The 144,179-nt window shown below is 32.4% G+C and overlaps 1 protein-coding gene across 1 annotated transcript; it reads left to right on the plus strand.

Moving 5' to 3' along the window:
- Positions 1 to 23,688: 23,688 nt before the first annotated feature.
- LOC134727837 (probable serine/threonine-protein kinase roco6) lies at positions 23,689 to 97,478 on the plus strand. The gene is made up of 7 exons (XM_063592229.1): positions 23,689 to 23,770; positions 60,331 to 60,567; positions 63,369 to 64,058; positions 78,515 to 78,627; positions 79,188 to 80,378; positions 88,153 to 88,225; positions 97,375 to 97,478. Exons 1-7 carry the CDS (start codon positions 23,689 to 23,691, stop codon positions 97,476 to 97,478), a joined length of 2,490 nt encoding a protein of 829 aa, XP_063448299.1.
- Positions 97,479 to 144,179: the final 46,701 nt, after the last annotated feature.

Genomic DNA, 144,179 nt, shown 5'->3' on the forward strand with positions numbered 1-144,179 from the left:
CTTAACAAGTGTTAACACTCTTTGCTAAGTTGAAATGCCTAGTTTGGTTAGAAAGGCAGGTTGCTTATTTTATAATAATATGACAGCTGCCCATACAGCAACTCGTACCAGGAAGGTCAAAACGGTAGCATTAAGAGGTGACCAACACAGCTCGATTTTCGCCTCCGCAATTCAAAATTTTCTGACACGACGATGCAACGACAAACAAAGAAATCCATTTTGGTTTCCAACTGTCATTGATTTTTCTTTCATAAAACCCCACTGTTCATGACTTGGAACACATACCTGTCAAATACATGAATCAGGATGAGCCCAAACAACTCCTCCTTGATATACTTCTCCTTTGATGTGCTCTGGAAGAGAACCTCTTGTAGGCGGAATTGCATCACAATACTGCTGCTTCTTGGCTAACATTTCACATCGTGCCTCGCTTCATATTTAAGCCATTATTAGCGTTATTTTGCCTTTGTAATGACAATTCGACAAAGTGCCACATCCACTAAATGCATGGACGAAAGAAGGAGCAGCTACACAAGGACCAAACGCATTTGATATGTCACGTGCAGGAAGCCATCAACAGTCGTTATTCCTTCCATAACCTATCCACAATTTGTTCTACCTAATTTTGTGATTGCTGCAATTCTTGATACTATTACAGCAGTGTCAGTACTACCTAATAAAGCCTCGGTCACACCTTACCGGATAGCTCAAACGGACGCCTAACGGATAACTTTTTTTCAATCCGTTGATGTCCGTTAGACGTCCGTTCTTATCCGTTAGGCGTCCGTCCATATCCGTTGCGAGTCCGTTAAGCGTCCGTTTTATCCGTTGACGTCCGTTCTGTCCGTTGGAAATATTGAGCATGTTCAAAACTTTGAACGGACCTCCAACGGATAAAATGTCCGTTTAACGTCCGTTATGCGTCCGTTAGGCGTCTTTTTTGTACGGTACTCGTCCGTTTTGTATCCGTTACGTGTCCGTTATGCATCTGTTGGAGATCCGGTAGACCAATTCAACAACGAACGTCTACCGGACGCCTAACGGACGCCTAACGGACGCCTAACGGATAAAACGGATGTGAAACGGACATTAACGGAAGGATAACGGATAAAACGGATGCCTACTGATAGTTTATTCTCATAAAACCATGTAAGTACAAAGGTTACAGAGAATTTGAAAAATAATATACATAAAAAAAAAAATATGCATTAGAAATGCATAAAATTAAAAAAATACTAGATGTAAAACGGACAAATGCTAATTGAAATTTCGCGTAAAAAATGCCAATATATTGTATGTTAGATTTTCTTGAGTGTCATGACTATTTATTATTCGTGAGTAAGAGCACGTCTTCGCTACCAAGCAGTTCTTATGCAGGCCAGACTCAACTTAAATGTAGCAAATAAAAACCTTATAGCTGTCGAAAGGAGAAGACAAAGGAGATGGTGGACACGACCATGACTTAGTCCTGAAAGACGACGCAGTTTTGGTTCATATGACCAACTCATGACCGAACTTAGGCGGAAGGATCTGCATTCCTTTGTACACTTCCTTCGAATGCCCACAGAGATGTTCGACGAGATATTGCAGCGGGTTGGGCCTCGCAAAGCTAAGCAGAATACCTTTTACAGAAATCCGCTGGAACCAGGACTCAAGTTAGCAATTATACTTAGACACCTTGCTTCTGGAGCAAAATATCGTAGCATGCAGTACGGATGGAGAGTTCCGCATAACACCACATCCGTTTTCATACCAGAGGTACATAATATAAACAAATTCAGAAAATCAACTTAAACTCTATAAGACTGAATTACCACACTGCTTCTACCTTGATTTTTTTTAATCAGAGGAGCTCTTTATTTGCACAAATATCATGCTAAACAAAACGCAATACAAAATAAAATCAACTAAACCAGTTAACTCAAAAAGTGACCCTCGTATGATGAAACGTAAAAAAAACCCGGATAAATTGTTCAATTTGTTTGGTACGTGTGACCTTGATAACTGTCCTACTGACCAGACTTTCCCAGAAGCAAATATTATAACATATATACTAGATACCATGTCAATCTGACGCGCCTTTAATTTTTAGATGGTTTATTGCCTTTAATTTTCAGATTATTTTGTTCATCCGTTTTATCCGTTACGCTTCCGTTAGGTTTCCGTTTTATCCGGTACTCGTCCGTTGGATGTACGTTCGACGTCCGTTCTGTCCGGTATGTATCCGTTTCACGTACGTTCAATGTCCGTTGTGTGTTCGTTAGGCATTCGTTACATGTCCGTTAGTACACCAACGGACTCCTAACGGATAAAAATTTTGTCAACGGATAACTTTTTTTTTATCCGTTAGGCGTCCGTTCGAGCTATCCGGTAAGGTGTGACCGAGGCTTAAAATTACATTTTACAACACTTTCCATAATCATGCCGAACATGGACAAATATTCGTGTATCTGCGTCTTCATGATTACGAGTGGATAGATAGGAAGTATCTTTATGGCAATTGCGAAGAATATTTTCACCATGAGTAACACACATATTTGTATTAGTCTCTTACGAAGCAATTATGTCAGCAAGAAACTTAAACCATTTAGTTTTGTTGTCATCTTCACAGAGAAAACTACTCCATACCCTTGTTGTTCTACCAGAACCAATTTGGATCAGCAAATCGCAGACTGTTTCAAATAAAGCCATTTGCAGAAATTTAATACCACTATTTTAAGTGACATCCTGAGATAAAGACGGAGGAGCAGTTTGGTTTCTATGGATAAAGAAATATTCCAAGTACAACTGTCTACTGTGACAAGAAATGAAAAGTCTAGAAAAGATATAGCAATCACTTTTAAGGTTCTCTAGCGTTGTTTTTGACAAAGACGTTTCTAGTTTCTTTTTGCGGCAAAAATAGGAAGTCTTTCTTATTATATTGTCATAAAAAGCAGGTTTTCTCCTCCGTTTTGCATTTGCTTCAACAGATCTTCGTATTGTTTGGACCAATATCTATCTGACGACTCTTCTTGAAATGAATTCCAAACTCATCACTTTGCAAAGCCTTTAGAGCTGTTTAAATACATCTTTTTGTGTATTCGTAAAGTCTTCATTATGACGTCCATCTGTTTGAAAATGACCCAAACTACTAGATCTTTCAAATCAATCTTCTAGTATACTGACTTCTGGTCCAACTACAATCCATTTGTCTAAAAAGGATCTTCGGTTAATTCAATGGCACCATCGTCGCCCTTTACAATTGCATTATTCTGTTTTTGTGCCTGATCGATTGTGTTACAAGAAAGAAATTTGCTGGTCTTACGTACAGTGAAATTATCATTTTCTAATTCCAATGCCAACTGTGGATGATGTTCGGGAAGGGAAGTCATATCTCAGGAATGAGTCGGTAACCATCGAGCATAATTTAAACGATCAAGACCTAAAACAATACGCTATCATGCTTTATATTTAGTATTTGAAAAGTACGAAATCTCACTCATGAAATGAGCATTATACCAAGATCAGAAGAAATTCTTAATTTATAATTGAACGCCAGGATTTAACTGTTGTCGAGATAACTCTAAATCTTTACACCAGTCTTTTTCTTTTAAATCCTTGAACGTCAGGACATAATTATATATTCTGTGTTTAGCTTTCATAATCTGAAATTAACAATTTATAAGTAAAATACATGCAGTTGTCTGATGCGCCTGTCTAGTCCTAGGTACATTTGAACATACATAAAAAGAATCTGCGTTTTTGGTGTTACAATATTGGCTTCAGTAGGACAATATGTCAATCCCCTATCACGCAATATATATTAATTTATAACAAGTCATTTCAATGTGCAATCCAAAAAACATGAAGATATACTTATATTTTCCTTACAAATAAGGTCATTCCCACTGAACTTGCTTAGTCATTTCCAAAAGTGGCTGATCTGCACTCACAATTGATGTTTCTCCGGGATTGACCACATTTTCGCCTTAACCATCGAACACCTGAGCATTGCCTGGTAGTGCATACAAATTGCTCTTGATGTCCATAAATAGTTTGCACATGCGCAAAAGTGTGAAACACATGTGCATGTTACCTTCCTTTCATAAGATTTCTTAGCCTCACGTTTAGTGTTAGTACAATTATTTCTACTAGATGCATAATTATTATATGAAACTCTTGACCTTGAAAATTAGTATTTTTCCATGCTCTACGTTTATCAATAATAGCTGATTTAGTTCTCCTATCCATCCACATTGGCGGATTCGTAAATTTGTTACAATGCCTTCCTTTTGATATTTATTTTTCTATACACTGACTTAATTTTGACTTGAAAATGTTCCATATTTGCTCAATACTCTTGTCTGCAAATCAGACATCCCAATTTTCTTGATCTAGCTCGTCGCTAATAGCTTGATAGTCACATTTAAAATACTGAAATCTTTCACTTGTATCTTGTTCAAAACGTAAATAATAACTATAGTAAAAATGAATTACGGCATGGTACTTTTACCAATTGGTGAATCATTTACTAAAGAGTAACAATCGATCATATTATCTTCGTTTGTAAAAATTAAATCCAGAAAGCTTAGGTTCTGACCCTCTCTAAATCAAGTCGGGGACTTCACATGTTAAAAAGGAAATTTTCTTGAATGCAATTAAAAATTTTTGCAGCCGAATGCTCCTCGCCTACAGTTGACTCACAGCTAATCCAGTCAATCTCTTTATACTTAAGGTCCCCAAAAAAATAGTAATAGCTATATTTTAGCTCTATAGTTCTATAGCTCTGTTTATTGCTACTATTAAATTGTCATTGTTTATTGGAGTAAAATTTGGGCTTCTGTAAAGTAACCCCACTAATAATTTGTCTGTACCTTTTAACACTATTTCACTTTTTCTGCTTATCGTACGTCTGTATTCAAACTCTCCGCGTTGCTTTCTGAACTCACATCAGAATTGTCACAAAAAAATAACGAACTTTAACTCGCACTTCGAACATTTGAAAACGAACTATTTGAACTTGAACTAGAAACGTTTAACGCAGCACTATTTACATCATTCAAACTGTCATCAACATTATTACTCTCCCTTCTCACCTCCTGAATCCCCGGGAGGAATCCCTGTATGGCCTTTTAATTCTATTAAATTTTCTCGTCTTATTACCAATTTCTTATTTGGACAGTCCTCTTTTTTCCTCATTAATTCTTGTCGTAAAATCTTAGTATTCTCCCTTTGACTCTGTGTAAGGTCTTGATTGATTCCTACTTTCCTGTGGGACATTTTGTAGCATTTTTCAATTTATATGCAGTTTAAAAATGTCATCTTACCGCTTGGTTTTTAATGCTTATCTTTAATAATCTATGCCTACTATTAAATTTATCCCCTTACCTCTGCATATTATCAATAGTAACACATGTCTCCCCAATCCCCAAGGACTATGTTAATAACTCTTTAATAAACATGATAAAAAAAATCATCCTCCTCTGCACAGACTTCTGGGATGTTAAAGAATATTAGGTTATCCTCCCTCTCTTCCTCTTCGACTTTATCCTCTTACATACTGACAATTCTTTTAGTAATAAGAGAGGGTAAATCATTCGTTAACTCATTTACCACCTTTTTTCGCCCTTTAATGTTCTCAGCTTGACCATCAAGTTTGACATTAAATTTACTAATGATAGTACTTAACCCTACAATTTATTATCAATTTCATCCTGCCTTTTATGCATTACGGATATCATCTTGTACATTTTCTGTAATGCACCCTTGCATGATTTGCAGTACCATTGAATACTGTCATCTGACGTCTGTTTCACAGTCATTACAAGATTTTTTTTGTTTGGGAGGCATTTTGCGGTTACCACGTGGTTGCACCAGACTCCAATAAAAGTTACTCTATATTAATTACTATAATGGTGACACGAATAGTTTTCAATTCTATGACAAATATGTATTGGACGTATTTTAAGTGTGTGTTGCATGCATTTTCCTGATAAAAACTCTAAAATCTGTATGTTCTTCCCCGAAAAATTTCAGGGCCATCTTCTCCGCGCATGCGCACAGCTCTGTGTTTAGGATCACTAGTACATGTATGCAACAATCTCCTGATGAGGGAAATAAGTTTTCCCAACACCACAAAGTTATATACTATTGTTAAATCGTATCAAAATGATCAATTATGTATAAAAATGTTCATTTTACCATGAAAACATTACAAGCTGATTACAACCTGTATAGGTTTTTAAATTGAAGAGCATCACTCTTGGTATGTCTAACTACCAAAAAGTAGAAAAAACAAACTGCTGTTTCCAGACAGTTTACTGCATTAGAACATTTACATATAAACAGATACCAGAGATGTTATCTTTTCCTGCTGTATGTATAGTCATCTTTTAGAATAAATATCGATGGCTATATTGTAGGCTGCTTTTGTTGAGAAATTAATACTCATATTTCCGTATATAAAGCATTCAAATTGTCTGTAAATTTTTTTTTTAAATTATAACCCAAAATTACCTTTAAAAATGACTTTATAAACTAGATAACAACTTTTTTTAAAATCAATAATACTTCTTTTCTTATCAATAGTTTAAAAAAACCCAGAACATTTGTCTTAAAACAAGGATAATAACAAACAAAGAGTTGTTTGGTTAAATACAAGGAAATTTGTTCCTCAAACATGAATATTGTTAAAAAAAAATAAGCAGTTATGGTAGAAACTATAATAATTACGAAATATCAGTAAATTGGTTTTATCGTATGATTTATCACTCGAAACACCCGATCTACACTAAAAAAAGATGAACAAATTTGCTAAAAAAAACACAATCCTAGCCGAACTCTATACCTGCCGTGAAAGTATTTGCTCATGTAATGCACATTTTAACAACATCTTAAGTTCTTCAAAAAATTCCTCTTACATAGGAATTTCTGAAATGTCTTGACACATGTGTACGGTTCATAAACGATTTGATGTTCTTTTACATCTAAAAGTACATTATTTGAATTATTAGGCGTTGAAATAAAACCTTTCTTTTTATTTCAAAAAGAGTCAGATGACGAAATCGCGTGACTAAAAATAAGTAGAATAGTTTATACAGTAATTTAAACTTGTTTAAATTGTTTTTGGTAGTGGTTACGACATGACAGTACTATTATATTACAAATACTATTCTTATAATAAGAATGATATGTGAAATTTTAAATGTAGTCATAGTTAATGACAAAGAAAAAGGTTAAAATGTCTCATCAGTTTAGGATAACTGAATACGCGAAGATAATCATCTGCTTGACCTCTAATAGTAGAATTTTAAAGTTGCTTGAATTTATGTGAACTAAAAACAAATATGATCTCAATACGAACAACATACATTTTAAAAGTTCTTTTATATACTTATATACCTATATGGAGTTATTTTCTTTCAGAACGTCAGGTTATTCTTTTTCAGAATCAACCCGGAGTCGATACCATGTTTCAATGGTATATGCTCTAAGGCATAAAATAATGACCTGTGTAAGGTCATTATCTTCCTTGATTAAAATGCAATCTATGATTTTACTTCAAAATTTTATTCGTCTAATAGTTTTTTGGTGCCGATTTGGATATTTATTTTCTAAAGTTCAACCGATGATAGATGTAAAAGAAACCGTCATTGTAGACCCGCAATTTAATTTTAGAAACAAATTACGTGAAGTTTTGGTGATTTATCGCTATAATAAAGAAACATTATCATATAGGTCAGATGAATTTTAATGTAGACTTTCATAAAATAAATCCAGATTTAACATATTCGTGTATAAGATTTTGAAAAAAATATTAAGTCAAACTGAATAGGTTGATTGCTTAACGTCCAGTGGTAAATATTTCATGCATGTTCAGAACGATACACACTGAATAGGAAATCATACTGTGACCTACATGTATTTATATTCCTCTTCGTGTTCGTTCGTAACTTTTTAAAATTTATGTATACTCTATCAAATGATCAACTAATAAAATAATCTTATATTCTATTGAATTACGCGAAAGGCTCGGTGCGGCGGGTATATAATTTTATCCTGATTATCTTTTAATAATATGTATTGCTGTTCGAAAGACAATCTTTCTGAATTTTTCATTCGATTCAAGTAAAATAGTTAAAAAATAACAACTTTTCCGCGATAGAAATAACATAACAAAACGGAAAAAAAACCACATACCCCTCCCCCTTTTCCATAAGCTAAGTGATACAATAAATAACTTACAATGTGTCTTGTATTTGTCATACACCGTTATCGGATGGTATCAATACATTTGTGTCTTACTTCATGCAGTTTCAGTAATATTTTTTATTGTGTATGGATAAAAAAATTTAAAAGGTTTATATCTAAATTATTTAGTGAGTTTTATTTCACATTTTAAATGAGCCACAGGGCGTATTAAACCTGAACGCATTAGAAAGGAATATCCCACTTTAGTGTTGTCGGTAAAAAAAGGATACTTAATTTTACAGATCTTTATAAAATTAATATTTTTTGACGGTATATAAGTCAGATAATGCATATTTTAAGGTTTTTCTTGTCGTAGAACACACCTCGGGGTGTCAGGAATTGTTCAAAGAAAGACCTCCCTCCGGTTGGTCTTTCATTTGATCAATCCTGTCACCCCTCGGTGTGTTCTACGACAAGAAAAACCTTAAAATATGCATTATCTATAACATAATTAGCCTTGTCATCATAAAGACTATCATTGCACTGGACACTAGAATATAAAATAGCACCTATAATCAGACAAGGATAAACGTCACATCCTGTATATAGGGTTAACTATCTCTTTAAAATACGTGATTTAATTAATGTTTATCAAGACAAGTCAACAATTTAGCTCAATAGACGAATCATTTTCTCAAAATACAAATATTTAGGTACACTTTTCTACTGACCTTTTTTCAAAAGCAGTTAATACAGCTGTATTTATTGAATTGGGAATTCACACCCTGATTTACATTTTTAAAGTCAAATGAAAATCAGTCTTTATTATACAATGTTTATAAAGTTAACAAGCAGTTACATGGTGGATTTGCTTCAAAAATTAAAATGCTATATCTTAATTGAATTTTACTCATGTTTGGTAAAATTAATGTACCTTTTCTAAAATAAACATTTACGTGTAACTCTCACAAAGAAGCTCAATTAAAATGACATTATATGTTGGAAAAATTGTCTCCTTAATGATAAGAACCTGTGTATGTTTATTATCCGTGTTAGCTGGAAGCAGTAAAAGTGTTGTATACAACTGATAATGCATTACTAACAAATATGTTGTTGTCAAACCATTTAACAAAACTGATCCATTGAGATATTCCAGTGACTTCAAAAGGAATTAAAAAGGGCAGTTCATTAACTGATAAATTAAATGATTTGTATACAAAATAAGTGTGTATTTAATAGTCTTCCAGTACCAAAAAAAAGGACAATTTTAATGTACATGATATTACAAGAAAAAAATATAATGTACAGTTCGAAACAAGGAAAGGACTAGGTCCGGTAAGGGCTGATTTTAGCTTCAAATTTAGGTTCATCTGACGAAAGATTTTGAACTTCAAACGATTAAGTGTCTACTTCAGTTGATTCAATAAATTTATGTGAAAGATTTAAACTTATTTAGTCATTCAACACGCTCCGATTCAAGCTCAAACATCTTGTAATAGTATTAAAACATTTGACTTTTCTACTCTTTACACAAGTATTCCACATTCCAAACTAAAAGACAAATTAAAAGAGTTGTTATTACTTGCTTCATAAAAAAGAATGGCCAACGTAGATACAAGTATCTTGTCTTAGGGAGGGATAAATCCTACTTTTGTAAAGAATCACTCTGATTCAAATAAAAAATTATCTGAAACCAATATTATCAAGATGCTTGATTTCTTGATTGACAACATATTTGTTACGTTCGGAGGACGTGTTTTTCAACACTGTCGGCATCCCAATGGGAACAAACTGTGCCCCTCTACTTGCTGGCTTGTTTCTTTATTAGTATGAGGCTGACTTCATGCAGGAACTTCTTAGGAAGAAAGATAAGAAGTTAGCAATATCCTTTAACTCTACTTTCCGCTATATAGATGACGTTCTTTCACTAAACAATTCAAAATTTGGTGACTATGTGGATCGCATCTATCCCATTGAATTGGAGATAAAGGATACTACAGATACAGTTAAGTCGGCTTCATATCTTGACTTATATCTAGAAATTGACAATGAGGGTCGGTTGAAGACAAAGCTTTACTACAAAAGAGATGATTGTTTTTCTGTTTGTCTTTTTCATTTTTAGCCATGGCGTTGTCAGTTTGTTTTAGATTTACGAGTTTGACTGTCCCTTTGGTATCTTTCGTCCCTCCTTTATATTAATTATGCAAAAGAAATGTCCCTTTTCAGATGTTTTTCGTCGCATCCGTGTTTATCCTCAACCTTTATACTGTATATGTTATGTATGATCATCAAATAGAACTTTCATTTCAATATTAAGGTTGAACACAAATTTGGGCACTTTCATTTAAGACGGAAACCGTCTAAAATTGAACTATATGCTAAAATTATGAAGATTTCAGTTATTAAGGATGACTTAATGATGCTAGTAACCGATATATAGGTATTGCAATGTCAAAAATAGTCCCTATTTATGTAGCAGAAGCATTCTACTTTCCAATGAATAACTAAAAGTTTACATTTTAACAATTTTGTTAAACTGCTAAATTTTGGGGTCAAAAAGGGGTCTTAACGAACCAACTCCTTTGTTATCAAACTCTTGTAGAATATATATAAAAAAGCTATATGTTTAAACAAAAAACTGCGTTTTTGACATTTTTGTTCTATAAACATGTTTAAATAATTATCTAAGTACAACTATGTTTTAATGTTTTTTATTATTTGAATCGTATCAAAGAGTAATTTTCAACAAATTTAGCATTACAGACTTGAAAATATTACAATCTAATGCGGGGTTCACACATTGCCGATTATTGCTCCCGTTTGAGATCAGACAGCGATACGACACGAAAAGTGAAAAAGTCGGATTAGTATCCTCAATTATCTGGAATGTCCTATTATTGTCTGAACGCAGTCGTTTTAGTTCGTAACAGATTCCTACTGGTCGGGAAGGGTCCGAATAGTTCGGCAAAGCACCCCGACAGTTAGGTGCGTCCCGTAACATTCGGGGAAACTCAGCCGATTTTGTCTAGTCGGATTACAATCGTGCCTATGTCGTGACAGATTCTGCTCTATCGGATCGAATTCCTAACAATGTTCTGTGTATTCGGGACGGTGTCCTGTGGAACGGGAATGATCTGGAGAAGTCCCGACAATAACAGAATACAATACGACTGAGACCAGACAAAGCCGTTTGCAATGCGATAGAGCGGACCGTGATAGGATTACGTTCCGACAGTACCTGATCATCCCGATTATGTCGACAGTTTTCGAACGGATAACTTCCGTCAGCGTCGGTTCACTGTCTTGTCACTATCTGATCTCTGTCGGATTACATTCGGTAGAATCGGGACGCAGTCGTGATAGACTCGGTCGAATTTTACCTGGCGAAAATTACAAATCGAATTTCCATCCACGATTCACAGGACCTTGATCAGACTTTTGACAAATTTTAATCGGGAATGGTCCTGTCAAGGACGGCAGTAAAAATCGTGAATGTGTGACCCCAGCTTAAGGTCTAGAATATAGAAATAATGAAAATAGTTACTAAAAATCAATTTTTGTACTGTAGTCTTCCATCTTCAGAAATAAGGGTGCATGTATATCCATCAAATCGGAACTACCCAACTTACTACATATCCGTTAAATATTAATGGTATTGAGCATTAAAAGTTCATATGCAATTTCAAAACATTAAGAAAGTAATGTATTAACACATATGTGAATATATGATTTCGTATATTTTAATGACTTTTAAAAAAAATTCTTATGAAAAATTTACTACTATCGATGAGAGTCATACCTCCTGTGGTGATATGCGATATGTCGATCCTTCTCTTCCAAAGGTTCAATAAAGTCGGTGGCTTTGGTAGTAATTTCTTTTCCAGAATAAATGTATCCATTATTTTCATCGTTACCTTTACCTGTGGGGCTACTTTTTCTAAAATTACAGTGCTAGATATAGGAAATTGGTGTATGAGTGCCAATGAGACTTCTTTTCATCCTAATAGCAATTTATAAAAGTAAACCATTATAGGTCAAATTACGGCCTTCAGCACGGAGCCCTAGCTCACACCGAACAGGAAGCTATAAAGGACCCTTAAATTTAGTAATGTAAAACCATTCAAACGGGGAAAACCAACGGTCTTATTTATATAAAGATACACCACATTAATTTTATTCCCTTTTAATCTAAAATTGTAGATTGACTCTATCCTTGTCACTTGAAAACATATAATTACCACTCGTGTTGGTTAGTATTTTAGTGAAAAAAATTACTTTTCAAATACTTCTTGACTGTTTGATTGTAAGTAGGATTTAGGAAATGTTTTTTTATACTATTTGTTATTTTTCATATTAGATATTTGATTGTTATGGAATTTTACCCTCTAAAACGAATATATGTATTTTAATTTGTTTTGTTATCTTAAACTTCTGCATGTCGAAAATTCAATTATTTTATAAACACGCTTCTAAACCTTTTGAACCTATATTTCCTCATGTTTTTTTTTACTAACAGACACGTGAAACTGATTAAAATTATTTTCCAGAGTAGTACATGTAGTTATTTGTTGTAATTCTGCCTTTCTGTAATGTTTAAATATGCTACAATATTTAGCCTTATTAAGGTTTCTTTTTCCCCGAGAATTTCACGATGAGTATATTGCGACAATATATGCACGCTAATACAAGTACAGATAACATGCATGTTACACCATAGAAGCAGTCATACGTTTCGAATTGAGGTTTTTGTGTTTGTTGACTGCTTTGTTTCCATATAAGTTTTAAGTTTAAAAGTGTGTCACCTATCAAAATTACCCTATTACACGTACTTAACGTAATACACATTTTTGATGATAGTTACAGGATCATTTTTGTCCAAATTGATTGATTTTTTTCATTACATACAGACGTCACAACATTTTCTTGTAGTAAATATAAAATATATTTATCTATTTATTTTTTTAGGAAACAAATATTTCAGAAAGAACTTTAGTTTGAAAAAATCCGATGGCTGTATAGAAATTATGACACTTTTAATATATTTGTACAAAATATCCTTGTAATGGAATGTCATAAAAATAATTCAAATAACCATAAAAAATACTACACATTTTGAAGGTTTACAGTTGAAATTTCATAAAAATTTGTTCGTTGATAAGTTTATGCTGATAATTCAAGGATCTGTTTTAAATGAAATAATAGAATTTGTGACAAGTGAAACACTTTTGACAACTTGATAACTATTGAACTTAGTTATACCTTTTAAATGTCAACAAAATCCAATTTTTGAAGTCGTCAAATACATATTATATTAAATAGACCGGCATGCACTTTTTTATTATCAATTTTATCTTCTTTAAAATTGATGGAATATACCAAGGTCTATAAAATATGTTCTTTATTAACGCTACTGTTCAAATGGACTGACAAACAAATTTACAACCACATTATTTTAAGAGTCTAAATTTATCCCAATTGAGCCCTTCAAATAAAATTCATTCCAATTGAGCCCATTTAAAAACAAAATCATTGTTCGGAAGTATCAGATTTGTTTCAAAAGATTCTTTTACGCTGAACTCATTTTATCCGGGTAGTAAAAACAACTTAAACCGGTAATTTTATTTCTGTAATGTGCAAAAGAGTAAAATAGTCCTTGAGTCTATGAAGTTTACAGACAACAGAAAACGTGATACAGAAATAGTCCTGTTTAAAAAGAGGTCAGTAAATTTTGTTACTTTACAATGTTAATATCACAAATATGTTCATGGTCTATCTAGAGAGTAACTAGATTTAGAACAAAACATTATCAGCAAGATAATTATAGTTACAGTGTGCATTTGTCCTAATACGAGAATTTATCGGGTCAATAAATTGCGTATTAGTACAATTGAACACTGTGTAACGAATTTATCCTGATTTTGTTGTCAAGCCTGCTACTTTTTTGTTGCAGAAAGTTCGACGTAGGAATAATGATCCGGCGGCAGCGGCGGCGGCGGCGGTGGCGGTGTTAGCTTTCTTCTTAAAAGCTTTATATTTTAGAAAGTGGAAGTAAAGTCAACAGTAGTATACCGATGTTCAAAGACATGGATGCTTCATATTTTGTATACAGATGCCTCATGTTACGATGTTTTCGTCAGTCACATGTCCAATGTACTTGACCTCATTTTCGTGGTTCAGTGACCACAGTTTTTTGGTAATTTCGAATTATATCTTACTATTAGTAATAAGATAACAGTAACTATATGTGGTATGTGCGTACCTTGCAAGGTCCTCATGCCCGTCAGACAGTTTTCACTTGACCTCGACCTCATTCCAAGAATCAGTGAGTTGTAAATTTTTGTGTCATTGTGGTCTTTTGTGGATAGTTGTCTCATTGGCAATCATACCACATCTTCTTTTTTATAAGGTCAAGTTTTGACGGTAAAGTCAATATCTCAGATACTATAAGCAATATGTATAGTATAGTTGGTGTATGGAAGGAATGTAAGGTGTACATGTCCAACTGTCATGTGTCATTTGACCTTAACCTCATTTTTATGGTGCAGTGGCTATAGTTAAGTTTTTGGGGTTTTGGTCTGTTTTTCACATACTTTATGCAATAGGTCTACTAAATATGTTGTATAAAATGATTATAAGGTGTACATGTCTAGCGGATAGATGTCATCTGACCTTGACCTCATTTTCATGGTTCAGTAGTCAAAGTTAAGTTTTTGAGTTTTGTCTTTTTATCTAATACTATATGCCATAGGTCAACTGTATTTGGTGTATGGAAAAACTTTATGATCTAAATGTTAGTCGTGCAGGTTTTATTTGACCTTGACCTCCGAAGGTCCAAGTGAGCTTTTCTCATCACTTGGCGTCCGGCATCCGTCGTCGTCCGTCGTCGTCCGTCGTCGTCTGTCGTCGTCCTGCGTTAACTTTGACAAAAATCTTCTTCTCTGAAACTACTGGGCCAAATTTGACCAAACTTGGCCAAAATCTTCATTGGGGTATATTGTATAAAAAATGTGTCCAGTGACCCTGTCAACCAACCAAGATGGCTGCCATGACTAAAAATAGAACATAGGGGTAAAATGCAGTTTTTGGCTTATAACTCAAAAACCAAAGCATTTAGAGCAAATATGGCATGGGTAAAATTGTTCATCAGGTCAATATCTATCTGCCCTGAAATTTTCAGATGAATCAAACAACCTGTTGTTGAGTTGCTGCCCCTTAATTGGTAATTTAAGGAAATTTTACTGTTTTGGTTATTATCTTGAATATTATTATAGATAGAGATAAACTTTAAACAGCAATAATGTTAAACAAAGTAAGATTTACAAATAAGTCAACATGACCGAAATGATCAATTGTCCCCTTTAGGAGTTATTGCCCTTTATTGTCAATTTTTAACCATTTTTCGTAAATCTTATGTCATCTTTTAGAAAAAACTTCTCCTCTGAAACAACTGGGCCAAATTTAACCAAACTTGGCCACAATCATCATTGGGGTATCTTGTTTTAAAAATGTGTCCAGTGACCTGGTCAACCAACCAAGAAAGCCGCCATGGCTAAAAATAGAACATGGGGGTAAAATGCAGTTTTTGGCTTATAACTCAAAAACCAAAGCATTTAGAGCAAATCTGACAAGAGGTAAAATTGTTCATCAGGTCAACATCTATCAGCCCTGAAATTTTTAGATGAATCGGACAACCTGTTGCTGGGTTGCTGCCCCTGAATTGGTAATTTTAAGGAAATTTTACTGTTTTTGGTTATTATCTTGAATATTATTATAGATAGAGATAAACTGTAAACAGCAATAATGTTCAGCAAAGTAAGATTTACAAATAAGTCAACATGACCGAATTGACCCCATTAGAAGTTAATGCCTTTTATATAGTCATTTTTTTTTTAACAATTTTCACAAAATTTGTAAAATTTAACTAACATTTTCCACTGTAACTACTGGGCCAAGTTCATTATATATAGAGATAATTGTAAGCAGCATCAATGTTCAGTAAAGTAAGATCTACAAACACATCACCATCACCAAACCACAAATTTGTCTTGAATCCATCTGTGTCCTTTGTTTAGTATTCACATAGACCAAGGTGAGCGACACATGCTCTTTAGAGCCTCTAGTTTACGGTTCATTGCTCATTGTTAAGTTTTTTGTGTTTGTTTCAATTTTTCTTAAACTATAAGCAATAGGTTAATAATTTTTGTTGTATGGAAGCATTGTTAGCTGTACATGTCTACCTGGCATAGTTCATCTGACTGTGACCTCATTTTCATGGTTCATTGATCAATGTTTAGTTATCTTGGTAAATAAACGTCGTAATTAACCTTCGTATTTAGATGTATCAACATAATATTTAAGAATTGAATGCTTCTTTTTGTAAATTTATTGGGGTGTAAAAGCGTTGACTAAAAATGTACGCACGGTCAACGCTTTTACAACCCTATAAAGTTACAAAAAGAAGCATTCAATACTTATAATTACGTTTTTGTTAGCTAGGATCATGAAAACACGATTTTTATCCAGTTTTATTTAATTCACCTGTGCAATTTATTGTGGGACCTCGTATCATCATGCATAATTAATGTTATTGTCTAATGCAACTGTTTACGGAATAACATGTGATGTGCTGTTAGCCAATCAGAATAACGTATTATAATGAAACATACATCTAATGTAATTATTAATGATTAGTAAAGAAGGCGACACCTTTCAGTGTGTGCAATCTTGTTATATTACATATTAATAAATTCAAATTTTATATGAGGACAATATCAACCAAATATATTTTAGATATTTAATTTAAAAACTGTGAAAAATTCAAATATAACGACTACATGTATAACATGTATTAAGCAACTCAATTGATTTTTTGTTAGGTCAATTGTATAAGGGAGATAATCCAAATTGACGTTATAATTAAGGGAGATAAATTCTATTGACGTAATTAAAAATTGTACTGAAATTTACTAAGACAATATCAGCCAATCAAATTGCGAGAAATTACTCTAAATCAGGATAAGTTCTAAAATCGTCTAATGACCTCTTATTAGAAATATTGCTCTTTAATGACAATTTTACTGATTTATCGAGTTAAATATAAAACTTAGTTTTGATCATGTTTTCCTTAATATTAATAGTTTGTTCAATTACGGGAACATAAAATGTTTGCCTACACCTTGAGCGCTTTGATCTAAAAGACTTGTCGTCTTTGTCCTATAAGAATAGACATATGAGATATCATTTACATGTTTAACCCCACCGATGTTTTGCGCCTGTCCAAAGTCAGGAGCCTCTGTATGATTTTAAGTTTTAGTTTCTTGTGTATATTCGGTGTTTAGTATGACTTCTATTATTACTGTAGTAGTATAAACATCTCTAAGGGGTCAGCTGAAGGACGCCTACGGGATCGGGAGTTTCTTGCTACATTGAAGACCCATTGGTGGCCTTCGGCTGCTGTCTGCTCTATGGTCGGGTTGTTGTCGCTTTGACACATACTCCTTTCTAAATTCTATACATCTTATGGGTTTGAATTTATTTAGATTTTGACACGGGTTGAATATTATATCTTTAAATTTCGCTCGTGGTAAAATATAAGGCAAAAAGAGTAATATAAACTCAAGCCCTAAGAATTATTTCTAAGTTTTCTTTTCATACTTGGAATATTGCTGTTTTTACATAAGATATACGAAAATATGTTTTTGTCACAATCGTAGGGTTAATTTACGAAATATCATTATACTATATTTGAATTGACTGCCTGTAAGATCTTTAAAATTATTTGGTTTAATATCAAAACATTTATAACTGAATCATTTGTTTTTTTAATGATTTTAGAGGAATGAATAGAAGAGTATTGATTTGACACAAGTTTTTTTTATATTTAATTAAATATACCATCATGCAGGTGAAAAATTCAGTACGACATCTTAATTTATTTAAATGTTTTCATAATCACAGGTATTTCTAAATTTTCGTGACACTTTTATATGGTTAATATATGAATTAGTATTACATTACTTCTGAAATATATATTTTTGACATTGTCTAGCGTCAAAGTTTACCCATTTATTTTTTTATGATCAAGATGAGATGACACATTCGCGGAAATCTTCATACACAGAATAATTTAAATATTAATTCTGTATTCCTAAAATAGCGTTTGTTGATATCATATATTATAATTACATACTTGCGACATGACAGGAATATAATGCTACTCATACTATTCATAAGATGGAAAACAATATCTGAAGATAAAAACTTTTACAAAGCTTACCACAAAAAAAAGTGACTGGGAATTAAATGACTGGGGTAAAATGTTTCATCAAATAATAATGTCTTCAGACGAAAACAACACATCTGTTAACTCTGTTTCAGATTAGTGTTTGTGTTGACTGATTATATGTCAGTTCAAACAGTTATAAAATTAATAAACGTACAACAAATATAGATATAATATACTCGTTAAAATAGTAAATTGGTAATTTTTTTTATATACCAGATTCATAAAGACTATCCGTGTATACTTGAAGTCTCATACAATTTTCTTGAATATATATGTGCATAATCAAACTAACTATTGATTTATATTGACGAGTGTACGATTATTTTTTTTTATAATTATCATAAGCTCACCTGGTGTACAAGTTTTTCTCTTCGCTTTGCGTCCGTCTTCATAGTCCGTAGTTGTCATAAATAGTATATGTATGAAAAAAGGTGTATCGCTGACCCCGCCTGACAACCAAAATGACTGACAAGGTTAAATATTTTACATAAGGACAAACGCCATCACGAGTGTGTTGACCGTTATGGAATAACCATTTCACAAATGATATTAGATATGTTCCTAACGTCGTAACTACAATCCCCTTCCCTTTCATGAATCTGACCTACCGAGTTTTTTTTATCACATAATCAACACGACGGGTGCCACATGTGGAGCAGGATCGGATTACCCTTCCGGAGCACCTGAGATCACCCCTAGTTTTCGATGGGGCTCTTGTTGTTTATTTTTTATTTTTCTATGTTGTGTTATGTGTACTATTGTTTGTCTGTTTGTCTTTTTTTAATTTTTAGCCATGGCGTTGTCAGTTTATTTAAATTTATGAGTTTGGCCTTCCCCTTTGGTATCTTTCGTCCCTCTCTGTTGATCTATCATCTTGAAAACTGCTATAAATGGAGAAAATATATCTGGGACAAACTTGTGCATAATGCTGAGATCTACATATCATGTGTTGCATCAAAACTGCTAGACGACTACAATAATATACTTTTATGTGTTATTGCCCTGAAATGACGATTGTGTCTTGTTTACTTCATATTTGAAAAAAACTATAAAAGAAAAAGATGTTAGTTATCCAATACTATCAACAAGCAATATGTTTACAATAGTCCGACGACTCCTTATTGTTGAAGTTATTGACCATAAATGAGAATTTTATAAATTTTTCGCATTTTGCAAAATATCTGAAAAAGCTTTTATAGGAATAATTGATTGATGAATAAGTCAAATAGTCAAAATCATCAGTCAACTCTTTATAGGAGTAGTTGGTCTTTAATTAAGATTTTTAACAGTTAACGTTTTGCATACTATCTTAAAATCTTTGAAAGATTGGTAGACCCTTAAGTACAAAATTGATCAGCAATGACCTACCAAATTGTTAATTGTTAACAATTTTCGCTTAGGACCGTCGTTGACAAGCAGTGTGGTAAGATATTGTGCGCTTCATTTTAGAGGTATTGTGTGACTTCTATTTATTGATTGACTGTTGGTTTACGAAATCACTTTCATAATCTGCTCATTCTTCCGTAGCAACTGTGATCACCATTAGTTTTTGCTGGGGTTCAAGTTGTTTAGGGTTTAGTTTTACTGTTGGCTGTCATGTTTACTGTTATTTGTCTGTGTGCCTATATATTTTTTCGCCTTGGCGTTGTCAGTTGATTTTCGATCTATGATTTTGACTGTCCCTCTGATATCTTTCGCCCATCTTTTTTTTTTATCATGGCAGCCATGCATTCTGATTGCGGGAGTCGAAACGCCTAAAATAAACCATCAACCTTCGTTGAGAAACTGAACTCTCAATTTTGAAAGACTTAACTGCAAGAATTGCATACCCGTTTTTTTATATAGTAAAACAAACGTTTTGCATACGTAATAAATCAAAATTGAAACGCATAGTGTCACTACTTTTGGAATTTTGGTCCTCAATACTCTTCAACTTCGTACTTTATTTGGCCTTTTTTACTTTTTTTGATTCGAGCGTCACTGGCGAGTCTTTTGAAGACGAAACGTGCGTCTGGCGTTACTACAAAATTTTATCCTGGTTTATATGACGAGTTTATTTGGTCCTCAATTCCAGTTTCATGTATCAAATGTTTCTCGGAGTTCGGTACTTTGGTGATTTTACTTTCTTCGTAATTATTAAAATCAAAACATAAATTCAGTTAAAAAATACTGCACAAAGACAATAAAAGTCTAGTCGATGATGTGAATAGGGACAATCAACAATATAAACGAACATTATAAGTTTCTAAATTGCACCTATCTTGACAGTTGTTTCAGCTGGTTATATTCTAAAGAAAAAAATCATTATGTGCTTATGTTTTTTGTAGATTTGTCCATATTCACTTTTTAAATAGTTCGCAATATTCAATTTCAATCCATAATCAAATAAAATGGGTAACAATAATAACATGAAAAATTTGATATGAAATTCACTAAAAGTTAAATACCTAACTCCTGTTTAATAAGTTTTATTTAAAAAAAAGCTATGCCTTTTTGTAAAGTATACATTAGATAACAAACGTGTATAAATAACATACAAATAATTTAAGTACAGTATTTGTATAGTAAAATAATGCTTTTTAATACTAGTAACATACGGTTTATTTACGGTACCCTTCACCCGAATTATTCGGGTAATCTATCTTTAACTCCTATTTGAGGAGGGAGGATGTAACGTATAGACATCGCAGAACAGCATGACTATATAATTAAAGTTATATGAAAATTATGGAATATTGGTGTATAGTGACCCACATGTTATTTATTAAAAACAAACGTGTTACTATGTATGTCTTGGATTTTAGATATTAAAATAATATGCAGAAGTGAAACATAGAATGATGTAAAAAGCTATGAAATATTTTTATAATTAACATTTCTCATGTTTTTCTCACTGTTTACAGACAAATATGAGATTCTGCACGAAAAAATAAATCATATAGCTATATAAGAAAAAAATGACATTTATTTATATCTTTCTATAAAAATAATGATTTACCAGATTTATCTTTAAAAACAATTCTGTGTGTGTCGGATTGTCGTTTCTTTTTGTTGCGACTCGGTGTTTTTAGTTGTTTGATTGTTTTCCTCAAAGATTTGATGTGTTTCCCATTGTTTCAAATTGTTACCCAGATTTGTTTATTTTTCAATCGATTTATGACTTTTAAACAAGAGTATACTGATGTTGCCTTTATATAAAATAATTCAAAATAGCCATGGATTTGATATTATATGAAATCAATATATTGGTTGAACGCTTTTATGTTATCAAACCGAAAAGATATCTTACATTATATTATAATTCAATTTGATTTTTTTAAGACGTGTAGATTATACAAAGGTCTATAAAAGAGATTTATATCTTGATTATTACTTCTGTTCTCAAGGTAGTAAGGAAATAATTTAAATACAACTAATATAGTTTTCCCAATTGAGCCCATCTATATAAAGTTTTCTATTGATCAAAGATATGAGATTGGGAATAATAGGTCCTTTTATGCTGTTTTTATGTCATCCGGGTATGATTAACAACTTCAACCGATGACCGTATTTCTTTTACGTGTTTAAAGTCTAGAAAAGACCTTGAATTGATGTAGTCTACAAAACAACATGAATTTGATACAGAAATATTCCTTTCTAGCTTAAAACAGGTCAGTAGATTTTGTTGTTTTATCCTGTATATATCACGAATAGAATATGTTTTTGCCGTGAAAAAGATAAAATGTATTTAACGAAAATCTTCAGCAAGATAAGTTCTTCAAATTATTCAACATGGTAAAACTCATATGTATTATATTACTCTTATTGTAGTTTTTGCCTTTTGATTACAATTTTACCATTTTTTTTTTTTTGCTTTTTGCCTTATATAAGAAAACCTATTAAAGAAAAATAAACACTGAATGTGCGTATTGTTACGCGTTTACTTTTCTACATTGGTTAGAGGTATAGGGGGAGGGTTGAGATCTCACAAACATGTTTAACCCAGCCGCATTTTTGCGCCTGTCCCAAGTCAGGAGCCTCTGGCCTTTGTTAGTCTTGTATTATTTTAATTTTTAGTTTCATGTGTACAATTTGGAAATTAGTATGGCGTTCATTATCACTGAACTAGTATATATTTGTTAAGGGGCCAGCTGAAGGACGCCTCAGGGTGCAGGAATTTCTCGCTACATTGAAGACCTGTTGGTGACCTCTTGCTGTTGTTTTTTTATTTGGTCGGGTTGTTGTCTCTTTGACATATTCCCCATTTCCATTCTCAATTTTACTTATATAAGCAACAGTGATCAGCAAGACAATATCTACCAATAAGGCTACATGATTTCAAGCCCCATCCCACTAGACCACGATCGCATCATGATCATTGTCATCTTATTTTAATTCAGATTGGGGTGAATTCGCAGTATGAGCGGAATGAAAATGTAAATTTTTGTTCAAATCATGTTGCTTGTTACGTCTTATTACGCTTTTACCACGATCTCGCTACGATTAAACCACGTTTTTAAAACCAGGTTCAACCCACCACTTTTATTCCCCTTTAAAAGTGTCCTGTACCAAGTCAGGAAGATGGTCATTGTTATAATATTGTTCGTTTCTCTTTGTGTTGCATTTTAACGTTGAGTCGTTTGTGTTTTCTCTTATTTTTGAGATATTGAGATAAGACGTGGCACGGTACTTGTCTATCCCAAATTCATGTATTTGGTTTTCATGTTACATTTGTTATTCTCGTGGTGTTTTGTCTGATGATTGGTCTGTTTCTGTGTGTGTTGCGTTTCGGTGTTGTGTCGTTGTTCTCCTCTTATATTTAATGCGTTTCGCTCGGTTTTGGTTTGTTACCCCGATTTTGTTTTTTGTCCATGGATTTATGAGTTTTGAACAGCGGTATACTACTGTTGCCTTTATTTGACCACGAGTATTCTGCGACTTGACTACGATTATCACTATCTTTCTCCGCTTAATACGTTCTCACTACGACCAACCACGATTTATTCGAGTTCAAAACGATATAATCACGCTTCTAGTGCGATTATAGCACGCTCTTACCACGACCATACTACGATCATACCACGTTATACCGCGCTCTTACTACGCTTCCAGCAATAACGTCAAAAGTGTGTTTCTATTTTGCATTGATTTTCTCGGAAACAATGCATTCAAGCAACCAAAATCTACGTAAGGGTAAGGGTAGAGGTAAAGGCAGAGTAGGATCTGATAGTAACGAATCTTGACCATGAAGATATATGTCGGACCGACCAGTCCAACCTGATACACAACCAATTGCTGGTCCATCATGTTCAAATAACGATACGCTAGTGAACGAAAGTAAGTATGAAACAGATGTGTCATCATGATTTAGCCGTTGGATATCAAATAAAGGAGGTCCAAATTACATATAGAAAAACAAAAGCTAGAGAGATTTCATAAAATTTATCTGACAGTGACAATGGGCTTGATAATCGTAGTATTAACGAAGTAAGGTCGTAAGAACAGCGCGATGAGGACGCCATGGGCGTGCTCAAATCGTAATATGGTCTTGAACAGCGTGGCATAAACGTGGTATACACGTGGTATAGTCATAGTTGACGCGTGTTTTGGTCGCGGTAAGAACATGGCGGTCATTGTGAGGTCGTAGTAAAGTCGCTGTCATATTGTAACGCAGTCTATCGATTAGAATCACGCTATTACTACGCAGTCGTTACGATGGAACTGCGAACTTTGCAATCTTACCACGACCTTACTGCGCTCTCACAACGCTTCTACTACGACCTGATTTCGCCACGACCGTACCATGTTTGTTCTGGACATGTTCAAAGTTGTCCACGCTCATCACGATTATGCTGATGTGCACAATCGCACTACGATCTTCAAAATTTACAATTTTTGTCAAAGATCGAAGTGCGATCGTGGCCTAATGGGACTGCCGTATTTCTAATTAGACGGATAGAAACAAAAAATAAGCATGAATGATTAAAAAAGTACCTCAACAAAGAGAAGAGAATTTGTCATGAATTATTTTCTAGTCCACAAAGTTGAATAATATACATTTATTGACAATTAATAAAATGATGTATCAACCCCAGAGATATGAATGAGTTTGAATGTCATATCGCTTGCTTTGATAAATCATTGTATAATATACTTAATGAATCAATGGTATACCTATACCCCATTATAAAACTAAATTGTAAATATATTTATTCACTAAATTTGAAGAATTTTTTTAGCCGTCATGAGATACTATGTATGACTTTTGTTATCAACTGATTCCGGTTTATATCAACTGCTTCCGTACCGCATTTTATATCGACTGCTCCCGGTTATTATCGCCTACTTTTCTCTTTCTTTATCATAACACTCCGCCGTCAATCGGTAATTTCCTTAAAAACACATCAAAGGTTTTTTCAGTGTAAAACATCAAAGTTGGAAAATACATTATTAAAAATGAAAAACATAAATATAACAAGTAATATAATTTTTCATAGTTGAACAATAGATTGTGTGTGTTTGTCTTCTACTGAAGTATACGATACACATTGATTATAACATGGCATTCTCTATATATATATCAGACCCCTTATCAGCCCTAGGTCAGGATATCAGCCCGGGAGTCAACAGGATGTAGTGGTTTACGTTCTAAACCCCAAGTGCAATAATATTGTACTTCGCGTCAACACTTTTTGTTGTCCCGAGTCCGGTCGCGTATTTTTAGGAGTACACCAACAGCTGTGCGTAGTCCCTTGATAGTCCGGATTTAAACGTCACAACTGACGACTGCTTCAAAACCATAGAAAACAATAATATTTTGGTATGAACGTCAACCACTCAAATGTATAAGTGTATGGACAATATCAATGTACATACTAGTTTAATAAACCATCAAAACGTCTAAGGGATTATTTATTATATGGCTTATATTTTGGAACCAGGGAAAATAGGAAAAATACGACGAGAAACGCTGGAGATTAAATAGACGATCTAAACATCACAACTTCACTCCCGTTACTAAATGTAACGGGAATGGAGTTTCCACTGGCTTAGTTTCCCCGTTGTCTACCCAAATTCTGGGAAATTTGACAACTATATACAAACAAGATGTTTATTTCAATTTAAAAAGACATGCATGGTAGAATAAGTCATTATATCAACTGAAGTCAGAACTTTTAACACTGCTGGTGGACGTTTCGTCCCCGAGGGTATCACCAGCCCAGTAGTCAGCACTTCGGTGTTGACATGAATATCAATTATTTGGTCATTTTTATAAATTTCCTGAATATAAAACTTTGAATTTTCGAAAAACTAAGGATTTTCTTATCCCAAGAATAGATTAGATTAGCCGTATTTGGCACAACTTTTTGGAATTTTGGATCCTCAATGCTCTTCAACTTCGTACTTGTTTGGCTTTATAAATATTTTGATATGAGCGTCACTGATGAGTCTTGTGTAGACGAAACGCGCGTCTGGCGTACTAAACTATAATCCTGGTACCTTTGATAACTATATATTAACACATTTTTTTTTATTATATGACTTTTTATCCTACTTCAATTTTCTATTATTTGCTCAAGATACTTTTTAAACTGCTCCTTGTTTTTATATCAAATACCAGCAAAATATACTTTGGTTCATAATTTTTCATGAAGATATATATTTTTTGGTGTAAGGCAACATCAATGTTTTCATAGGTACCAATATTATAATTTAAAACGCCGGACGCGCGTTTCGTCTACATAAGACTTATCAGTGACGCAGATATTAAAAGATTTATAAAGCCAAACGAATACAAAATTGAAAAGCATTTAGAATCCAAAATTCCAAAAAGATGTGTCAAAAACGGCTAAGGTAATCTATTCCTGGGATAAGGAGATAAAGATAAAGATCTTAAATATTTTCAAAGCGAGTCACAGACGAAATGCCACCACTCAACATGACACTCAACAGAATAGGCTTCCAATGAGAAACTATCGGCGTTTGTGATCCAATCATAGGATATGTCATTCTCATACCCTGGATGCATTACACTGATCAAAATAATATGTGTTTAATAATACCTTTCTTGGTGTCATATAGAGGGAAAATTAACTGGGATTTTTTCCAAAAATATTTTGATCTTGCTGACCCTGATTTGGTAAAAAAAAAGATAGAACTTCAAGCAATTATGCTTATCCCATTTTGAAAATAATTGTTGTGTACCTAGAGGTTGTATATTTTGCTGAGCAGACCATTATATTCGCAGACAAAGAAGAAATGATAATAACGGCATGTAAACTTTTGCTACTTTGCTACCAAAAACATATTTCGCAACATGCTCCGCTCCGCAGAACATTTTTTTTGCAAATCCCTAATATAAAATCCTGGACTGCACCTGATTTCTGGTGTTTCTTTTTTTTAGAAACACCCCTATATATGAGTTGGCTAAAATGTCTATGCATCAATATTTGAATGGGGATTAGTCACATTCTAGACGCATTTTGGTATTCATTATTAACCGAAAAATGAAGTAGTCCCCTGCCACCATTTTCATGTTGAATTGATGCTGTTCACACGAAAAATGCTCTTGACGTGTAAAAGTCTGATGTTTAATTGCTAAGAGCTTCCATTAAATGTGTATCACAAACAAGTGAGAGGTTTAGCTAGCTATAAAACCAGGTTCAATCCACCATTTTCTACATTAGAAAATGCCTGTACCAAGTCAGGAATATGACAGTTGTTATCCATTCGTTTGATGTGTTTGGACTTTTGATTTTGCCTTTTGATTTTTGATTTTCCTTTTTGAATTTTCCTCGGAGTTCGGTATTTTTGTGTTTTTACTTTTTGAGTGTAAGGATAATATTGGGGTCAATATCCGTGATGCGCCTCAAAATGAGGAACTAAAAAATTGTGTGAAAACAAAAAATCTCTGTGTGCCTATGATATACAAGTGATTGAGCTTAACCATTTGTGTTGATTTAGAAAGTAGGGAAAACAATAAATGTGTAAAACTATGGAGCTATTAAATGTGTTCAGAGTATTAAATTTTCAAAGAACTTATTCTGATTAAAAAGGGATTTTTAATCACGAGGAACTGCACCAAGGAAGGATTCTCGGGGTTTTGCTAATTTACGGAAAAAGTAGTCACACTTTGAAAATTTAGTTATTTTGTCTCAATAAATGCCGCAATGCTGGTTATTAATTTTAAGAATTTCGTTCCCCAAATAATAAAATGTTAAAAATCCAGTAAACAAACAAATGTAAGAAGGTAAAACATTAGATTCCAACGCAGCAAGATAGATTAAGTGTTTTTGCTATGCACCCACCTTTTGCGATGTAAATCAACCACAGACATAGGTCGCTAGTCAGTTGAAACACACCTATATAGAATTGGTTTACCAACTCATTATGATTCCTGTAGGTCCTGTTTATCATTTTTATTGTTTCAGTTTTTATTTTTTAAAACTGTTTAAGCAGATTTTAAACATCTCTGTTAATAAATTTATATAGTCTAAACATGTACGAGCTAAGCCTTATAATTTAGACAAATTATATAATCAAAGCTCTCTGATGGCGCAGATGGTAATTTTTGCTGAGAACAAAAATTGGATTTCATTTTGATTTTTGTGTTTTATTGCAACTTTGAAGCACAGCTTTTTGGCTATCTCATGGCAGTCATTTTCTAATGGTGGAAATAGCCGGAGTGCCCTGGAATTACCACCGACTTTCGATCGAAAAATAACAATGAGATGTTATGACTCATTAAAATGTGTTTTATTAAGTAACATGATAACACCAAAAAGTAAAATCACAAAAATTCTGAACTCCGAGGAAATTTCAAAACGGAAAGTCCCTCTAATCAAATGGTAAAATCAAATAATAAAAAACACATCCAACGACAATAGATCTGAAATTGAAATAAAGGTTCTTCGGAAAACATGTACCAATTTAAGTTGCTCTTAATTTTTGCCCAAAACGAGCATACCAAAAAAAAGTAAAACAATAGTTGAAGCTCCCCATGATTCTCTTCTTAACAGACATTTACGAATATTTTGTTTTTATGTATCGATATTAAGTATATAAAGTTTAATGTATATTTTAAGATGAAATTCAGAAGTCACTACATGCAGATGGCAAAATCTAAATAATGATGAATTTCTTTATAATTCTGTTTGTTTATCAGGTACGTATAATTTAAACATATTAAATACATATAGTCCTGCTCGTACTGATTGATTTTATAGCGAAATTTTTATTCTTTATTGAAAACTTCCTCAGAGATTTTATATTGCAAAATCAATGTTTCATTCTATGTCTACACTATTTAAGTTTGTTGAAGTTTTTTGATCTTCTGATTAACAAATTGTCAGAAGTAAATATATGATTTGTACATATTTGGGTCCATAGTTTTATACATTTGCAGAAGAATTAGCTGAATAGTTGCCACGAATTGTCACACACAAAAATTCAAACGATTGACTAACAGTCCGGTTCGTATAAGCTTTCAGTATGTCATTTATTGACCCACAATGGGATAAGTGGGTATGCATTTCATAGTACTATGTCATCATTGAAGTACCATAAGTTGGTATTTATCTGACTAAACTGATGACAAGCCAATTATCAACCTATTCTGAAGATAAACTCTCATAAATTGGTGATAAGGGTACGAATCATCATTTTAATATATACCTTTAACAAACCATTGAATCTCACGAATCAATTAAAATCATTCATTACTTTTTGTTATAGAATAATTAATAGTTTTGGATAGTATGCCATTAAAATAGAAATTGATTGCAAGTTTCAATGAAAATACCATAACTTTGTTTTTAAATGCACACATATATAAATTGCAACGCAATCATAGATTGAACGTTGTTTTCAATTTACACATATTTATATGTTTATGTTTTGGCTTGTATTTAAGAGCTTTTGAGTAAATATAATCTGTTTATCCTATTTCGACTCTTCAAAGTTCAAGAGTTTGTTGTGAAGTGACTTAAATTACATGTATATGGCCTTCAAGATAAACATTACTGAAAAGATATTTATTGTCAAAATTCGGATATTGTGTTCACATTGTTGCATCTCATGATAGCGGCATACCATCTTTTCATTCATTATTTTTCGTTCATTATTATTCAACTTTTAATATCAATTGACATATTTTTCACATTCAAGAACATTCCTGAATATTCTATTACTACATATTCATGTGAATTCTTGGATGTTCAGTAGATACATATTTATATTAATTCTTTTGTTGTTTGAAGACAAATATATCCATGTTATACAGTTCTTACACTGTTCATGCTTATTTAAGGTGTTTTTTTTTTTTTTTAACATTTATGAATATTCATGAATTGAAACCTTGATTATTCATGAATATTCTGGACAAATAACTCGAGATCATGAAGGCAAGGTAATCAGTGCATAAATTCGTAATCGGATGTTCCCTATAATTGATTATGTTAACCCTAAATAACAACCACCTGTCAATTTAAAAAAAAGTGCTTTCCGATTCCTTCAAAGCATTCCGACCTAAACCACCCTACAAATAATTACGGAACAGCCCTAGGATAAAGGTGAATTATATGTGCTTAATGGAAATATTGTAAGGTTTATGTATTTGTATAGCAAGTTCTATCTCAATTACTATGCATATGCTAATCGTGTGAATCATAAAGCCATCAAAGTAACAAACTAAGCCAGCCAATAAATTGTGTAATATTCATTAAAATAATATGCCACTCATTGTAGAGTGGAATGTCCCTTAAGATACAAACCCGCCATTAAAGAAGTAGTGATTCATCGATTGAGATATTTTATAGGTGTAGCATGACCTTTTTCCAAATTAAATGGCTATTTTCTAATGCCCACAAACTCATCATTGATATTCCCATTATAATACAGTAATGACCATTGAACATCCAATATAAATAATGGTGGTTTTAATTATGGTGAGATTTAAAGCACATTTAAATTTTGAAAACTTAATTCATGCACATTAACCGTTATTAATTGGAAATTATGGCCATTATATTTAGTTTACATGGTAAAGTTTAATGGCTATAAACTTGTTAATTCATACCCATTAATCATGTTAATATATATATATATATAAAATGACTGAATAAATAGTCAACGATACATCTTACGGGGCGATGGATCATATAAACATGATGCAGTACACTACATACTATAATATATAACAAGTCTAAAAGAATACAACATCACCCTGTGTTTTTGGTGATGTTGTATTCTATATAGGAATATATTAAGAGCTCATATTTAATGGTTATAACTCCAAGTTTCATGGCTTCTTTTTCGGGTTAATGATGATTTTTTTATGGAAAAACGAACAATGTAATGGAAAATAACCGCATTAAATGTAGTTGTCCATAATACATGTAAAAGACCTAGTAATTAAATGGGTATTTCATGAACCATCATGCGAATTCATGCTCAATCAAAACGTCACCGTCGTGAAAAGGATACAGGTCAAGAATTGCAAATGAAATATTAGTTTCTAAAGATTTCTAAAGATTTTTAAAGAACGCGAAAACATGACACTTGTACCGATCAACCACTTTATGGAGGTAACCGTAAAACTCGAATTTAAATTATTTAGATTGTTTTCATATTTAAAGCAGTGTCCTTATGATATGAGGTTGACGTTTAATGTATGAGATAACGTACAAATGGTTTAACGTTTTGTTGTTAGTATAGTTTCCATTTGTCCGAACAGATTTAAAAAGAAAGTCAAATTAAATTAATTAAAATTAATTCTGTGACGCTAGAAACGTATTTTTCATTAAATCTAGCAGATTGCGCTATAGATTATCATTTCTTTGTATCTTTTAGTTGTTTAAAACCATCTAAAGTGTTCTGCAGCAGTGCTGTCGTTCGTTTCTGAATATTATATATGTTTTTGTTTATGTTTTACTGTATACATGTTCATTATGTCTTAAGTATTCTCGTTTGGATTGTTTGACATTTGTCATATCGGGGACTTATATAATAGCTAACTATGCAGTGTTGATTTTGATCATTGTTAAATGCCGTATGATGACCTATATTTGTTTAGTTCAATGTTATTCGTCTCTGATAAAGAATTGTCTTACTGCCAATCATACCCCATTTTCTTATTTAAATATAATTTCAAAATATAAGGTCAAACAGTTTCTAATGATATATAATTGCTGGCGGACATTTGTCCCCGAAGACATCATCAGCCTAGTAGAAAAACTACAATTGCATGAATTTACGAAGATCAAACTGGAAACTGGCTCGGACGTCTCCCAGTATAGAAAGGTCCGAAATATACGTCACCATGGAAACGGTGTCGTCTGATACGGCAGGTGTCCCCTCATCACCAGACATGACAAATATCTCAAACATGACTCATTCAGATCATCGTTCTAGTGACTATAACAATATAACTCATATTCAGCCATGTTCAGTTTTCCTTAAAGACATTTTGATTTTTGCTGACACAGCAAAAAACTGTCGCATTTCGAAATGTGAGACCAAAGGCTGCAAAACTTATGAAATTGTAATTACAGATGCTGAATTTACTAGCAATTTGACCAAGAAGTCATATTTTACCAAAAGTTACGGTGATCTGAATTGTAAATCGATAAATGTCGTCTACGGATTAGAGTGCGACCATTTGCGGATTGGTATACATTGGTGAAACTAAAGGAAGGCTAAATAAACGTATGTGCGGTCATAGATCAGAAATTAACCCCAATGCTAACGACATTCTATAACAGCATTTCAATCAGCCCGATCATTTCATCGTTTCTATGACAGTTCGCATAATCGAAGAAGACATACCATAGCTCTTACATTCCTAATCTTTCAACGACTCTCTGTAGACATAAAGAGTACTACTGTACTATACAGTTGGGAACTCCGACACCTTATGGTTACAATGATAAAATTGATGCTATAGGTATTATATTAAGTCATTTGTGCAACTCGGTGAATGAAATGAATATTTTCAACTCGACTCCTCGACGTAGACGCAGTCATGGTCATCGTCATTATGCATCACCTTCTCTAAATGATGTCTCTTTTAATGACTTGCTGCCATTTATACAATAGCCGCAATGTATTCATCACATTCACACGAAACTTTATTCATTACCCCTTTCAAAACTTCATTCTCTGTTCAATTTATGTTTGGATCCACTGTTACAAACCCTCATTTAAACCAATACAGACTTGAAGCTATAATTTCGGATATTGCTATTCACAGACTTTTCAAGCCAGTTCGCATTGGAAAAGATGAAAAAGAGAAAATATCTTTCCGTAATCTTTCCTTTGCCAAGAAAGGTCTCGATGTCGTGAACTTAGGCAATATCCTTCATCATAAATTAGTTCATATCGAAAGGTCCGAAATATCGTGAGCCTAAATCCGTCAATTGGAAATACAACTTTAAAATTTTGATGGATTCAGTCAAGGATTATGCCAGGCAATGGTCTAATCGCGAGAAGGAAGACGTGGACACTCTTTCCGAATGGAACAAAGGCAGTGAGGTCGTTGATACAAATCAAAATTAAGAAAATGAATGGGTCTATCAATGTCCAAGCTACATCAATCTTTAAGGACCAAGCTGTTGCAAAATAATTATCCTACCTCCATGACAAATATGTTGTGGTGCCCACATACAAAGTCCTAAACAACATTGTTTTTGTGTGTAAAATTCATTACAATAACTGCTTGATAAACGAATTAGGTATTAAAAATTCACTTGGAAACTCACTTATCAAAATGGAAATCCTGGATAATCATAGGTAACTACAATCCCTTCCCCTTTCATGAATTAGACCTACGGAATAAGACCTTTTACCGGATTTGTTATCACATAAGCAACACGACGGGTGCCTCATGTGGAGCAGGATCTGCTTACTCTCCCGGAGCACATGATATCACCCCTTGTTTTTAGTGGGGTTCGTGTTGTTTATTCATAAGTTTTCTATGTTGTGTCATGTTTACTTTTGTTTGTCTGTTTGTCTATTCCTTTTAAGCCATGGCGTTGTCAGTTTATTTTCGATTTATGAGTTTGACTGTCTTTTTAATGAGGATTAAATACTTATCAAAGGTACCAGGATTATAATTTGGTACGCCAGACGCGCGTTTCGTCTACATAAGACTCATCAGTGACGCTCATATCAAAATAGTTATAACCCAAACAAATATAAAGTTGAAGAGCATTGAGGATCCAAAATCTCTTGTGTCCTGCTCAATTTGCATACAAAAAGTGGCGCTTTAGCAATTAAACTTAAATACTCTAGCATTTGAGCATAAGTTTCATTTCAATAACAATCCAATTGAATCTTGTAGGACAGAACAAGGAGCATCTCATATATTCGTATTGCTTATGGGAAGTCAGCTTGAAGAAATATACAAAAAGCGAATTTTGTTTGTGTTCGTTTGTTTATCATCATAAAAACATACTCTTTCAACCAGTTAAATTTAGGTCTGAAGCTGGCATGTCAGTAACTGCTTGTAGTTTGTTGTTATTTATGTATCATTGTCATTATGTTTATTTTCTTTTGTTACCTCTTCTTACATGGGACGAAGACTTCTCTTTAACTGCGTTTTACTGTCAGTATTGTTATGCGTTTACTTTGTAACATAGGCAAGATCTAGGGCTATAGGGGGAGGGGTTAAGATCTCATAAACTTGTTTAATTCCGCCGCGTTTTTTTGCGCCTGTCCTAAGTCTTTGTTAATTTTTTTTTGTATAATATGGAGTTTGATATGACGTCCATTATCATTGAACTAGTATACATTTTTTTAATTCATTGAACCACCAAATAAGACTCATCATTGATCCTGAACATATATGATCAAAACGAATGGTGCCTCATTTTCATCTTCCTACCCATTCAGATACACTTGCGAGGTTTTTTTCTCCAAGTATTTCATTTTTGGGCTTTAGCGCTTTGCTTTTTCGTCGACCTATGAGTTTGAATATCGCTTTTGTATCTTAATAATTCAGAATCATGTATTTTTTATATTACTTACATAAATCTAAATATGCTTTGTTCTTTTCATTTAGATGTTGTCTTCGACTGACAGCTTTGAATTTTCTTGTCCACCTCAGGCACACTGGAGACTTCGAGCTAAATCTTTGTGCATGCTTCAAGAAGTGTACTCTTGCTTATATGATGTGAATCTTCAAGTTAATGTATACAGAGATAAATGCATAAGACCAAGAATTTTGGGACCTGGTATGTCATGTTATTATCCTTCAATATTTGATTCAAAAAAGTAACATGCACTATCAATAAGATTGTATACAATAAACAAATTAAAAGTAATCCAGCATGAGTGTATGCATGTTGTTTATGCATGTAACCTAAGATCACAGTAACTGTATTCTTAATATCTTTTTTTTGGGCAATTTCTTTAAGAACACATTTATCAGTAAGAAAAATGCTTAGATCTTCTTTGTTGTAAAGATGTTTACATTGTTAGATGTCATATTACATTGTATGATAATAAAATGATATTTTGTGTATTCCAAACACGTGTTCTGTATTTCTGATTTCAGGCTATAAATACGTTTTTCAACCAAATCCGAACAGAGATGTTTGTAGTCTTTCACGATATCAGCCTTTTATCTTTAACACAACTGGTTATAGCGACTGTGCTTTTCTGAAATCACTTTGTAATAGCGACGGTCACACTACCTATTCCAATGGAACGACAATATCCGACAGAACATGCACTTGTGATAGAGAAAAGGGATATCACTTTGTCAATGAACCAAAAACTGGATGTTACTGCAATCCCTCAAGTGAAGATTGCTCTTGTTACATTGGATTCAATCAAACCAACACAACAATTGATTTCAAAGGTAATTTAAAAAAACGATTTTCCAAATTCCTTAAAGGTTTATTCTCCATTGACCCTTTGCCAATTTGAAGATATATGAACGTCAAAATTGGAGTCTGACGCTACTGTTGTATCCTTAAGTTTTTAGTTCGATGGGGAAAATATGTTCAACATAGTCAATAAATTCAACATAATTTAGTAAGACGACAGCATCTATATACATGATATAGCGACACGTGATAATAAATTGTCATGTGTCTTGTAAGTCTTCCTATGAAATTCCTGCCTCATATGAAAAAAAAAGAGATTCACATTTACCACCAATAGGAATGCTCAATTTTTGTCGAAAAGTATGTACTCCTAACATGCCTAACGTAACGACAATTCTGTCATAAAAAGATAAGATATACTGATCATGTAAATCTCAGTTGACATATTATGAATAGTTTGTTCTAAACTGCTTCGTTGTTCAAGATGAATTACTATGTGCAAAGCACGGAATTCATTGATGAAGAGTATTTCATTCGTAAAAAAAATCGAAATAAAGTGCTAGTATTAATTGAAATGACTATATATATTGTAGTACAATAAAAAGAAAACGTGATTTTTATTTAAATTAAGAAAAAGATATCTTGATATAAAGTATAGGTTCCGAAATTGTGGTCATAGGCATTTACACTTTTATTTAAATAATAAATCAAATAACAACATTGACATTTTTTCGTTTGACAAACAATAGTCATCTTATACCGCACTGAGTATACTCAAAGGCACTTGGAATAAATATAACATATTTGTAATGACTTGACAACAGTATCGTAATTATATCCCTTCTTAATAAGTCTATTTAAAGGTTTTGTAAGTTTCTGAGGTGAATACTGACCTTTGTGCTTTATAAAGAATATTTCCATAAAAAAATTGAATGTGAAATACCTGAACGTATAAGAAGTCTGCATGTTGAGCTATATTTACGAATGATGTCTTTATATCGATGATAAAATTTAGTAAATGTTTTGACTAGTGTGATATCGAAAACCCTGGTGTAATAATTTTTCAGTAATACATAAATTTCTCTCGTTAAAATCTAAAACATTGTTACATACACGAGCGAATCGTACAAGTTGAGATGCATAAACACCGTAAGATGGTGACAAGGGAACGTCACCATCTAAAAACGGATAATTAACGATAGGAAATGAAAAATCATCCCTTTTATCATAAATTTTAGTATTCAGCTTTCCGTTAGTGATATAGATATCAAAATTGAGAAAAGGGCAGGGGTCATTGTTAGTATTAGCTTTATTTAAAGTAAGTTCAACAGGATACATTTGATTAATATACATACTGACGTCGTCATTATTGAGAGCCAAAATATCATCCAAATATCTAAATGTATTATTAAATGTGTTTATCATATGTTGTTTCGATGGGTCTTTGCTTATTTTTGTCATAAATTGTAACTCATAACAATACAAATACAGGTCCGCAATAAGTGGTGCACAGTTAGTCCCCATTGGAATTCCGATAATCTGACGATATACAGAATCCCCAAAGCGAACAAAAATGTTATCTAGTAAAAATTCAAGGGCATATATAGTATCAAAGCATGTCCAATTAACATAGTTTTTTTGTTTATTGCTACTAACAAATGACCTAAAAGAGTTTGAACATATATATTCACATTCTGATTTTTTGAATGCCCATTTAATTAGGTGTGTGAGTTTTTTAAAACTGACTCTATAACTTCGAAAATTTACAGTACAATATATATAGTTAATCTAAAAATGAGGGTACTTTCTCTAAAAATGAGGGTGCTTTTTATATGGCCTTCCAAATACCGTTTCGATCCCTAACATCACTGAAGAGACATTTATTGTCGAAATCCGGATATGGTGTACTAAAGAAATATTGACACCTAATGTTTGTGGCACAACATCCTGTCCACAAGTTAACAATTTTTTTTTTCTGTGACGTATTAAATTTATAATAAGATCCATTTTGTTACAACCTGTGATCAATTTTATTTGGCAATCGCCAATGGCAGTCAGCAGGGTTAAAGAACATCAGTTGTTCGACCTGTTAGTCAAATGCGTTTTGTTTAAATATACTTTTTCACTCTTTTGGTCTTTTGGAAAATGTTGTTTGTGCTGTTTTTAGACCCTTCTACAACGAAATTTGTTTGACATGCACACGTATAAAAATTGCGGTTTTTATCCTACGCAGTCATAGGTTTGAACGTAGTTTTCAATTTAGACTCGTTTATATTTTTTGTTTGGGCATGTATCATATTTTCCCTCCGGTTTATATGATCCGTTCATCCTATATATTGACTCTTAAAATTCAAGAGTTAATCTAAAAATGAGGGTACTTTCTCTAAAAATGAGGGTGCTTTTTATATGGCCTTCCAAATACCGTTTCGATCCCTAACATCACTGAAGAGACATTTATTGTCGAAATCCGGATATGGTGTACTAAAGAAATATTGACACCGAATGTTTGTGGCACAACATCCTGTCCACAAATTAACAATTTTTTTTTTCTGTGACGTATTAAATTTATAATAAGATCCATTTTGTTACAACCTGTGATCAATTTTATTTGGCAATCGCAAATGGCAGTCAGCAGGGTTAAAGAACATTAGTTGTTCACATGTTAGTCAAATGCGTTTTGTTTAAATATACTTTTTCACTCTTTTGGTCTTTTGGAAAATGTTGTTTGTGCTGTTTTTAGAACCTTCTACAACGAAATTTGTTTGACATGCACACGTATAAAAATTGCGGTTTTTATCCAACGCAGTCATAGGTTTGAACGTAGTTTTCAATTTAGACTCGTTTATATTTTTTGTTTGGGCATGTATCATATTTTCCCTCCGGTTTATATGATCCGTTCATCCTATATATTGACTCTTAAAATTCAAGAGTTAATCTAAAAATGAGGGTACTTTCTCTAAAAATGAGGGTGCTTTTTATATGGCCTTCCAAATACCGTTTCGATCCCTAACATCACTGAAGAGACATTTATTGTCGAAATCCGGATATGGTGTACTAAAGAAATATTGACACCGAATGTTTGTGGCACAACATCCTGTCCACAAGTTAACAATTTTTTTTTTCTGTGACGTATTAAATTTATAATAAGATCCATTTTGTTACAACCTGTGATCAATTTTATTTGGCAATCGCAAATGGCAGTCAGCAGGGTTAAAGAACATTAGTTGTTCACATGTTAGTCAAATGCGTTTTGTTTAAATATACTTTTTCACTCTTTTGGTCTTTTGGAAAATGTTGTTTGTGCTGTTTTTAGAACCTTCTACAACGAAATTTGTTTGACATGCACACGTATAAAAATTGCGGTTTTTATCCAACGCAGTCATAGGTTTGAACGTAGTTTTCAATTTAGACTCGTTTATATTTTTTGTTTGGGCATGTATCATATTTTCCCTCCGGTTTATATGATCCGTTCATCCTATATATTGACTCTTAAAATTCAAGAGTTAATCTAAAAATGAGGGTACTTTCTCTAAAAATGAGGGTGCTTTTTATATGGCCTTCCAAATACCGTTTCGATCCCTAACATCACTGAAGAGACATTTATTGTCGAAATCCGGATATGGTGTACTAAAGAAATATTGACACCGAATGTTTGTGGCACAACATCCTGTCCACAAGTTAACAATTTTTTTTTTCTGTGACGTATTAAATTTATAATAAGATCCATTTTGTTACAACCTGTGATCAATTTTATTTGGCAATCGCCAATGGCAGTCAGCAGGGTTAAAGAACATCAGTTGTTCGACCTGTTAGTCAAATGCGTTTTGTTTAAATATACTTTTTCACTCTTTTGGTCTTTTGGAAAATGTTGTTTGTGTTGTTTTTAGACCCTTCTACAACGAAATTTGTTTGACATGCACACGTATAAAAATTGCGGTTTTTATCCAACGCAGTCATAGGTTTGAACGTAGTTTTCAATTTAGACTCGTATATATATATATATAATGAATGACTGAATAATTGTCCCGCTAGAACACAAGAACACCTGGGCTCTACAATAATAAAGCTTTCGCTGGCCGTGTGTTACTTTTCCACGTCAGTTTTAATATAGCGGCGTACTGCAGTACATGTTATATAAGGCCTGAATATGTTATTGTTATAGATCAGCTAAATTATCTATAGTAATGGATCCTACAAATTAATGTTTTATACAGTCACAGAAAATAATTATACTTATAAATACGTCTGAGTCAGTGACAACTCTACAACAGATGTATCCATCGGATCGCCATCAATGATGGTGATACATAATGTATATACAACTCGTCTAAACATCAATATATGGGTCAAGTGAAATACCTTTCTAATGAATCACGAAACTAGAGAAGATGTGTTCTACTAGCAAATTGTCACTAAAAGTACTTGACGACAGATTTTTTTGGTGGATCTTAAAAATGCTTATCTTCGAAAAAACTTTATTGTGTGTGTGTGCTATCTAGGGTTTATAGTCAACCACTTAAATTTTTTAGTTTTCCCTTCCACTGAATATTGAATAAGATTTTTTTTTCAAATATTTATGAATTTTCGAAAATTCCACCTGACAACCGATCGGTCAATAATGTTAAGCTGACCGAATGCAGACAAATGCATTAACTAGTTCTCATTACCTAGTAGATATTTTTGCCTTATTAAAATTTAACTGGCATATAACATGTATAATGATCGAAATAGGATAAATTTATCGGTTTTCAAGATCTAAATCGGTAGCGCCTGATCCCTACAAAGGCTTCTATATTCACGTTTGTAAAAATGAACTGGCGTAATTGGGAGTTAAGTTTGACGAAGAAAAATCCTGACTGTGATTATATATTTACATTTCAGATTTCAACTGCTTTGGTGAATTTACCAGTAACTTACGAGAAAATGAGTAAGTCTAGTTCTGGTCATTTGTTCACAATTTTTTCTTCTGTTATTCATTACTCACTGTTTTCCATATATGTTATTTTTATTTTAAGCCATTAATGACACTTTGTAACATTTCTTAAAATACAAAAAATATATTGATTTATCCATTTTGGTAATTACATTATGATACCAATTTCCTTGCGCACAAAACGCTTTAGACCAAAAGTTGGAGACACCAGTCTTATCAGCTTAAGTGAAGACATTCTTTTTTTATTAGCATTCTTCACGGCTTTTTCGTATGTATTCAACACGGAAAATTAAATCGTGAAACATATGCACAGAAAGGACAAAATAAAGAGGTTGTTATCAATAATTCTAGTTTATAATGAAGCAAGGTTAAAATGATAAAAAAAATACAAATTCTGAAGATTTCCTGTTATGAAAAAGAATCTCATATACCATGAGAAAATATAATTATGCAGACATTAATCTTTCCCTTTCACACTGCTACAGCTTACTACCGGTGAAGCTATTTTTAAGAACATTTTTCGGGCATTTAGACTTGTTCCATCACCATTTGCTGATTTACAGATGTGGTTAAGGGCTCAAATTAATCCTCAGGTAACCAGCATTGTGATTTTATGTGCACGAAACCTCTATCACTATCAGTTTATAGTGAAGTCGCCTGTAACATTTTCTTCTTCTTCAAAATTTAAAGAATATTTATAAAATAAAGTGAGGGGAATTATGACATTTTTAAATAACTGTGCAGTGAGATTTTGAAGATTAGTATTAATTTAAAATGATAGTTCTAACTTGTACACTAGTAAAGAAATGTAATTTTTAGTGTACCAGCACAATCATAAACTTGAAATCCACTGAAAATCCAAAGTTATATCTTAAAGATGTTATGTTAAAAGAGACAAAAAAACAATAAAATATCCTGAAATGTTTGGCAAAGATGAAATAGATGTAACAAAACATAGTTTTGTAAGTGTTGGAGTAAGATGAAGTTGAAAAAAACATTGTTTAGATAAAGGACCATGTATTTTTCAATGTTAAAATGACATACTAAATAGTGGGTTCCTCCTATATTTTCGTAAAAATCGGGCATTTAGCAACAACTTAATTTCTAAAAGAAAACGAAATGGGCGAGGATATTTATAAATATTGGGTTTTCTTCATTTCTTGAGTAGCAGACTTAAAAGTACTTAACATTTTTTAATTATTTTTGAACGATGCCAATGGCGCAGGGGTATGTTGAACTATCCCAGGGCGGTGATATTCTGTGTTCGAATCTCACTGCCGGAGTTTGAAAAATCATTTTGTATGTTAAAAGAAACTTAACTTAACTTTCAGTTTAAAAAAAAACCTACACAATATCTTAAAAAGAATGTGTGTGCCATAGCCACCCTTTTTACCCCATTTGCTTCATCGGGCTCGGTCCAGGGTGTGCCTGATCAAGCTAGCATTGATAATTTAATGAGTTATTCCTTGATAAAACAAAAAGTAAGTTACTTATTGATTGAAAAAAAATTAGACAAAAAACTAGTGTGCAAGTTTGAAATTGGACGAAAAGAGCGTCTAAAATCAAATATTTTTAATGTTACGGACATCTATATTTCAAGGTCTATAGCACGTTATTTTTCTGTTAATTATAACATTATGACTGGTCTGTCTTAAAGAGACTCGAGGCATAGGGTTTCGATCAACAATATGTCTCTGAACGACTCTTTGCACAAGGATTTCGTATTTTTTCACTTTTTCTTCAACAGTCACGTGAATTTTTATACATATAAATAAACTTGAATTTTGATAGTGTCTTTTCGATAAGTGAAGGTCTAAAATTCCCGATAGGGAAAGTGTTAAGAGTATCTACTAAGGAAACAGCAAGCATATAAAATGTAGATTGTAACTCGACGTTCTTCAACCGCTTTGAATACACACCCGTGGACAAATGTGAATATACTGTTTGGCTAATTCGATCGTATGCTGTTTTGTGAATGAGCTATCTGACGTTATAGAACGTAAGAATATAAGCATTTTACGGGGAAAATATAGTGATTTTATAAAGTTTACTGTTTGCAAAAGTATAAATAATAGGAATGATCTGGTGCCTAACAGAAAATCCTAGCCTTTTTGGCACAACTTTTTTGAACTTTTGGTCTCGATGCTGTTCAACGTTGTACTTGTTTCGGCTTTCAAACTTTTGTATCTGGGCATCAATAGTAAGTCTTATGTGGACAAAATGCACTTCTGGAGTAATAAAATTTTAAACTTGTTGCCTTTTGTTGGCTGTTGTTAGTGTGTTTCTTTGTCGATTGAGTTCTCTTATCTATCTATATTGTAGTCATGTAATGTCATTTAAATGTTATATTTCACATCACCATAACAGAGGGAGGTTTGGCATGCCACAAAACCAGGTTCAACCCACCATATTTTCCTTTAAAAATGTCCTGTACCAAGTCAGGAATATTGCCATTGTTATATTATAGTTCGTTTCTGTGCGTGTCGTTTGCTTTCTCTTATTTTTGAGTGTGAATTCATAGTACTATAGGACGTGTAACGGTACTTGTCTATCCCGAGTTCATGTATTTGGTTTTGATGTTATATTTGTTATTCTCATAGGACTTTGTCTAATGCTTAGTCCGTTTCTGTGTGTGTTACATGTTAATGTTGGGTCGTTGTTCTCCTCTTATATTTAATGCGTTTCCCTCAGTTTTAGTCTGTTGCCCCGATTTTTTTTTGTCCATGTATTTATGAGTTTTAACAGCGGTATACTACTGTTGCCTTAATTTGTGACACCGAAAATCATAACATCAAAGAAACGTAAACAAACGATGCTTAAATGTGTTATATACGCCATTTGTGTATAGATATAAGACTTATAAGTACAAATATTATTTAGATTTATCTAAGCTTATCTAAATATGTTATTGTAAACAGTTTAATCATGTCATTTATTCAGTTTACTCTGTTCTTTAACGTCAATTTAATAGTGCGTTTATTTATGGGAACGGCAAAAATAAAGCCTTCACCGAAAGCGCTTCGATCCAAAACAATTGCCGTATTTGTCCTATTTAGAATTGAAAAATATCCTGGGGGCTTGAATATATCCTGATTTTACCATTGGTTGTCCCTTTATGCCCATATTGTACCCCTCGCTATCGCTTTTGTCATAAAAGACCAACCCGTGGTTAATCACGATAAATGCAAGCCCCAGTAAATAATTTCTTAAATAACGGAAATATCCTTTGCAAGGTTTAACGAGTAAAAAATAAGGATCCTGATATTGTGAAAAATAATTTGATCTCTTTACGCAAATTAAAAGTACAAGTACTTAAAACAAAACTTTACGACCAAGAAAATTATTTCAGCTTTCCAATTGTGAACTTTCCATTTCTAAGTAGCAACATTCCAGTAGCACCTGCCTACGGGGTAAATATCTCCCAATTGATACGATATTCCCGTGCTTACATTTCCATGATTTCCTATCATGATTTTCTTGATAGAGGGTTGCTGCTCACTACACTGTAGGAAGAATTAAACAAAGAGTTCTAAATGTTGAAATAATCCCTTCGTAAATTTTACGGACGCCATCACGAGTTGGGTGAACGTTATGAAATAACCGTTTCACAAATGATATCGGATATGTTCCTTACGTCGTAACTACAATTCCCTTCCCTTTCATGAATGTGACCTACCGAATTGGACTTTTGACCGGACTTGTTATCACATAAGCAACACGACGGGTGCCACATGTGGAGCAGGATCTGCTTACCCTTCCGGAGGACGTGAGATCACCCCTAGTTCGGGTTTGGTTTCGTGTTGTTTATTCTTAAGTTTTCTATGTTGTGTCATGTGTACTATTGTTTGTCTGTTTGTCTTTTTCATTTTTAGCCATGGCGTTGTCAGTTTATTTTAGATTTATTAGTTTTACTGTCCCTTTGGTATCTTTCGTCCCTCTTTTATAATGACGACATATGATTTAAAGACTTAAAAAAAGTGTACAAACAACCATCTATATTTTCACAGGTTTCACAAATCAAAGGCTCACAGGATAAACGACTTTGACAACTACAAGTATAACCTAATTCGTCCTACAAGTAAGTATAAACCTGATTATGGACCATTCAATCTGAAATAATCATGTAAATGTTGAATAATTTCAGCCAGAGATGTTTTATTCAAAGGCCACATTAAATTGAAGCCAACAATTATACATTTTTACACGAAATATAATACAAGTTGTCATGTCAACTGAACTATGTCAATATATGTCTGATGCTGTATCTTTTTATATCCAGAATTGTGAGAGAATATGTCCAATCTGGTATAATGTAGTCAACATAAATAAAAGTGTCAAATAATCCAACCAACTTCAGAGAACGTCTGACAATACAAATCAATAGGAATAAATTTATCTGACCAGTATGAATCTATTTGATAACATATTCAAAAATAAGGTGATGTTTAACTACACAACTTGTTATCAGAGTCTTGATGACGTGGACGTAAGCAACTATAGGTAACCGTACTGCCCTCAATCATAAACAATACCGTACAGTCACGTATAAAGAGGTTCGAAATGACAAAATTGACACATGCTTTCAACTGAAGCCTTTTTTTTTTTACAAAAGGTGGACAGCAATACCCACGGTATATTCCCATGGGATATGATCCCTATAACACAAAAAACAGTATTTAGTACTTTTATTTATAATATTCAAACATTCAAAATCAAATGTCGAAAATATTCTGACAACGCCATAGCCAAAAAAATAAAGAAAATGTCAAAAGACAAACAAAGGTACACAAAATAAAAAAAACTGAAGACCGAACAGTACTCACACCCACCATAAATTCAGCGTGATTTTTACAAAACCAGACATCTGAATGTGAAATTAAAAAAATCTAAATACAATTCCCGTTTTTAATGTATTCTACAAAACTGGTCAAACCACATCTTCGGGTAAATAATGCGCATATAATACGATTCATGACCAATTCAGACGTGTTTGCCGATACTCATGAAAATAAGAATGGGTGAAAAGGGAATGTACATGTAAGTTTTAAAAATGACTGCAGTTTGAAGAGACTGAATTTTAGCATTTATGTTGGGTAAAAAAAGGTTGATAAAAAAGGAATACGTTATAATTTTTTATGTAAATATACTCAACACTTGTATGTATTGTGCTATTTGCAGATGATCATCGTACAGATGCAGTGATGTGTGTTTTAATATTCGGTTTATCATACATGTGTGAGTATATTAAAATGCAGACTTATAACTTTAATATGACTTGTTATTGAATTATTTGAGTAGTAATATAGGAACTGTAACAATTATGCAAATATATTTGAAAGAGTTTTGTTAATATACTGTCCCTATTTATATGAGAACTAGACTTACTTCAGGTAATTTCAAACGACCAAACGACTCTTTAAAGACTAAATTTTACAAAGTTATAATATATTTTAAAATTATAATCCTGGTACTTTTGATAACTATTTACACCACTGGGTCGATGCCACTGCTGGTGGACGTTTCGTCCCCGAGGGTATCACCAGCCCAGTAGTCAGCACTTCGGTGTTGACATGAATATCAATTATATGGTCACATTATAGATTTTCTGTTTATAAAACTTTGAATTTTTCGAAAAACTAAGGATTTTCTTACCCCAGGAGTAGATTACCTTAGCCGTATTTGGCACAACTTTTTGGAATTTTGGTTCATCAATGCTCTTCAACTTTGTATTTGTTTGGCTTTTTAACTATTTTGATCTGAGCGTCACTGATGAGTCTTAAGTAGACGAAACGCGCGTCTGGCGTATAAAATTATAATCCTGGTACTTTTGATAACTATTAACTGGAAAATGATGACGACATTCTGTAATTTATGTTTATGAATAGGTGGAGTACACAAGGTTTCAACCCAAATATCAATGGTTTATCAATAATAGAGATTTTGGTTAATTCTATCATAAAACTTATTATCACACTTCTTCTGTTAAAAATATTCTGACAGTTCTATCTAAAGAACAGTTTATGAGTTATACGGACATTTATCTATTTCTATTATTGGATTTATTCATGTATCTATTGATCTATAGATATTTATTTATTCGTTTATTCATTTTTCTATTTTATTAAATCTTATTATGTTTTATTTTATTTTAAATATTTTTTTTTAATTTAATTCAATTTTTATTCTTATTCTATTCGATTTTTTTTTTTTTTTTTATCTAAGAACTTTTTTTTAAATCTTTAATTTTATTTTATTTAATTTTTTTTATTTAATTTTTTATCTTTTATCTTTTATTTTATTTTATTTCATTTTATTTCATTTTATTTTATTTTATATTATTTTATTTTATCTTTTTTTATTCTATTTCATTTTATTTTATTTTATTTTATTTTATTTTATTTTATTTTGTTTTATTTTATTTTATTTCATTTTATTTTATTTTATTTTATTTTATTTTATTTTATTTTATTTTATTTTATATGATTTGATTTGATTTGATATGATTTTATTTTATTGGCCAATCAAAATGTCTTTAACCTTTCCAATGTCAAAACAGTTCATATCTACAACAACCCGACATAGAGCAGACAACAGCCAAAGGCCACTTATAGGTCTTCAATGCAGCAAAAAAACCCGCAACCGCAGTCGTCCTTCAGCTTGCCCAGTAAATGAAAAACATTGTTTGTTTGACATTGCGATAATTTTAATGAACAAGTTCCCTTAATTTCTAAGCCATATGTTAAATTCGAATTCATTGTGTAGTCAGAAATATGAAAACAACAATCCATTTTCGAAATGTTTTCATCAAAAGTTCTTTTTAACTTGGAAAGCTTTTAACCTCCATTGACACACATTATATCGGGCCAAAAAATAATACCTAGATATTCATAACATTTCTAACTTTTTCTATTGGTTCATCATCGAAATAAAAGTTATTATTAAGTTATTATTATTCATTTTCCACCTTTGTGCAAGTACATTTTTTGTTTTCTGAAAATAAACACTTTAAATATATTCTTCTTATTTAATGAAACTTCTATTCAATCCGTATTGACTAGTAGCAATGAACACAACATCATCGGCATACATCAAACAATTAAGTTGTCTGTAAACTTCGTATTTCATTAGATACACAGTAATAAAAAAAAATGCACGACAAACCATTGAAAAAAAAAGTTAAGAAATAATTCCTTCATGTCATGCTGTATGCTCATTTTAACATAGGTAGGCATTATATTTGTCGATATTTTACACTTAGCGCTAGTGAGGTGTAAAATGTGGTCAAATATAATGCCTACACATGTTAAAATGAACATAGAGCATGACATGAAGGCATTATTTCGATCTTAATAGGACAAATACAGTATCTTTATAGGTTGAAAGAGTACGAAAATACCGTAAAAATCTTTGGCTATTCCCCTTTCTACCTCGAGGAGTCTGTTCATTACATTTCAAATTTGATAAGTTTAAAAACTACGAGCAGGGAAAATATATGTTGTTTTATAAAAATAATAGATGTTTATGTTAGCTGCTTAAGTGTATATATTTTAAAGGATAACGATGAAAATTACGTTAGTATAAACAGTAAGTTCGTGCGCATGTGTCAAACATATTTTGTGCTCATTAGAACACGGCTTTGTTTTCAAAGCGTAATAAGGACGTCGTATTAGAATTTGATTTAGATAATCCCCTAGAATATCTCCAATGTAAGCTTAAAGTTTATCTGTTAATTTTTCATTTAATTGAATAAGGAAAAATATCATAATAAATTTTCTTAACAATATTATTAATAGATGGTCATCTTGGTACAGAAACAACATTGGGCGCTGTATGATATTGAAGACGATATCAGAATTCACGAACATTGTTTTGTTGATCTTGTATTGCTTATCAATAAGTGTGTTCAGTTTCTCTTTTGCTCTAATTTTTGTGCTGTTTTCACATTTCCTGACCGGTGTGAGAAAAATATTTCTCCTCACTAGTGAAAAATCTGTTCTTGGCAAATGATTGGTTGAAATTTAATTGTGACGTTAAATTTTCATGTTTTCTTGTGATGTCATGAAAAAAGGGGGACTTTGTCTGATGACGTCACATCATAAGTACACAACTTTCCTAAAATCTGTGAAAAAGAAATAATCATAAGAAACAGATTCCACCACTGTAACTCGTGTATTACGATATTTCTCGACTCTCAATCGTTAAATTTTAAATATTTGAAAGCTTGACAAGCCTCGCACTTAAAATATCAAAATGTAACTGTCTTGAGTTGAGATATATCGTAAATAATTATCAAAGGTACCAGGATAATAATTTAGTACGCCAGACGCGCGTTTCGTCTACATAAGACTCATCAGTGACGCTGATATCAAAATATTTATAAAGCCAAACAAGTACAAAGTAATACACTTGTTGCAGTTGTGGAATCTCTATATCATCCTGAGTTATTGCTCAAAACAAAAATGATTGTAAAAATATGTAATGGATAATAAAAAGTCTAAAGCAAAACGCAATAAAAAAAAGATGAACATTGTCATTAAAGGAAATCCGATAAGGATATTTAATGTTTAAGCAAGGTAATGAGGGTGTTAAAATGGTGAATGCCTTGTTTAATTTTTTTAAGCTGTGTATTGGTCCCTAATAGTATTTGAAGAATAAAGAAATACCTATTCTAAAACAAATTATAATTACCCGAAATGTTTTTACATTTAGAGTAAGATCCAAATCTTTTTGGGTGGCAATATATGATATTCTTTTATGATGTTCGTCTTTCGCTTTAAAAACAAAGCCATGTTTTTATTTTGATGATATAGGGGCTGCACGTGATTGACGTCACAATTTAAATTACAACGCCCGAGTTTTAAATGACATTTGTGTGTGCCCTGCTTGCAATCATTCTAAAAGTAAGTTAACATGTATCTGTTCATTTTTTTTTATCGTTGACTTTCTTAATCGTTTGGTAGCATCAAAATGGCTGCCTATCGAAAGTGTATCATAGGTCCGCGTCAAAGTATAAAAATTCTTATGTTCCTATGGCAATCGACATTTATACTCTGCCATGCCATACTCTATGCTCATTTTAACATGAGAAGCCATTATATTTGTCAACATTTTTCTCCTCGATAACGATCTGTATTAAGATATTGACAAATATAATGCCTGTCCATGTTAAAATGAGCATAGAGCATGATATGAAGAATAATTTAAAAAGCAATAATGTATATTGTCCTTTGCAACATATATATTCATTTTGAAACAATATTGCGATTCGGTCATAAATTTATACTATTTTTGCTACCCCTTGTAAAAAGAAAAAAAGCGCTTTATTCACGAATCCCATTTTGGAAAAAAATATATTTTCTTAGGCGTATTGATAAATATTTTTTTGTCTTCTGATTGGTTAAAAGTATTACTTTATTTTCAATTTAAAAAATACTTATTGCGTCACGCCCACTCTGATGTTGTGTATTCATACGCCAACATGAGTGTACGTTGTTATTTCAATATAAATTAAATAAAAAGTTCTTGAGCCTTATTTTTGATAGAAATTTATTTATAATGAATTGCAATAATTTATTTTGAATTTATTGAGCCATAAAATTAATGTTTAACTTTTCACATTTAACATAATCCGCTTTGATAAATTCAAAATAAAACACAACAAAACTGAAGTTCTACAGATTTTAAAAAAGTTTTCATTATGCAATTTGTCTTCTGTAAATGTAATTGAGAATGGAAATGGGGAATGTTTCACAGAGACAACAACCCGACCAAAAAAAAAAACAACAGCAGAAGGTCACCAACAGGTCTTCAATGTAGCGAAAAATTGCCGAACCCGGAGACGTCCTTCAGCTGACCCCTTAACAAATATATACTAGTTCAGTGGTAATGAACGCCATACTTATTTCCAAATTGTACACAAGAAACTGAAATCAAAATAATACAAGACTAACAAAGGCCAGAAGCTCCTGACTTGGGACATGCGCAAACATGCGGCGGGGTTAAACATGTTTGTGAGATCTCAACCCCTATACCTCTAACCAATGTAGAAAAGAAAACGCATAACAATACGCACAATAAAATTCAGATCAAGAGAAGTCCGAGTCTGATGTCAGAAGATGTAACCAAAGAAAATAAACAAAATGACAATAATTCATAAATAACAACAGACTACTAGCAGTCAACTGACATGCCAGCTCCAGACTTCAATTAAACTAACTGAAAGATTATGATTTCATCATATGAACATCAGGCACACTCCTTCCCGTTAGGGGTTTAGTATCATATTATCATAACATATATGAGAAGAACATAACCCGTGTCATGCCAACAACTGTTTTTAGAATAAATGTGTTTAGTTCCGATGCAAAGACCTTATCAGTAAAGCTTATTTAAACATGAAAATAAAGATAATAAGTCTAGTTTAAAATTCTATTTTGTTGTAGTTCTGTGATTACTTTTAACCTCCATAAGATTTTTATTTATGAACAAATTATACAGCTTGTAGACCAATATTCTCTTTGCAGCTAGCAAAACGCCGAAAATGGATTGAAACTGAAGTTCTACAGATTTAAAAAAAACCAAAAACTTTTAATTATGCAATTTGTCACCTGTAAAGCTTATTTAAACATGAAAATAAAGATTTCAATCTAGTTTTAAACTTTGGAATTTTACACTTCGACATGACATGATTCTTCAAATCCCTTTTTTGTTGTAGTTCAGTGATTACCATAAGATATTTATTTTTGAACCAATTATAAATCTAGAAGATCAATATTCTCTTTTCAGCTAGCAGAACGCAGAAAATGGATTTAAAAAAAATTCTTGGACCAAATTTTGGGACTTTTGTGACACTTTTACTCCCTTCCTTTTTGCATTATTTTGTATCAAATAAGTGCAGATTGTTACCAGAGTTAAATCAAAAAGAGATGATATTTCTCCATTTCAATTATTGGTAGTTTAAATATATCGAATATGCTGTTTTCATACATATGGCCTCATTTGTAAGAAAGCAAGGAAAAGAGGGTGGTGAAAAATGATGAGGGTTAATTTCCACCTTTGTTTCAACTGTTGCTTCCTAATCAGTGAATGATTTATCAATTAATCAAATTGTGTATTTTGATGAACGGGAGAATATATTCATTTTTATTATTTGTCTAGCAGCGTCCCTTTTATAGTTTTTAACATTGATTACTTTAACTGCGTGTGATGTTATTAAAATAGACTCAAATATTTAAGTTTTAAGTAGGTAAGAGCTTAACAATTTGTACACAAATAACGTTGTCTATGTTTATCTTGAAATGTCTTCTGTTTCTTATAGTTATTGTTGTGATTTTTTCTTGCTGTTTCATTTCCATATACCGAAGTCTTCTGTATTTCATTTGACAGGAAATGAAATATCATGAACATAATGTTTACCTGCCAATGAATTATCGTTGTAGTGGTTGCTGTAGGAATATATATTCTGCAAAGAATTACTTTAAGTCGGATGATCAGAATTGAAAGTAAGTGCATAAGATATCTTGAAGGAAGAGGATGAGCAATCCGCGAAAATAGAATACTTGAAAGCGTAAGGAAATGACAGAAAAGTCTGTAATCCATGAAAGAAGGGAACCTTTACATCCCTTGAATCTGAAATATATTGTAAATGTAGCTCTTGTAGTATTTTTAGCTCACCTGGCCCACAGGGCCAAGTGAGCTTTTTTCATCACTTGGCGATCGTCGTCTGTCGTCCCTCGTCGTCCGTCGTCGTCTGTCGTCGACCGTCGCCGTTAACTTTTACAAAACTCTTCTCTTCTAAAACTACTGGGACAAATTTAACCAAACTTGGCCATAATCATCATTGGGGTATGTAGTTTAAAATTGTGTCCGGTGACACTCGAAACCAACCAAGATGGCCGCCATGGCTAAAAATAGAACATAGGGATAAAATGTATATTTTGGATTATTACTCTGAGACCAAAGCATTTAGAGCAAATCGGAAATTGTTTATTAAGTCAAGACCTATCTGCCATTAAATTTTCAGATGCATTGGACAATGAGTTGTTGTTCTGCTGCCCCTGAACTGGTAATTTTAAGGAAATTTTGTCCGTTTTCGGTTATTATCTTGAAAATTATTTTAGATAGAGATAAACTACAAACAGCAATAATGTTCAGCAAAGTTAGATCTACAAAAAAATCAACATGATCAAAATGGTCAGTTGACCCCTTAAGGAGTTATTACCCTTAATAGTAATTTTTTACCAATTTTTTGTAAATTTTTGTAATCTTTTACAAAAATCTTTTCCATTGAAACTACTGGACCAAACTTACTCAAACTTAGCCACAATCATCATTAGGGTATCTTATTTAAAAAAACCAACCAAGATGGCCACCATGGCTAAAAATAGAACATAGGGGTAAAATGTAGATTTTGGATTAAAGCTCTGAAACCAAAGCATTTAAAGCAAATCTTACAAGGGATTTACTTGTTTGTCTAGTAAATACCTATCTGCCCTGAAATTTTCAGATGAATTGGACAGCTGGTTGTTGGGTTGCTGCCCCCCCTGCAATTGGTAATTTGTACAGAAATTTAGCCGTTTTTGGTTATTATCTTGAATACTATTATAGATAGAGATAAACTGTAAACAGCAATAATGTTCAGCAAATTAAGATCTACAATTTAGTCAAATGACCAAAGTGGTCAGTTGACCTCTTAAGGAGTTACTGCCCTTTATAGTCACTATGTAACAATTTTCATTAATTTGGTAAATTTTGGTAAGTTTTTATGAAAAAATGTCCACTGTAACTAAAGTGCCAAGTTCATTACAGATAGAGCAAATTGTAAGTAGAAAGAATGATCGGTAATGTTATAATGATCTACAAACACATCACCATCACCAAAACTAAATTTTGTCATGAATCTATCTGTGTCCTTTGTTTAATATGCACATAGGCCAAGGTGAGCGACACAGGCTCTTACGAGCCTCTAGTTTATTAATGCTCTACCAATTTGTGACTCATATAGTTCAGGTCTAATGCTTCGAAGGTGTTGCCTATGAAACAGGACGAAGTCTGTTTGCTATTTGTTAAAGTTAAACTGAGAAAATAATTTTAATTTGTATTACTGAAAAAATTCTTATTATGTTTACTTTGTGTAATACAATTCAGATATCATATACTATGACCAGAAATATTCAGTAGAAATACCATATGGCATTGCCTTCATCTTTTAGACCTGAACTAAAAACAAATAACCACGTTTCAAGATTTTTGTAATGCATTCTATTGAAAAATAAGCTGAAATATTGAATTGCCTCCGATGTAAGTCATCTGTTTATGCATATATATATGACGTCATTATTATTGTAAACAAAACAAATAAGTAAGACACCTGGATATAGGATTTTTGGTCAAAATGCGATTCGTTGGTGCTCAGTACTCCTAAGCGCAAAATTTGGCTATTCTACGTAGTCAAATGTCGACTGCAAAATGGTGTGCTTTCGTTAACTTTTTTCTTTCATTTATTATAAAGTACTAACTGTGGATTTGACACTAGCTACGAGATAAACAATTAATCTGAAAATGTCAAATGTTGGGTTAATGAATGAACCGAATTAAGCCCATTTTTAGTGTTTTTTTACGAAATAATGCATGCAATCTAAAATATTTTGAATGTTACTCTATCTGACAGGGAGTCAAAAAGTACAGCCACACACATGTTTTACTTTTTTCATGACTGTGTTTATCCTATTACACTCGATATAATTCATGGAAGCCATATATTTGAGGTAAATTTATACATGGCCTGGTCCGTGATATTGGTTTAATTTATCATTTACTAACACGCAAGATAAAATTCGAATATCACGGTCCAGGCTATGTGTAAATTTTCAACACATGTATGCATGACTTCCATGAATTCTTTCTTGACCAACAGAAAATATTTTTTTAAAACAGTTGTGACCCATTTTAAAGATGGGGTCTAATTTATTCCTGAAAATTTTCTTTGCATGCGCAGTCGTGTTAACAATTGGTAAAAGTTATTGTTTAAAACGTTTGTAATCCATTAAATGTCACGAAAAGGTGAACACTTAGGTTTTTTTAATCACTTGTATCAATAAATTGCTATATACTTGTTTTCGAAATCGAAGAAGTCACTTTTTTTTCTCACATTTCTATTACGTCTATTGGTCTACTATAATTATTTCTGTTTCTAATAAATCTCCGCCTTGAATTAAATTAAACCTTCATATAATCATCTTTGGTACATGATAAATACATACAAATGTTATGCAGTTCTATCAAGTACAAATGAAAAACGGTCATCTTTATTTTGTGTGTCCCAACTACCAGGTCATTGGCATTCTGCAACATTATATCTGAATTAGACGTTAGCTTTCATCCCTCAAAAGCAATCGTCTGCTAAAAATTATAGAAATCCAAAAATAGCAAATATGTATTGTTTTGTCTGTTATTTGTTTGTTTGATAGTCAATAATTTATTTATTTGAGGGAGGAGGATTTTTAACTCAGCAGGCTAATTAAATACTTGCAATTCCCAGTGGGGTTCTTTTACCCTCGTATCATATCATTTAGATTTTGAAATGTATATGTTAAAGTAAATAGGTGAAATTAGGAATTACATGTAATTACTAAAATTTAGGAATTACAGGTAATCCCCGATGCACTTAGTTAATACAAGTAATTCCTGAAACGGCCCAGTTATTACCAGTTATTACTAATTTTAAAATTAATTTTTACACCTATTTATTGACTGCTCAAACAATGTTGTATTATGGTCAGGTGAACAAAAGTTATCATGGTAATACTAGCTAAAAGATCAGCAAGTACAGTACAGTAAAATTTGAATGGTTGATTTCTATAAAAAATATCTTGAATAAATATGGACTTTCAAATATTTGGTAAAATCCGAGTATAACTTTAGTTTTAATCCAAAATGGTTCAAATTGAGCATTATACAGATTATTTTAGACCAATTTCAGCAGACATGGAAATCAGAAATGGAAAATTCTCCTAAAGCATTATATTTTAATTTTTTAAAGAAAACTTTGAATTTTAAGAATATTTAGACTTACTGTTACTACCTTATACAGATAAGGTAACGTTATGTTGGTTAAGAACTGGAATGAACTGTTGTGTGCATTAGCTTCGAGATATAAAAAAAATTAAATATATTTTTTGTTGTTGTTAAACCATTAATAAAAATGATAATGTTTTAAAAACTTTAACTGCATAGTGTATGAAATGTTAACTGGGAAGAAACTCTAGTACATTTATAAGTAATATACGGGAAAAAAGTTCTTTTTAAAAACTTTACTTTTGGATATTAACATATGATCATGAAAATTTTGCTTCTGTCCATGTTTGGTAGAAATCCAGGATATTTGGAGAAAGTTATTTTAAAGTTTTAAACCACAGTGCATGATGGAGATTTTAGTTTAACCAAATTATGAAAATCAATTGGAGATAGATATAATTGTCTTGCATGCATATATTTACAGTGTTTCAAAACCTATAAAACAACCAGTTTCCAATTTGAATTCACAAACACTAAAGAGTATGTACTTTTGATGTGCCTTATATTCCTACATTCTTAAGTAAGCTCCCTTAAAATCCCTATCCCTTTACTTTGTTATTTGGTATCTTGAATTATGTTTTCAATTTTAAAACAAAAACATCAAGTTAGTAAATAGCTGTAAAAATGACAAAAAAAATCAGTGATTACCAGTAATCAATGAAACAACTAGTAAATACATGTAATTACTAAATTGGGTAGTAATTACAGGTATTTACTGAAACGTTTAGTAATTACGTGTAATTCCTAATTTCACCTATTTACTGTAACATATACATAACATACCTTGTCATATTTTACGTATGTGAAAATGTAAGCTTGTAACGTTTTCACATATTTTTGGGTTTCATGTGGTGGGAACAAAAAGTATATTTATTGTGACGTCACTCTACCTGTGACACCATTTTGTAGCGTTGCATTATTCTGTACAATGTAGGTGGCAATGCAAGGTTATTTTGTACTGTTGTATGTTCTGTCGGTTTTTGTTTTACGTGGTTTTTATTACTGTGTTAAGTTACCATTTCGTTGTTGACATTTACTTCAATGTTATGGTCATTTTGATAAATTTACTGGTTGCAAAAGTAAGAATTATTCAAAATACTGAGGATTTCCTTATCCCAGGCATAAATAACCTTCACCGTATTTGGCGCCACTTTTGAGAATTTTGGTTCCATAATGGTCTTCAACTTTGTACTTATTTAGCATTCTTTACTGTTTTGATGATCTGAGGGTCCTAGTGATACTTATGTAGATGAAACGTACGTATGGTGTATTTAATTATAAGCCTGGTACTTTGATAACTATAAGCATGTCGAAATTTCCTATTGTGATGTTCATTTGTGTATTTTTTTGTTCTGAATAATCTTGCGTTTATTTGTACTGTAGTCATATCATGTTATGTTCTCATTTTAATATTAAATTTGGCATTGTCATAAAAGCGCGAGGTTTGTCTAGCCGCAAAACCAAGTGTAACCTACCTTTTTCTTTTCTTAAAATGTCCTTAAAAAAGTCAGGAAAATGGCCATGTTATATTATATTTCGTTACTGTATGTGTTGCATTTTAGTGTTGTGTTTCTGTTGTGTCGTAATTTTCCTTTAACTTGATGTGTTTCTCTCAGTTTTAGTTTGTAACCCGGATTTGTTTTTTTCTTAATCGATTTATGATTTTTGAACAGCGGTACATGTATACTACTGAAAAATATACTACTAAAGTCCCTGGGGGGAAGCTGATGAATGTATTTGATTCACGGTCATCCACAGACGCAAAATGAGTAAGAATATGTGTTGTTTGTTTAAAAAGTTTCTTTAATATATTATTCATAAAGCTTACATTTGTTTGATATAAATTTATAAAAGGTTTACACGGAAATAACACATGACTACCGCGAAATGTCTATGAAACAGAAATTTCGATTTGAGAAATCGCTGAGATACCCATGATTCATCATCAATGATGTGCTGACTATTACGAGAAATGCGAAAGGGTTATCATCGCAACCATTTGAACTCACATTTTGATTTTTTTCAACGTAAATTTTATAGGTATTTTATCATAAAATTGTAGTCGAAAATGACAAAATCGCAACAATAAATTTACACAATAATTTCTTGATTTACAGTAAAGGATATTTGCGTTCAGGGCTAATTATTTCCTTCAAACAAGTTTATAAATCTAGATATTGGTTAAAACAAATATAAATATGAACCAAATCAAGTAAACGGTTTAGAGTGCGCTAGTAACTAATGAAAAAAGTTTTCTTTGAAATTTAAATCTATTAAGCCAAGAGTTCCTAATGGTGAAGTTGAAATCATCACTTCGTACATTTTACGGACGCCATCACGAGTTGGTTGACTGTTATGGAATAACCGTTTCACAAATGATATCGGATATGTTCCTTACGTCGTAATAACAATCCCCTTTCCTTTCATAAAATTGACCTACAGAATCAGACTAATTACCGGATTTGTAATCACATAACCAACACAACGGGTGCCACATGTGGAGCAGTATCTGCGATCCCTTCCGGAGCACCTGATATCACCCCTAGAGTTGGTGGGGTTCGTTTTGTTTATTCTTTTAGTTTTCTATGTTGTGTCATGTGAACTATTTTTTGTCTGTTTGTCTTTTTCATTTTAGCCATGGCGTTGTCAGTTTCTTTTCGATTAATGAAATTGACCGTCCCGCTGGTAACTTTCGTCCCTCTTTTTAAAAGGTTGTTTATGATTTTTGTAAACAATAAACGCTAGAACATCATAAAAAAAATTAGTATTTTATGTTTAAAATTTTATAACAAAAAACTCTATAAATATCTTGGTTTCACTTGCCACAAAATTTCCCTTTTCTATTACATGCATTTATATAATATATAAAGCTTTGCACGAAGAGACCAATTGGTACATGAAAAAAATCACCTAACGCTATCATTCATTACAAAATGTATCTTTGTTGTTTTGATACCATTGCGGTTTGAAAATTTCAAAATTTAAATGGCTAATAAAGGAGTCATAGTTCTTGAAATTTTAATGCAAATTTACAGAGATACGACAAAACAAAATCATCATCCTCATTTGGCATTGACCTCAAATTTGACTACTTGGTCCGGTATTATATATGAAATAATAAAGGACAATATAGAGCAAAATCACATTTCTGACATACTCAATATGGATGACAGTTTGTTTCATCATTCAAAGCATAACGAAGGAAGTATACAAGTGTTAATAATCCTGCCCTCGAGGAGTTGAACGAATGTTGGCTAGATGATTTAATCCAGACTAAACAGAAATGTTGATTGTTTGCATACTATGACGCACCATATCTAAAATTCTTATTAAAAGATTAAGAAATACCTGTCAGAAAATGCCACAAACACTTCGGGAAAACATTTTATGCTGAAGACACCCTGATTATTAGTGTTACGAAACATTTAATTCCATTGAAAACATCAAGTATTAAATTTGAAGGAAAATTTTGAAGAAACGATATTAGTATTCATAAGACCAATATTTGAATAATTATGCAACTAATGTTTTGGATAACTGAGGATTAGGATATGATAACAAACTTAAAAGTTAGCAGCTTGTTGCTACTAAAACTGTTACTGGTTTGCCATTAAAGTGCGAGGTTTGTCATGCCATACAACCAGGTTCAACCCACCATTTTTATCTATAAAAATGTTCTGTACCAAGTCAGAAAAATGGCCATTGTTATATTATAGTTCGTTTCTGTGTGTGTAACATTTTAACGTTGTGCTTTCGTTGTGTCGTTTGTTTTCTTTTATATTTGAGTGTGAATTCACATTACTATAAGACGTGTCACGGTACTTTTCTATCCCAAATTCATGTATTTGGTTTTGATGTTATTTTTGTTATTCTCCTCGGATTTTGTCTAATGCTTAGTCCGTTTCTTTGTATGTAACATTTTAATGTTGTGTCGTTGTTCTCCTCTTATATTTAATGCGTTTCCCTAAGTTTTAGTTTGTTACCCCAATTTTGTTTTCTGTCTATAGATTTACGAGTTTTGAACATCGGTATACTACTGTTGCCTTTGTTTGCCGATGATTAAAAGAACGTCTGTATGAAGAAGCTCGGTGGAATATTAGTTTAGAGGAGGAAAAGACGTTTTTGTTTATAATATTCAGTATATACAAGCTCCGAATAATCTGTGTAAACTTGTTGTATCAATTATAAAGATCTGAACTGTATATCCCTTTAAATATGTCAATGTATATTAATCCTTACTAAAGAATCCTTCATACTTTCAACTAATATACTATGGAATGATATCGAGTTCTATTGTCGACATAAATAATCTATCTTAAAATTTTTAAATGAAATTAAAAAGACTAAATCATATGAACAAAGATCAACCTAAGCACTGTTTATATGGACCGAGGAAACGAAACATAGTTCTAACTAAACTAAGAGGCTACTCATGTTTTTTTTTAATTATGACTTCGTCATAGTCAATATAATTGCTGACCCATCCTATGTTTGTGGGTGCAGTATTTAGACTCTAAACCATTTCCTCTTCGACTGATCTTTATTCACAGACCAAAGACAAATTATGACGAACAATCTTGAATTGCTCCGTGCAGGTGACATATATCGAATTTTAAGTTTCTAAAACTTGTTAATCTGAACCTCTCGTATGAACAAAACATATATTTAAATACGTATTCAAATTTATCAAAAGGTCTAGTAATATTATACTGAATAGTGGTGTTGAGGTACAATCACATAGTCATCATCAATACCAATTGTCGAAACATTTTAAACTAGAAATCAAATGGCCTGTTTTATGTAGAAAGTAATGAACGGAAATCAAATATGATATTCAGTTACAAACAACAACCACTGAATTATAGCTTCCCGACTTGGGACAGACACATAGAGAATGTGGCGGGGTGCAATAGTACGAAATTAGAATAATAAGAATTAGGTCGTATTTACTTTTTCAAGTCAAGAGTTTAAGACTTTCACACAAAAAGGAAAAGTTCGATTTTTATAGTCTATCCAACATCTTTACTTACATCACTCGTGATTTACACATACTTTTGTTTCAGAAGCTAAACAGGCGGACGTTACACTTGCTAAAAGATGTATGCATGATTCAGTGAATGAAAAGAGGTATTTTGTAAAACTAATGATTGTTGGAAAGAATGGCGCCGGGAAGTCAAGCTTATTAAGAAGATTGTTACAAGAAGATACCAAGAATGTAGAGAGCACAGATGGTATTGATATTGTTGTTCGCCGATGCAAGATCAACACAGAAACTGGTGAATGGATAATCGACAAAAATGGTAATTAAAAATATATTTTTCATGATGAGGTATTTTGACATACTTTTATATTGAAATTACATAATTCCATAGGAAAATGGAAATCGTAAAAGGTTTATACAAGAATATAAAATATTTCAAGGGCAAATGAAAACAGCACAATTTACTTGCATATCTGTTTTCTTCTAATGAATATCATTATTACTATTTGAGTGATAAGAATATTTCAAAAATACTCACTATTTCAACCAATTTCTCTGTCCTCAGTCTGTTCTAACTGTAGAATATTTTTCAAGAATCAACTGACCACGATGTTAATTCATTATAACTTTTAACTTTTAATTCACGATCTTTTATTCTCTAAAAGAGTGCAAAAAAATCGAAATAGTAAGGATTTTCTTATTCCTTGCATAGAATTATGTGTCGTCAATGCTCTTCAATCTTATACTTGTTTATATTTCTTTTTGTTTTATCTGAGTGTCACTGATGAGTCTTATGTATACGAATAAACTCATCATATATACCAGAATCAAAATTTTACTTTACGCCAGACGCGCGTTTTGTCTAAAAAAGACTCATCAGTGACGCTCGATTCAAAATATGTTTTAAAGGCCATTAGAGTACAAAGTTGAAGTTCATTGAGGACCAAAAATTCTAAAAGTTTTGCCAAAAACAGCTACGGTAATTTAATCCTGAGATAGAATAACCTTAGTATTTCAAAAATTCAAAGTTTGTTAACAGTTAATTTATAATTATGAAAATATCAATGACAACTCAAGTCAACAAACTATCGGCATTTCCATAGGTACCAATAGTACCCCTCTACTTGCCTACTTGTTCCTTCATTCGCATGAGGCTGACTTAATACAGAAACTTCTTTGGAAGAAAATTTAGATTTCAGCAATATTCTGCAACTTTACTTTGCGCTATATAGATGATTTTCTGTCACTAAATAATTCAAAAGATGATGACTATGTTGAACGCAACTATCCCATCTATTCTTTATGTCGGAACTACAATCTACTTCCCTTTTCACTAATGTGACCTACCGAATTAGACTATTTACCGGGTTTGGAATAGCATGAACAACACGACGGGTGCAACATTTCGAGCAGAGCCAGCTTACCCTTCCAGAGCCTCTGAGATCACCCCCAGTTATGGTGGGGGTTCGTGTAGCTTAACCTTTAGTTTTAAATGTTGTGTCTTATGTACGATTTTTAGTCTGTGTTTCTTTTTCATTTTTAGCTATGGTGTCGTCAGTTTATTTTTTATTTATGAGTTTGAATGTCCCTCTGGTATCTTTCCTCCCTCTTTTGTGACAGTTGCAATAATCGGATAGATTTTGATAAGGAAGGCTATTGAGAAGCCATATCCTCAAATGTCTTTTAAAATAATAAAAAGTACTGTATATATTGTGATGAAGACGAAACAGATTTGGACACCTGTAATATTAACCCGAAGATGATTATTCAATAGAACGCTCCTACGATTTCTCATTTTATGACAACTTCGTATTCTCTGAATCTAAGAGCAGTTCTCGTAAACTTAAGAATAAATTATTAATCAATACAGATTAAAAAAATTTAAATATTAGAAGTCTCTTTTAAAAGAAATTGAAATAAAAAAAACGTACATTTTGTCGGGATTGTTGGCTTTGAATAAAATTGAGAGTGGATATGGGGAATAGGTCAAAGAGACAACAATCCGACCAAAGAGCAGAAAGCAGCCGAAGGCTATATTGGGCCTTCAACATGGCAAATAATCCCACAACAGGAGGAGGGCTTCAACTGGCATCTACATGTATATAAAAATGTGTACTAATTCAGTGAACAGGGATATGATACTTAACTCATCATCATATGAATGAACTGAAACTCAACATCACACAAGACTCACAAAGGCCATTTGAAATTTTGCAGAAATCGTCAGAAAAATGTGATTTTCACGCAAAAAATGTTTTGAAACCTTGGAAATGCATTTTCAGCTGAACATTTAAATGTGCTTATAATACTAATAGTTATATTATACTAAAATGCAGCGTCATGTAAAAATCTTGAATAGTTGACATTACAAGAACTTTGTTATCTCAAATGAGTTTTGTTTTTAACTGCTCGACAAAGAATGATATGGTACAAACGACATGGTTTTTTTATAATTCGCTTGAACATATGACAGAGAGCATGAAATTGAAACAATTTTATTATTTCTTTTCCTAATTATTGAAATATGTCAGTTGTCAGAAAATGACAACAAAATTCCCGAAGGTGTGAGTTCCTTATAGCAAGTCGAGGTTGTTAAAAAAAACATTAGTAAGTAACGAGATTTTAAAATTCTTAATGTATTGCCACTTTTTTTTCTCTCGATTGAGTCAAAATATGGTTTTCTTTTGTTAACAGATTCATTTTATATTTAACATTACTTTTATGTTGAAAAATATATTCTTCAATGTGAAACTATATGGACTTCCCTTTATTAACAGATTCACAATGTACCTTACCACGCTAAAGCGTCACAAAACAATCATCAATGTGTCAATGTTGACTAATCTTTTTTTTAATTTGGACATTAACAAACAACTTTGTAATATGACACGCAACTGCCAAAAGATTATGTCACACAATTTTAAAACATCTGAATATCTAAGAAAACAAAGGCAGCCAAATTACTGTATGATTAAACGAATACAATGGATGTATCCTGCAAATCTGTAAAATGTTTACCTCATTGGAAATATGAGTTTGTCAATTACTGTCGCTGAATTTTGAAAAGAGTAGTACTCTTTTTTTTTTAAACAATTGATACATCTCCGTTTTTTTCTGCAGGTGTTTCTGATACTAAACAAGAGCGCATTCAGAGAGTTATAGACCAAACGTTAGAAAATAATTCAAAGGACACTGTAAGGGTTTCAAAATCACCAACCCCCAAATCAGGACCTGATGAAGTTCAAACTAGAAATGAGATTGAAACAATAATCAGTGGAATAATTGATCATTCGGAACCAGAACCAAAACCAAAACCAGAACCAGAACCAGTTACAGCAACGGTCAACACAACATATGCAAAATTGGCAGAGAAAAGAGATATAAGTCTTCTTGAAACAATTTCTACATTTGAAGACGAAAACATAGAAAAATTGGAAGACGAAAACATAGAAAAATTGGAAAACATTAATGAGAAGGATAACGACATAAAAGATACTAGATATGACAGTACAAATAATACTACCACAGCAAACACTCTGAAAGTAAATGTCAGTAAACATCGGTCATCACCCCTTGATATGCCGTCGGGTTTGCTCTCGGATGTTTTTGCATCGACACCGAATTCATATAATTCTTTGAACCATTTTGCACCATGTGGACTATGGGACTTCGCAGGACAAAAGGAATTCTATGCTACGCATCAGGCTTTTTTGACAAGTCGTGCTATATATCTGTTGGTTGCTGAATTTACAGAAGATATTCGTACCGATGGGGTTAAACAGTATTTTGAAGATATGCAACATTCTGGAGGTAGGTCTATTATTATGAGATTTTGAAATATTTTTACTTAACCATTGAAAATTTTACACTCAAACTCCTTTTCCTATAAAACTCAAATTTTCATACTGTCAAATCGTTTAAAACTATCCAATTTGTCATAGGCATTTAAGCTATTTAAGCTATGTTTTAAAGTACAATAAATGTTGATCATCCTCATTAAAAGGAGCACTAGCTACGATGTATAGAAAAGCCTAACACAAAATTTGTTCAATTATTAATGAAAGTGAAATAGTGCAAAAAATCATTCACTTTAGCAGCCATTATTGTTTAATTTTGTCAAAATCAATATCAAACATTGATTATGAATTTTAAGCTTGCAAGTGAAAAATTCGACCTCTTTCAATCTGTATTCATGTGAACTTCAATTTAACCCCTTAGCTAGAGATGTATAACATATGCACTGTCCGTGTTCATTTATTTATAGGAAAAGATTTTCAGCATTAAAAGTGAAACAAAAGTAAATCAGTTGATTGCATGTATTAATGCATCAATTAACATTCTTGTACAGTTAAAAACAATGATCAACATATATTTTTAATCTATGATATGAAATTAAACAGACCAAGAAAAATCCACGAGTTTCTATATCTATGTATATCTATCTTTATGTTTATATCGCTTATATGGCAATCGGAGGTCATCTGGAAGATAATTAGATGGGTTTTAGACTAAAAACACACGAAAAGAACCTACATTTTATCGAGACCATGCCTTCTAAATTGTTTGTTTTAGACTTTTGATATAATTCGGATTAATGTTTTACCTTGTTATAAATAACATATGAGAAGTTGAGTCAAATCGGTGAACATGCATTCGACAGCTAGTGCCCCTTTATGGAGAGATATAAACAATAATGAAGGTAAAAAAATATCGATTATTACAAAGCTACCCTGCTTCTTAGAGTATTAGTATTTTGATATCTTAACTTTCGTCATCTTTGACATTTTAGAAGTGTACAATTTCAAATCGCACATTTCTATTTTTGTTAGAAGCATATATACGTGTTGTAAATACCTAACCTTCGTCTTATTTTTTAAATGTAGAATTGTACAAATTATTTGTTCTGTTTTAATTGTAAAAAATTCAAAAGTGTTATAACTAAATATTGATTTGATTCATTTTAGATCATATATCATTCTTATGAAGAATATCTGTTATCCACAATATTTATAGATAATAAGAACTCGTTTACATTCGCATCAAGAAATTCAATTTATGCAATTAAATGTGATTTGTGCCAAAAAGATTGTTTTTGAAAAATAGGAAACACATTACGCCAAAGGTTTACGGTTCATCGTCAACACATCCTACATTCAGGAACTAGGATGATTAACATTAGAGAAGATTTTATTCTTAACCAAACGGAGCCGCAACATGTACATTTAACTTGGAAGAATCAGATATAATCTTAAAACAAATTGGTCCTTTTCGAAACATACATTTAACTATATTGTTAGATAACCAGGGAACAAAAAAATGTGTTTTTTTTGTAGTAGTAAAACAACCCCAAAAAGCCTTCTGTGATGGGACTTCTCGAGGTAAAAATCCCTTTTTCAGACAATAAGTTTGTTGAACATCTAGTTTTTTGCATACATTTAAAAAATGTGTATGCTTGAATTTCATTTTTGCTTATGTTCTTAGTCGATATGCATTTTTATGTTTGTTATTACATCTTAGACGTGACTCTGTATCCCATCATTGTGTTTTTGTACTATGATTTGTTTTTGGGTGCTTCTTTGTTACATTTATGTTTGTTTTTATAGTGTTTAAGATAATAACACAATGCTGACTGATTTACCCCTATTTTCGATAACTTAACCTATTATCAGTCAGGGGCATTACTTAAACAAGTAACAATTAAAATTACCTATACAAGTAATGTTGAAAACGAGGCTAATTTAAATATAACTTATAAAAGTTATTTTTCTGAATATTATTTCATAGGTGTCCAAGAATACAGATTTTACAAGCTTTAAATAATTTTCACAGTTATTGCGTAAACCCCTGAGGGTTTACGCAGTAAATATTGGACGAGTGATGTAGTCTTTCGGAACACCGGATGTTATTCGGAACACTTCTGTTCTTTCTATGCCCACCTTTCAAATACATGCGCAATAGCTATGACCACCTTTCAAATGCATGCGCAATAGCTTACTAATCTGTTGAATATGCATTAGAATCTTCAGTTGCTATAGAGATATTTTACGTATGATCATAAATTTATTATGATATAATATTTAAGCTGCTAATATTAACCTACATGCGTAGTATTTTAATTAGTCAAACGATGTAACCAGCTGTGTTTAGATATGAGATAGGATTTCATGTAAACAATGCGCTTTATACTCTGAACGAGAATAATTAAAAATTAAAAATAAATCTTTAGAAAGAGTTTTAGTAGCATTTTATTCTAGATTTTACGTTTAGTGAAGATGTACATGTTGTAAAAAGCAAGCTATTTATTTTTTTATACTGAAATTAAAGGGAAGTCGTTCTTGCATATGATTAAATTACAGTTAATTTTTTTTTTGATAAATATTACAACTTAATATAAAAAAAAATGGTTTTTAAAAATAAAATTAAATAGATATCGAATATGAAAAAATAAAATATTTTGAACGAGAACAATTAAAACTAAAATCTTTAAAAAAAGGATTAGCACTTTTTGAAATTTTACGTCTATGATAGACCAAGGACATGGAAATATAATCATAAATAAATACGTGCCTCAAATAGGTGTAAAAACGAGTATTTTTCAAAAAATATTCTTTTATTGAAAATAACGTTAAAATTAGTTATGACAGTTATGTCCGTATTTATTTTCAATAATATTGCAAATTTAAAGTTATTTTCTTTATTTAAATACTGCAACATTATTTACCTTTTTTTAAAAACAAGGAGGTCACATAATAACCTCTGAATCCTTTTCGTCATTAAAATGCGACTGATAAGTATAGATATTCAATATGAAGGGGGGAAATAACCGTGACTGAAATCTAAATCTAAAATTTATTTTAGAAAAATACACATTTAACCACGCAGATGTAAGAAATGATACTTCAAGCAATGAAACAACGAATTAAATGTGCCACTTTAATTACGACTGATAACCTAAAAATAAATCATGCATGCATTTCTAGCAGACTTAACCAGGTCGGCGATAAGATATCGAATTTAAAAAAGATGATATGGTTTGGTGTCAACGAGACAACTATCTACAGAAAACCAAAATAACACAGAAATACAAACTATGGGTCACCGTACGGCCTTCAACAACAGGCAAAGCACGTATCGCATAGTCGGCTATAAAAGGCCCCGAAATGACAATGTAAAACAATCAGTCAAAAAAGAAAATGAACAAAGTCCGTATCATCGTATGCGTAACTTAGTTGCTAACCAGAGGAACGCTACGCAAGCGTTTAAACCCGCGTTCCATAAGTTTGAAGTACGTCGAAATGCCAAGGTATACGCTTGGTGAACGCTTTTACTTCAGAATTTTTTTTAATGAAACATAAAAAATTTCATTCAGCTCAAGCGTTTGTCCAGCGTATACCTGTAAACTGCACGCACATAATATATATATACACGCTTCACGAGCGTTACAAACGCTACAGATAAGTTTGGAAACGTTAAGGGCACATTGCATACAAAAAAACTCGTCGCGTGAAAGCTTTCATTCAGGAGAAGAAGTCCGATACGGGTGAAACTTCATCAAACCTACAGAAGATATTACACCCTCTCTAACCATGCAACATGGGACTAGACATAGAAGTACAGGAACTACTCCCATTAGTTTGAGCTGTACAAAGATCAACAAAAATATCCCGCCTGCCTCAAAGGTGCATATGATCGACTATGGTCCAGCACTAATGATACAAGTACTAACTAGAGTTACACTGACGTGATAGTAAGTCTTTAAAGGCCACCCGAGCGGCCTCCAAAAATGAATAAAAAAACACTATTTAGTCGGCTATTAAATGCCCCGACCATTAAGATCTAAAAACAAAAATCAAACAAAACTAAACAGCCTTATTGATAACAAAATAATTTACGAAAAAAACTTGACCGACTTGAATTATGAACAACAACCACTGTACTACATGTTCCTGGCTTTATAATGGACATTGGCACATAAACAATGTGGTGGCCATAAACCCAACCCTCCCAAATGAACCAAACCTTAAGGACTTCAAATCGCAAGAAAAAAATGTAAAATATCAGTTTCAATTCGCGTCCCTAAAAATATGGGTACGGTGCACAATAATCACTTACATAAAAACAATAGACACAAATCACTGAAATAATCGCACTTACCGAAAGCTATTTCAAAACTCGTGAACATGTAGACGAACCAGTGGACATAGACGGACTCGTAAACATGTAAACAGACGGGCGAATGTGACAGACTTATTGACAAACATTCACATATAGACAGACCTGCAGTTGGGAATGTAGAAAGACTAGGAGAAACGCTTAGGTACGCTTCACGCACACCCAATACACACTTTAAGCTCGTTGTGCACACGATACAGATATGATTGACAGGTTTAATGCATCAAAATTACTAGCGTATAATTGGTAGCGTGCATTAATTTTTTTTACCACGGCCGACGTACGTCGGATCTTTACGTTGATGTGTGGTGCCGGTATTACATTAAGTAAACAGGCAATGTCAGTTTCTAATTCTTATGCACAACAAAAGTAATATAAGACAATACATCTTTATTTAACAATTATCTTATATATATATAATGCCAAACAAGCATTTGGGTTTACGATTGCATTTCTTTTTTTAAAGAAAGCAACTTGTCTGGTTATTTATTCCATGATATATAAAAACTAATTCTTCTGAAACACTAATTAACTTTCTGACGCACTTATCTTTCATACCGACGCTTCTGGGTCAAAGATTGGTCTCTTGGGACTATTGAATTATCATTTTCCTCTAAAATCTTGAAGGTAGACTGATATAGATAGATAGTTACTTGTGAATTAATTAAGACCTGAAGTTATTTATAATTTGTAACCTAAATCAATTAAATATGTGCCTTAAATAAGTGTTATTGCTTTTTTTTTCAAAACTGTTTAAAATAACTTATTCAGGTAACATTTTTGTCATTATTTTCAAAGTAACCATTTATCTCTTTACTCCTCTCAAATCTGATAAATTCTTTATTTTATGATATAAAATGTTGTTTAAAATCATGAACACTACATTTAGTGTAAGTTTCTATTGAAAATTAAAATAACTCTATTAAGTAATTTTATTATTTTTAAAATAAAAAATTACATATATAAGTAATTAAAAAAAAAACTTGTTTAAGTAACGCCCCTGACTGATTATGTCTCTTTGTTTTGCTCACACATAGTTGTCAATAACATTAGAGAAGATATGATTCTTAACCAAACGGAGCCGCAACATGTTGTTAGATAATCAGGGAACGAAAAAAAAAATGTGTAGTAGTAAAACAACCCCGAAAAGCCTTCTGTGATGGGACTTCCCTTTTGCAGACAAATAATATGGAATTTGATGCGACTGCCATACAACTGAATGGTCTATGTTCCGTTTAGACCAGGTTTTATCCACCATTTTCTATATCAGAAAATGCCTGTATCAAGTCAGGAACATGACAGTTGTTATGGACTTTCCTTTTCAAATTTTCTTCGGAGTTCAGTATTTGCGATAACTTTTGATAACTCAATCAATTTAATTTTACACCTATATGGTTCTCTGATCTCAAATTCAGCAAACATGGATAAGCGCAGGTATTTGTAAAAAAAAATGAAGCATGTCCATTAACGATGAAAACTGCATAGATATTGTTTTGTTAACCAAGTTAGGTCTTTCCACTTTTCTGTTTCTGTTTCTGTTCTATTGTTTTTCTTCTTCTAATTTTTATTAATTTTTTTTCTTCTTCCGCCAATTTTTTCTGACGGTGCTTTTTTGTTTCACAAGATGTCGCTTAGATTTTTTGCGTATGATATCGAACATTTATTACAATTTTGAAACTGACCTTGTTAAGCCGAACACTTTTTATTGTAAAAGTTATCTCCCAAAACACTGTTTTTCTTGTGTACAAATCTCCTTCGCAACCTTTAAAGATTACGGCAAAATTAATTCACCAATATGCTCGCTATGTCCTCAGGATCTTAAAAATAATTTTGAGCGAAGTGGTCTGGGAACTCCATTTGAGAGTTATTTCCCCTTTTTAATTATTAAGTAAAATGTAATTTTAATTGGTAAACCATAAGTGATAGAGACCTAGGTTTTTTGGATTTGAGGTCCTTGGTCCAAAAAAAATAAAGAAAATAGGGTCAAAGTCAAAGGTCAAGGTCATTTCTTAATTTGGATTTTGGCTTATTTTTACCTCTTTTCAAACACGATATAAAATATTGACCACATATTTTTCCTTAATTGTTAGTTGCGACATGTCGTAACACATACATATTGGTTTAAAGTGTACGCTTACTTCAAATTAGAGTTTTCTCCCCCATTTGTTTAAAAATATGCATATGGTGATATAACTCATGAACCAAATATAATTAAGACCTAGGGTCTTTTGATTTGAGGTCCTTGGTTGATGACCTTGCAATTGAGCTCAAGATCATAGGTTAAATTGACGATCAAGATTTTGACCTTTGCTTTTACCTCATATGTATACATGATAAAGCCATGGGACTTTTGCATTAGGTTTCAAGTCATTTAACCTTGGAAAAAGCCAACCGGAAGTGGCCTTGTGAAAACCGGAAGTAGCTATTTTTTGTACTTTATTAATATAAAAGAATATAAAACGAGATTTTTTTTGGAATCAGTGTCAAGAAAACTTTTAAATAATACCAGAAAAAAACATTTTTCAAACCGGAAGTACAAAATTATCTCCCTTATTTTTTTTCTATATAGATTGGACCTGTATTAAAATACCACCTGTCTTAAAAGACCACTTTTTTGCTATCCCTTAAGCGGTCTCTAAAAGCAAGTTTGACTGCATGTTTTAATTTATTTATAATTTTCCGTTGTATGCTTATCTGTCCTATATTTACTAGTGAGACATTTGTGTGTGTGTGTGTGTGTGTGTGTTGGTGAGTAAGTGTGTGTTCAACTTACGTCATGCTGTAAAAACTTTAAGTAAAATGGAACCTGTTAACTGAATAGCTTCTAAGACGTTGCTTTTAATACGACTTTTAATAGATACTTAATTGCGTCGTCGGCGTTTGAGTCGGCGGCGTCAAAGTTTAAGTTCAGTCTGTAGTTTTTGTTTGAACATCAAAAACTTAGCCATACCTTCATTGCATTTCATGATTATTTTACAGGAGTATGATTATGACCAAAATACAGTATCCATCATAATTATGGAAATATTCATTTTCATTTTCTCCGTATTTTACTGATCAATGGACTTTTTGGACAATTATCATTCAGATTCAGTCTGAGGTTTAAGTTTTACAGTCATCAATAACTTTGTCAAACTTTCATATAATTTTACGGAATCAACATTAGAGGATTATTATGTGTATTTGTTTCGTTTTTTTTTCATTTAAATTTTACAGACATATGGATTTGCTGTTCAAATCAAAATAACACTTTTATACCGACAGCTACAATCGAAGACAAGACACAGGGTTAGGCGGAACCTCTAATGTTTTTGTTAAAAGCATTAAAACACAATAGAAAGTTCTCTTAAAATGATTCTTTTTATCTAAAAAGATGTATGTCTTTTCATATAAAAAAAAGGTTGTACAATTAATATCAGTACTATACTGTAACAAAAATATGAGATGAGCAAAGATTTTCAATGAGACATCTATCCACCAACGTTCAAAAAAGGTAGCTGGAAGGAATTAATGGCAACCGTCCGGCCAGCCTTCATGACTTAGATCTGGCACATTTATAATACGAAGGTTTTCAACTTGTTTGTGAGCGGTTAACCCCTCCTCTAAACTAGTAAAATTGTGTACTCTTCAAAATAAAGTTCAATTGCTTTATTCTGTCTGTTGTCTTGTTATTAACTCTCCGAATGTTTACTTCGGGTGTTGCTCAAGTGCAGGATCATGTTTTGAAGATGGTACAATAGAGGACAGTAGTATTTTGATATCAGCATATCAAGTTAATAGCCTTTGTTTCGTGGACATTTTTTTATTATGCCGATTGGTTCTTTTGTTTTAAGCCTATACTACTGTATCAGTTGACTCCAAAAAAACATATGCGAGATAAAAAAAAAAAGGATACAATAGTTCTGATTGTTGCATTTAAGAGGTGGTAAAACCAAAGCAGTGTAAACTAGTTAAATATTATCATAGGTAACCGGTAGAGCATATAATGTACTTGCGAAGTTGCGATACTACACTCATGGCAATAGTAAAATGACGTATATATATGATTTTGATAGTTAATTTCTGAAACATATCCAGATATGCATGTATGTATGAATGGGATACCAGTTTTTTGTATTTAAATAGCCCATCCGAGCTCACCCATGATCATGGATGTTAGGCCCGGTGTTTCTGCCGTGTTTGGGGGAAGAAATCCCTGAGTCCGGCTTCATCAGTGGTCGACTCAATAAGTTTTATATTGACGTGTTTTTTATGTATTTTTGTTTAACTTCGTATATTATATTGGACCATACACCGATTGTCGTTGAATACCATATTAGTTAATTATGATTTATATTTTTTTGAGATCAGTATCATATTGTGTTGTGAAAGGTTGATCAGACTATACCCACTAATGCTTTGATAATAGTTCTTGTAAATTTGTATGTCTTTTATAAGCTATAATAGGCTGATGATTAAATATGTTTATACAATTAGGGTTTAATGAAATAAGGTTCCGGTGATTTGTAATTTTATTTTTTTGGTTTCTGTATAGATGGGTTGAATTTTGTTAACATAACTTGTGGTTGTTCCCGTTTTGTCGGGCGTTGTATAAGTAGGTTTTACCTTTCTATATCTTGTGTTTGAAGAAAAATTTCGTCGATTTCAGATATTTTATATCCTCGTTTGAGGAGACGTGTTTTAAAAGCTTCTAACTGTTCTTTAAATTCAGTTCTGCTACTGGTGTTTCTGATGTATCTCAATACTTCACCCTTGATAAATACTTTGAAATTACTTTTCGGGTGTGAGCTGTATCTGTGCAGATATTGAAATGTTTCAGTTGGTTTGATATAGGTTTTAATGTATAGTATGCCTTCTTTAAAGAATCTTTCTCCTTTGTATATGACAGTGTCCAAGAATATTGTTTCATTACGGGAAAATTCGTAAGTGAACTTCAAGTGCGGGTGTGTAGTATTAGCTATTGTAAATAGTTCGTGTATTTCCTCTATAGGTCCGGAATATATTATCCAGCCATCATCCCTAAATCTGAAAGGCATTATCATTTTGTTCTGTGCTGAAAGCATTTTAAAACGTTTTCAAGAATGACACACATTGTAAGGTCTGCCAATTCAGCAGATGCCGATCCGCCCGTAGTCACGCCCAAGGTTTCACGGTAAAGTTTATTGTTAAAAATAAATTCATTGTTTTTTAGAATACGCCGTAATAGGCGAAGTATACTATCCTTTGGTGGAACTTTGATTTCATACTCGCTTGGATCAATATTGATCAGTGCCGCGTTAGTGGCTTCTAGTATTTCATTAAATGTAAAGCAAGTGTACATATTTTTAGCATCGAATGTTACTAGATAGAAGTCTCTTTGGGGTTTTATCTTTCAATCGAATTATTAAAACTTGACGTATCTTTCATATATGTATATTGTTTTTTAACAAGTGGAACAAGAAAATAATCGATATAGTACCCAATAATGTGTAGGGGTGTACCACACAGTGATACAATTGGTCTGCCCGGAATTAAATTTTGTCGTCTAGCTGTTTATTTCTCTCCATTTCTGATAGTATATTTTGGGATAGTTTATGTATTTGAGCAACAAATAGAATTTTCCTACTTTAGTTTTATAAATGTTTTCTTGCAAATATTGGAATGTTATATTGTCAATATCATTATCACTATGTCGGTCTTTGATTATACTAAATGCCGTCTCAGCTACCTCCTTTACATTGGATTCAACAATTTCTTCGTAGTGTATATTATGTAATTGTCTTAATTCTTCACGTTAATAATTGTCTTTGTCAAGAATACATAGTGTTGATTTTTTATCTGCTTTACATATTATAATGTTATTATTTTTCTTTAGATTCCGAATAGCCGACAGTTCCTCGGCAGATATATTTCTGGTGTGTTTGTTTATTTTCATTCTACTAAGTTCTATTGTTGTTGAGAATCTCAGTTGAGAATATGTAACTTTCAATTGCTGGACAAGAATCCAGCGGTTTATATCCCGAATTTATGTAAAAAGGATGTATCTTGTAAATTCTACCATCATTATAGAGATATCGACATCTAAGTTTTCTTGAGTATTCTTCAAAGTCCTTCATAACGTTTCGTATGGCATTTTTGTTCGAAGGGTTAATTATGAACTTTACACCTTTTGCAAGTAATAAGGTTTCATGATCCGTCAAATTATGTCAAAAAAAAAATTTTCACAAATTATTTGGCATTTTTTACTAACTTGGTATGTAATTTACTCCTTTTATTGTAACAGTTGTTGTTTTCTACAAGTTTATGTCGTACTTTTTTGTTTTTAATAGTTCTATTAAAGCGTCTGGTCATGTTGATTGTAAAGTAGTGAACTGATTATGTGCACGTACTATGTTAACCTCATTTCTCGTGTTACATACCGATCAACTGCAGATACTGTTTGGGTCAGATTTGTGATAAAAATAGAATGACTTGCAGAAGGTTAATTAGGTGAATAGTTATGAATGGAATATCTGACCGCCTAAGATCTTCACATAGCGTAAATAATTGTAGTTTGTGGTTTTGTTTAATATAATGTTTTTATTATACATTTTATATTTTTCTGCACATCCCTGAATATTAGATTATAATACAATTGATATCGTTGGTTTTGTTACATTGTATAGTGTATAGATATTTGATTGTTGTAATCGATACTGTTTATCTGTCTTCACTGGTATACTCTGCATTATATTTAATGTGTGCCGGGTTGAGAGATATTATATCGTTATCGTTTCGTTTCAGGGATAATAAATAAGGTTTAATTATAATATATAATTTTCTTCATAAGTTGACTAGCCAGTCGTAGTAAATTTAAAACTATAGTAGTAAATACATTCCAGCATCTATCATAACATACAAGATTAAAGTTTTAATCTGGAGGTAGACTTACATTTGTATAGATATATACTAGTTCAAAAATTAAGTAGGAACAAACAACATTATATGTTCAGATGCACAGTCTATCTTCTTCTATTTAATTTGCCGGTAGAATCGTGCCTGATTTCGATCCCTATTAAACTTGGTGGTGTTTCCCGATTTTGAGTTCATTCTGTTCACACTTGTTCTGTATTCTTCCGTTCACTTGTTTTTAAGTTTAAGTAGTTCATTGAACTCTCTTATAGCCTTGTTGCCACTTTTGGAACCCGAGTTTAGTTCTTTGTATAGCTCCAGTTGAGGTTTATCAGCATCGACGGTACAATTGATAGTAAACTCCTTACATGATGCGGTTAGTTTTTTCAGGATACCCTGGTCAGATTCTTGACGTATAGTCTTTAATTTTCCCACAAAGAAGTCCTTAGCTTCATTTGATCAATAAAATGGTCTAAAGTCAATGTTTGTATTAAAAATATGGGTGTTTTAGTAGATTCTTTTCTGATGGTATATTCTAGTGGTAGAATATGGTGTCTATTCTCAAGGATGGTGTTAATCGCTTTGATGGTTGCTCCGACTGTAGGTGTTGCCTGTTTAATTGGGCATGTCAAGTCGACGTCGAAAACATTTACTGGGTTGTCATTCTTAGTGGTATCCATACTGAGGGATTCTGGCAAAGGCATGTCCCTCTAGGTTATATGTTCTAATGTAAAATTCATGTCAGTTTGGTCCATGTTGATTTTTTTTAAAATTTCTACTGCTACTGCTGTTTTTTTTGTCTGCTTGAGGTTTTTCACACAAATAAATGTTGCCGTCGTATTCGGTTGTTGTTAAGTTATATTTCGTTTCAAGTTTTAGTAGCGGGCTATTGTACGTAGTTGAATTAGTTTTGATGAGAGAGAGTTTGTTATTGTAGCGCCACATAATTCCAAGAAGTAATGTGACTTAACTTCGATTTTTTCTGGTTAAAAGGTTGTATATGAGACACGTCATTCAATAATTAAGATATCACAGAAGTACCAGTTCTGTAGATTGACAGTTTAAATGCAGTTTTATAGCGTTGAAATTTCATTTGTAAAACTTTACGGTAGAGATTGTTAAATGTGGTTTGTCATCTGTCATCTACTAAGATAAGTTTGAAGCAACTTGGGTGGTGTCCAGGGAAAGTTATGTAAGAACGATGTAAATAAGTGATTTGGTAAAATGTCGTTTACAATCCAAAGACAACCAGTTTTTTTGGAGTCCTATAATTAGGTTTTATGGTTATAGTTATATCTTTTGTTTTACATGTACCTTGTTATTTTATTTCTAAGTACAGTGCTGTGTTAGGTTGGCGGGACTAACATTGAAGTCCATATGGATCACAACAAGCAGTGATTCGCGAAATGGATGAGTAGCGGACTAGGCCCAATCATAATGTATTTCAATAGCCCATCCGAGCTTACCCATGAGCATGAATGTTAGGCCCGGTGTTTCTGCCGTGTTTGGGGAAAAAAATCCCTGAGTCCGGCTTCATCGGTGGTCGACTCAATAAGTTATATATTGTCGTGTTATTTATGTTTTTTGTTTAATTTCGTATATTATATTGGACCATACACCAGTTGTCTTTGAATAACATATAAGTTGATTATGATTTATTTTTTGTGAGATCAGTATCATATTATGCTGTGAAAGGTTGAGAAGACTATACCCACTAATTCTTTTAATAATAGTTCTTGTAAATTTGTATGTCTTTTATAAGCTATAAAAGGCTGGTGATTAAATACGTTCATACAACTATGGTTTAATGAAATAAGGTTCAGGTGTTTTGTAATTTTTTTTTTTAGTTTCTGTACGAGGATATAACATATCTGAAAATAACGAAATTTTTAATCAAACACAAAATATAGAAAGGGAAAACCTACTCATACAACGCCCGACGAAACGGGAACAACCACTTGTTATGTTAACAAAATTCAACGCATCTTTACAGATACTAAAAAATATAATTACAAAACACCGGAACCTTATTTCATTAAACCCTAATTGTATGAACATATTTAATCACCAGCCTATTATAGCTCATAAAAGACATACAAATTTACAAGAACTATAATCAAAGCATTAGTGGGTATAGTCTGCTCAACCTTTCACAACACAATATGATATTGATCTCACAAAAAAATAAATCATAATCAACTAATATGATATTCAAAGACAACCGGTGTATGGTCCAATATAATATACGAAATAAAACAAAAAAACATAAATTATACGCCAATATACAACTTATTGAGTCGACCACTGATGAAGCCGGACTCAGTGATTTCCCCCCAAAACACAGCAGAAACACCGGGCCTAACATTCATGCTCATGGGTGAGCTCGGATGGGCTAACTAAATACAGATACTGGGCTGATTTCTGGTATGTGTGTTAACTATGATGAGTTACAGATCAAGTTTAAGTTTTGTTCTGATCTGCTAATTTTTGCCGAAATAACGGGTATTTGGATTTTGATAAATTGTTAAAAATCACAGTTATAAGAACATTCTTTCTAATTGCATTCAGATATTGGGATGATTTTTGGAATGTGAGTTAACCATGATGAGTTACAGATCGATTTTGGTCGAAAATTACGGGCTATGGACTTTGATAAATTGTTGAAAATAACTTTTATAAGGACTTTTTTTCTAAATCCTTTCAGATTTTGTGCTGATTTTTTAAATGGGAGTTACTCATGATGAGTTACAGATCAAGTTATAGTTTCGGTCCGCTCCATTTTTTTGTTGCTGTAATTTAGGGCTATTGACTTTGATAAATTTAAAAAAAAATATATACGGACCTTTTTTTCTAAATGCTTTCAGATATTAGGCTGAATTGTGGTGTGTGAGCTAACCATGATGAATAAGAGATCAAGTCTAATTTTCATTCCACGCCACTTCTTTTTCCAAAAATTAGGGATTTACAATTTTGAAAATTGTTGAAAATCAGTTATACAGACTTTTTTTTCTATACGCCTCCAGAAATTGAGCTGATTTTTTTATATGTGAGACTACCATCATGTTTGTGTCCACATGTGATATTGAAATTGCACATTTCTCAATATTTTGAGACGAGCCATTCGTGTCGCTTTGACACATCTAGTTTAATTGGCGTTGTCATTTTTTTTTTGGAATATTGAGTTTTAATATCGTTTTGTACCTAACAATTTCATTGTGTTACAGAATATGTTGATTTTTGGTTTGATACTATTCACTGCCATCAAACAGAGGAAAAGGAAGGAAAACTTTGGCCACGTGTAATAATTATTTTCACTGGAACAGACAAATGCACGAAGGTAAAACTAAGCACATGATACAAATTCATACGAGCTTTCAAATCTTTTAACTAAGGAACATCTCATTAGATATAACCCTCGTGTAAGATTATTGCATTATTCAAACTTATTAAGTTAGACACTTAGAACAGGATATAGCTTTCAATATTCCATGCTCGTATTCTCGTTTAAAGTATAGTTACGTGATATACCAATTGTTAAAAAAATAAAGAAAGAAAGAGCTTAGAATATGTATTTGCCTGTAATTCAGTGGTTGTCGTTTGTTAATGTGTTACATATTTGTTTTTCGTTCATTTTTTGTACATAAATAAGACCGTTAGTTTTCTCGTTTATATTGTTTTACATTGTAACATCGGGGCCTTTTATAGCTGACTATGCGGTATGGGTTTTGCTCATTGTTGAAGGCGTATGGTGACCTATAGTTGTTTATTTCTTTGTCATTTTAGTCTCTTGTGGACAGTTGTCTAATTCGTAATCATGCCACATCTTCTTTTTTATATTTGATAATATAGTTCGCAAATTATCCTGTTGCTTATATTGATATCTTATGTTAATTTTAGGAAAATATAAAAAACAGGAAAACAGTCCTTGGACGACAATTAGCCGAAGTTTTTGGAAAGCTTAACAAATTCAAACACTTACAAAACATATATTATTTATCCAATAGAACGGACAAGGACGACGAATTTGAAAAATTACGAAAAGAAATATCAGAAACCGCAACGAAAATGAACACATGGGGAGAATGTGTGCCGTTGAAATGGATTCTTTTAGAGCATTTGATTGAAGTTAATATGGAAAAAAAAAAGAATTACATTGAATTTTCTGACATGCGTGAGATGGCTGCACATTCTGAAATTGGAATAGAAGACTCGAAAGAAGTGTTAAGGTTTCTTTGTTTTCAGCATGAGGTAGGAAACATTATATATTTTGAAGACATACCAGATTTGATTATTCTCAATCCACAATGGCTGGTAGATGCCTTTCGATGTTTAGTGTCGGATAAAATTGATCCTACAGCGGGTTGGACAGATTTTCTACAAAACGGTCTTCTAACTAAAAGTTTGATAACCAAGCTTTTCGAATCAAAAAGCGGAGACAATTTTGTAGGAAAAACAAAAGAACTGCTTGATATAATGTTAAAGTTTGATATATTGGTCAAAACTAATGAAAAAGATAAATATGTAATGCCAAGCATGATGCCGACTAAATCATTTGAAGAAGTATACGAAACCATTGGTGGTGACCATCCAAATTGTACAAGAACTTCTTGGTTTTGTCTCCAATTTGAATTTCTTCCACCAGCCTTCTTCAATCATTTTTCTGCTGGGTATATGAAAAAGTATAAACCTACAAAAGTTAATGAAGGAAAGTCGATGGCATTATACCGAGGAATTTGTGTTTTTGACGTTGATATCATGGATAAGTCTGAATCTGAAAAGCTTTTGTTAACAATGTCTGCAAATAGAATAGCTGTGCAGCTTTTATCGTTTTCCGAAAAACAGAAGAACATCGGAAACATGTGTTGTACTATTCGCAAAGAACTGATTAGTAAAATCAAAGACATAGAAAAGAGGTATAAGTTGAAAGTATCTTATAAAGAACATTTTAAATGCAGCACAGGCAATTATTATGGAGATACAAGGCCCTATGATTATTTGAAAAGTGTAACCGTCTATCACTGTGACGAGCATAAAGGTGAACATAAATCGGAAGAGCTGTATTTGCCATGGATGCCGGATGAAGTTGATGTAAGTTAAAGTGAAAATATTCTTTCATAAAACAGTGGAAATGATTGATTTTAATTCTTGAAATATCTGAACAATAACTGATAACTTTACATTTACAGGTATATATTTCATGGATATTCAAAATGACCAATAAACATAATAAACAGGTTGGTCGACCGAAAATGAAAAAAGTTGTGGCTTTAACTATTGGTAATCACAAAGTATAGCTATTGGCAATAGGTAACCTATAGATTTCGTTAATTTTATTGCAATCATGCAAAGAGTGTTACCTACTCCCGACATGAAAAATTCAGATCCATCCTTCTTATTACAAACAAATATGTATTCGTATTTATGAATTGTATAGTCAAACGGAGGCACTACTTGCATGTGTCTTTCCTGTTGGAATTATGAGAAGTCCAGATGAACATAATTAGGTAATACCGTCATCAATTTCATTTCTAAATAAAATACTAATATAACTATAAAAACGTACGATAGGCATTTTAAATTAACATAGCATAAATAATGTGTTTACAACATAAACCAATTGTTCGAATGTTCGACAGAAAATTTAAAACTTTTACCGAAGGTATATTTTGCATGCAGGAGTGTATATGCATATGACTGATTACAAATTATCGTTCGAGGTAGCACAATAGAAATATAAAAGCATATTAGCAAAATTAAATTTTAAGCAGTTTTCTTATGGAATTGAAGTTAACAGCCGGTTCGTTATTCAAAATTTGACATTCATTATCCAACCGGCTGCTAGTAGTCGGTTCGGTATTGAAATTTTGTTGAAAAATCATTAAAAAAATATAATATCTTTTAACATTGAATGCATGAATTTCATTGCTGAACGGAGTGAAAAGATACATAAACAATCGTTTTATGACACCTTTAACTCTCGTTGTCCTCGAATATTTACCCCTTATCAATGCTTATGTAAGATGCATATTTGTCTTTTTTCAATTTATATTTTTAACAATAAAACGACAACAAAAACAAAACCGATCACTCTAAAAACATTTAGAAATATAAATAGAAATATATATGGAAAGCCCCAAAAAAGAAATATATAGTAAAAACATACCTGAGACCGCTTAAATGACTGTGAGACCCACTAGTTCTTTAAATGTTCATTAAATTCGACGAATTCATAGACTGTATATATAAAGAATGTCTCGAAAGGATTTCCCTGAATAATGTCATCTTCGATATCTACGGAGGGCTTAGATAGTCACTTTTAAGCTTTAAGTGTCAAAATTTCAGAACAAAGGGCACAGGGCAATGGTAAGAACCCCATATTTCTCAATCTGCCTGATATATAGCAGAGAGTTAGTTAAAAGGTAGATACAAACGTGACTAAAAGGAATGTTGGTACACTTCCTGTCTTCCATGTCTGCCCAAAGTGCCAGTTGGATAGAGCGAAAACATACCTGAGACCACTTAAATGACGGTGAGACCCCCTGTTCTTTAAATGTCCATAAAATTCGACGACTTCATAAACTCTGTATATATAAAGATTTTATCGAAAGGATTTACCTGAATAATGTCATCTACGATATATACGGAGGGCTTAGATTGTCACTTTTCAGCAAAAAAATGTCAACATTTAAGTACAAAGGGCACAGGACAAGGGTGAGAGCCCCATATTTCTCAATCTGCCTGCCATTAAGGAGACAGTTAGTTAATGGGTAGATACAAACGTGACTAAAAGGAATATGGGCACACTTCCAGTCTTCTATGTAAACGGAGGGCCCAAAGTGCCAGTTGGATATTCAAAATATAGTTCGAAAACTAACCTTAGACCGCTTGAATGACAGTGAGATCCCCTTGTTCTTCAAAATTTGACGACTTCATAGACTCTGTATATAAAGATTGTATAGAAATGAATCCCTGACGAATGTCATCTTCGATATCTACGGAGGGCTTAGATTGTCACTTTCCAGTTAAAAAAAATAAAAATTGTAGGACAATGGTGAGACCTCAAAATTTCTCAATATGCCTGATATTAAACAAATAGTTAGTTAATAGGTAGATACAAACGTGACTTAAAAAATTGTGGTAACGCTTCCTGTCTTCTATGCTTACGGAGCGCCCAAAGTGCCAGTTGGATATTTCAAAATATAGAGCGAAAACCTACCTGAGATCGCTTAATGACGGTGAGACCCCCTTATTCTTTAAATGTCAATAAAAATTCGACGACTTCATAGACTCTGTATATATAAAGATTGTATCGAAATGATTTCCCTGAATAATGTCATCTCCGATATCTACGGAGGGCTTAGATTGTAACTTTTCAGTTAAAAAATGTTAAATGTCAGGACAAAGGGCACATGGCAATGGTGAGAGCCCCCATATTTCTCAATCTGCCTGACATTAAACAGACAGTTAGTTAATAGGTAGATACAAACTTGACTAAAAGTAATGTAGGTACACTTTCTGTCTTCTAAGCTTGAGGAGGGCCCAAAATGGCAGTTGGATATTCAAAATATAGAGCGAAAACCAACCTGAGACCGCTTAAATGACGGTGAGACACCCTGTTGTTTAAATGTCTATAAAATTCGACGACTTAGGGCTTAGATTTCGCTTCGTAAACATAGTAGACAGGAAGTGTACCCATATTCATTAACTAAATGTCTGCATAATATTAGAAAAATTGAGAGATCAGGGGCTCTCATCATTGCTCTGTGCCCTTGTCCTAAAATTTTGACACTTTTTAACTGAAAAGTGACAATCTGTGCCCTCCGTAGATATCGAAGATGACATTATTCTGGATAATCCTTCTTATACAACCATTATATATTCAGAGTCTATGATTTAGTTTAATTTTTTGGACATTGGAAGAACAGGGGGGTCTCACCCTCATTTAAGCGGTCTCATGTAGGTTTTCACTATATATTTTGAATATCCAACTGTCTCTTTGGGCGCTCCAAAAACATGGAAGACAGGAAGTGTACCCAAATTCCTTTCAGTCACGTTTGTATCTACCTATTAACTATATGTCTGCAGAATATTAAAAAGATTAAGAGATCAGGGGGCTCTCACCAGTGCCTTGTGCTCTTTGTCCTAAAATTTTGACAATTTTTAGCTTAAAAGTTGCAATCTATGCCCTCCAAAGATAAAGAAGATGACGTTATTCTAAGAAATCCATCAAATACAACCTTGATATATACAGAGTTTTTTTTTTTAATTGAATTTTATGGACATTGAAATACTAGGGGGGTCTCACCCTCATTTAAGCGGTCTCAGGTAGGTTTTCACTATATATTTTGAATATGCAACTGGCTCTTTGGGCGATTCTTTAGCATGGAAGACAGGTAGTTTACCCACATTCCTTTTAGTCACGTGTGTATCTACATATTATCTTAATGTCTCCAAAATATAAGAAAGATTGAGAGATCAGGGGTCTCTCACTATGCTATGTGCCCTTTGTCCTAACATTTTGACAATATTAGCTGAAAAGTTACAATCTATGCCCTCCGTAGATATCGAAGATGACATTATTCTAGAAAATCCTTCTATTACAACCTTCATATATACAGAGTCTATGATTTAGTTGAATTTCATGGACATTGAAAGACCAGGGGGTCTTACCCTCATTTAAGCGGTCTCAGGTGGGTTTTCACTATATATTTTGAATATCAAACTGGCTCTTTTGGCGCTCCGTAAACATGGAAGACAGGACGTGTACTTGAATTCCTTAAAGTCACGTTTGTATTTACCTATTAACTCAATGTCTGCATAATATAAGAAAGATTGAGTGATGAAGGGGCTCTCACCATTGCCCTGTGCCCTCTGTCCTAAAATGTTGACAATGTTTAGCTGAAAAGTGACAATCTATGCCCTCCGTAGATATCGAAGATGACATTATTCTGGAAAATCCTTCTAAAACAACCTTTATATATAGAGAGTTTATTATTTACTTGAATTTGATGGACATTCATAGACCAGGGGGGTCTCATCCTCATTTAAGCGGTCTCAAGTTGGTTTTCACTATATATTTTGAATATCCAACTAGCTCTTTGGGCGCTCCGTAAACATGAAAGACAGGAAGTGTACTTGAATTCCGTTTAGTCACGTTTTTATTTCCCTATTTAAAAAATGTCAACATAATATTAGAAATATCAAGAGATCAGGGGGCTCTCACAATTGCCCTGTGCTCTTTGTTCTAAAATTTTGACAATTATTTTGAGCTGAAAAGTGACAATCTATGTCCTCCGTAAATATCGAAGATGACATTATTCTGGAAAATCCTCCTTACACAACCTTTATATATACAGAATCAACTATTTTTTGTTGAATTTTATGGACATTGAAAGACCGGGGGGTCTCACCCTCATTTAAGCGGTCTCGGGTAGGTTTTGACTATATATTTTGAATATCTAACTGGCTCTTAAGGTGCTCCTTAAACTTGGAAGACAGGAATTGTACTCAAATTCCTTTTAGTCACTTTTGTACTTACCTATTAAATGAATGTAAGAAAGGTTGAACGATCAGGGGGCTCTCACAATTGCCCTGTGACCTTTGTCCTAAAATGTTAACAATTTTTAGCTGAAAAATGACAATCTATGCCCTCTGTAGTTATCGAAGATGACATTATTCAGGGATATCCTTCTAATACAACCTTTATATATACCTAGTCTATGATGTACTTGAATTTTATGGACATTGAAAGACAAGGGGTTCTTACCCTCATTTAAGCGGTCTCAGGTAGGTTTTCACTATTATGAATATCAAACTGGCTCTTTGGGCGCTCCATAAACATAGAAGACAGGAAGTGTACCCAAATTCGTTTAGTCTCGTTTTTATTTACCTATTAAATAAATATCTGCATAATATTAGAAAGAATGAGAGTTCAGGGGCTCTCACCATTGCCCTGTGCTCTTTGTCCTAAAATTTTGATTAAAATTTTAGCTGAAAAGTGACAATCTATGCCCTCCGTAGATATCGAAGATGACATTATTCTGGGGCATTCTTCTAATACAACCTTTATATATACAGAGTATATGATTTAATTGAATTTGATGGACATTGAAAGAACAGGGGGGTCCATCCTTATTTAAATGGTCTCAGATTGGTTTTCACTATATATTTTGAATATCTTACAGACTCTTTGGGCGCTCCGTAAACATGAAAGACAGGAAGTGTACCCCTATTCCTTTTTGTCACATTTGTATCTACCTATTAGAAAGATTGAGAGATAAGGAGGCTCTCACCATTGCCCTGTGCTATTTGTCCTAAAATTTTGACAATTATTAGCTGAAAAGTGACAATCTATGCCCTCCTTAGATATCGAAGATGACATTATTCTGGAAAGTCCTTCTTATACAACCTTTATATACAGAGTCTATGATTTAGTTAGATTATATGGACATTGAAAGACCAGGGGGTCTCACCCTCATTTAAACAATCTCAGGTTGGGTTTCTTTTTACATTTTAAATATCCAACTGGCTCTTTGGGCGCTCCATAAACATAAAAGTCAGGACGTATAACTAAATTTCCTTTAGTCACGTTTGTATCTAAATATTAAATAAATGTCTGCATAATATTACAAAAATTGAGAGATCAGGGGCTCTCACCATTGTGAGAGGAAAACTGTCCAGTCATTAGCAACGTCAACGGAATATATATATTCAAATGATAGTTGAATTGTTTATCATACTCTTTGAAACAAGCTGTAACAAATGAGCGATGCAAACAAATTTCAGGTAAACATAGTATCATTTCCATTGCGTTTTAACAAAATGTAGAGTAAAATTTTGTCATTTATTTTTCTGAATCAAATCTCTTGTACAAAATGCTTTTTGGCAACCATCTGCATTTGTTTTTATACGCTTTACAATGCATTTTTCTGACAAATTAAATTTGTGTGCGTTGGGTTTACTTTTAAAGCGAGGTCAATAAGTCATATTTTATAGAACGGTCGACATTTGCAGAAAACTCAAGTATCAAATGCTTCCAAACTTTAGGAAAGCATTGCGAACTAAAACAAATGCAATGCATACAACATTTCTAATCAAATGAGTATATGTTGACAACATGTGTAAATTTGTTTTCCATGAATTCAGGTCTGTGCTTTAAATTTGCAGTTTATAATATTCCATTTAAATTTACGAGGCTGCCTTTCTAGCTTGATAAGTACGTATTTTTTTATTTTTTTTTATACACATATTTGAATGCAACATCACTTGTAATGTTTTTTTCAATATTCCAAAAGCTTAAACTTCTTTTCTAATGAAGTTTTATCTCTTGTTCCATTGCTTACTGACATATTGTTCTTAAAGCACCTTTCAAATAATTTTATTTGATTCCCCAACTATGTGTGAATAAACCTGTATTGAATATATTAAAGTTCGGTATCATGAAATTTCAGCAATTTGCTCATTGTTTTATATTTCTATCCCATTTATATAACATCTTTTAACTGAGCCAGGAACAATTTGACCAAATCTTATTGTTTGTGCAACAATATAACGATTGTCAAGGTCGTATGAAGCGTCTTTTATGTGAAGTAAAAATTCATCCCTTCGTACATTTTACGAATGCCATTACGAGTTGGGTGACAGTTACGGTATAACCGATATGTTCCCTCTGTCTTAACTGCAATACCCTTCCCTTTTCACAAATGTGGCCTACTGAATTAGACTTTTTACTGGATTTGTAATAACATAAGCAACACGACGGGTCCCACATGTGGAGCAGTATCTGCTTTTTATTCCGGAGCACCTGATATGACCCCCAGTTTTTGGTGGGGTTCGTATTGCTTAGTCTTTAATTTTCCATGTTATGTCTATGGAACTTTTGTTTGTCTGTTTGTCTTTTTATTATTGGCCATGGCGTTGTCAGTTTATTTTCGATCTTTGAGTCTGACTGTCTTTCTGGTATCTTTCATCCTTCTTTTATGGTAATTTGTACAATTGATTTTCCAAAATTAACAAAGTTAACTGAGCTGGGTTTTTTTTCTCTGATACCATTAACTACCAACTTATCGTTTGAATCGACACCTTTCAGAGACATACTGCAGTTTTTTTTCTGTATTCTGTAAAGATCCAACTCTGTTTATATCAATTTGACTACTTCATGTACTTGTGTTTGTTACAATTTAAACATACTTAATCACGTTTTATCTTTGGTATGAAAATTTATGGATAATTGTTTGCTTACCCTTGCCTTGCAGTGAGTTGACTTCAGGATTATTTAGTATTTCAAAACAGGACACATAAAGAAAGTCAATACACAAATACTGTGATAAAGGTCATTATCCTTTATTTAAACACATCAACAAAAATTGGCACCGGAAATATCAAAAACAAGGAGTTTAAACTAGTTTGCTGCTGCTCAAAAACTCACTTCCATCTGCAAAGTGACAACACTCTTTTGTATTTACCGAAAGAAACAACTGTATCACGAATAGTCCACTGTTGTTCAAATCTTGTATCTTATTGAATAAAACAAGCCAGGATAACAGAAATGAGGCAACTCAAAACGGAAAGAAAGTCTCAGGTTGAAGGATATGATACACATTAAAATATTCTCAGATCAAACTACTTTTCTGTATTTTTTAAAGATCTATGACTGATATTTCTTGTCTCTCGTGTGTATTTAGGAAGACGTGAAGAATCTTACTTACTAAACTTAGTATTTTTGATGAGATTTGAATCTTTGTATCAATAATGATCATGTATTCATTTCGAAATGAAATTTACAGTAAACATCATAATCAAAGAGAACTTTTCGTTAAGTTCCGCTTGCTTTGTAATTGAATCAAATAGCTTTCTGTTTCAGGATGAAAAGAAACTCAACGATCAAATTCAAATAAGCAACAAGCAAGTGAAAGTGACTCCTGAAATAGATGTTGGTAAGTAGAACATATTTTTCCTCGCCAATATATTTATATACATACCAACAAATAACCAACGAATATATTTAGGTGTGTATTGATAAATATAAAGAATTACTCAAGTTGGAAATGAAATTGTAGGATTTAGTAAAAGTATGAGTCACCGGACTTTTTTTCACGCTACAGGATGTGCAAAATTGTCAGAATTTGTATAGATTATGTATGGAAGATCAAATTATGTGTGATAAAAGAAAACTGCATTTTAGAATTTTAAGATAAAATGTGAGAATATTGCTCTGATAGTATGCGTTCACATATGAGACAGAAAGGGGGTTCACCGAACTTGTTTTTTTTACTACAAAGGTAAATTCAAAACACTCTTTATTATAAAAATACGTTCTCTGAGTTATCTCCCCTTATTTAACAACGCTGATTTTTTTCAAACACAGATATGGTGTACTTGGACTATTATAACCGTTATTATGATAAAACATGTTTTCTATATTAACATCAAAAGTCTTACACATAGATTTCATAGTACTCTCAAAACTTGCACATTTCATCAAAGATCTAGACCAGCGTTATCTGCTACTTCAAAAACCAAGTAGAAGGAAGACACCCGAGCCCCCAGTAACATAAGTGTAATATTTTTGGAAACAAATCCTCCTCTTCAGGAATGAAAACTCTGAAATTTGTCATTATTTAAATGTGATGCAGGATGAACAAAATAAAATATCAGGATGTAGTTACTTAATATTTTTTTTTATGACACGATTTTGTATTAACTAAGTTTTCAATGTGTATTTGCAACTTGTAGAAAATTGTAAGGAACGATATCACACTAAAATATGGACTAAGACTTTTTTTTAATAAAACCATCAACTTCTTATTCAGGATGTATTTGGATTCAAAGAATGTATATTTTCTATCATTTCGCAAATTTGCACTAAACATTCAAATATATATGTTTGAAAAAGTAGAACTTATATAGCTATATGGAAAGTAATATTATTGAAAAAAATGTTTTAAATGTGTCAACTATCCCATTAATATAAGTACTGGTAAAGACTATATGCAAAGGTCGTACTATGAAACGCCATATATCTTCAACGCTGAAAACGAAAGGACGTAAAAGAACCAAAGCCTGAATAAACATTTATTTCACATACCTCAGAGAAATTAAAAATTTTATTTTTAGCAGAAATATAACTTTTTTTGTAGTCAAGACGGATAACTTAATGTTAATTATTGTATAAAGTGCATTTTCAGTAGTTTATTTTTATGCAATATACCCAATTATTAATCTAGTGATAAAAAAATACTACAAAACTTTCAATAACAACTACTTTAAAGAGGCACAAGCTGTCAAATTCATGTTCACTGTTTTGATTCAAATTTTAATATTTCTTGTATAACATACTAAAAAGTATATCCAATGTATAGAAAGTCTTAAATAAACAATTGTCAATGCATGGGCTCGATAATATATATCAACATTTAGTGCATGTTTAAGTCTAGACGCCATCTAATTAACCATCGCAGTGACCAGCAAAAAATGTCGACAGTCATTTAACTCTATATAAACATACATAAACATATAAATAAATAGAAAGTGTACGACGAAGCCTGTACTAGCTGAAATAAACAAGTATTGCGATTTACATCTATTTCATGACATGACAAATCTTCATATATAGTTGTCAAACTGAAAGCAAAAAAAAACAGAGCTCTTTTGTTTTGCGGTTCATAAGCTTTAGTCACGGAGGGCTTACTGCAATTAAACGTCAATGTAATAAACACTTTAATCACGTAAGAAGATTAATTGTGGTTTATAACCTAAAAACAAAGCAAAACATGACAACAACCATATATTACAAAAACAGACTTTGATCACCAAAACTTATTAGTAACTTGATGTCATGTAAATAGCGTATCACGGATGTATGGAAAATATGTATCAACCTTTTATTAAATGATACATGTATGGTGGTCTTTCCTTAAAATTGTTACAGACATAAAACTTGTAGAAAATGATACATGTATGTTGGTCTTTCCAAATAGTTGTAACAGATATAAACCTTCTTAAATATGGCACGTGCACTATAGATGCACTGTGAAATACCAAACCATGTTATTTGCAAGTTCTGTAAAACGTGTCAGTGCTACATAGGCCGGTGACCAAAGTCTGATTTATGAAATTTAATCGTCAAAAATGTTATACGGCTATATCATATATCATTGGATACGGAAATATGTGTACTTTGGGATTCTTCTGGTCATCAAAAGAAAATATTGTGCAGTTTTTCAGAAATCATGATCAAAGGTCACATGTCGTTTTCAAGGAAAAACAACATTGAATATCTAATTCCAATTCAAATACCCTTTCTACTGTAGAATGCTTAAAAACTTGAATTCATTTTCTTCTTTAATGAATTTGCCACTAAATAGTGGAAACCCATCATTAAATGAGATATCCGGACACACGTATGCGACTTTACAAAAAGGGGAGTAGTTTTAAAATTTAAATGATTTGTTTATTTCAAGTAATAAGGACAAAGTCTGTCAAAACTTAACAAAATTTATAGAAAATTATGAACCAATATGTATTTATTAATATAACCATCTAAAACACCTCAATGAAAGTGAAAACTTAAGTTTTTGCTATGTATGTTGAATTCGGTACATGCAAAACAGACAACAGAAATTATTTCAAAACATACTTATATTGTCTGTATACCAGCTTTGATTATTTGTATTATCTTCAATTTTTCACTTATTCTTACAACATTTGTATAAACTTCAAGATTATAAAAAAACGTTTTTTTTCTAAAGTGAACATTGATTGGTTAAATATTTCTCAGTGTGTTTGAATTTGTTTGTTAGCCTTTTGGTCATGAATGTTTGTCTCTAATATTTAATTAACTGTGCATTTGTATTCAGATATCGCAGATCAAATTTATTCGTTCATTGTGTAATCATACGTTTTTTGATTGAGTTAAGTCTGCCAATTGATATTTTATCGTATGTTTTTCTATGTTGTGATGTTATGCTATTGTTTCAGAAAAAGGGAGAAGGTTTGGGCCCATTAAAACGTTTAATCCCGCTGCAAATGTTTGCACCTGTCCTAAGTCAGGAATCTGATGTACAGTAGTTGTCGTTTGTTTATGTAATATATACGTGTTTCTCGATTCTCGTTTTGTTTATATAGATTAGACCGCTGGTTTTCCCGTTTGAATGGTTTTACACTAGTAATTTTGGGCCATTTATAGCTTGTTGTTCGGTGTGAGCCAAGGCTCCGTGTTGAAGGCCGTACTTTAACCTATAATGGTTTAATTTTTAAATTGTTATTTGGATGGAGAGTTGTCTCATTTGCACTCACACCACATCTTCCTATATCTATTATAACTGAATTTTTATAATTTTTATAATTTTTATAATGTCATGACGATTTCTATTAAATTATTTTGTATAAATCATTTTAAGATAAACTAACAACTTTGAAAATATAGGTTTTATGATAAAACAACATTTTATTCGTTTGAAAATGGAGAAATTTTCGGTTATTCAATCCCAAACTGACAAGTGACGCAAGATATTTTTTTTCTATGCAGGATAATATAACATATCACTAATTATACGTAACTTAAATCAGTAATTTAGACGTCAAATGACTTTTGTAATGTGGAAACATTATTACGATGTTCTGACCCTTGGCTGGAATAATGTATGTTCGTAAGTGGAAGGTTTAGCAAATCTCCAATGTCAGTATTGGTCCATAGTGTTTAAAGAACACGACAAAATTCTTAAGCCACGAATTCTATAACTAGAGGCTCTAAAGAGCCTGTGTCGCTCACCTTGGTCTATGTGCATATTAAACAAAGGACACAGATGGATTCATAGTCTTTGTGCATATAAAATAAAGGACACAGATGGATTCATGACAAAAGTGTGTTTTTGGGATGGTGATGTGTTTGTAGATCTGACTTTACTGAACATTCTTACAATTTTCTCTATCTAAAATAAACTTGGCCCTTTAGATACAGAGGAAAATATTTTGTAAAAATTTACCAAAATTTACCAAATTAGTGAAAATTGTTAAAAATTGACTATAATGGGCAATAACTCCTTAAGGGCTCAACTGACCATTTTGATCATGTTGACTTATATTTAGATCTTACTTTGCTGAACATTATTGCTGTTTACAGTTTATCTCTATCTATAATAGTATTCAAGATAATAACCAAAAAACGGCAAAATTTCTTTTTAAATTACCAATAGGAGGAGGGGGGGGGGGGGGGGGGGGGGGCTAGCAACCCAACACTCAGTTGTCAAATTCATCTGAAAATTTCAGGGCAGACATTGACTTCATAAACAATTCAACATCATGTCAGATTTGCTCTAAATGCTTTGGTTTCAGAGTTATAAGCCAAAATCTACATTTTACTGCTATGTTCTATTTTTAGCCATGGCGGTCATCTTGGTTGGTTGGCCAGGTCACCGCACACATCTTTTAAACAAGTGACCCTAATAATGATTGTAACTAAGTTTGGTTAAATTTGACCCAAAAGTTTCAGAGGAGAAGATGTTTGTAAAAGATTACAAAACTTTACGAAAAATTGTAAAAAATTACTATGAAGGGCAATTACTCCTAAAGGGGTCAATTGACCATTTTGGTCATTCGACTTATTTGTTAATCTTACTTTGCTGAACATAATTGCTGTTAACAGTTTATCTCTATCTATAATAATATTCAAGATAATAACCAGTGATGGAAAAGCTCACTTGGCCCTTTGGGCCAGGTGAGCTAATAACATTGCGAATATGAATGTTAAACTTCGGACGTTTAACGTGTTGTGCAAAACAGGGGTTATGAAATGTTTGTGAACTACATATAGCGAGCTTTTATCCAACATCATTGGACATTAATTTCAAAACATTTCGTCATTGCAAAATACAATTTGTCAATATCAATTTATAAATGGGGGACATAAAATAACTGAAACATCAGAGCATTTCTAGGACAAATATCAAAAGAACCCTGTATTGAAAAAATACCGTCTTGTCCTGCTGCTTTCAACTCAAAATATCTTTAAATAAAAGTCAAGAAAAAACCCATCCCTGTTAGACAGAATACACTAGCCATGATCACATAACTGTAGTCTGTGGAATATTTCCGATTGTCGTGGTAGTTGTGCCATACACAATGATACAGTCTGGTCTGTATAATTGATTTAATATCTAAGCTAGGGCTAGCATTTTTATCCCACTGCTGATGGTTCTTTCTTCTGTTATGTTCTTTGAATTTAAAACGTCATGGCCAAAAAAGGAAAACACCCACGGACAAACAATAGTTCATAGAGCACAACCTTTGATAGCCGTGTCTTTGATTTCTTGACTTAATTAAGTCGGCTGCTATTTTATCTGTATGTCTAAAAGAAACATAAGGGGCAAAGTAGTTTACCGATTTTTATGCTTTTAAACAAACGCTAGGGAAACTCCAAAAAAGAGTTCAGTTCGGTTGTCTTATCAACATGTAACCCGTGCCATGCGAATCAAAAGTATCACTATGTTACAAACAGAAATGGAACACAAATTAATTGGAAATTTTCTGATCTGATCCTAAACATGTACATGTATAGTCACTAAAAATCTTAAACTACAAAAGATGTTGCTATTGAGTTGTGTCACGACTAAGTTTAAAGATAACATTATTCGCGATACGGTGCTATAAAAAAATATTTTGTGTCTATTTCAGTCGCCAGTACTTATTCATAATTTTAAGAGTACATGTCACCAAAATATTTCCACGTACGACACTCGGGTGTAACCATTGAAACAGATTGAGCTTAACCGTCCGTGGGCACACAAGATGACACATATAGTTTTAGTGTGTTTTGTGTTGATCTTTGGTCTATGTAGAGTTTTGTAGAAATTTGTTTGCCATTCACGTCGTTCTTCGACTTTTATCATGCGGTTTTAATGTTAACGGGATGTTGTTTTTCTCATTCTGAATATATGTATATCTGTATTTGTCCTGGTCTTTTAATGTTTTATCGTCTATAAGATAAGATAATATATATATTAACCAGAAAACATCTTACATCAGCTGGCCATAGAACACCTTGTGTTACTAACACATGTTATATGGCCTTTTCTGGCATTTTAACAAATCGGCCCTTCGTTGTGATACAGATGCAACAGCTTCTTGATGTTTTACCTATACAATCACGATTTGTAGTGTAATCGATTTGTTCTGTTGTGTTGTCTTATTTTCTGATGACTTAGACACCGGTGAAGGGACGGTGATAAGAATTTTAGTACTAGTATCTGCACAGTTAGTGAATTGGCGACAAAACTGATTGCTGTTGACTGCATTTGTTACATATTATACCATGTTCAAAAAAAGTTTCGAAAAATTGTTTGTGTTGTTTTGAAACTTGTATACAATGGCCTTACTTTATGTTATGTGTTTATTACACATGCACCATTTGGGATGCATTGCTTTAGAATCAATTATCGTGTTATTGGTTATGTATAGGCACCTACTTCAGTTTGACAGCAGTTGTTCCTTGCATGTATGTTATAAATGTAAACACATGAATAGAGAGTAAGTGTAGAATGCACACATTAAGCGATACAGTATTTTTGTTTAATAAAATGATTTATACTATATAGTCAAAATGAACCAGAATGGCTCTATGAATAAAGCAAACATCCGACAAAATATGATCATAGAAACATTTAAATTTAATATAACAACACAAAAAATGCAAAAAGTCTGAGCGAGATTCGAACACTACCTTGACAACAATATTTCATTCGTAGTTCTATGCTCTACTGATTGAGCCACCGGTCTACTTGACCATAATATTTTTAATAAGGAGCTATATCGGTACAATTTAGAGATATTACAATTTTGTCATTAAAAAATTTTTTTTTTTTATATAACATGTATAATGAGGACACTCTAAACCAATTTCATTTTTGACGGAAAATGTAGTATGAATTGCAACAGTCACGAAAAACATTTTTTTTTTTTATATGTCCTTCTAGGGAGATTCCTTGTTTTTCCCACCCAAAACACCCTAAATTCCGTATATTGGACTTCCATCCTTTTTCAGAATTAAACAAAATAAATTAAAAAACATAGAAATAAACTAAAATGAAATAAAACATACAAGACTTACAAAGTCTAGAGGCTCCTGACTTGGGACAGTCGCAACAATACGACTAAGTAAAACATGTTTCGGCTGTTGTGTGCTCTATCTGTCTATGGTCTGGTTATTTTCTCTTTGACATATTCCCCAATTCGATTCTCAGTTTTACTTTGATCTTAACAACAGGCCAAACGTACCATACCCTCTTATTAAAATTTCCTTTTTTTTTATTCAAGGTAAACTTTCGGGCGTTTCTTGCTATATTGAATACCCATTGGTAGCCTTCGACTGTTGTCTGCTCTATGGTCGGGTTGTTGTCGCTTTGACACATTCCCCATTTCCTTTCTCAATTTTATTTTAACAAGGATTCTACAGATCCAAAGTCCTTAAGATTTATTTGATACTAAACTGACCCAAATATTTTAGTTATTTGCAAGCTTATAACTTTGCAAAGTTTTTTTTGTTTGTTTAAATAGATATAATCTTAGATGCATGATTTTGTAATTTATCGGTCGTCCCACTGTCTATATCACTCTGTTCAGCTCTTAATATTATTCCGTATTATGTCTCTGTGACGTCAAATACGTTGACCCGGCCTTAATAACTTTGACCCGAACATATCAGCGGCGTCATAATGTTTGAACCGACGTTAATAACTTTGACCCGAACTTATCAAGTCATCTTTTGTGTGCTGGTGAAACAAAGAAAACACTTCTTAAACACACAAATATAGCCCGATAAATTGATTATCAGATTATCTGCATATTGATATTGTAAAATATCAGCTGCTTGACATAATATGAAGGCTTTTTGATCTCGTTCGCTACGCTCACTCGACAAAAAGCTTCATATTATGTCTCGCAGCTGATATTTTACGATATCAACATGCAGATAACCAGATAATCGGTACATATTAGTTGTAAGTGGCCTTGAATTAGCTGTCAATAACTGTCAGTACTCTCATATCAGTACTTAGTGTCTTTTTGTTGTTGGGATTTACAAGAACCCGGTCACATCCTCTCTGTGTTGTTGATAGATGTTTATCCATCTGATGATTTAAGCCTTTGGTAACTGATTATTATAGTTCATTCTTGTGATTTACTGTTACACCAGGTTCCCGCTTAAGGGAGGATTGGGACCCCGCTAACATGTTAAATCCCCACACATTTTGTATGCATGTTATTGTCCCAAGTCGGATGCCTGTAATTCAATTGTTGATGTGTTACATATTTGTTTTTCGTCCATTTATTGTACACAGAATAGGCCGTTAGTTTTTTCGTTTGAATTGTTTTACAATTGTCATATCGGGGCCCTTTATAGCTGATTATGTGGTATGGGCTTTGCTTATTGTTGAATGTCGGAAGATGACTAATAGTTGTTAATTTCTGTGTCATTTGGTCTCTTGTTTAGACTTGTCTCTATACAAAAAAAATGTGGCATGAGTGTCAATGAGACAACTCTCCGTCCATGTCACAATTTATAAAAATAAACCATTATAGGTAAAAGTACGGGCTTCAACACTGAACAACAAGTAACAAAGAGCCCCCCAAAATAATAGTGTAAAACCATTCAAACGGAAAAAACCAACGGTATTATCTATATGAAAACGAGAAACGATAAATACTTATGAAACACATCAGCAAATGCAACTTCTAAACATCAGATTTCTGACTTAGAACACATGCAAACAAATGCAGCGAGAGTAAACGTTTTAATAGGTACCAATTATTCAACTTTTTCTGAAACAATAGTGTAGCATCAAAACATCGAAAGACAAAAATAAAATATCAATTGAAAAAGCTTAACTGAATCAAAAGACAAATTAACACGATTGAGTATACACTTAACGAATAAAGATGTATGATACAATGTAAATACAAAATCAATAAAAACATGCATGTTCTTTCTGACATCGCCAATATTGGAGGTTCTATATTTCCTTCACTATAGTTCGTTTTGTAGAATTGTGATTGATATGTAACATTATAAATTAATCTTACTTTTTTGCAGAAAATGTCAGTGATGACAGTTATGTTGAACAACAGAAAATATTTAGAGAAGTAATAGTAAAAGAAAGTCCCAGAAAAACTTTGAATGTACAAAATAACTTGTAAGTTTTGTCAATAACGGGAAAATATTTACTTTATCATGAACAGGTTAATCAAACAAAGTATAACCCTACGTGAAGATCAAATATCATTGACCCAGCTCACCTATAATAAAACTCAAACGTACACTATTCATGACACGTACATGACGTATTAAACAGAGGAAGTTAATATACAATCATAACGTTATTTAAATAGAACGCCAGTATAAAAAAAATAGTGTACATTCAACATTAGCTTGCGAAACATCGTAGTTAACATGTGATTTCTCTGACCATATTATTAAAGGGGATTTTATATCTTTCATTATCCAGATGTAATAAACTTTCTGAAAAGGACCTTTACATCGACCTACAGTGGAGATAACTTCTAACCTCTCATTAAATCTGTCAGGAGAACTGTTCTAGAACAGTACGTAGAACTGTCAGCCTGACACCTTTTAGTCAGTTCTAGGTGAGAACTGTTCTAGCTAGAACTGATTTGGACAGTTCTACCTAGAACTGATCCTGACAGTTCTACCCTAGAACAGTTTTAGACAGTTTTAGCTAGAACTTACCAAATATTTGGTCAGTTCTACTTCTAGAACAGTTCTACGGTTAGAATTGATTTCTAATTATACGGCTAGAATTGTTTTTTATAAATTCTACGGCCAGAATTGATTTATAAATTCTACGGCTAAAATTGATTTATAAATTCTACGGCTAAAATTGATTTATAAATTCTACGGCTAGAGTTGATTTATAATTTTTAAGAACTCTTTGCCTTAATATAAAGGCTTGGGTAAGAAAGCGATTTAAATTATCACTGGGGTAAAGCTGATGACCGTAACTGCATTCACGGTCATCCCAAGATGTCGGATGAAAAATTAGGTCAGTTTTTTTATTGTCTGTTAAGGTGTTTCTACATCATTTTCTTTACAAAGCATACTTTGATACGATGAAAATATATAAAAGATTCACACGGAAGTCACAAATCTCTACCGAGGAACGTGTAGAAAACGGGAATTTGGATTTGAAAAATACGCGAAGATGACCGTAAATCGTAATAGAGATGACCGTAACAGGATTAGCAATTCATAACAAGACCGTAATTGGTTAAAAGATGACCGTAAATTGTTAAGGATGACCGTAATTTATAAAGAATGACTAAATTTAAAAGGATGACCGTCAATTGAAAGAAATATCCATATTTGTATGCATTGTTTTTTGTTGAGTTTGTCGCAATAGAGGAACGGTTAGTTCTTTTTAACTATTTGGTTTGTAGTTGGATGCTACATATGACGAACCATGTATTTGAAGCACGTCTTATTTTTGTCTACCTTCAGGATAATGTTGTCTTCAAAAATTAAACCTTTGTTAAGCCAATTTAGTCTTACTCAAATGATAGATGAACCTACTCATTTTACTGAATCGTCGTCATCATTGTTAGACCTTTTTATAACAAATGATGCTCATATAATAAATTACTGTGGAGTCGGGCCACCTTTACTAGACCAAATACGTTCTCACTGTCCTGTAATTAGTCTTTTGAACTTTCCAAAATGTCGTCAAAAAACTTTTTAAGCGGAAAATTTGGCTATATGATCGAGGAGACTATGACAGATATCGTAACATTTTATCTGAAAGAAATTGGGATTCCGTAATTAACTTAAATAACGTTGAATAATTTACAACCGAAATAACAAAAACTATCATAGAAGCTGCTGAAAAATGTATTCCAAATAAAATAATAACGGTTCGCAAAAATGAACCTCCATGGCTAACAAGTCAAATGTTGTTAAAAAAAAAGATAAGGAAAAAAAATAGAATCCACAGAAAGGCTAAAAAATATGATAACCCATCAGAGTGGTCAAAATTTAAGAAAATACGAAATGAAGTTACTAGTTTAATAAGAAAATCGAAGGATGATTATAACAACAAGATTACTAATTAAGATGGTTTAAAAATTATCTTACAAATAGAGTCCAGCGGGTGGTTATTAACGGTTCAAGTTCCGAATGGTTACCTGTAAATGCAGTAAATTTTTAATAGACCGAATGATGTTAAACACTATAGACCTATTTCCTTGTTGAGTGTAATATCAATGTGTATGGAACGATGTGTATATAAACATGTTTACAATCACTTTATGCGCCATGATATTTTAACGAAAAATCAGTCGGGCTTTACACGGGGGGATTCAGCAGTTAATCAATTAATTGACATTTCGAATGATTTTGGAAGGCTTTAGATAGCGGTAAAGAAATAAGGGTAGTATTCTGTGATATAAGTAAAGCGTTTCATCGAGTCTGGCATAAGGGACTGCTATTTAAACTTCGACAAGCGGCCATACCGGGTTCTTTACTAAGATGGTTTAAAAATTATCTTACAAATAGAGTCCAGCGGGTGGTTATTAACGGTTCAAGTTCCGAATGGTTACCTGTAAATGCAGGCGTCCCACAAGGGTCTTTTCTAGACCCTCTCCTTTTTTTTATACATTGTATTTATACACGATATTGTAGAAGACATTCAAGCTCAAATTAAGCTATTCGCAGGTGACACTTCATTATATATTATGGTTGACAATCCAATAGAAACAGCTAAAATTGTAAATGACAATCTAGATAAGATTTATAGTTGGTAAAACAAATGGCTTGTTAATTTTAATGCCCAGAAAACTGAAAGTATGATAATTTCAAAAAAAAAAATAGACCCTTTCATCCTCCATTAAATATGAACACCAAAGAGCTATAAACAGTAAGTATAAAAAAAACATCTAGGTGTCTTTTTTTCTAACAACGGATCCTGGAACGACCATATTGAATATATAGTTTCTAAATCTTATAAAAGAATAAATATAATGAGAAAAATGAAAAATGTTCTTGATAGATTTTGACTTGAAAAAATTTACATATCATTTGTTTGCCCAATTCTTGAATATGCCGATATCGTTTGGGACTCTCAAAATCAGAATTGGATTGCTAAACTTGAAAGTATTCAGCTTGACGCAGTGCGTATCGTCACGGGGGGTACTAAACTTACCAGTATAAACAATTTATATTTTGAAACTCGATGGGAAAAAATATCTGAAAGACGACGCAATCACAGAATAAAAGACTTATTGCCTGATTCAGTAGGCAGTAGGCATGATCATAATACAAGACAGAGAAATAATATGTCACAAGTCAACACACGGACCCGTTTATATTCTGAATATTTCATCCCTGCAACAACAAAACTATGGAACACTCTTAACTTAAACATAAGAAAATGTGAATCTTTATCATTATTCAAAAAACAAATTAGTACCCAAAATAGTAAGATCCCAGCGTATTATTATATAGGAAATCAACTTTTCCTTCGTAACTTAGTAGACTCTCCAAATTGTCGTTGTGGTGATGTAGAAACAAATTCTCACTTCCTGTTATCTTGTCCTATATATACTAATTTAAGACAAGAATTGTTGTATTCTGTTTCAGTTCTTCCTGTCCAAGTTAACACAAAAACTTTGCTCTTTGGATCAACGGTACTCTCAGATAAGCAAAATAGTCTTTTATTTAGTTTGGTGCAGAAATATATTATTAAAAGTAAACGTTTTAACCCTTGATGTTAATGCTTCATCACTCAATAGGAACCAAAGCATTTCACGGTGTATTCATTACAACAATCCATGTTTGTTTGTTTTTTTTGTTTTTTTTATCATTACATTTTTTCTTCTCCTTCTTTCACCTTTTTCATATTCATATATTTATTACAGAGCATGCCAGTATTTATATTTATGTATTGTTCAATAAGTGTATTATTTTTGTAAAGGAGACAGATTTGTAAAAGCAAATTGCTTGTTTCTGAATCCTGAATATTATTGCCTCGGTATAATATCGTATCATGATGAATGATCTGAATAAATATTGTTTAAACTAATGTTGTCTTATAAATACGTCTTACACCAACACGATTAATTATTTGATACAACAAAGGTAATGCAAATACGGATATTTCTTAGAAATGACGGTTATACTATGAAAGGTACGGTCATCCTTTATAAATTACGGTCATCCTTTCGAAATTACGGTCATCATTTTACCAATCACGGTCATCCTTATTATATGTTACGGTCATCTTAAAAATATTTTAAAGATGATTTACGGTCATCTTAGCGAATTTTTCAAATCCAATTTCCCGTTTTATACACGTTCCTCGGTAGAGATTTGTGACTTCTGTGTGAATCTTTTATAAATTTACATCGTACCAATGTATGATTTGTAAAGAAAATGATGTAGAAACACCTTAACAGGCGATAAAAATACTGACCTAATTTTTCGTCCGACATCTTGGGATGACCGTGAATGCAGTTACGGTCATCAGCTTTACCCCAGTGAATTATAAAACGTTTTGCTATTTTGCCGGTTTTATTTCAGATTTATAATCGGCAAGAGAACATGTTTGACCTGTTAACCCCGGCATATTCTGCACGTATGTGCCTGTTCCAAGTCAGGACCATGTAATTTAGTTATTTTCTTTTGTTGATGTGTTACATAAATTATTTGTTTTTCTTTCATTTTCTGTACATAAATTAGGCCGTTATTATTAGGGGGGGGCATTATTATTTGAATTGTTTTACATTTGTTATTCCGGGAGTCAGGATGGCTCGTTATCACATAACAAAATTATCGGACCTCATTAACCAATATAATATCAGTTTACGAGTAGTGTTCATACCTCGGACGACCTGTTTAACAAAAATCTTTTGACCGCATCAATCTAAACTGCCATTATTTGTTTTTTCTTTCTGCGAATCTATATAGCTGCACAGTACTTCAGTTTTAATTTTAGGTCTAGAGGGACTGTAATATACAAATTACAACAATTTTGGCAAAAAAAATTGTTCGCATCAATTTATAGTACCAGCATGCAGGGGGCAAATCCAGCCATTTATAAAAGGCTGGGGGGGGGGGGGGGCAACTATATGCTCCCATTCAAATGCATTGATGTTTAAAAAAATGGGGTTCAAACCCCTGGACCCCTTCCCCTTGATCCTCCAATGAGCAATTCCTATTTTTATTCAAAATATCGCATCAGAAACAAATATCAGTAGTTTTTATACTTCAGACTGAGTCGTGTAATAAAATCTTTTGACTGAATCAACCAAAACTGACCATATTTGACCACATCAACCAAAAACTGACCATATTTGCTCTTTTTTATGTAACTCTTATAGTCGCATAGTAAATCTGTAATATTTTTATGTAAGGATGGAGTGTATAATCATGATAATACAAATGATCTATATTATAGGGTTATTGCATGAATATTGGGGAATATTGATCCGAGTAGAATTTTATATTGCACGAGCTTATATTTTTATAGCAGGATGGATTGTTAAATATAAATGAAAGCAATATTGGAAAATAAAATTATGCTTGCATCAGTTTATAGTGCCAGCATGTCCTCTTTTTAATCAAAATTTTGAATCGTAAACTTATTTCAGTAGTTTTGATATCTCAGACTGACTCATGGATATAACAAAATTATTTGTCCGCATCAACCAAAACCATGAAAACTGACCATATTTGACAGCATCAACCAAAACTGACCATATGTGACAGCATCAACCAAAACTGACCATATGTGACAGCATCAACCAAAACTGACCATATTTACACTTTATAATGTAAATCTTAATATATATATATATATATATATAAGTACGTCTGAGTCAGTGACAACCCTACAACAGATGTATCCATCGGATCGCCATCAATGATGGTGATACATGGCTGTGTACATAATGTATATACAACTCGTCTAAACATCAACCCAACAATGTTAGATCTGTAAATTTGCTTTCGCAAATTTTTGGGTTGATGTTTAGACGAGTTGTATATATATATATATATAGCCCCATAGTAAATCACTTATAGTTGCATATCACGATGGATTGTATAATTCAAATGACAGCAATATATTGTAACACATTGGCTACAAAAAAAATCCACATCAATTTAGAGTACCAGCAATTTTCTGCAAGTCCTCTTTTTATTCAAAATATTGAATTGTAAGTTTCGATATACATGTATCAGACTGAGTCGTTTTAACAAAATTATTTGACCACATCAACCAAAACTGAACTTATTTACACTTATCATGTAAATATATATGGCCTCAGTCATTGTAAACCAATAATATTTCTATGTCAGGACGGATCGTATGATAAAAATGACACCAAATTTGGAACACAATACACCTTATTGCTAATCCTGGCTGACCCGGCCTCTTGAACATTTGAAGCATACAACAATCACTTTTCCATTGTGGCGTCAGATATTTTGTTTTATGACGTCAAATTTTTACGGGAACCTGTGTGATATCCAGTAATGGCAGACAAATAGCGATAGAGTGTATTTATACCATATCTAAAAATTAAGCGAGCCGTTATTTCCTCTCTGTATCCATAATAATGAACCGTCACTAAAGTGACTTGTTAAGTCCGTTAGTTTGTGCTGAGACTACTATATAGAAGTCTCAGGTTTGTAATGTTTTTTTTTAAACAAAACTATTTTACGGCATCATCCAACACTCACATGACTATTTATTTTAAAATAAAAAGTACATGTATGGGAAGTTCTCTTTTTGAAATAATATACTGTTTGAAGAGGGCAAAGAATAATGCATGATTTTGTTTGTAGCCGAACGTCCAGGGGCAAATGTTTCATTCATATCCAGATGAGTATATTTTTCTGAGTTCCAGACTCCCAGATATCATTTATAATCGTTATAGAAAAGTCTGGCTAAATTGACGAGATGGTACAAATGTATATAGCTTTTTACGTTATAATACAACCCTTTTTTCATTAACATCCCATAATTCATCCACTGTACAATTTTCGTTTGAACATTTGTCAAAACAGAATTTTAAATGAATGTAAATCCAAGGCAAACAAGGTAAATTACGATTAAAATTCCATGAATTAAATGCAGAGTTATATTTATGAAGAGACTGTTAAAAACGGGTAACGAAGAAACGTAAACAATTATGTTTCCTATGCAATCTTATAAAAATATTTCTCCGATGAGTGGGATAACCTTCTATTCACTTCGATATGTGTACATGTAACGTTTGATCAGTAAAAAATATAGAAAATCTGCTATTATTTTATAGCAAAGTAATTGGAAGTGATTTATTTCTTCTAAATTCTAAAGTGCCCTTACTGAAGTGACGTTATTTAGAACTGTTCTACAGTCCTGACTGATTTAGTCAGTTCTGCTGACAGTTTTACGGTTAGAACTGATTTGGATAGTTCTACCTAGAATTGATTTAGACAGTTCTAACCTAGAACTGATCCTGACAGTTCTACCTAGAACTGATTCTGACAGTTCTACTAAGAACAGTTCTAAGGAAGAACTGTTCTAGGTAGAACTGTTCTAGGACAGGTAAGAACAGTTCTATGACAGATATTCTGAAAGTTCTAAATAGAGGTTAGAAGTGATCTCCACTGTATATAAAAAAAACCTGTTGTCATTTCATTTTCATCCTATTGTCTAAATTCATGTAAGCGAGAGCATTCTTGCAACAAAACACCTAATTTTTATTTGAATAAATGTATACGATTATTATGAATATTGGCAAATATACACGAAATGAGCGAAAAACAAGTATGTAAAACATCAATCAACGTCAACAACTGAATTACAGGTTCCCGACTTGGGACATGGAACAGTAGTGTAACAGTAAAACATATAAACGAACTATAAAAATAAGTTGAAAAAGGCTTAACTCATCAGATGGATATTAATAGAAATAAAGCACATTCCGAAAATAATTTAAAAAAATAAAATAAATATCGCTTCTTACGCATGAATTAATATCATATTAACATCAATGGGTCGACATCTCTGCTGGTTGACATCAGTCCTCGATGTTATCATCAGCTCAATAGTCCGAGACTGACAAGATTTATATCAATCCTTTCTGAAATTGTACGTTTATAAATATTTGACTTATAAAAAGAAGTTAGGTTAAGGTTAAACAGGTTAGCGGGATCCCAAACCTCCTAAAACGTGGGACAAAATGCGGGAGCCTGTAGACGAAACGCGCGTATTGGTCCTCAATGCTCTTCAACTTCGTACTTAATTTGGCCCTTTTTACTTTTTTGAATTCGAGCGTCACTAATGAGTCTTTTGTAGACGAAACGCGCGTCTGGCGTTAATAAAAAAATAATCCTGGTTTCTCTGATGAGTTTATTTTCAACTCAATGAGGTAACGTTGGCCTTAAACGGATTTGTCTCTTTGATAAGGTTATCGTTGGTCATATACATTGAAGCTCTTCAAGTTTTTCGGTTCTTCATAATCCTTTCAAATATTCTGCATTGAGCGTTCATTGAGAAAGTAAAATTGATCCACAAAAAAAGCGGGTCGGACTCATGAAATTTATATAACGTGCTGTTTTCATAATACTTCTTTTTCTTGAATAACACTTCAAATACTCACAAAATGTTTGGTGTCTTTGCCGACAGACAACGTATGGCTGTTGTATGACGTAGATTCTACACAGTACTTCCTAAGAATGAACTTAGACGGAGAGTTGTCTTATTAACACACATACCACATCCTCTCATATCTATATTGGAGCTGGAAAGTTTCTTGAAAAGCAAATCATAATATACATCAGTTTTTCATAAAATCTAACCACCCTAGGATATTTCATTTCCTATCTTAGGGTCGTCAAGTCGGTTACTTATTCCTTATTCGTTACTTATTCCTTATTTGATAACTTATTCGTTATTTATTGCTTATTGCTTCCTATTCTTTACTTATTCCTTATTCGTTACTTATTCCTTTTTCATTACTCATTCGATTTTGAATATCTTTCCCCCTTTTTAATTCCGTATATTCGTATCTCTGGTAATAGGTTTTGTTCACCCTTAAGAACCCTTAATTACCACCAGAGACGCGAAAACAAAGGTACAACGTTAAATGCCGTATTATAAGCGAATAAGTAACGAATAAATAACAGGGTATCTATGGAGCGCTGAAACGGGTTCATACGGGCTAATAGGGGCATGTTACCCATAAAAAAACCATAGTAACCAACAGAGAAAAGTAAAAAAAATCAAATATTTTTTTAAAGGTGGAACGTGTAACAAGCGTATTGTTGAAAATGGGCGAATGGTGAATAAATGAATATGTGTGAATGTGTGAATATATGAGTTACCTTTTATGTTTTAGTCGGAAGTATTTAACCAACTAGGTTATAAATCAGGTCTCTAGTTCTAAGAATACGTCTAGATACAGATGTTGTTTTCAAGTAACTCATTCAAATCGTCAGGTTCCCGCTATCAGCTGATCTGTATAAACCGGTTTCCGGTATGACCAAATACCAACTTTATAAAAATAACATTCCTTCCCGTTTTCAGCAAGAGTGATTATCTCCATATAATTCCCCCAAAAGACTATTTACCAATGTCCACAGATTAAAAATATCGCAACACAAAATTATCAAACAATCAAAGTAAAATATGTCCTGTACATTCAAACCTATCCTATACATGAAGTAATGTTTTCAACAGTCTGTTATTTTTTATAACTTCCTGACATTATCTGTTGATATCCTGGCCACCTCCTATGTGGAGACATTGTGCAGGTTGTTTATCTTTTCAGCCAAATATTTCACCAACAATGGAGAACCAGTACTTCCATCCGCTCCTGGTGGGTACGGTGCATCTGTTTCCAACAGCAGATCCCCTAGTTCCATCTTGCATACTAATTCCCTAAATTTGTGGTAATTTATCTCATGGAGTAGGAAAGGGGATATTCCGATTTTTACCTCTGGAAATGCAATTTCCCATTTGATATATTCCGCATACGATCTATCGAAGCAGTGTCTGTGGATATGATGGTCTGCAGGTAAGTTTGGTGTGAGACATCTGATGCATTCGTTGGATGTGTCATTTTCCCCCGATAATTTATGACCACAGGTTATCTTTTCTGTTTTGCAATTCTTGTCAGCTTTCTCGGGATTTTTTTTTGTTTTTCAAATTCTTTTGACGATGATCTGTCAGTTATGTCTAACCCACATTCTCCTACCGCAACTACTTTCTTGGAGTCCAACAATCCCTCTAAGTCCTCTAGCCATATCTGCAGAGTTCTTTGGGCGTTCATGGTTGACTGTTCTAGGATGTAAGCCGAATGTGAATCGTACCCTTTTATCTTCTCTGATTTTTCCCGTTCAGAACTGCTTGGCCATTTCTTAGGGACACAGTAGTTTGAAATTACAAATTGAAGGCAATTTTTATCTGGTCTTTATCAGTGTTAAATTGTGAGAAGTCAGAAGATCCGACTCTCCCCCTTATTTTATTCAAATGAAAATGCGAATCCACATAGTTGATTTTAACTGGAGGTATGTATATTTGTAGACGTTGTTCTGTAGATATATTAAGGTAACCAGAATCCAAAGTGAGTAATGAAAGTACTTTCGAATGGAGAAGAGAGGATAGAGAGACGGCTGCGGTATGGTTTCATGTAGGCTGTATCAGGTTATAAAGGGTTTATACGGTTGAATGAAAGGATGTGAGAAACGTCTTCATAAAAAAGGTGGACTGGTGACACGAATCTCTATATTTTCAGTTCTGATTAACATAATCACAGGCTTGTATAATTTCTTTAAATCCGAATGCGTTTGATATTTGCTTTAAATAGCCATTTACCAACTCTACCCACTTCTGTTCATACTGTTCGTCTGTGTACTTACAGCCATCATCATCTGAGGAGTGTACCTCTTTCATGTGTATTTGTACAAACCTTGCTTGTCCAAACTGAATTTTGCAACTCCAACATGCTGTACTTGGAGCTAAATTCCATGGTAAATGTGAACAAAGAGTTTGCCTTCTAGGGTTTGTGAATTTACCTTTACACAAAGGACAGCTACGACCTCGTTCTTTACTAAAGTTGCACCATTAATATGTTTTTCTCGAGTCTTCTGGGCTTCTGTTTCATCTTTTTCTGAGATGTCAATGAATACCAAAATTCAGTGAAAACAAAAAATATTAAAAACCATGAACCAATTATTATACATATATACATTACCAATATACTTCAGCGAATGATCTATTCAACTCTCAATCATATGCTGGTAACTTACGTCTCCGTCTTTCCCTACTAACAGTAGATGTTTCTGTGTTATTTTCTTCAACATCATATATAAACGTATGATCCAGGTCAGAAGAGCAGTCTAATAATTCGTCTTTTTTTCTGGATAACGCGTCTATGTCTCTATTCTGGGGTCAGAGTATCCGACTCCAGATTGATATTCTGTACATTATTTGTACATTAACATTAGGTTCCGATGTCAGAGAATCCGACACCGGGTCTGAGTTAATAAATAGTCCAGAAATATCATAGATATCATCCAAATCTTCTGAATCGTCATTCTCTATTGTTACGTTGTTATTAGTGTCATTTAAAAGATATTGTTCCTCAATCTTTTTAACCAAATGGGAAGTTCTGTGAAGTAACACATCTTAAGTCGGTCATGATGAACCTCATACTCTGTTTTCTTATCTTTTATATTATACAGTACTGGAGATTTTACTTCTGTGATTATATAAGGTCCTTTCCAGAGTTGTTTAAACTTCTGGGTCTGACCCACTTTGGAAGCAGAGTTTATTTTAAGTACTATATCACCAATATCATACTTCTGTTGATTAGATTTTAAATCATAGTCATTCTTTTGTCTTTTTTTGGTTCTCTGTAAATTAACTTTTGCCTATTCATTAACTTGATATAATGTTTCCTTTAACTGTTTAATATACTGAGGTGGATCTTAAGCAGTATCTCTTGATGTTCCTCACATTAAATCTATCGGGTGGAAAACTTCACGTCCCAACATCATAACGTTTGGTGTGAATCCTGTTGTTGCAGGTGCACATCCCATTCACATTGTTTCTTATCTAAAACAATCATCTAATTATTTGGAAAAATGTACGATTATACCTTTCTATCTGTCCATTAAAAGCCGGGTGGTAGGCTGGGATTATTTTCTTAGAAATTTCTAATAGCTCACAAAGGTTCCACATTATATTACTACTCACATTCTTGACTTGGTCGGTATGGACTTCCAAAGGACACCCAAATCTGGAGATAAAATCATCAACTAATGCTTTGGCAACTATTTCTGCACTTTGACCAGGAATTGGAAAACATTCTGACTACTTGGTTAATTGATCTACGATCATGAGTAAATATTTGTTTTTCTGTTTGGTTACAGGAAGTGGTCCCAGTAAATCCATGTGAACTCTACCCATATGTACTCCTGATAACTACTACCCGAGTTCAGCTTGTAGTCTGATATTCTTTTTTTTTTTATATTCAAACCAATCCTCTCTCATATGATACCAAACTTCTTGTTTCTTAAGTCTTGCCTGAGTTTTATTCTGTCCAAGATGTCCTGAATTTACGACTATGATAATTCTCTAAAAATTCTCTATGTAGTACTTATGCAGCCACTAATACCAATTTTGGTAATATTGGATCTTCCCACCAGTAGTATAAAATACCATCTTGGGACTGACATTGCAAAACAAATTAACAGCTTGACTACACAATTGTAATTCATTTCTTGAAGTCGAGTAATTTTCTTGTAACCATGTCAGCAGTAAATACGTGTCTGGATCCTGTAACTGGCCTTGTTTTATTTCTTCTCTAGGTATTTGTGCTATCCATACAGGTGAGTCTTGTACTGCATTAACTCAACGTACAGCCAATGGTGTCACAGATAATTTGTCCCCGAAGATGCTGATCGCCCAGTAGTTTGTTACCAAACATGAAATATATGTAACTATCCTTTGGTTGTGTGAGTCTTTGTTTACTCCTTGGATTTGCTTGTTATTGTCGTTTTCCCACTGGGTTGGTATCTCTGCTGGTGGACAAAATGTCCCCGAGAATACTGATCGCCCTGAAGTTTGTTACCAAACATGAAATCCATGTAAATGTCCTTTGGTTAACGTTTTATGAGTCTTTATTACACCTTGGTTTTGATTGTTATTGTCTATATCATCTTCAGAGGTTTTCCATGGTTGTTGAGCACGACGAGAAAAATTGCATCCACCACAAGGTATGGAATCAATATATATACCAGCCTTGTAGTTGAAGCAGTTCTCTGTTTCATTAGGTATTCTTGATAGGGCGTCTGCATTTATATGTTTTTTCCTGGTCTATGTTGTAAAATGATGTTATATTGAGATAACTCGTCGATCCATCGGGCCAACAGTCCATCTATATTTTTGAAATTAAGCAACCCTGTGAGACTTCTGTGATTCGTTCTTAGTACAAATGATCGTCCAAGAAGGTAGTGTCTAAATAGTTTTGTAAATGTCACTATTGCTAACAATTCCTTTCTTGTGGTACTGTTTTTTCTCTGAGCTGGAGTCAAAACTTTGCTAGCGTAAATAGTGATCTTTTTCTGTCCATCATCTTGTTTTTGTGTAAATTCTGCGCTAATAAAAACATTAGAAGCGTCCGTATCTAACATAAATAAATCATCTGGATTTGGAAAACTCAATGTAGCTGCTTAAATTAATGATAGCTTAAGGTAAGGTTTGCATGAAACCCGGATTTTTTTCTTAGTGATATTATATCAATATGATACATCATTTTGTTTAGGGAGGACTACCCAATCATTTAATGAAAAAAAAATCGAACATCCCCCGTCCCGTTTTTCCAGGTGAAAAGCTCAAAATTCTGATTGTTTACGATTTTTAGGGAAAATTTTATTTGAATTCTTCTGAAATAATAATGTATGCGAGTAACTATAAAAAAATAAAACTAAATAAAACATGTATAAATAATTGTAGTCCATTGATTTATAATAAATTTTAATTAAAAATATAATAAAAAAATTCCTAAAAACAAGATTTTTTTAATTTTTGGGTTTAAAAAAAACCCGTTGCCATGGCAACAAAAAGCCCAAAATATCCCTTTTCCGGGTCCACCGTTTTTGTAAAAAAACTGTGAACTTAAGGAATTAACTATTTGCATTATAATGTGCTAATAAAATTGGTATGTCCCCGAACTCGTTTTTACGGAAATGGGTTTATCTGTCATTTCTGTAAAACACAAAAATATTTTTTTTGTTGATCTGCAAAGAACAAAGTCATCTTTAGTAGCATCTTTTTATAAAGAATCATTTTGTCTTGTAACACTTTGGGATTGACCATAATCAATGAGAGAAAACAGTGATTAACTTAGGGATGACATTAAAAGATCAATGTAGGATAAAAAACTTAATTCAAATAGGTTTTTTTTTGATGGAGGGGGGGGGGGGGGGGGTAAAAGTTGTTGCAAGTTTTGTTAATTTGACATCGATTTTACATATTGCCATATCGGTTAATCAATTTTCCCAAATTAAGTTATGAGGGGAAGGGGAGGGTCAGTGAACAAACGATGTTAATTAAGTTTTTTCTTTTATCCTACATTAAACTTTTGATGTCGTCTCTTCACTTTTATGCCCACAACTATCAGTCGGAAGGGAGGTGTTTAACTTTGGTCATACTTGTGTATTACTACATGTACAAGACTCTGATTTTGAAGAAACATTTCAGTGCTTCAAACTGTAATATTTTAAATCTTAGAAAAGCATTCAAATTGCCATTAAAAGTAATGAAAATTGCTTCATTGCCCCATGTTTGGTAAATTGTTTGTATGCAGCAATTGGATGAAAAGACATCAGTTTTGACTATTGTAAAGTCATTTACAGCATCCGTGTTTATTCCATTCATTTAAATCTAGACATCAACAAATGTTATTCAAATATGATTAAACATTTATGACTAAGCAGGAGAAAGTCTTGCGGGAGAAATATAAGATAACTGGTATAATTTGTCCAATTGTTACACATGATGTTCAGATTTGGGGTCTTTGACCAATCAAACAAACTACATGCTCCTTATACATGATGAAAGACGAAACAGACGATGGTTTTGGAATACAAATGACTAGCCGTAATTGTATTGTTGATATTTAAAATAAGAAATGCAGTTATGAAGACCTGTAATATGAAAATCTTCCACATTTCAATAAATTAAAATCAGTTCAATGCAGTTCACAGGAGTTACGGCACTGAAGTTGAGGAATCTCATCGTCAATTGGCGATTTGATGTTCGCAAATTCAGTTTGACAGTAAAACGGAAATCTGCGACTGTCAAATCAAAATTGACTGTGCCTACTCTTCAACCACAGTTATGTTATTCCGATTATAATGCATTATACAAAGAAATAATACGTTAGAGCTTTGAGTAAATTTACAATGTGTCAATGGGACACTGATGATGCCCCCTCTTACATAAGCATGAAACATTATAAAGCATTACGTATAAATGTTATAAAATTTGGTAAAATCAAACTAAAGTTGGAGAACAGAAACGAAAAACTCATAAAAATACTCCGAGCGTCGTCACTACTTTATTATGATCTCTTATATAAGGAGAAAGACTCAAACAATTTCCCGGATTTTATAGTGAGTCCGTGTGTAGAGACACATATTACCATCCTTGTTTTTAGATAAATTGATTCAAAGTTGACTGATATGCATAGAAGTTTGTTTGATTAGAGGTTGTAAAATGTCCAGTGGCAAATACTCCAGGCATGTTCAGGAAGACACAATACAATAGTTGTGTCTTAATGCATCGATAAAAAATTACTATTAGAACACTCCGTCAGTTGTAAAAGTGATTGATAAAAATAAAAATAAAAATACATTTCGAATGTCGTAAACGTGTGGGTTGTGTGCGTATTTGCGGAAAAGACCAAGTTCAACATTCTGTCATTTGTAAAAATTATGCAATAAAAATATCTAAGAATATATATATATGCATCCTCTAAAACACATGGCGCATTATGTAAATTTTTAAACTAAATTGACTAAAAGTGTCACAAAAATGTGCCGTTTTTCATTCAATCCTGCGTGTCTATAATTTGTATTTATACTGTATAAAAATTCGGAAACGGCGTGCATCAGACTTACAAATTCAATAAAAAGACAGCTTAACAGTCAGTGAAAAAGTTACCGGGGTTCTTGAAATAAAATAAACAACACTTCTATCTTGTGAAAGTACAAGACGGGGACAAGCCATAAAAACACAAGAAATTATACCGATTTCTATTGAAATCAGCTTCCCATTCATTCGGTTTTTTTTGGGTTTTATGGCGGGAGACAAGAGAAAGGGGACGGGAGAATGGAGAACGGTATCCCCTGTCCGACCATTAATAAATCTAGAACTGTAAAAGGGACGACATCAAAATTCAAATCTATTCTGTGGTTTTGTGGCAAAAAGCATTGTGCATAAGTTTTATATCAATTGGTTGAGGAAGACTAAAGTTAGAGAATTGAAACCAAATTAATTTTGTAAAAACGGACGTACACTATGATACGTACATTCGGATCAACGTACAAACAGACAAGGATATAACTCAATGCCCCCTTTGCTACGGCGGGGGCTTACAAATGTACATTTATGAAATTAAAGAAAAATCCGCGAAACTTCATGAATTGTTTTTGCACAAAGACGTCATATAAATTAAAACTAACAAACTGAAGTTCGTAACGTTACTTGTACGATTCAAAATTTGATAAAATAACATCAAAACGACGGTTATGAGGTAGGTGTTGTTTTATTTTCCATAATATTGTAGTTATCGAACATTGGTTAATCAAAGCAATTCAAAATGGCGGGTTCCTCCTTTTTTCAATTATTTGAATTCGAGTTATCTCCCTGTGTACGCAAACCTTACCTTCTTAAGGTCTTCAAATGCTGTCTGTTGTCCTGAATTCCACTGATATTCTGCTTTCGATCCAGTAAGCGATTGTAAAGGAACTGCCATCTCTGCAAATTGTTTTATATGGTTTCTATGATAATTTGTAAATCCAATAAATGACTCAAGCTTCTTTTTTGTTCTTTGGGATAGGCCAACTTGAAACAGCTTGAATATTTTCTAGATTCACAGAGACACCATCTACACTGACTAAATTTCCCAGGAATATTAATTCTGTTTGAAAAAAATGGCATTTCTTTGGTTTAAGCTTCAAGTTATATTGTTGGAATCTTCTCAGTACTTTCTTGATATTTTCTAGATGATTCTCAAAACCATTTCCTAAGATGTTAACATCTTCTAAGTAAGCGAGACACTCAACACATGTGATATCTTGTAAGACAAGTTGTATAACTAGGCTGGAAGTGGCTGGATTTTTACATAGACCAAAACTCAGTCTTACATGTTCAAAAAGACCATATTTGGTGATAAATGCAGTCTTGTATCTGTCTTACTCTGCTATCTCCAGCTGCCAATATCCTGCAACCATATCCAGTGAACTCATTAAAGTACTCTCTATCTCTCCATGTATTTCAACAATCTAATATGTTTGCTATCGGGAACGCTATAGGAGAAGTTTTATTACATACAATATGTGGTGCTAGTAATCCTTTTAAATCTTTCTGAGGATGAATAACTTAATCTGATTTAGGTTCTGAATTACTTCCAATTAGTACATATCTCATGCAGAGGAGGGACAATGGCCTTCTCCGTCACCTTTATTCTGTATATTGTGACTCCTGTGTTTTCCTTATCTTTAATCAATGTCAGAGGTAAAATTCATTGGTAATCTGTATTGAATTTTTCTGCAAGTCAATTATAACTCTGTTATGTTCAAGGAAATCTATTCCAAGAAGGACTGTATCTGGAATATCAGCAATAACTATGTTCCAATAAGACAATGTCTTTCCAATCTTTATAGGGAAATTATTCGCTACCCTAGCCAGCATGTGACTGTCTTTTGTTATTCCTCTCAAATTAACATAATCTGTTAATCTTGGTTTCGGATTCATTTTATCGAAAACTGTCCTATTCAAAACTGAGACTTAAGCTGCTGTGTCAATAATTGCATTAACTGTCACACTGCCTATCTTAATTGGTAAATTTAAATAATTTCAGACGAATTCTAGAACTGTTTTTTTTACTATTTTGATCTGAGCGTCACTGATGAGTCTTATGTAGACGAAACGCGCGTCTGGCGTATAAAATTAAAATCCTGGTACTTTTGATAATTATTTCTCATATAAAGTGACTTCATAAATCTTGTGTGTATCTTATCTTTCTTTTTAACGTCAGGTTCAGGCGGCCGTTTCTCGAAATCGTAATCGGTGGAAAATTGGCCTATATTTTCAACCCGTTGTAGTTTAAATGACCATCCGTGGTTCTTACTCTGGGTGATGATGACCTACTTCTGTCAAAAGTTCTTTAAAAACAGGATGCAGCAAAATATTCAAGATTCCCACATGCAAAACAGGTACTGTTCTCTAATCTTTTCCTATCTGGACTAGGTGCAGGTGAGCTTTTTCTGAAAGCTATTGGAGATCTAGATCTTTAATCTTTTCCTTTCAAAATGTTTAGTATCTGTGACAATGTATGTCTTGTATGTCGTCTTCATTTTTCTTATCGCTGATGCCCATTTTGAATAACTCTGACTGTGGCTTTTCCCTACATATAGCCCTAACAACAGCCTCTGACTCTTTTATTTCTGCAGGATCCTCAAATGTTACCCTCTTTATATCAGTTGTTTTTCTACTTCCCATTATTAACCTGTGATTGGTAATTGCACTTTTCATACACTGAGTGGCTTCATCTAAAGAACTTGTTTTTTTTTTTTATCCATAGCTACTAATGCTGCTTGTTTTTCGGCGCATCCTTTAAGAAAAGCGTCTACAGCTACAATCTGAAAACAATAATCTGGAGATTCCAGGTATCCATCTGTGGCTCATTCCTCTATCTGCAAACTCTTCCAGTGAATCGTCTGATCTTGGTTTAGCTTCTTGTAATTGACGCCTTAAAATGTTCGGTAAGTCTTTCCTTCTAAATCTTTGACTCCTTGGGTAATGTTGTTAACAGTAATTGACAAAAATCTACACCTGTACATCCTTATTAAAAAGAAGTTGTGATATGAATGCCAATGTTCATAATTAGGTCTTTCCACTTTTCTGTGGAAAGACCTATTGTTTTTCTTCTGATTATTTTTTTTTTCTTCCGCCAAATTTTGTTCTTGCGATAAACATTTGTTTCGCAATATGTCGCTTAGATATTTGGTATATTATATCGAACAGTTTATGCGCTTTTGAAATTTATCCTGTGTAACTGAATACTTTTCTTTGTAGGAGTTATCTCCCCAAACACTGTTTTCCTTGTGCCCACTACTACTTCGCAACCGTAAAAGATTACGACAAATTTATTTCATAAAATTGCTCGTTATATCCTTCGCATGATTTGTCATATTTTGACCGAAGCAATATGAACGCTCCATATGAGAGTTATTTCCCCTTATGTATTTGATATAAGTGATATGCATTTCCATTTTGTAAACCATAAGTGATAGAGACCTAGGATCTTTTGATTTGAGGTCCTTGGTCCAAAAAAATGAAAATTAGGTCAAAGGTCACGGTCATATTCTAATTTTTGAATTTGGCTTATTTTCACTTATTCCCTAAAACAATATAAGATATCAACAAATTATTTTTATTAAATTGTTAGTTGCGACATGTCGTAACATGTAAATTTTGATTGCAAGGGTACGTTGAACGTAAAAGGGAGTTTTCTCCCCTCTTGTATTTAAAAATACGCGTATTTTAATATAACTCATGAACGAAATATAATTAACACCTATGGTCTTTTTATTTGAGGTCCTTGGTTTATGACCTTGAAACTGATCTCAAGGTCATAACTTAATTTGACGTTCTAGATTTTGACCTTTGCTTTTACCTTATATGTATACATGATAAAGCCATGAGACTTTTGGCAAAATGTATCAAAACATTGAACCTTGAAAAAAACAACCGGAAGTGACCTTGTGTAAACCGGAAGTAGCTATTTTTGTACTTTATTAATATAAAAGTATATAGAATCAGTTGTTTTTGGAATCAGTGTCAAGCAAATATTTAAATATTATCAGAAGTAACAATTTTTAAACCGGAAGTAACAAATTATTTCCCTTATTTAAAAAATATTGTATAGAAACCATATATTTTTGGAATCAGCGTACAATAAGCTATCATTTGACGATTGAAATGACATTTTAAACTAAATTTTACAACTTTCATATTAAAATACATTGTTTTTGATGGAAAGACCTTCAATTGTTCTCTGAACAATTGGTTTTTAATTATATCATAACTATTGTTCTATCCCTATTGATGAATCTTTAATATATGCCACTGGCAGTTAATCAATCAACTATGAATTCATCCATCTTATCCTTTTAATTTTGTGATAATTTGCATATCAAATCCATGAAACAACTGCATATTTGCACTAAAGTCAGAAGGCCGGAAGTATTGCACATATAAAAAAAATCATTCACAACCCTACGTTTTGATCCCCTCACAAAACGACACTTTATAAATTTCACGCATCCGCGTTATGGTGTTAAAAATGCTTTTATTTGTCCGTGTCTTTTGTTTGTTTATTTTTGTTGTATTCCTTTTAGTCCAGCAATTTATTGATTGATTGAAACAAATCTCGAAGCATATATTATATTTGTTTAACCGAACATAGTAGAGTCTTTTTTTTTTTTTTTTTTACCGTACTTGACTTATTGAATTGAAAAATGAACGCGAACCTCAATGAGAGCACCTGGATTGAAAGTTTGCAAACGTTCCGACCAATTAAATTCATTTTAACATGTAACGCGAACTTCAACGAGAGCACTTAGATGATATATTTTATTTATACGACAATAAGTTTTTATTTGGAAATTACCGCTAAAATATAGTTAATAAAATTATATCAGAGCAACAATGCATAGTTGTTTCTTTTCCATTCTTGTTTTTTTAATAATGTTTATGTTCATTTTAATTTGGTAGGTAGACTGATATTAAATGCCCCAAATGTAAATATATGTTTTTTTTTTAAATGCATTAAAAGACGTATAAGAATATCGACTAAGAGTCAGTCGAGGTCGTTAAACTTAAATCAACATACCCATCGTTATCGCAGACTAACATTTATCTCATATAAACAGTATACATGTTCATTTTTTAAGAATTTTTAATACGTCACGGTGCATGACAGCACAATAATCCCTTTACAGAATCGGAACCACAATTCACAATTTTCGTATTTTGCTGCTTTTCCACAATTTACGCCCGTTTCGCGTCAGTGACCGGTATTACAATTTTACATAGTTTTAAAAGTTCATTGAGGCGTCAGAGCTGTTACTTCAATACAATTTTGAGCAAGACTTAACTGTTTATTAAATTCAAAAAATGTCAGCATTACCTTCATTAATTTTATTGTTTTTTATTACAAGCTACTCCATATATCAATATACAGCTAGGGAATATTTGTTGTTTACCGAAAACAGAAGATACATCGATTTAAACTATGTAAACAATAAATAATTTCTGTGAAGTTACTTTTATTTCCGTGTCTATATTTAATCAACTAGTATATTATAGTAAAACAGAAAAAGAGAAACGGAAATATACATGAATACATAAATTTTCGTAAGTCATTGCAATGAACCATACGTTACTTACATGAAACGAGGTTGCATAGCACTTAGCAAATTTTGAAACGGCTATGTGTGATAAAGGTGTACTGCATTTGGGCAAATTATAGATAAGTTAAACATCTAACAATTTTATTTTTAACAGATTCACAAGTTTTGCATTTTTTAAACCTTGCATTAATATTTCAATAGTTTTATTTGAATCCCTTATATGTCACGTGTATTGTTTATTCATTTGTTTAAATGTGAAATATGTGATTTTACTAAGAATACACGCATTTAACTAAAGTCGATAAAGTTTGAAACAAATAAACAAGTAAATATATCGATGCTGTTTTGCGTGAGTGATTTACCTGTACAAAGCTCGGGTCTCAACAGTGTAAAAAATGAATTAATTCCAGTTTGAAATAGTTTAACGGGGGCGTGGTCTATTTGTTTGACGCAACTTAATTACCACTGTCTTGAATTAAATTGAACGAATGCAAGCGAATCTATTTGACTGGCCTTAAAATGATTTGATATGCATTGAAATAAATTAAAAATATTTTATAATAATCAAATGACGATTTATCTTATTTAAATAGCGTTAATGCGTTAATGCGTTTTTGTCCGATCAAGTTATTCGGTTTACTAGTGTTGTCCTTGAATTAATTCTACATATTCACAAGCTTTTCTTCAAATTGTGTATGTATTTCTGCTATGTTCTCCTGATGCTGGGCCTCTATATCTGTCATTTGCATTTTTAATCCTTGCCCTTGTTCTTCAATTGCAGCATTTAAACTTTGTTATTATTTGTCTTTATCTCGGAGATTTTCTTGTGGACTCCTGACATATTCTTTTACGTCAAACTACACGTATCTTGTTGTCAGAGAATCCGTCAACAAGTGTTTCATATGTGGTCAAAATATGTAAAACACGGCACATATATAAATAAACGCAACACGATTACAAATACTTTACACAAGAAAGAGAATTTTTATTTACTAAAAATAGTGAAAAATTACAATGTTTGGTCACAACATTAACGAGTATGTATGTATGTATGGATACACTCACACACCTGCACTACCAATTTAAATGGTCGAATGGTGAATGAATGAATATGTGTGAATGTGTGAATATATAAGTTACCTTTAAGTCGGGAGTATCAAACCAACTAGGTTATAAATCAGGTCTCTAGTTCTAAGTATACGTCTAGACACATACGTTGTTTTCAAGTAACTCATTCGAATCGTCAGGTTCCCGCTATCAGCTGATCTGTATTTCCGGTTTCCGGTATGACCAAATACCAACTTTATCAATACAACAGTATTATACATGTTATAAGCGAAAAAGGAACGAAAAAGTAACAGGGTAGCAATCGACTGCTGAAACGATAACTACCACCAGATACAAGAAACAAATTGAAAATCTTTTTTTCTTCAAAAGTGCAATGTATAACAAACGTATTATGAGCGAATAAGGAACGAAAAGTAAGAGTGTAGCAGTCAACTGCTGAAAGTTTCCATACGCGCTTATAGGACTATTTCGCCTCTAAGAACCCAACGTTACCACCAGAGACAAGGAAAAAATAGAAAACCTTTTTTTTTTTAAAAAGGTGCAACGTTTAACAAACGTATTATAAGCCAATAATGATGGAATAAGTAACAGGGTATCAGTCGAGCGCTGAAAAGGGTACATATGCGCTAAAAGGGTTATTTTACTTCTAAAAACCCATAGTTACCACCAGGAACAAGAACAAAAAAGAAAATATTTGTGTTTAAAGATACAACGTACATTTTTTGTATTGCTATGAGTTACAATTTATTACAAAAATCAGCAAAGCTCCATCTGCTACAAAAAATTGATAATACTTTTAGATATTTGGATGATATTTTGACTCTCAATTATGACGACTTCAGTATGTATAATAAAAGAAATTATCCTGTTGAACTTACTTTAAATACAGCTTATATTAACCACTACCCTTTCCTCAATCTTGATATCTATATCATTTATGGAAAGGTGTATCCTGAAAAGAGAGTTTTTTTTATTTCCTATCGTTAATTATCCATTTTTAGATGGTGACGTTCCCTTGTCACCATCTTACAGTGTTGATATATCTCAACTTGTACGATTCGCTTGTTTATGTAACACCGTTTTAGATTTTAACGAGAAAAAATTATGCAGTACTGAAAAATTATTACACCAGGGTTTTCGATATTACAAACTAGTCAAAACATTTTCTAAATTTTATCATCGGTATAAGGACATCATGCGTAAATATAGCTCAACATGCAGACTTCTTATACAGTCAGGTTTTTCACATCCAATTCAATCTTTTATGGAGATATTCTTTATAAAGCACAAAAATGTCATTATTCACCTCAGAAGCTAACAAAACCTTTAACTAGACTTTTTAAGAGGGGATATAGTTACGATACTGTTGTCAGGTCATAAAAGATTGCATATTTTGGCGTTAATATTGATTCACTTATAGGGTCTTTGCATCGGAACGAAACACATTTATTTAAAACCCAGTTGTTGGCATGACACGGGTTATGTTCTTCTCATATATGTTATGATGGTATGATACTAAACCCTTAACAGGAAGGATTGTGCCTGATATTCGTATGAAGAAGACATAATCTTTCAATCATTTTAATTGAAGTCTGGAGTTGGCATGTCAGTTAACTGCTAGTAGTCTGTTGTTATCAATGTATTAATGTATTATTGTCGTTTTGTTTATTTTCTTTGGTTACATCTTCTGACATCAGACTCGGACTTCTCTTGAACTGAATTTAAATGTGCGTATTGGTATGCGTTTACTTTTCTACATTAGCTAGAGGTATAGGGGAGGCTTGAGATCTCATAAACATGTTTTACCCCCGCCGCATTTTTGCGCCTGTCCCAAATCAGGAGCCTCTGGCCTTTGTTAGTCTTGTAGTATTTTTAATTTTAGTTCCTTGTATACAATTTGGAGTTTAGAATGGCGTTCATTATCACTGAACTAATAAAATTGAGAAAGGAAATGGGGAATGTGTCAAAGCGACAACAACCCGACTAAAGAGCAGACAACAGCCGAAGGGCATCAATGGGTCGTCAATGTAGCGAGAAACTCCCGCACATTTAAACGCAACACACATTATAAAAATACGGATCTATCTTTTTCCTTATATTTTGTCACTGAACTTTTCGGGGTGAATGTAATCATTAGAATTTTTTTTTATTAAATTACTTAAAGAATGAATACAAATTTTATGACACTTACGAAAACCATTTCTTGAGTCGAAATAGTTATCATTACGATATAATTTCATCTTGTTCGTTTATAATTACATCAATAAATTTGTTATAACATCAAGATTGGTAAATTTTATCGCGAGTAAATGTGTGTACTGCACTTTCGATTAGTATATATCTACGAGGGATATTGTTAACCAGTATCCATTCATTAATCCTTTTCTCGTAAATCAATGCTAGAAAAACTCTTTACATGATAACGTATTTTGTTTACTGATTACGGCAATAATTTGACGTTATATTTGCACTTATGCAATATGAATATGTCTTTCTAATTATAACTCTTGGTATTGTTCTACGGGAAATACTATGTTGCTATACAATGTCTTTTGCACCATTTATAACTGCTTTCTGGACTCAAACGTAAGGATTATTTTCATCGGTTGGTAAATGTTTCTAGATAATTTGTTCAGGTTAATATGTATCATGAATACGATTTTACCAAAAATACTTTAACTCTTTGTTTTCTTATTTTTATCACTCGGCTTACTGCGAAAAAAGATAAATGAACTGTTGTGTTTAAAAAAAAAAAGGACATGTTTGATTTAGTGATAGTGATAGCAAAGTGATTTAAGGAGGGTTTTTTTCAAAGAAAAACTTTAGTCCGAGGGTACAGTTAATTTTCAAAAAAGTAAGATGCCAAGTGAATACGATATCAGTTGATGTGTTTTTTCCTTTGGTGTTGCCATTTGATTAGGGACTTTCCGTTTTGGATTTTCCTTGAAGTTCATATTTGTTGTAAGAGAGACGTCTAGTAATGGACTTCTTGCTTTATGTATAGCTCTATGGATAATTGCTCAAAGGTAAATTATATCTTTGGTATCAAGTTATCGAAAATAAAAGTAACTATAAGATATAAAGACTACAATATAATTCATGACTAAAATCTCATTTTTGTTGCTAATTTTTCTTTTTCAATTTCTCTCTATCTTCCATATTTTGCCGTACACTTGCAAAAGTATAAACATTGCTATTAAAGGACAATAACTTTCATATTTAACAACTGACAACGCCATCTACATTTAACTATTTGCAGATCTGTAATTGTTGATTAATTTTCTATTTAAAAGACTACAATAATAAGTCGACTGATGGTTTAGAATTGCTGATGACTTTTTCTTTTGAGGTAAATCTCTGTGTATTAAAGATTTCAAGATAATAAGCCGTACTTTGACCTATAATGGTTAACTTTTACAAATTGCCACTTGAGTGGAGAGTTGTCTCACTGGCACCCATCCCACATCTTCTTATATCTATATGGAACAGAAGTTGATCAATGTTACGGGGACTTTATTCTATCTGTACATGTTATATCACAAGTTGATTTATTTCATACTTATACACTATTCACTCCTTTATTCCTAAAATAAACAATAAAGAATGAAAATATAACCTTAACATTTTTTTTATCTTTATTTGTTTTTTATTTTTTATTTTTGTTTTATCTTTTTTATCTTTGTTTTATTGAAACGCAAAAACACCATAGTTTTAGCACTAAATTTAATTTATCGTTATGTTTTTGTTATATTGAGGTCAATATTATTTTGTTAAAATAAATTTTGTTGTTTGTTCATATTTTCTAAAAACCTACCAAAATATACAAAACTTAAAAATTTTATATTGATGTAAAGTTATTAAGAACACAATTTATATAGGTTTAAAATTTGTTTAGTAAGTAAGCTTCTTTTTGTCTATTAAATTTTAGGGGGAAATAACTCTACTATAAACCTTTCGTACCTACGGTTACTTTCAACGGTTGCTTGAAAGCATAATCGAGTGCACACAATATTGTTTACTACAAGACGTAACCACATGAAATTAGTCCCAAATTACAGCTAAAAAATCTCAAAATAGTTCTATATATGATTTACAAAACATACGTTGATATTACGTGTACACATCAATTAATTCCAAAAGTTAAATCACGGCTCCCAGTTCGTACTACGGTCGGTACGGTAGCAAATCGGGAATCCTCTAGAAAACGGCGTCATTCATTAATCAAATTAAGAAAAAAAGAGATGCAGAAAGAGAGCAAAGTAACTCCAGAAAGTCAAGGAGAAAATCTTCGCTTTAAGAGATGAACGAACGATCTAGTAGATTTGCAAAACACAATATGCGTTATTTTTTAAACGCCTTATCAAAAGGGATATTTAAGAAATTAAAACTGCTATACGGGAAGTGACTGTACAACAAATAAATGACACATAAATGGATAAACCCAAATCTGTATTACAGTCGATTACCTTGGTATTCTCCACAGTGTTTGCAAGACAGAAACACACATATAAGAACAATATTTTTAAACACTTGGCCATGGATAAATCAAGAGATAACGAAAAGAAAAAAAAAAATTATTTGATAAAAAAAAAAAAATCTTTTCGCTTTCCCTAGGCATCAAAAGATACAGTACTCTTGGCAATTAACATTCTGCAAACTATGAAGACACATTGCAGCAGTTGTCGTTTGTTGAATGTGCATGAAATGTATGTTCTATGTCTTTTATGTTTTAATATTCTCATTGTGTTTGATTATTATGTAAATGTATGTTTCTGTCGGTTATAAAAGCTCAACGAGCTTATGTTTATTTGTTATGTAACATGCCGACTATAAATAAAGCTTTGAATTGAATTGAATTGAATAGGTATTTCTCGTTTCTCGTCTTTTTATATAGATTAGACCGTTGGTTTTCAAGTTTAAATTGTTTTACGCTAAAAAAAAATCTGATCCCTTTATACATGTAGTTTGTTAACGTTGTTCTGTGTGTGTCAATGCTCCGTATTGAAGACCGTCCCTTGACCTATAATGATGTATGTAAAGTTAGCAGCCGGTTCACTATTCGATATGTAATAGCCAACCACCCGCTAGCCGTCAGTTCAATGTTCAAAATATAGTTGAAAATCATAAAAAAAAATACTTGATAACATTAAAAGCACGATTTTCATACATGTAGTTAAGAGGACTGATCAGATACGTAGGAAATCGTTTAATAACCTTTTCAAGCTGTCGTAAATTCTCGTTGTCCTCGAATATGAATCCTTTTCTTTTTTCTTAGTTCCAATTTATTTATATTGTAGACCTGTGTTGTTATTTTGATGTTATATTTCACATTGTCATAAAAGTGCGAGGTTTGGCATGCCACAAAACCAGGTTCAACCCACCATTTTTTCCTTTAAAAATGCCCTGTACTAAGTCAGGAATATGGCCATTGTTATATTATAGTTCGTTTCTGTGTGTATTTCATTATAACGTTGTGTCGTTTGTTTTCTCTTACTTTTGAGTGAAAATTCACATTGCGATAAGACGTGTCATGGTACTTGTCTATCCCAAATTCATGTATTTGGTTTTGATGTTATATATATGTTATATTTGTTATTCTCGTGGGATTTTGTCTATGTGTGTTACATTTTAATGTTATGCCGTTGTTCTCCTCTTATATTTAATGCGTTTCCCTCGGTTTTAGTTTGTTACCCCGAGTTTGTTTTTTGTCCATGGATTTATGAGTTTTGAACAGCGGTATACTACTGTTGCCTTTATTAGATTGTCACTTTTCAGCTAAAAATTGTCAAAATGTTAGGACAAAGGGTACAGGACAAAGATGAGATACCCCCTGAACTTTCAATCTTTCTAATATTATGCAGACTAGTTACCAGTAATAAGTAGATTCAAACGCTCTCACCATTGCCTTGTGCCAAAATTGGTCTAAATAGATGTTCGAAACACCTTGTGATCTATGGAGCTGGTGTGCTGGTAAAGATTTGACAACATTTTTGACAACATTTTTGTCAACTCCATTCGTTGTTTATTTCACTCTTAGACTGATGAAATATTTTGGCAATTGGCGGGAAATATGGATACATATGGTTTGATAATACGTAGAAGATAGACATGTGTAGTAATACGCATAGACACGTTATAATGCCATTATGCCGAGCAAAACGTCATGAAACCTAGTAATGCGTACTATGAAGCGTAGTATACTGTACAAAAACCTAATGCAACGTGGCAGATACGTACTAACACCTATAGCTAGTGATTAGAATCAAATACGTTTAATTCTAATACGTATTTCTACGTTTCTACGTGACTAAAAAATTGCTGTTTACAGTAGATCTCTATCTAAGACAATATTAAAGATAATAAACAAAAACTGCAAAATTTTCCTACAATTACCAATTCAGGGGCAGCAACCCAACAACGGGTTGCCGGATTTGTCTAAAAATTTCAGAGCATATAGATTTTGACTTAATGAACAATTTTGCTACTGTCAGATTTGCTCTAAATACTTTGGTTTCAGAGATATAAGCCAAAAACTGCATTTTACCCCTTTGTTTTATTACTATAAAGGGCACTAACTCTGTAAGGGGACAACTGACAATTTTGGTCATGTTGACTTATTTGTAGATCTTACTTTGCTGAACATTATTGCTGTTTATAGTTTATCATTATCTATAATGGTATTTTAAATAATAACCAAAAACTGCAAAATGTCCTTAAAATTACTATTTCAGGGGCAGCAACCCAATAACAGGTTGTCCAATTTGTCGGAAAATTTCAGGGCAGATAGATCTTGACCTGATAAACAATTAAATCCATGTCAGATTTGCTCTAAATGCTTTGGTTTTTGAGTTATAAGCCAAAAACTGCATTTTACCCCTATGTTCTATGTTTAGCCATGACGGCCGTCTTGGTTGGTTGGCCAGGTCATCGGACACATTTTTTAAACTAGATACCCCAATGATAATTGTGGCCAAGTTTTGTTAAATTTTGTCCAGTAGTTTCATATGGCCAAGTTTCTCCAAATTTAGTACATTTGATATGAAATCTTCTACCATATAATTCAATAGAGAGAAAAAAACCATTTTAATATGGACGAATAGACCCAAAAAAATCAACAATATACATAATGAACACTGTTTTCAAAGTAACTTTCTAAATAATGTTTGAAACTTTTAAAAAATGTATTTATTTAATCATTTGTTTGTTGTTTATTTTTTTATCATTATTTTACACCATATACTTTTCAGTATCCAAATAATTGTTTTGTACACCACTTTGTAAGGTTTTTCATTGAAAACGTAGCATTGAGGTGTATTTTCCGGAATATGCCGAGTATCACCGGAATGCCATGTGATAACAATCGAAGCATGTCACATGTATCGCATGTATTATCAGCCCTCGGTCAATATCAGCCCTCGAGTCATGCGGTTTTTGGACTGAAATTGAACCTAGCTAAGGTCTGATAATACATGCGATATGAACAATGCCATTTTATAATCTGATAATATTACTGATAATATGTATACAATTATCGATTAACACTGGACGTTGAATAGCATCAACTCATTCAGTAAGTATCAACCAATTACTTATAATTTAATTCGACAATTTATTGTTGCGTTACTAAGTCATTTATGTGTTTCAATTTACATACAATAGTAACTAAAAAATAAAAAAATGTACGATATCGTACAATTTTTTTTATTTTTTTTAAAACTTTTTCACTTTACACAAAATGTATACAATCATTCACCGCTGTTGTCATATGCAAAACATAAAATGCATGTTTTTCATGGTTTGTTTTTTATTCTCTTATATCTCAAAAGAAGTACATGTAGGCTGTTTATTAATTCAGTTTAGTGTAAATTATTTAAATAACTCATCCAAAGTAGTCTTTAAGTATATTACTACAGGTTGTATAGTCTTAATTTACGGATTACAATACAGTCAAGTAGTCAAAATAAAAATATAATATATATATATATGTTACAGGCATTTTCTAAATTTAGGCATTTTGTAAAATGACTGAATTTTCAGGCAATTTAGAAAATGCATACCCTTGACAGGCATTATACAAAATGACTAAAAATACCTAGTCATTTTGTAAAGTGACTGAAATTTTGAGGCAAAATTCCACAAATTGCCTGCTGAGTTTCAGGCAATTTGTGGAAGGAGGATATCATTGAGATGCATATGGCAAAAGTTGACAAAAACACAATATCTTGCAAAGAATATAACTAATATTTGGTAGAAATACTTAATTCTCCAAAAACCAGAAGTTTTTTTTATGCCTAATGATATGTTATTTTCAGTGAAACTACGTTAAGAACATACTCACGCTGTATTTCAGGTACCAACAGTGAATTAATGATTATTTTGTCCAAATTGGAGAAAAGTCAAATTGTTCTGTCAATAGAACAAAATTTACAATCAATTTTTTAGAAAATCTAGATTCAAACCAGTAAAGTGAAACATATGAAGGAGAGAAAAAGTTTGTTTTTAATTGACCGATTGCTGTTTTTTTTTCTTTTGCTTTCAGTCGCAAATGTGTCATGCATTTTTAAGATGTGAACAATTTGGTTATAATTCGTATGGGTTATTTCTACAGTGGAGTGCCCTGGATAAAGGACAGACATTTAGACTGCAGCTTGCAATAGTACTAAGTCAGATTTTATGCCAAACAATATATTTGCAAAAAATCAGGACAAATGTTGTGTACAGTTCTGTCGTGCAAACATTTCGAAAAAAATGTTTTTCAAAATGTCGAGTTCTGTGGTTGTGTGAATTGTAATAATTCAGTAAAATGTATTCTTGATTATTTAAAGTCTTCTTCATAAAAAAAACAGCTCTAGTGTTCAAAGCTTCCATTTGTTTTTCTTAACAAAATGCCTTTCAATTTTTCCAGGCATTTTGTAAAATGCCTAGAAAATTTAGTCATTATGTATAATGACTGAATCTTGCAGGCATTTTAGAAAATGCCTTAAGTTTTCAGGCATTTTACAAAATGCCTAGATTTAGAAAATGCCTGTAACTCATATATATATATATATATTCTACCACTGCATCGAGTGTGATACGATATTTATCCACTCGATGCAGTGGTATTTTCAAATTTAAAACGCGAGGCTCGCCGAGCGCTTTAAATATTTAAAATTTAACTGTCGAGAGTGGATAAATATCGTATTATACGAGATGTGGTGGTCGAATCTGTTTCTCTAATGATTTTCAAACAATATACAGGCTAACTTTTTACTTCTTTGCGACTGAACTGCAAAAAGATGTGTTCTTTCTTTGTGACGTCATCAGGCATAGTCGCCTTTTAGTCGCCGTTACAATAGGAAAGTCAGAGAAAAGCAAGAAAATTCGACGTCATAATCGTATTTTAACCAACGAAGAACTGAGATCAAAAGAACCATGCGTTAATTTAAATTTTTTATACAATGGATAAATTGACGAAGAATTAGCGAAATATGTATAAGAAAAAAATAAAGCTGAAAATGCACCAAATATTAATATTCAATATGAATATTTACATTTTGTCTATAAATATACTAGTCAAAAAAAGAAACGATATACGACTTTGAAATGAAATTTATCCAAAATTATTAAATATAAAACAAAATGAGATACACTATTTTAAAAAGCTTTCATTTGCAATGTATGCACATGTGATAATGAAAATCAAAACTTGTCGGAAACTATCTAAATTCTGTGTAAACGAACATAGGGTGCAAAGTAGTTTTGCGGAAAGTTGAATAAAAAATCGGCACACAATTTTCTAAGTACATTTACTTAATACAATTTCAAATTTGTTTAAAAATATTCAATATGCTAATCAAGTTATGTTCATGTCGTAAATAATTGGTTGAAATATTGTGTTTTTTCAATTTTTTTGGGAAAAAAAGTGTTTTTAGAAATCTAAAAAAATGCAAAAAATATTTTTTTATTTTCGTCTCAAATCAATACTTTACATATCAAAACAATACACAGTAAATTTGGACCCTTTCGGATAAGTTTTAAGATTGTAACCGCTTTTTTAATATCACTTTACACATACTGTCTATGGTAAATCAGTTGATAATGTATACATTTTAAAGATTTCTCGTGGGGCCGAACTTTGCTTAACAAATAAACGAAGAAGCTTTATGATTTTTTAAAAGCAAATTGTAGGCAAACATTGTATTTACCTTCAAATGAGAGGTTGGCACCATAAGTTGGACTTTCTGTTTTTAAAATTGTCGTTTTATGTAACTTTTGTAAAAAAAAAAAATCGCCAAAAAACGTCACGAAAGCAAAAAAAAAATTTTTTAAGCGGATTTATATTTCCATAATAATTAAGTATTACTACCTTCAATATTGGTCCTATAAACAGAAAACTTTTTTTTAAATTTGAAAAAAAGTCTTGTATCGTTTCTTTTGTTGACTAGTATATATCAAAATCTTTACAATGTTCTTTTTAATATCCTCCATGGTATCCTACCGGTTTCGCTGTTTCACAGATCCTCAAGGATATGGTTTCTGTCGACGTCGTCAGGGGTAACGTTTATTAGCGACATTATTATCTAACTAGTCTTGAACGTCATAATATAGTACAACGTAGTTCCTATATAAAACGAAAGTGAAAGTATATAATTAAAAAGAAATAGCTTCTATATTATCATTCATCTATTCAATTTCGGACGGTATTTCTTAGTAAAATAACTTTCTTCATTAATTAGGTCTTTCCACTTTTCTGTGGAAAGACCTATTGTTTGTCTACTGATTATTAGATCTTTTCACCTTTCCGTGGAAATACCTTTTGATTTTGTTCTGATTATTATTAGGTCTTTCCACTTTTCTGTGGAAAGACCTATTGTTTTTCTTCTGATTTTTTTTCTTTTCTTCCGCCTTATTTTGTTCTTGCAATAAATATTTGTTTCGCAGTAGGTGGCTTATATATTTGGTATATCATATCGAACAGTTATGCGCCTTTAGAATTTACCCTGCGTAACCGTATATTTTTTTTGTAGGAGTTATCTACTCAAACACTGTTTTCCTTGTGTCCATTACTCCTTCGCAACCGTAAAAGATTACGACAAATTTATTTTATTTTATAAATTTGCTCGTTATATCCTTCACATAATTAGTCCTATTTTGACCGAAGCAATATGAAGGCTTCTTATGAGAGTTGCTTCCCCTTATCCATTTGATATAAGTGATATGCATTTCTAACATGCAAACCATAAGTGATAGAGACCTAGGATCTTTTGATTTGAGGTCCTTAGTCCAAAAAAATACAATAGGTCAAGGTCATATTCTAATTTTTGAATTTGGCTTTTTTTCACTTATTCCCAAAAACTGGATAAGATATCAACACATTAGTTTTACTAAATTGTTAGTTATGACATGACGTAAAACGTAAATGTTGATTGCAAGTTGAACGTGAAAGGGAGTTTTCTACCCTCTTGTATTAAAAAATACGAGTATGGTGATATAACTTATTAACCAAATATAATTACGACCGATGGTATTTTGATTGGAGGTCTTTGGTTTATGACCTTGAAATTGGCCTCAAGGTCATAGCTTTATTTGACCTTTTTTCCTACCTTTGCTTTTACCTCATATTTACACATGATAAAGCCATGAAACTTTTGGCAATAGGTATCAAACCATGTAACCTTGAAAAAACAACCAGAAGTGACCTTGTGTAAACCGGAAGTAGCTTTTTTTGTGCTTAATTAATATAAATTAACATTTTTCAAAACGGAAGTAAAGAATTATCTCCCTTATTTATAAAATATTGTATAGAAACCATATATTTTTGGAATCAGCGTACAATAAGCTATTATTTGACGATTGAAATGACATTTTAAACTTAATTTTACTACTTTCATATTAAAATACATTGTTTATGGTGGAAAGATCTCCAATTGTTCAGAGAACAATTGGTTTTTTAATGATTATTTTTTTTTCTTCCGCCTAATTTATTCTTGCGCAGCGTAGTATTGATGTTTCACAAGATGTCGCTTAGATATTTTGAAGATGACATCGTAGTGTTTAGACGCTTTAAAAATTTACCAGAACGTAACCAAATACTTAACGTTGTAAGAGTTTTCTCCCAAAACACTGTTTTTCTTGTGGCCACTGCTCCTTCGCAACTGTACACTCTAGCACACAGCCCGTTACAAATAAAATTTTGTTATCAGTAATGAACTACTGTATTTGTTTTTATTTCTTGCCAAGCTAATAAAGTCTGTTATTTATAATTAAGCCCCTTCTGACATGTGATAGTGAAAGAATGCAAACATGTGTACACACACACTTCATGACATTCAAATTATCTTTCATTGAAAGTGATACCTGATCACAAAGAATATGAAAATGATAAAGTCAGATTATTGATAAAGGTTATAACAGTTAACACAATGATTTTGCATTTGACGTTTTTAACATTATAAAGGATAAAATATTAAATATTTTAACATGTTCAAACAATGCAACATACTGAATTTACTATATATACATAGAATGGGAGAATCATCTTTTTTTAATAAAGTACAAAACTGAATTCACAAGGTTCAATGTATTTATTTCCATTCTCAATTTTATCTTACAGAGTTTGCAAGTATGAACCCTACATGTTGCAAATTCAGACGATTATTTTACTTTAAATAAAGCACAATTTTCCTTCAATTTTGTCTCTTTACATTATATTTATCTCAATAATTTTAATTCAGTAGTATTTTCTTTTATTTGAAAATATTAATTTCTTTTGTAATTAAAATGAAGGTTTTAATGCCACCTCTTGTCAGATTTACAAATGAAGCATAATGACATTATCATTGGTGGGAAACGCGAATAGAGCTTTATAATGTTAATCCCAATTTTTTCTATAAAACCAAACAACAAATTCATTACTAAAAGCAGAGTAAATTGTATTAAAAACGTAGACAAATTATAGATACTTAAGTCAACTAAAACACAACTAATCAATTTTCTGAATGTAATATTAGTCCTTGACCATTCCTTATAATTACTTCTTTGGTGTAGAAGTTTGTTGAATTTTTTCCTGGCTCCTTTTTGTGGAGTGTCCTCTGGTCTCCTTTTCATACCACTTTTTTTGTTAATCTGTTTCTTTTTGTTTAACTGACAGTTTTTCATTTAAGAGGCCAGTTCTTTTGGTGAGAAAATCAAAATTTCACTCTCACTATCAACTGATGCTTCACTGCCTAGATTGTACTCAATTTCTCCCGATGATAATTTCAAAAGACATCCGTCTTGAAGAAAATTTGGCAAATTAGCGGTGTGTTTTCCAGCAGATATATAATATTTGATTAAACAGTTAATATTTAAAGATAATTTATTGAGAACTGATGCTGATGGCATCCACAATCCATAGTATCTAGGTGGATTAGCAGTAGGTGCTTTCACAGTTAGTTGTCTGATTTCCTCAAATGACAGCATTGTTGAATCAAGTGTTTTGGACATTATTACCACTTAATCAGTTCTCAATATGATTCTTGACTGAAAGTGACATTCAAAAATGTTTATTGATCCATTTCATTTTCCTTTGCTCTGACTTAATTTTGAAAGATATGATCTGTAGCAACCATAGTACTGACAACATTTAAATGACGAGTGTTGGGTAAAAAAAAAAATCGTAAAAAATCATCACCCCCTTAATATAGAAATATTGCAATTGTTATCCTAGTATATCTATCTATCCACCTACTTTCTAACTTTTGCAAAATAGTAGTAACATTATAAACATCCATAGTGCTTCCTGGTTTTTGTAAGGTAATGTATACTGGATGCTTGTAAGTGTTGTCATCGTTTCTAGGCCATAAATGACACAATGCAAACATGTGTATGGTAACAGCATCAATGTCTCCTGATGTAACTATACTGGCACATGCTGTTCCTTCTTCCATGTCTGATACATATTCTACCAACCAATCCACCTGTGCCATTTCTGCTTCTCTTTTGTGTTGTTTTATGCATGGGAGTTTCTTAATTTTGTTCCTGAATAATGGTGAGTGATTGAATTTGTACCTAATTGGAGTTGTGTGTTTTTGGCAAAGGCATTCTACCCCTAAAGGACAGTCTGTTTAATGTTCCATTATGTATTCGCTGTCAATATCAATTATAATATCACGTTTGAATTTAAGTTGCTCGATGTTTCTTGCTATGAAAGTACTTATCAGGCTTTTACCTTCCATGGTTGTGACAAGCGATGTTTTGTCAAAGGTAGTGGAACTTTAAATGTCTTCATTGGTCTTTAAATGTGTAATAGGAAACAACGGCTTGTTGACTTGCCGTAGTGTTCTTGTTGCTGCTGTAAAGTGGTCTGGTTTTAAGCTATACTTTTCTTCACATATTACCATTTGTTTTACTTTTGGCATCAGGTTGATTGTTTTATTGATAATGGAATCTTCAACAAACTTTAAATAATGTTTTCCATCGTGTGCCCGAGTTTTGAACTTGACACCAGGAAATGCAACCATCACTTGGGATATCAAGGTCACAATATACGCTGGTAAGATCTTTTGTCCATATAAGAAATACTTGTCCATATTCATGCCTTCATTCCCATCAACTTCGTCCAGTTTTTGAATTGCTTCTTTTAAGTGAAGCAGTGCTTTCTGGATACCTGTAGATTTTTGAACTTTTGGTTTAGAACAATCAGGCTTTAATATGGCTTAACATGCATTCATTTCTGCACTTTTTTTATCTGCCAATTTTGTCTGTTTAGCTACAAGTTTCTTTCTTTGGATCTCTTTTGTGGCCCTTTCCTACTTTGTTACATCTTTCAGTTTTTTTCCTACTCGTTGAATTGTTGTACCTTTAGATGTTTTAAGTTTTCTAATAATTTCTTAAGGTCCATCATTTTTTTCTTCATCAGGGCAGTCGTCTCTTGCAAAGTTAAATAATCCCTGAGTGCTTATATATTTCCAATTAGATATATTGGCAAACATCCTTTGTGTTAGCATCTAATATCGCTTCAGGCAAGACAACTATTGGGTGAAAATAAACATTTAAAATTATATCGTCCTTCTTTGTTGACAAACCACCCTGGCGCAATATCAAACTGGAAATTCTTATAATGTAATTGAAATCTTTGTCATTCATAGCCATCCCAAGAGTATTGTCATTCAATGATTCTCCCTGTTTCTGTAATCTGAACTGTGATCATGTGCCTCATTCAAAGAGACATTCTAGGCATAACAGAGGACACTGTTGCTCCTGAACGAACAGTTTTTAAGGCGTCAAGGTGGTCCATTTCTTTTTGGGTGTCCAAACCAAAGTTCAATGAACTGTCTTTGTGAGGTGCTGTAAATAAAGATTCTTTCATGTTTTGATTGAACACGCCACACTTACAATGTTCATATAGTAGCTGTGTTGTATATGCAGCATATGAGAATGCACCATTCAAAAATGCAAACGGTAATGAAAACTTGACCGATGCCAGTATCAGATTATATCCCTGATGACCACCAATGCGTTCTGCAAGAGAAAGAGCACTCACTTCTTCACAATGTTCCATCATTTCATAATGAAGCAGAAAAGTAGCATTTACTCTTGTGCTTTCAGCAAGAAAATCTTTGTACAGCCATTCCTAATTCTTCCAGTTGTGTGTTTCTTGTTGAAGGTCACTCAGTACTTCCTTTCTCTGGTCTTGTTTTAATGTATGGATAAGCTTTACTTGAAATGAAATTCTCAGAGCGATTGAAAGCCTTCTTATGTATCTTGATTCCTTTTCAATGTGATCTGCAGATATTAGTTTCTTCCACTCATTGTATTCTTCATCTCGCATGTATTTCAATATTTGAATTATTCCAGTAAGCTTATAACCACTACAAATATTGTTTATTTTAGACTTCTTAAGATGTAAAATAGGATACTCAGAAATAAAAATTTTGTATTTGGAAGACATTGCCATTAGCTTAAGCAAATTAGCTCCAATTTTATTATCAGCACCAAACAGAATCCTGTACGACTTGGCTGCATTAGTGCCGACTTTATCAGTTTTAATTAGTATGTCATCCAGTACTTCCTTAAGTTTTACTATATCATCGTCTCTTCCTATCGTTTTTTTTAAATCCAAAGCTACCTGCAATTCTGTCATAGGATATATCAGGTTTATCTACAATCGATAAATTGTTAGTTGTTGAAATTTGATGTTCATCAAAATCAGTTGTCATTACATTGGTGCTAATGTCTGCAATTTCCTTTAATAATTGGTCATCTGTGAGTTCTGAAATGAGTTGTTCTTGTATATGCAAGTCTAAATCTGGGTTCTCTTGGATTGGTGTTAAATCAACTGAATCGTCCAGTGGGGTGAAAAACTGTTCCAAATCTTCGTAGTCTTCATCTGGAATGTTTGATAACTCAATCTCGTTCAGAATGTCTTCAAATTTTCTTCTTGGTCATAATCTGATGAGTTTGATTTAGGCTCTTCATAGTCTAAATCAATAGTGTTGTCACTTTCCTCGCCAGAGAGTTCCATCTCAATGTCTTCTTCAATTTCATCGGGAGACTGAAATAAATACATAAATATTTAAATGAAAAAATGGATAATTTTTCATGGGACACAAATGATGCCCCCACCTGCATTTAACATTATAAAGGAACATAACTTAAACATAAACAGAAGAAGTAACAGAACTTATGCACCTTTCGATTTAATCTGTGTTGTGTTGGAATGAGCATGAAGTTTCATAACATTTGGTTGAGCCAAACTTAAAAGATCACAATTGAAGTATTATTTATCATAACTCATCTGTGAATGAATCTTGTGAAAGTCCCTTTCAAATTAACCGTCTATGTAGATCTAGCACCTGAAATGTGACTGTATATTCATTCTTATTTTAATAGTGTTATCCAATATCGGTCTATTTTGAATCTCTGTTTAAACAAGAAACCCAATCACCTTTGGAATCTGTGCAATGAAAGGTTTCTGTCGTTTGTGTGTAACAGATTGAAGGTATACTATTACTGTAAGTCTTATTTTAAAATAGCTCTCATTTATGTGTGGTGGTGGTGGTACATTTGTGTGTATCCATATTCTACATTTTGTTTGTAAGCTTGAAAAATATGAGGTAGTTTTGAACACTAATCAAAGGAACAAATACATAATGATTAACACAGTATACTTTTCTTCCAATATTATTATCCATATGATCCTCAATGTCAAGTGTAGCAAATGAGTCTTCAAGAGCTGAATCTGAATTTTGTGTTGAGTCCTCTTGACCACAGACTAATAGTTGCTTGTTTTCTGATAATAACAAAAGATAGTTTGGTAATATGCCAAATAAGGATTAAACAAAATATCTGAATATTTTTTCTTCCACTTAACAATAAGTACTTTTTTTAAATAAAAGTTGTTCCTGTGTTTATATATGATATTTATTACAATCCATCTCAATATTTGATGAATTTCATTAAAGTACACATATTTTCTAGAAGAAGCCATTTATGTCATTAGATATTGTTTTAGATATGCAAAGCAAATCTGCATAAAAGAAGTTATCGCACTGGCAATCATCCCGCATATCCCTTTTTTATTTATATTCGATGAACAATTAGTCTTTTTAAGAAAATCACCTTTGTAAAAGCCCAATAAATAAACATACCATTCATAATATTTCTCCACAGATCATCTAATCCCCAAGTCATCATTGATCGAAACTGATTCATACATGTTTCTTCTTCTGCCGATAAGGATAAAAGACTAGTATGCACGTCTTCTTTATGGAGATTATTTTCTTGCCTACATTTGCAATCATCAGAATGGTCACATTGATGATCAGTATGCCATGTCTGTTGAACATCTATATTGTCTTTTGGAACACCACGTAGAGTAATTGGTAATGTACATATTTGCATGGAGCGAGATTCACCAGGATTTGGATCTGTATGGTATTTAAGTCTGACTAAGTTATCCCTTTTTAAAACTAACAGGCATTGGCGTAGACTTACATAATTTGTAACGTAGCCGGCCACAGTGGTGTTTTCTAACTGGTATCTTTTCACGTAAGTATTGAAATAACACATCTCCAAAGACGCTTTCTCTTTAATTCTCTTTTCTGCTGCATTTAAGCTGAGTGTGGAACCAGAACTTGATGCAATAGAAAATGCAGTGCCAATAGATTGATAGTTCATTGACAGTTCTTGGGTATTGAGCTCTTGAAGAATACCACAGTAGTTGCTGTTGTAAACATTTAATAATGTATCATATATGCCATATAGCTTCTTTAGCTTTGATGTAATAATAGTCTCTAGTTCGTTTGAACGATTAAGACTGTTGTGATTGAGAAATGTTTCAAGCAAAATTTGAACATTTAAAGGTACATCCATTGTCCATTCTTGTATAATATTGAATGATTTCCAATGTTATGGTTTAGTCATTTGTTTCTGAAAGCATCTGTCACATTTTTCTTCTTCTTCTGCACTTTCAACTTTTTGATCATCTTCGAGAATATGTTCTGTTATAATATTTTCATCAAGTTTGTTCAACATATATACAGGTCTCTGATTTCAAATTTGGACATATCAGTGCCTCCTGAGATCGGTGTTTAAGTATTTGGCCTCAAGAAAACGATAGAGTGCATGAGTAGATTATGTCTTTTCTTTAGATGAAATTTAAATGTACTTATTACATCTGCCATTTGGAAAAGTCTTTCTGATTTAACTTCTGCAAATATATGAATTTTCTTTCGATGGGTGCATGATGAAACACAATAAAAAAGGAAAACTTTATCTACATCTTCAGAAGCTGCAGTGCAAAGTTCGTTTTCTATTCTAGCTGCGATATGAATTTTACTGGCATATAAAACAGTTTCTGCTATATGTTTTCTTTCATTGCGATATTTGATGATATTGTTTGATGACTTTTTGATGGACTTTGCCACAACAGCTACATAATCAACTTGCCTAAGAAACTGCCATTTAAGGTCCAATTGTTGATCATAATCTTTAAATTCAGCTCCCTGGTTTAATTTAGAGAAATGATATTCGAAAAAGCATATTTTCTGCCATTTGTTGTCTGTAAACTGACCTTCATAGTTTTGAAATAAACAGGGTGTAGAGTAATTATCGATACTCTGGTCCTTTTTTGAGATGTTGTCAATTGCAGGAAGTTTGAATTGTTTGGTTGCTGTATTTTTTTTTTACAGTTCCTCAACACTGTAAACTTGTATTGAATGCTGTTGCTTTTTTGGTCTAGAATGCATAGCTGCTTCTATTTGATGAACTATGTGTAAACATACTTTCAGCTGGTCACAGTGATGAAAGATATAACGAATGAAGGTACTTAGATTTACATATAGTTCACTGTCAGCCTCTCTTATGCTGTTTTTAAACGATTTCATTTCCGGTAACAAGTTGTGCCTTTTAATTTCCCTTTTGAAGTCAGCACTGGGACTTTGAGATGAAGAACAGCAAAAAAAATCGCTGTTCCTTTTATTATGTGAATTCTGCTGTGCATGTACTGATTTATTACTAGTATCATTGATGGATATCCCATTCCAATCTATAGTTGGTGACATCTACATTATTTGGATTCTGATAGATTGTTTTTTTTATTGCAATTACAGCGGATAATATTATATCAATGTAATAATAGGTATGCTTGATCTATATTATGTATGCAAGCAGTAACAGTTAATATTTGTATGGCATACCTGAGTATTTGGATATTGTATATGTTTTATAGCGTAAAATTTGTTAGTATGTTTTTAAAAGTTCTTTTTTAATCATACTAGGTTTACAAAAGGTCGAGTGGTTTACTGTTGAATGAAGTATTTTAACAAAACTAATAATCAACAAGTCTTTTCCCTGTTATATAAATCAAATATCTAAAACAAAAAAAAGCTCCCTCATTCTGGATCTAATTAATACCTCTACCTCTGTTTTGGTAGTTCTTTAATTATTAAAACATATTAATATCGTTCTTCTATCTTGTCTTTGTGGAAAATCTCATCTTATTCATATCTTTACCCACCAGAAAAAAAATAGGATTCACAGGCGTTGTCAGTTTATTTTTGATTTATGAGTTTGACTGTCCATCTGGTATCTTTCGTCCCTCTTTCACATGTACAAGTATTATTGCAGTATTTTTTTTCATTTCATTTTCACTGATCAATAGGCATTGGAAACATGTAATGTTCAAGGTAGACAGATGTACATTTGTGTATATTAAAAAAAATCTTCAAAATAGTTTTCATACTATATGGCTTATCGTGTAATTTAAATGATATAGATAATTCAAGCTGTCAATGTTGTATGTCAAATCCCCTAATTGAGAAACATTATACTACATGAAACACCGATCGAGCTGAGCGACAAATTTGAGGCTGTGTGTGAGAGTGTGTAGAAGATTACAACAAAATTGTTTTACCAAATTGCTCGTTACATCTTCAGGATTACAATATTTACTTCGACCGAAGCTATCCTGAGACTCCATATGGGAATTATTTCCCCTTATGTATTTGATATAAGTGATTTGCATTTATTACTGGTAAACCATAAGTGATAAAGAACTAGGGTTTTAAGATTTGAGGTCCTTGGTCCAAATAAATGAAAATTGGGTCAAGGTCAAATGTCAAGGTCATATTCTTAATTTTAATTTTGGCTTATTTTCTCTATTTTAAACACCATAAAAATCAATGAAAAATTATATTCACTAAATTGTAAGTTGCGACATTTCGTAACAATTAAATTTTGATTGGGAGGTTATGTTGACCGTAAATGAAAGTTTTTGCCCCTTTTGTATTTACAATAATGTGTAAAGTCACATAACTCATTAACCATACATATTACATACCTAGGGTTTTCTGATCTGAGGTCTGTTTTATGACCTTGAAATTGAGGTCAATGTCATAGGTTAATTGGAAGTTCTAGATTTTGACCTTTGCTTTAAATTTATATTTTTTACATCATAAAGGAATTGACATTTAAACTGAATTTTAATGTTTTCATTTCAAAATATATTGATAGTGGTGGAAAGACCTTCAATTGTTCTCTGAAAAATTGGTTTTTAAGTAGGTCTTTCCACCTTTCCGTGGAAAGACTTATTGATTTTGTTCTGATTATTAGGTCTTTTCACCTTTCCGTGGAAAGACCTTTAGATTTTGTTCTGATTATAAGGTCTTTTCACCTTTCCGTGGAAAGACCTTTAGATTTTGTTCTGATTATTATTATTAGGTCTTTCCACCTTTCCGTGGAAAGACCTTTAGATTTTGTTCTAATTATTAGGTCTTTCCACCTTTCCGTAAAAAGACCTATTGATTTTGTTCTGATTATTAGGTTTTTCCACCTTTCCGTGGAAAGGCCTATAGGTTTTGTTCTGATTATTATTATTTATTTTTTTTCCGCCTAATTTTTTTTCTTGCGTAGTATTGTTGTTTAATAAGTTGTCGCTTAGATATTTGGAATATGATATCGTAAGGTTTATACGCTTTAAAAATTTACAACCACGTAACAAAATACTTTACGTTGTACGAGGTATCTCCTCAAACACTGTTTTTTTTTTTGTGGCCACTACTCCTTTGCGACCGTAAAAGATTACGACAAATGTATTTTACCAAATTGCTCGTTACATCTTCAGGATTAGGAGTATAGTTTTGACCGACTCTATCTGGAGACTCCATATGCGAGTTATTCCCCCTTATGTATATGATTTAAGTGATTTGTATTTCTAACTTGTAAACCATAAGTGATAGAGACCTAGGGTCTTTTGATTTGAGATCCCTGGTCCAAAAAAAAATAGAATAAGGTCATTGTCATATTCCAAATTTTTATTTTTGGCTTATTTTTACTAATTTTCAAAACCTTTTAACATATCAACATCTTATTTTCACTAAATTGTTAGTTTTGACATGTCGTAACTTATAAATCTTGATTGAAAGGGTGCGTTAACAATAACTGGGAGTTTTCGCCCATCTTATATCTAGAATTATGCATAAAGTGATATAACTCATTAACCAAACATAATAAAAACCTATATCTAGGGTCTTTTGAATTGAGGTCCTTGGTTTATGACCTTGAAATTGAGGTCAATGTCAATGGTTATTTGCACGTTCTAGATTTTGACCATTGCTTTAAATTCATATTTATACATCATTAAGGAAATGACATTTAAGACTTCTTATCTATATTTTGATTACAAAATAGATATTGACTGGTGGAAAGACCTTCAATTGTTCTCTGAACAATTGGTTTTTAATATTGTTATAACAATTCTTTTCGTAAAAAATTGACAAAATTCTTGTGTCAACTACTGTACTAAAGATACATGTCCAATCGACCCAAAACTTTGCAGCCACCAGGGTATACATGTATTTAATCGTATTATCACAACGTTGTGCAGCTAACTCCCACGAATTGTTGTAGAGAAAATAAATTGCAATGTCGTAAAAATCGCTTGCCAGGTCCGTAAATCTCAGTAAAATCCAACAATAAAATGTCTGTTCCTAGATTAAAAGACAAATCTATGTTAATAGCTGCGGCTGAAAAATGTACATTGAATAAAAATATTCGATAAACGTGTTTTAAAGTTACACCGGATCAATAGAAACCAAAGCATGCACTGCTCGTGAACTTATGTCTTTTGATTTAAGATGTTTAGTCTATGACCTTGAAATTGAGTTCAAGGTCATAGGTTAATTGGACGTTCTAGATTTTGATCTTTGCTCGAAATTCATATTTATACATCATTCAGCCATAGGAACTGACATTTTCAACTGAATTTTAATATTTTCATATCAAAATAGATCCTTATTGATTGAAAGACCTTCAATTGATCTCTGAACAATTTGTTTTTAATTTTTTTAATTTTCTTTTTTCCGCCTAATTTTTTTTCTTGCGTAGTATTGTTGTTCCATTGTCGCTTAAAAATTTTGAATATGATTTCACATAGTTTACACTTTAAAAATTTACAACCGCGTAACAAAATACTTTACGTTGTAAGAGTTATACCCCCAAACACTGTTTTCCTTGTGGCGACTACTCCTTCGCAACCGTAAAAGATTACAACAAATTCATTTGACCAGATTGCTAATTACATCTTCAGGATAAGAATATTAATTTGGACCAAAGCTATACGGAGACTCCATATGACATGTTGTAACTTATAAATCTTGGTTGAAAGGGTGGGTCAACAATAAATGAGAGTTTTAGCCCATCTTATATTTAAAATCATGCCTAAAGTGATAAAACTCATTAACCATACATATTAAAGACCTACGGTCTTTTTATTTGAGGTCCTTTGTTGGTGACCTTGAAATTGAGATCAAGGTCGTCAAAGATTAATAGGACGTTCTTGAGTTTGACCTTTGCTTTAAATTCATATATATACATTCGAAAGCCATAGGAACTGACATTTTAGATTGATTTTTAATATTTTGATATCAAAATAGATCTTTACTTGTGGAAAGACCTTCAATTGTTCTTTGAACAATTGGTTTTTAATTATCATTATTATTAATTTTTTCTTCCACCTAATTTTTTTCTTGTGTAGCATTGATGTTTCAAAACATGTTGCTTAGATATTTGGAATATGATATCGTATAGTTCATACGCTTTAAAAACTTACAATAACTCATAACCAAATATAATTAAGACATATGGTCTTTTGATTTGAGGTCCTTGGTTTATAACCTTGAAATTGATCTCAAGGTTATAAATTGATTTGTTGTTCTAGATTTTGACCTTCGCTTTTATCTCATATGAATACATGATTAAGCCATGAGACTTTGTCCAATAGCTTTCAAACCATTTTACCTCGAAAAAAAAACCAACCGTAAGTGACCTTGTGTAAACCGGAAGAAGCTATTTTAAAAAGTATATAGAATCAGATATTTTTTTGAATCAGTGTCAAGTAAATATTCAAATAGAATCGGAAGTAACATTTTTCAGAACGAAAGTAACAAATTATATCCCTTGATTATTTTTTTTTTAAAAAGAAACCAATGCATATAATTTTTTTAATCAGTGTACAATAAGTTATCATTTGACAATTGAAATGACATTTTAAACCTAATTTTACTTATTTTATATCTGAATACATGTTTTTTCGGTGGAAAGACCTTCAATGTTCTCTGAACAATTTGTTTTTAATTTTATATATTATTCACGCAATGTTTCGC

Source organism: Mytilus trossulus, chromosome 8 (assembly GCF_036588685.1).
Source record: "Mytilus trossulus isolate FHL-02 chromosome 8, PNRI_Mtr1.1.1.hap1, whole genome shotgun sequence".
In the NCBI taxonomy this organism is placed as follows: Eukaryota; Metazoa; Mollusca; class Bivalvia; order Mytilida; family Mytilidae; genus Mytilus; species Mytilus trossulus.

Excerpts from the sequence above, each read along its gene's own strand:
- LOC134727837 (XM_063592229.1), top strand. The coding sequence starts at position 23,689 with ATGTCGGACCGACCAGTCCAACCTGATACACAACCAATTGCTGGTCCA. Across the intron at positions 23,771-60,330 it reads CGATACGCTAGTGAACGAAA|AAGCTAAACAGGCGGACGTT; the intron begins GTAAGTATGAAA and ends CTTTTGTTTCAG. Across the intron at positions 64,059-78,514 it reads AGATATGCAACATTCTGGAG|AATATGTTGATTTTTGGTTT; the intron begins GTAGGTCTATTA and ends ATTGTGTTACAG.